Consider the following 142,894-nt stretch of genomic DNA (forward strand, 5'->3'; position numbering starts at 1 on the left):
TTGAAGAATTTAAAATTTTTTTATCATCATATTATATATTACATTACTTAATACCTTAAAATAGTTGTTAATGTAACCTTCCTAAATTTATGTCACGGTATTAAGAAGCGAAAATAAATTTTTTTAAAAATTATAAAATTTATAAAATTAAAATTAATAAGAACTTTTAAAAATAAAATAAAATATTATCATATTTTAAAAATAAAAAAATATATTTAAGTATAATATGTTTAATCCACGGCAAGATAACAGACGAATAGAAATCCTTCCGAAGTAAAGTCAGGTACAGGGAGGATGCAGGTGGGGCATGGGCCCAATTGTACCCTATTTTGTCAATAGGGACAACATTTAAAGACCCGAAGGGAAAACAGATCAAGGGGCCAATTACATTTTTTGGTGTGTGAAGGGGCCCAATTATATATATTTTTGTGTGTGAAGGGGCCCAATTATCTTGAAATAGTGCATAGAGTCAGATAATTGGGTTAGAAAGCCCTGCTGTTGTGTAGGATTAATCAATTAGTAGGAACTAAGAGTACCATTAATGGTTCTACCTTGCATAAAAAATTTATGCTCTCTTTCTAACTTTTACTTGTAAATAAAAGTTAAAGATAAATTAGAGACACAACTTTTCTTTTTTACCAAGAAAACCAATTACTTGTACAAGGAACGGTTCTTCTACTTGGAATAAACTTTTTGTAAGAAACTGCATAAGAACCAACGTTAAAGGACATTCATGACAGGGTAGAATTAATTAAATCAGTTTCCGTATCCGACTATTCAAATATTTATATCGTATGTGAACTTGTATATAACTATATCTATTTTTTATTCTATTTTTATCTTTTCATATACATAAATTTTATAAATATTTCCCAAAATTAAAGGAAACAAAAGATATTGTACTCTTCTTCTTTAAGCTCTCCACCGCTCCATTATCTAAAGATATAGACTAAAATAGTTTTCACTCTCACTTTTTTAAGGAATTGATGTGCTAAAATTAGATAAGTAGAAACATATGTGGTCACACGTTTAAGCAAAAATTGATCTAAAATTTTTCTTACAAAAATCGATCGAATGATAAAATTCAGTTGGTTTAAAAATTTGGTTGAACAAAAAATCAGTAAATTGTCATTCAAATTGGTCAAAAATCAATTCAAAATTGATTAAGAATCAATGTTGAGAATCGTTTTGAACGGGTCAATGCATAAAAAGTATTTATTTTTTTTACTTTTTTATATTTTTAAATAAATAAAAACTCACATTTATAATAATTTTTATCTTATAAAAAATGTAATATTATTATGTTATGTTATTTTAAAAATTTAATTAATTAATTTTATACTAGTTTTTTTAAAAAATTACACTAGTTTATTACTTCGTATAATATATATATATATATATATATATAATATATATATATATATATATATATATATATAATAGTATTAAGACTCTAATTCAACTTCAATTAAACTAATGAATCATAAATTAATACCTTTATTAATTCTATCGTCGGTTTAATTTAAAAAATATTGCTTTTGTCTGGTCCAATTTTCATTAAAAATGTTTGAACTAGTCTAGTCGTATAACGACGTATATAATGTGTAGACTGTAGGCTCACAGCGAAACAATTATGCATACCACAGACAAAATTTATGACGCAAACTAAATATATTTTAAATCCAAGATTCTCTCCTCAAAACGATGAGAAAACGACAAGCCTGAGTAGCCAATTTTGAAGCAACAAGGTGCTTCAGAATACTGTCGTTTTGTGGAAGTTCAGACAAGTTTTATTTGTTTTTTTAATCACTATATATTAATAATTAGAAATGTTTTTATAAGAGTCAGGAAAATTAGGAATTTTTTTCGTCATTTCATTACTTCTTCATAAGTTCACAAAAACAAAATGAAATTATAATTTATATTTATAATAAAAACATCAACTTAAAATAAAACTAAAAAGAAAAAAACCAAACAACTAGTTTAGAATTTGCAGCAGAAAAATCCTTAGCTTTTTTTGTCCGGTACAGTGTAGTGAACAGCCCCAGCCACAATACCATCATTTGTTTCAAAATATGAAGTGAGAAGTTGTAATTATTAATATACACTTTACCTTGTACGTTAAATTTAAACGTTTAATTACTTTTTATCAATTATAAAATTAACTAATTTAATCATTAAATTTTTTATATTATATTTATCATTATTTATATTAAATTTTTATAAATAAATATGTATAATTTGATAAATAAATATTTACTCATATATATATATTTATATCTATTTATATAACTTTATTTTTACTTTTGCAATTATAGGTTTACACCTTGTTCAAAGTCAATGTAAGAAATTCATGTCAACGTGCCTATCTCTGCAATGAATTAAAAAAATCGCCATCTTTGACTAATCAGTCTAACTCCTTAACCATTATTCAAACTTTTTTTTTTTACCAATAGAAATATTAAAGATATACTCTTTTAATATAATTTTTAATATCTTTGTTATTTATTAATTTTTTTAAAATATTAATTTTTTAAAAAATATTTTAATTTTTTTAAAGATTGATCAATTATATAAAATATATTTAAATTTTTTTAAAAAAATATATTATTAATATTTCTCCAATAGGAAAAAAAAAGAGAAAGGGTACCACCAACCTCACAGATGAAGCACTTGTTCACCTAACCAGAGCAACCCCAGCGGGTGCCAATGCTTTATAAAATAGCTCCACTTCACTGCCTAGAAGCAACCATCATTAACATCTTCTCACAACAAAATCACTTAGTCTTTTAATTTTTGTGTTGATTTTGGATCTTCATAATCCATGGGTGTTGTTACTCAGGAATATGCTACCCCTGCTGCTGTGCCCCCTGCAAGGCTTTTCAAAGCCATGACCTTAGATTTCCACAACCTCTTCCCCAAGCTTGTTGATGCCATCCACAGTATTGTTTTCACCCAAGGAACTGGTGGCCCTGGAACCATCAAGAAGATTACCACAATTGAAGGTCAGCAAATTAATGCTTGCTTTTAATTAAACACGTAATTGTAATTAATCAGTACAAATTAATTAATAAACTTAATCATATTTTAATTAACATTTTTTTAACACGTGAACGAACTTATGTGTAATAACTTTTTACTAAAAATTACAAAATGTTACCGAATTTAATGAATTAATTTAATGGGTGCAGGGGACAAAACGAAGTATGTGTTGCACAGAGTTGATGCAATTGATGAGGGTGCTTTTGTATATAACTTCAGCATAATTGAGGGTACTGGCTTGGCTGAACCATTGGAGAAGGTATCGTATAAGAGCCAATTGGTAGATGGTCCAAATGGAGGAACCATTAGGAAGGTGCATGTCCAATTTTTCACCAAAGGTGATGCTACCCTCAGTGAGGAAGAGCTCACGGCTAACAAAGCCAAGATCGAAGGGCTTGTAAAGCTCGTTGAAGGTTACCTTTTGGCCAACCCTGATTACTGAAACTCTTTCGAACTAATAATAAGAGCTTGGCTATGATGCAAATTGATAAGCTTGATCCATGGATCTACAACACCAACGCTTTCTTCTATCATATCTTCCAAATTTTTCTTTATTATGACTTGGGCGTGTAATCAATCATAAATACTACTAGTTTTTGGCTACTATGTTGCTTTTGCATTTGGTGAAAATTGATGTGTTCCACTTGCACGATTAAACAAATTCATTTATATAAATATAGACTAAATACTATGCATTTGGAGAGAACGACAAAATTGAAAAAATAAAATGACCATACTTTGGAAGCTAGAAATTTGTTTCTACAAGAATATTGAACAAATTTAATTTTTTTTTCTTCATGTTCTGTACGTAATTTACACACGGAATAGTTAGGCCTATTTTGAGGGAACCAATCCATATAAAGTGAGTGAAAGACACAACATAGGATTACATTAATTCAATACGTAAGATGGGAAGTCTTGCTTTTCATTCATCATACAAAGTATCTTTACATTAACACGACAGAAAATATACAACTAAACCTTAACTAAACTTCGAAAAACATCTGATATCAACTAAATTCCTCAACACTAGGACACATCTTGCAAATTTACTCAACATTGCTAGAATATTTCTTGCATGGCGTGCTTATCCCTCTATATCTGGATTTTATTCATTATTATTAGAATTAAGTTTAAAATTTTAAGTTGACTATTCAACGATAAACTATTTAGATATTTATTTAGAGACGAGTTATAAAATGCATTTATTCTTTGAGAAGCAAATTATAAGCTTGACTTTGAATATTTATATTATCAAATTTTGAGAGAGAAATATATCAAAATCATTCTAATAAAATCCATAATTATTCATGCAGAATTATTTAACATATCTTTGAATTCTTTTTATTGCATGATTTAAAAATAAAAATATCCAAAACAATAAAGTACAATCATTTTTTATAATTATAAAAAACAATGGGGTTTTTTTTATACGATAGTTTATGATTAAATCAGACTACGGGTACATTCAATTAAAGTTTTATAATTTTCATTCTTACAGAACCCTAAAACAGGCTTCCATCGCATTTGGGCACCGTAGATAATCCGATATGTATTATTTAGCATAACTGCACGAACCATTCTATTGGAAGTTGTGTTGAAAAGTTTTTAAAAGGAGAAAGGAGAGAGTAGTAGAATTTTTTGTTTTAAATTAAGAGAAATATATATAATTCATAATAATGAATAAACAATACATTAAATTTCACATGAAGAAAAAATCTTCCTTTTCATCGATGGGATTTGTAACAGGACAATAAACAGAGGTGTGGTGTTCTTTTCTTATTTGACCAGATACAATTGAATGTTTCCGAAAACCAAAAATACTCATGTTCTTCCAACTTAATTACACACACCCTCAATTGCCATGTATATTCACATAAAATTGATTTACTCAATTTCACTTTTATCCCACTATTATTGTTTAGGTTTAATTTGAATCTTAAATAATTTTTGCACGGATTTTATTTCTTTATTGTTATTATTATTATTATGCTCCAATTATTTTTTCATGCATAGAAAATCTTCAAAATATATATTTTTAACTCAAATAATTAGAGGTTTGAGACAACTTTGAGATACAAAATTATTTTTTAAAGGTTGATAATCCAAACAATTTGGTCAAATTTAAGAGATTTTATATGATGTGATATTAAGGTTTCAAGGATGAGAAATTTTGAGATTTTTTATATTTTGGATGAAATATTGGTTAATAAATTTAAGAAGAGAAAATTGGGTCTTGTTTTAAAAAAAGAAAAAGTAGTTAAGTAAAAAAAAATTATTTTTTTGAGTCGAATAGAATTACTATCTTTTAAGTATTTAATATAATTGTATTTACTTATACTTAAAACTTTAAATCACATGTTAAATTGAAATATATATTGTTTTAGTTGAAATTTAAACTTGTTAAATCGAAAGAATTTTTGTCAATTGATCTATATTCGGAAATAAATGTGAAATCTACCTTACTCTATTGTATTAATTCTTTGGAATATGAAATATAATAATTTGATTGGTGAGGTTTGGAGATAAGACAGTTTAAAATGGCCAATTTAATTTAGTTGATGAGATCAGAATTTGAGAATTATAGATACAAAATTTTAAAAAAAGAATTATTACAACAATTAGAAAATCAGAAAAATATGATTATAATAATTAAAAATATCAAAGAATTAAAATTTTTAAAAAATTATTGTACGACGAATTCGCGCAATAGCCATAATAAAGGAAAAGGAAAAAGGAATCGACCCAAAATAATTCTGATGCATCTTTTTTATCCATGATCATACTCTTTTTTATTTTCCGATTCTACCATAGTCCGATTTTATATTTTCTTTATCTGGTTTTGCAATTTTTAAAAATTTAAAACATATTCTCTTTTATTTCGATAGATTTTTATTAAAAATAAAATTAGTTTAGTTCATCCTTGGGAATTTTATTAATAGAAGAGCCAAATTAAGACAAGTTACTTTCTGCTTAGAATGACAGCTTAAATGAAATGAAATGGACTTCAATATTCTTTGCGGTCGTATAAGATAAGAGACGAATTCAATATAGAAGTCAGAGTTCTGTTAAAGGGATAAAATTTACTATAAAAAAAGGGGATAAAATTTATATGCTATTTTTAAAAATATTTTGACTGTTATTTATTAATTATAATTAAAATTTAATTTTAATAAAAACTATATTTAATATTATTGTAAATTATTAAAATTATAATTACAATTAGTAAATAGAATAATAACATTTAAAAAAACTAAACCTAAATTTTATCGAATTAAATAAGGAATAAAAAACAATGAGAGGGGTTGCCAATTTTGAAACTTGGCCGTTCTTGAACTCTTTGTGCTTCTGCGTTAGTCAAACCCTGCAGTTTTCAATCCTTATCTTCATCGGCCACAACTTCTAATGTAACATGACATCAACTTCTAAATATATGAAAATCGGATTCATATTTATTTCTAAGGAAACACAAATGATCATGGGGATCCCATTTCAGTTTATTTAAACCTCTTTCGAATACCATTAATGCATGCTAATTAGAAAAATTAAATCTCATTATTATCTTCACAATTAATTTTTTTTTAAAGGAACACTCTCATCAATTTCCGCAACTTTGTATAACTTAGTGTATTATAAAGTTATATTAATGTCATATTAGATGATACATGTTTGTTTGATTGACTAAAAACAGTGACTAAAGAATGTGTTTATGCGTCACAAAGGAAAATTTTGGTTTTTCATAGTAATCCTCCATAACTTCTAATATGCGTGATTTCAGGAACGAACGTAGACATCTGATTAAATATTATGATTTCGTTGTCATTAAATATACAATAATTCTTTTTTGTCAATACATGAAGAGCTTGTTTACACCTTCTTCTTTTTTTTCCGTCAAATTGCGAATGACTGGGTCACATAATTCGATGACATAAGACTACTGTTAACAGTATAATAACACATTTTTATTCTTTACTTATTTACTTTTAAAATAATTTTTACTTTTATTTATTTATTTAAAATTTTAAGATACTATTAAATATCATATTTATAATTATACTGCTATCTCTATATAATTTTAACTATTTTACACATTTATTATAATTGAAAAAAATAAAGGTAAGAGTAGTTTATATTGGCATAAGTTGATCGCTTCTATAAAGGATAAGGTTAAATAAAATTAAGGGTTAAATTAAATAAAATAATATGTTTAATAATATTTTATTAAAAATAAATTTTATTAATTTAACTAATAAATTTTTAAATATTATCACGATGGTCATATATATATATATATATTACACAATTTAGATAATTATATATAATGTAATTTAACAGTTATTATTTATATATTTTGAATGACATGTCATATGTTAAAATAAAGTAATTAAGGTGATGAAATATTAATTTTGTAAAACTGTGTTAATTTTATAGAGTCCATATTTAATAAAAGGGTTATATATATATATTCACACACAAATTCAACCCTTTCCTCTTGGATCATTCTGGATCTTAATTATTTTAGTAAAAAAAGTATTATTTTAGTCCAAGTTTAAGTTTATTAAAATAAGCTAAACACTTAAATATTTTAGTCTAAAAAAAATGGTGATGTCAATTAGTTCCTGCAAAGAAAGTGGAGATTAATTTGGTCCATCAATAATAATAAATTTAATTCTGTAAAGAAATTTCACATCGATTTAGTCCTTGATCATAGAAAGTAAACATTATGTATGTCCCACAATCTGCAGCTCCACTAAGTTCTTCTATGAACTCTTAATTTTTTATTATCATAGATGAAATTATAAATGGAAGTGCAACCTGTCATTAATTTATCATAATATTAAAAAAAGGTATGATTGCTACCCTTTTTGTTTAGATAAGTTTTAACTATTCAGATATATATACATAAATAAAATTGAGTATTGTTAACTAATATCTTTAATGAATTGGTTTAAAAATAATTTTAATTTCTTAATCTGTGTCAGTGTTAATATTTTTCATAAAATAAACTAGTAGTAGTTGAGTATTGTTCCCCTTTGAATAATTCTGTGTCTTCTCTTTCCGAATTCCATTAAAGATTGTGGAAATTAAGAGAACACGGAAAGGATTGACCTAATAAATAAATATGATGATGAGGTAGAACTTGAGTGAACTTGTTCAGCTATTAGGAGTAGGTGTTAGGCAGTTTCTATAAATAGCATATCTCTGCCATAAACCTCATATCCCAAACAAAACTCACATATTCTTCTGATCAATACTCTGATTAGTCTCTCTGATGGGTGTTTTCACTTACAATGACGAGGAAATCTCATCCGTGGCTCCAGAGAAACTCTATAAAGCTTTGACAAAAGATGCTGACAGTATCACTCCAAGGGTGCTTGAAGCCATCCAGAGTGTTGAAATCGTTGAAGGAAATGGAGGGCCCGGAACCATCAAGAAGATAACCGTTCTTGAAGGTTAGTCTATGCTACACACATACATATTTTCATTAATATTAAATATTTATCACAATTTTCTTACTTATATCTGATTAATATGACCTCTCCTCTCTCTCTCACCTAATAATAAACTTAAAATCAAACAAAATATTATTGTTTTAATCAAAATTATAATATCACCTAAATAGAGACACTTTATTTTAGAGAAACTCTACTTTTGGTTAAAATAACAAAAAAAATAAAAATTGCATCTGAATTCTATTTTATTTTAAAATCAATGGTTCGTCGTTGGGGTTTTAAATCGATTAGAAACAAAATTATAGAAAAAAAAAAGTTTCAAAATCCGTTTCGAAATCAATGCGTGTTTTAAAACTAAACTCTGTAAAAGTAATTAGTTAAAATTGGATAATTAAACCATTTGTTAATGAGTAAATCGGTTTAGTTTTAACATTATTTTGATTTTTATAATATGATTTGGTTTAGATTATGATCACATTTGGTTAAATTAGTTTTTTGTTTTTGACATATTTCTACTTGTCTGTGTATATGTATTTCAGTGAATCCAATATACGTGGCGTATTTATAATTAATCAGCTACGATAAATTAACTATTTAAGTGGTGACGTGAAGTCTCAGGCCAATTGACTCAAGCTAACACTTAAAAGAATTTTTATTTATTTAATTATTACAATAAATATTATGAAAGTTATACTAATAATGTAGCATATTATATCAAGAAATAAATTTGTTAATAAAAAATATTAATATATACTGTCAATACATTAAATATTAGTATAATACACTATTTGTCATAATAAACTTTTAAGCTCTATAATGATAATTAGCAAATAATATTTGTTTAAGTACAAGAATAATTTAACCTAACAATTAGTTGATAAATGTCAACACCGTTTAAGACACTAATTATTAAAAAGTTAAAAATAAAATAAAAATTATTAATATACCATTTACATGATATAGAATACATTTTAATATAATTTTTAATATTTTATTTATTTATTTTAACTCCTTAGTGAATATGATGTGTGAAGGTATATATATGTGAAATTTATGATGGTTGCAGGCGGGAAAACTAGCTACGTGCTGGAAAAGGTTGACGCAGTTGATGAGGCTAACTTGGGATACGACTACAGCTTTGTGGGAGGAACAGCGTTGGATGAAAGTTTGGAGAAAGTAACATTCGTGACAAAGGTGGTGGCTGGCCCAAATGGTGGCTCCATTGGGAAGGTCACTGTCAATTACCACACCAAAGGCGATGCACCACTTTCAGAAGCAGTGCGTGAGGAAACTATGGCCAAGGGAACTGGGCTTTTCAAGGCCATTGAGGGTTATATTCTTGCAAATCCTGATTACTAGATCCCTCTCACTATATTAAGCACTTTCTTTTTCTTATTATACAAGTAATTAAGTAAATAATATTGTGCTTAATTATGTGCTCATTTATATTTGTATCACCAACGAGCCCTCCTTCAAGTGGCTCCAAGTGTCGGTTTGGTATAATATAATGTTTGCTAATGTGAGTGAATTTGGTTGGATATGTTGGTATTCACGTCTTTGGATTGCACCATTTGTATTCCTCAATAAATGCAAAGGATTTGGTTGCACTTTCTCTCTGTCATTTTTTTTCCAAAAAGTCAATCATATTATGTCCTCAAACAATTCAACTAACCAAGCTCTCCCCAACTGTGCAAAAGGGCTATTCAATTTAGTAACCTGCTCGTATATTACTTTCCATCTTAAATAATTAAATTAGTTTTTCTATAAGAAAATCATGTTCTTCTAAAAATCAATATAATAACCTATTTTTAGTTACAAAAAATAAAATAAAATGGCTTCACTATTATGGTTAGGCATATACATGGACCCTTGATTTTATGATTTATCGGATAAGATTGATCACATGACAGAACTTCATCAAATATAACATAACATTGACAATACAATAACATAACAGAACAGGGTAGAAATCCTCAAATTAAAAGAACCAAAAGAGGACAAATGAATCAGTGTGCACGCGGCAGAACAGAAGCAGAATCCCGAACCAGATAATACAACAAAACAGAACGTCAGAATCAGAATCTCAAACCAGAAAACCGAGCAAAACAGAAGCAAAATTCCAAACCTGAAAATAGAACAAACAGAATGTCAGAAGCAGAATTTAAGATTATATGACATTTGCATTCATGATACTTTTATTAATAATTTAATTTTTATGAGAATATATATCAATATAAATTAATTTAATGTTAAATTATTAATAAATGACAATTTTTTTCGTAACAGTAGGAGACAGTCTTAATTCTGATTATGATGAGAACCATATCAGCTCATAAAATAGCTTATCCTGTTGTTTGCACAATACCTACACCATGGGTATATATGTTCATTGCTTAAATACTTTCTCAATGTGCATCGTAGATATAATGACAATATGAAAAATGAATGAAGTATACTGATATGGATCAAACACCATCCAGATGTCTTGGTTTCACATGGGATGGGAGTAGCCATGGTTTAAGGCGTAAACTGCTATTATTTTTCCACTAAAAAATGTTTAATTCACCTTACTAGTACACGTAACATTTCCCTCTAAAAAACAAAAGGATAATCTGAATCGATGATTACTATAAATTAATCAATAGTAATCAAACTGCAATAAACAAATACACCAATATTCTCTATGAATTTTTATTTTTTCATAAATAAGGCATTAAACAAACACATCATCCAGACGGATCAGTCTCATTCTAAAGTCGCCTCTTTTTATTTGACTATTTCATTAATTAATTTATTATTTTGGAAGATTATCTCAAAAGTTTCAGATTATTTATCAACAAAGTCATCGACAGAGACAGCTGATAAATAATTGTGTCACTTAAACTACATATTAATAAAAATTCAATTTTGAGTATATGTATAAAAAATAACTTTATTAAGAGAAGTTAAATTATCGTGATAAACTTTACACTTAAAAATAATCTTTGACTGTCAATTATTAAAAGCTACGTACCCTTACCTTATGATTGGTCAGAAGAAAAAAAATACAAAAGAAGAATATGAATAACGATGCAACTTTTTTTAAGGAAAAATAAAAGAAAAAGAAGGAAATTAAAATTGGTTTCTAAAAACAATTTAAAATTTTCCTTCCTTTTATTTTTTTAAATTTCAATTCCATTTTTTTTTCTTTTCCTCCACTTTCCTTCCACTCTAATAAAAGAAATATAGTAGTATTCAAAGCAAAAAAGAAAAAGTTCAAACTAATTGAACCTTAATTAATTTTGCGTATTAGAGGAACTTCCCAGTATCCTGCAGCGCCTATATAAAATGCTTTATCCACAATCCATAAACTCAAAACTCCCTCGGAGCAAAGCAATATTCGAGCCATCATATATCTTCTTCATCTCATCACTTCTTGCATTGATTCTTTCTGTCTCTTGTGTGTCAAAAAATCATGGGTGTTGTCACTACTGAAATTGAGATAACTTGTGCCGTGGCTCCTGCAATACTATACAAAGCGATGGTCCTTGATGCTACCAAAATTTTTCCAAAAGCTTTACCAAACTTCATTAAGAGTGTTGACATCATTGAAGGAGACGGAGGTCCGGGATCCATTAAGCAGTTTACTCTTCCCGAAGGTATATTAAGTTTAACTTTGAGATAATATTTAGGTTAATCAGTATCTTAAGGAAATTTGTTAAAGTATCAAAAATAAATTTTTTTTATTGAAAACTATCATAATGTTTTCTTCTCATGATTTTTATATGAAGATCTTTATATCTTTGACATCAAATTCTCAAGTTAAACAATGATACGTATATTTTTCCAAAATTTTATGACTTATTCTTAATAAAGGTTTTTTAATTTTAAAAAATATTTGCGTTTCATTATTTAATTTGAGAATTCATTTGTAAGAATATACAAAATTTTATTTAAATTTTATTTGTTTTTAAGTTTATATAAAGAACAATTAGTCAATGTATCTCTCTAGGTTCTCCGTGTTATTCACGGTGCATGTTTTTGAGCTTGAATCAATAGAATGTAATAATTCATGTAATCTACTGTTTATATATATGATTAATTAGGATACGTAAAGCTCGAGGTAAATGTGGTGGATTCAATAAACTACGTGTACCAGTGCACAATAATTGAAGCTGTAAGTCCCACGTCGGTGGGAGTAAAGGGGATAGGACCCCTCCTTTGCTTATAAAAGGGTAAGGGGTCTTACTAATCATTCTATCCCAAAATCCTCTCTTTCCCTCTCATTTTGTATTACACTGAACTTGTACTTGGTAGTAATAGTCTCTTATTTTGAGGAGTAAATTTTAGAGTGAGGAGTAGTGTAATTTTTTCTTCTGTAATAATTTTATATTGTCTTTATTGGCTCTTATTTTTCATCTATTATTTTAGTTGTGTGTTATTATACTGATACTCTGGTCCTAACAGTGGTATCAGAGCCACTAAGTTATTTATATTATTCCGCTGTAGTGTACATTGGTATAGTGCTAGAGAAAATTCTTAGTATGCTCTGTGGTTGCAGTATTATCTGATCTGCCACATCAGAAAAGAATTATTCTTGTTACTGGATATACAATTTTGGTAGTGTAAAAGTGCAAATATAGTGTGTACTTATTCACAGTCTACCATTATTATTGTTCCAGTAGGTAGTACTATTCACAGTGAAAATTACATAAGTCGGTATAATTAAGAGAGAAATTATGGCAGCAAAATATGAGATAGAGAAATTTCATAGGAGTAATTTCTCCTTGTGGAAATTAAAGATAAGAGCAATTTTGAGGAAAGACAATTGTCTTGATGCAATTGAAGGCAGACCTGCAGATATTTCAGAAGAAAAATAGAGAGAAATGGATAACAATGCTGTTGCCAATTTGCACTTAGCGTTGGCTGATTCAGTGTTATCCAGTGTTGCAGAGAAGAAGACTGCAAAGGAGATTTGGGACACACTGATCAAGTTGTACGAGGTCAAGTCACTTCACACCAGAATATTCTTGAAGAGGAAACTCTACACTCTTCGAATGAGTGAGTCCACATCAGTAACGGACCACATCAACAATTTGAATACGCTGTTTGCTCAGCTTACAGCCGCAGATTTCAACATAGTAGAAAATGAACGTGCGGAGCTTCTACTCCAGAGTTTACCAGATTCATATGATCAACTTATCATCAATATAACAAACAACAACATTATCGGTCGTCTATCCTTTGATGATGTTGTTGGAGCAGTTCTTGAAGAAGAATCCAGGAGAAAGAATAAGGAAGATAGACTGAAAAATTCTAAACAGGCAGAAGCATTAACGATGATGAGAGGAAGATCAATGGAACGTGGTTCCAGTGGGAGCCAGAATCATGGTAGATCAAAATCTCAGAGAAGGAAGAACCTCAAATGCTACAACTGTGGCAAGAGAGGGCACATGAAGAAAGATTGTTGGAACAAGAAAAGTGGAGGAGGGAAGAATATTGAAGCATCAACCTCTCAAGGTTGTGTTGCAAGTACTTCAGATGATGGTGAAATCTTATATAGTGAAGCAGTAAAATCTAGAGGTGGAAGACAACTTCATGAATGTTGGATATTGGATTCAGGTGCAACCTGGCACATGACTCCATGTCGAGACTGGTTTTACAATTATGAACCTATCTTAGGAGGATCCGTGTTCATGGGAAATGATCATGCCCTAGAAATTGCTGGAATTGGTACTGTCAAATTAAAAATGCATGATAGTACTATTCGTACAATTCAAGGAGTACGACATGTGAAAGGCTTAAAAAAGAATCTATTGTCCATTGGGCAATTGGATGACCTCAATTGCAAGATCCATATTGAAGGTGGAATCTTGAAAGTGGTTAAAGGCAACTTGGTGGTGATGAAAGCAGAAAAGATCACAACCAATTTATACATGCTTTTGGGAGATACGTTGAAAGAAGCAGATGCATCAGTTGCAATTAGTCAAGAAGAAGAAACAATGATGTGGCATCGTAGACTTGGTCATATGTCAGAACGAGACCTGAAAATTCTAGCAGAACGTAATCTCTTGCCCGGGCTCAAAATGGTAACCTTACCATTTTGTGAGCACTGTGTGACAAGTAAGCAGCATAGATTGAAGTTTGGCAACGTGACTACAAGAAGCAGACACATACTGGGCTTGATTCATTCTGATGTATGGGAATTACCGGAAGTATCTATTGGAGGAGCAAAATATTTTGTATCATTCATTGATGATCACTCAAGGAGATTATGGGTGTACCCAATCAAAAAGAAGTCAGATGTGTTTCCAGTGTTCAAGGAATTCAAAGCACTAGTAGAACTTGAAACTGGAAAAAGAATTAAGTGCTTAAGGACAGACAATGGAAGAGAATATGTAGATGGTGATTTTCTGGCATTTTGCAAGCAAGAGGGTATTTCAAGGCAATTCATAGTGCCTTATACACCTCAGCAGAATGGTGTAGCAGAGCGGATGAACAAAACTCTTCTAAAAAGAACAAGAGCTATGCTAAGAACAGCAGGAGTGGCTAAATCTTTCTGGGCAGAAGCAGTGAAAACTGCCTGTTATGTAATAAACCGATCACCATCAACAACAATTGGTTTGAAGACACAAATGGAGATATGGAATGGAAAGCCACCTAATTATTCTTCATTACATGTGTTTGGATGTCCTGTGTACGTGATGTACAATTCCCAAAAAAGAACAAAACTGGATCTAAAATCCAGGAAATGTATATTCTTGGGTTATGCTGACAATGTTAAGGGGTATCGCTTGTAGGATCCCACTGCCTGTAAGGTTGTTGTTAGCAGAGATGTAGTCTTTGCAGAAAATGAACTGCAAAAGGAGCAGAAAGATGACAGTACTACCAACGACACTACTTCAGTAGTGATAGAAAGGAAAGCTAAAGAAGATGACAACTCTGAAGCAGAACAAGAGCACGGAGAAAAAGAATCAAATGATGCCAATGATGGAGAAACTCAACAAACAAGACGTGAGATAAGGAGACCATCTTGGCACTTAGACTATGTGATGGCAAGCCACGATGCATATTGTCTTCTAACAGATGAAGGAGAACCATCAACCTTTCATGAGGCTTTGAGGAGTTCAGATGTTTCATTATGGATGACAGCAATGCAGGAAGAAATTGAGGCCTTACATAAAAACAAGACATGGAAACTTGTTGAACTTCCAAAAGATCGAAAAGCCATTGGTTGTAAATGGGTCTATAAAATCAAACGAGATGGTAATGATCAAGTGGAGCGGTATCGTGCAAGATTAGTGGTTAAAGGATATGCTCAGAAAGAAGGCATTGATTTCAACGAGATATTCTCTCCAGTTGTTCGATTAACCACAATCAGAATTGTTCTGGCAATGTGTGTTGCATTTGATTTACATCTTGAGCAACTTGATGTAAAGACTGCTTTTCTACATGGAGAACTTGAAGAGGAAATATATATGCTCCAACCAGAAGGTTTTGAAGAACAAGGAAAGGAAGACTTGGTTTGCAGGTTGACCAAATCTCTGTATAGTTTAAAACAGGCGCCAAGGTGTTGGTACAAGAGATTTGATTCCTTCATTATTAGCCTCAGATACAACAGACTGAGTTCAGACCATTGTACGTATTATAAGAGGTTTGATGATAATGATTTCATCATTTTGTTGTTGTATGTGGATGACATGCTGGTGGTAGGCCCCAGCAAAGATCGAATTCAAGAATTAAAGGCACAATTAGCTAGGGAGTTTGATATGAAGGACTTAGGACCAGCAAACAAGATTTTAGGGATGCAAATACACCGAGACAGAAAAGATAGGGAGATTTGGCTCTCTCAAAAGAATTATCTTCGTAAAGTCTTGCGGCGCTTCAATATGCAAGACTGTAAGCCAATCTCTACCCCACTTCCTGTCAGTTATAAATTATCCTCAAATATGTGTCCTAGCAATGAAGCGGAGAGGATGGAAATGTCTCGAGTGCCGTATGCATCAGCGGTGGGAAGCCTTATGTATGCCATGATTTGTACTAGACCAGACATTGCACAAGCAGTGGGAGCAGTCAGTAGGTACATGGCAGATCCTGGTAGAGAGCATTGGAATGTTGTAAAGAGGATCCTTAGATACATAAAAGGAACCTCTAATGTTGCATTATGTTTTGAAGGATCAGAATTTATTGTGAAAGGCTATGTTGATTCAGATTTTGCAGGAGATCTGGATAAAAGGAAATCTACTACTGATTATGTGTTTACACTTGCTGGAGGGGCAGTAAGCTGGTTATCTAAGTTGTAGACTGTTGTGGCTTTGTCTACTACAGAAGCTGAATACATGGCAGCTACTGAGGCATGCAAGGAAGCAATCTGGATTCAAAGGCTATTGGAGGAACTTGGGCACAAACAGCAGACTACAACTGTGTACTGTGACAGTCAAAGTGCTTTGCATATTGCAAAGAATCCAGCTTTTCATTCCAGAACAAAGCACATAGGTATACAATACCACTTTGTTCGTGAAGTAGTAGAGGAAGGTAGAGTGGATATGCAAAAGATTCACACCAAAGACAACATAGCAGACATAATGACAAAGCCAGTGAACAATGACAAGTTTACATGGTGTCGATCCTTGTATGGCCTATTAGGAATATAAGCAACATATAATTGTAATATATTAGGAATGTGTGAAGATATAATTAACTTAATCATAATCTTCAAGTGGGAGAATTGTAAGTCCCACATCGGTGGGAGTAAAGGGGATAGAACCCCTCCTTTGCTTATAAAAGGGCAAGGGGTCTTACTAATCATTCCATCCCAAAATCCTCTCTTTCCCTCTCATTTTGTATTACACCGAGCTTGTACTTGGTAGTAATAGTCTCCTATTTTGAGGAGTAAATTTTAGAGTGAGGAGTAGTGTAATTTTTTCTTCTGTGATAATTTTATATTGTCTTTATTGACTCTTATTTTTCATCTCTTATTTTAGTTGTGTGTTATTATACTGATACTCTGGTCCTAATAGAAGCGAGTATTTTGTCAGACCCATTGGAGAAGATATCGAATGAGTACAAATTTGTGGGAAGCCTTGATGGAGGGTGCATCGTCAAGTCCACAGGCAAATACTATACCAAAGGTGATGAGCAACTGACAGAAGAATTTCTGAAGCCTAACAAGGAAAGGTTTACACTGTTCACCAAGGGTATTGAGGATTATCTTATGGCAAATCCTGATTACAACTGAAACAACAACTCAGTTTTCGGTGTTGATTGTGGTCTTTCTATGTTTTCTAAGCCATCATGTTGCTTCAACTACTTGATTTGAACGGGGAGTGTAAGATTATTTAGGAGTTATCTCTGTATTTGTGACATGGTGATGAGGGGCTAATGTTATGTATGAGCTTTTTCGTTGTCTCTAGTTTAGGACATTAGCTTGCGATTATGATATTTTTTGTGCCATTTGAAAAGGACGCGAGGTTTCTTTTATATTTAAAATGTATGTTCTAAGATTGTGTGCATATAAATACGTGTGTTATCAAACTTTAATTATTTAAATAATGAAACTCTTTTAATAAGAAAGTGAACGCCTTATTGAAGCGGAACGAACTAAGATGCAGTCTCTGGAGAAGTGCATCCTTGGTTGGTCAAACAGATTATGTATACGCTTGAATATATAACTTATTTAATAAACCATTTTTAGATGATAATTTATATTATAATTTAATATTAAAATTATTAAGATAAATTAAAAATAATTTATTTAATAAAAATTATTAAAATAGTTATCATACTAACCCTTGCACGAAATAGCTGTATAACCATCTAACTTGTCACCATATACGACGAATCCAATTACGAATGCATACATGGTGGAGATGGAATTGAAAATTTATTTCCAATAAAACTTTTGTACGTGTCCGTTTCACTTTGTCACCTCATTCCTTATTATTTATTTTTTCTGCTTTTCTTTTTTCTTTTCATAATCTTTTGGTGGGGAATTTTAATAAACAATTTGATTGATAAGATCCCGTAAATCCCATTAGTCTTGCAATGTCAAACTAAATTTTAATACTTCACCGTAAAATTGTTAATCCTATGCGTTTCAATAACGAATATATTAGCAAAATTGGCATATTTAATAATTTTTATAAATTTTCATTTTCATTAATCTATCCATTCCATTGGAAATTCTCATTAAAGAGATTAAATATACAAAAATTTCAGTAATCAATCGGAACCGCGTTAGTATCTCTAATTCTCTTTTTTTTTTTCTTTTTTTTTTTTATCGACATGTTTATACCTCAATTGAGACACTGAAAAGCTAGCAACTCTTAGGCAGCCCGCAGAGAAATATTGTCCTTCATAATCTGCGAGAAATGATGTTTCAGGAGGGCATGAGTAATAAGAACAAGATTATTCAAAACCAACAATATTAGATGACAATTTTTTTGACGAAGAGCAAGGGTGATTAACAGAAACAGCAATCCCTACATCACATGAAACAAACTAAAATTTATTTCCTTTGTTAGATTTTAAATAAATCAATTATTTGAGTTATCACTTATTCTCTGCTCACTTATTGGTTCCACATCAGTGCTTTATGGGATGCGGGTCACAAAATCTTAAACCTTGGTTCTTGCAGTGAACCGTAACTGAACAATCCACGACACACACTGTTATATTTGCTTCAGCTACTTTTTTCAATGTTGACTTCCATGTGTGTTACTGTTCAGTAACAACTTAATAATATATAAGGCTTAAATATATATAGGCCCGATTTGAGTGAGTTTATAGATAAGTCCTTATGAGAGAAGAAAAATAATACGAAAAGCGAAACATTTGTTCGCTAATATTAAATTGAGTGAAATGAATTAAGAAAAGAAAGAACTATAACCACAAAACTTATATAATTTACTCTCCAAAACACTACCTGAGATATATATTCCTTAACCCTGTCGCTGATGGGTCCATCTAAGGCTCTGTCAGCAAGCTCATAATATACAGTATTGCCTTCAGGACCATTAACTTTGTCTTTCTGTAAATACCTACAAAGAAGAAGACGAATCAATAATTACTTTATTGCTTTTCTGGTGAAATCAGAGGTGCCACAAAATGCAACAGATCTTGTAATTTAATCCACCACATTAAACAAATATCACCTTTGCTGAACAAGAAGTTCCAATGCTTGCTTAACATTTCCAAGGATTGGATGACTTGCTTCATTTTCACCCAAACCCATTCTCCTCATTTGGCTCCACAGATTATCTGCAATACCCTCACCAGGAGTTCCATTGTGTTAAAAAGACAGTATCAGAATAGCCCTTGAAATTTTCAGTGAAGTTTTAAGCTAATATAACAAGCAAACTGTAAAAAGCAGAACCTTATATTTATTAGATTTCTAAAGACCTTAAAGTAGTAGCATTGACTTCCATATGTTTATTTCAGGTGCATATGTATGAGTAGATATATAATTTTAGTATTATGACACTAAATTTGCAACCATACCTTCTGGAATTTTGCCACCAGCAAGATGTACAATACTAATTATGACAAAGGTGAATCCAGGCAGATGTGCAGTATTCACATCCACAACATATTTTTCATATACATCAGGAGGAAGTTGACTTATTAGAATATACGACTTGGATTTCTCAACACCTGGAAGAACAAACATCATAATAAAACTAGTAGAGGAAAATGTAGATGGCAACAACAAAAACACAGTTGGAAAACTCTAGAGAATGTAAACAGATTCGAACAAGCAAAAAGCAATTTTGTCTACTTTACTCATTTTCTCTGAACGTATTATCCACAGTGCTTTTAAAAAGAATGTTGCCTGAGGCATTCTCTAGTTTCTACTGATTAGAAGGTAAAAGTATTATGAGGACACAGTTCTTCAAGCAATACTTTACATATAGCCAAAGCAACCACCTAGAAAGGTGGATCAATAATCAATTATTGACCGATAGAGATATTAAGAGAGTAAGGTGATCATAAACGTAGAAAGGAATACATTGTCAATCAATTAATAGAATAGAAATAGATCATATTTGCTTATGATTCAAAAAGGCAGTAACTGGTTGTGAAATCAACAAAAAAATACAATGACAATCCAAATTCATAAAAACTACATGACTCATAATGCCCACGCGGCAGCCCATTAAAATATTCTTAATGGTAAAATACAGAATATGTAATTTAGCCCATATTACTGTTCCAACATTCCCTGCATACAATTATAACCTGTGCTCAAATTGTGTTAAAAAAATTCATGAAAAGGAAGTATAAACAAAAACATTCCTAAAACTCAGCATTCCCATATGAGGCATTTGATGAGATAAAAGCAAAATTAAAACAAGAAAGAAAATGCAAAAACGCTCACTTTGTTGAGAAAGTCGTGCGTGGGCTTTGGATGATGGAATGGACCTTTGAAGCTCCCTCATCTCATAGCCAAAAATGAAAGAAAGCTTGTCCTTAGCCTCATTGATGACAAAAGTAGGAAGGTTACGCTGATGATAGCTCTTTGTAACGAGTTGAGTGAGTTCCTCTCTCTTAATTGGGCACCCTGAATTTTGATGGGTTTTGAAAAGCATATACCGAATCACTTCTCCAACAAGCTTATCCTTTTCCTGAAAATAAATTATAAATAAATAAATAAAATGCCCTTGTTCCCAAAATGTTTGTATCTTTCTAAGAACGTGCAATGAAAAAAGGGGGAGGACCTCCTTTGAAATTCCAAATTGGGAGAAATCTTCAGCAGCATTTGCCATCCTGCAAGCATTGTTAGCAAAGTATTTTAAGTTACTGTCTTCAAATTGGAATCTTGTGTGTGAAAAAATCAGGGTTCATTGATAAGCATATGAACTCATACCGGGATCGAAATTCGAATACTTCGCTGCGACAGAGTTCGAAATGAAGAGTTGCAGAACTTCCACTGAGGCACTTTGCTTTTGTTCCTCCTGCGTGGTTAGCGCGCTTTGAGCTTTGCTTAGGGTTCAATTTCGACATCGTACTCAAGTGTTTTGTTTTTCTTTGAAAGTCAAAACGACACCGTTTTGGCTTATGAGGATAAGCCAATGGCCAATGACCATTGACCATTGACCATTGAATTTTTTTTTTAATTATTATGTTAAGAGCAATCTAAATGTTTTGATTGCATTGATTTTTTTTCCCTCAAAAGTTAACAATTTTGTATGTTAAGAAAAGATATTACTTCTATAAGTGGATTGACAGTATTAAAATAAAGATGTAATTATTAAAATTAACTATCACAATGTTACAATTATTTTCACAGCTTCGTGATTTTAGTGTCAAAGTCACTTGAGGAAGTAAATAAAACCCTAAATTTGAAGTGGATTGACAGAAGGCAATAAGGACTCTAGCATGTTCCAATCTTATATAATTTGAATGAAGAAAAAGACTAATAATACCTTGAGAAACTAACCCCAAATGATTGTTTCAAGATGTCAGAAATTAAATGGAGAAATCAAGAGCCTTTATTCATCATTAATTTAATTTAACATAAATTATGACTATAAAACATTTTAATTTACTTGTTTTATATGTTTTTGATCTATCTCCTAATTTTAAAAAAGACAAATTCTTTTTATTTGTTACCTTCAGCCTTTTTTGCTACTAAAGGGCCTTTTTATTTCTTAGAACCCAAACTAGAAAAAAAATGATATTAATGAAGTAATATTTAATTAAAGTAGTTGATTAGGCGAGTCCAGAATCTCATGAAGCAACCCAACTCAACACACCTTGCTTTAATGTTCTTTCTTTGGTAACAGAGAAGACACCTTGCAGGCCCAATTACGCGATCTGGAACGAAAACATGTCAAGGGAAGAAGACAAGTGCGAGCGCGTGGAGAGAGCGTTACGCGAGTGCCACCGGCGAGTTCCATCGGGTCCGAGTCGCGACACGGCGTGTCGTCACCTGAACCACGCGCTGGCCACGTGCCTTGTCTCTTTGGCATGTCCCCATGAATGGGAGGCCGTGCGCACCCTTTGCTCCACCGCCGGCACCGCTCTTAAACGCCAACAATGCCAACAGGCTCAGCTTTCTCTCTCCCTTTGCCTCTCTCTCTCTTCTCAACAACACAATATGTAATATTGATTCCCTTTGTTTATTCAATTCCATGTAATTTCCTATTAATTCCTTTGTTTTTTATATCCTCAGAGCTTTTGTAATTTTGCTTTTATCACCCGACGGTCAATTTATTATAGAAGGAAAAAATAAAATTATTATGATTTACATAATACTTATTCGAATTAAAACGGTTGTGAGAAATAATTTGTATAGTAACCATTTATTGGATTCGTTTTAGTTAGTTAAATTAGCTAAACGTGCTCCAATTCATAGAGAAAATAATGAAAGAAGAGGATAATAATTTACGTGTTGGTTAGGAGAATTAAATAATTTTTTCTTAACAATAAATTTCGAGTAAATTAATTTATCCCATCTAATTAATATTTTACATCTTTAAAAGTCCTTTATTAGCACTAAATTTTTATGTCATGATCGATGATAAACTGAGAGAGAATTATTTTGACGACCATAACTACTTATTTGGGCCATTAAATATGATAAGCATCAATCAACTACTATTTTTCAAACAATTAATTAAAATTTTAAAACAAACTGTTAACAGGGGAAGGGAATGAATGGGAACTCATAAATGGGTGCGAGATTTGTTGTCTTCAATAGGCTGTAGTCTATGGTGGGTGAAAACAGCAAGGATGATCATAACTTATGGCTGCAATTGTGTTGGGAAAACAGAGGGATATGAATCTTGTTTCTGTTAACTGCAATTTCTTATGGTATTAAGATACTAGCCATTTCCATGTCACTTTCATTTTTTAAGGAGTTTCTATTTGTTTTTTGGTTAAAGCCAATATCTATGTTACTAAAAACAATGGGTGCATGAATTGCAGCCAACAAATTTTCAACTGACTTAAAGGCTCCAATGGAAATTCAACCCCCTCATTTAAGTTTAGGTGTTATTCTCATACTTAAAATGGCGGTGAGTCGGTGGCCATATAAGGTAGCCCAATAAAAAACGACAAGAGTTTTTAATAATTATTAATTAGCATGCTATGTATGTTAACACCTTGTGGTTGGCATAGATCTAAAGTGATAGGATCACAGGTTGCATTGTTATGCTGATTGATTAGATGCTAGTTAAGTATTTAAGAAAATAAGTATTTTCATTGGAATTAATGTGGCATGCAAGGACGGTCCGTTAAAATAGTGGGACAGGAACCTTGGTAGCTTGGTAGTTTTGGTGATCTGGGAGTTGGAGAACCATTGTTAGATGCCACAACATTAATTGCCTATGTTCTTCTTGATCTATAAATACAAACGCCTGTGTCATCTCACACCACTGCATTTGATCTCTCTCACTACTTGACTACTTCTACTTCAAGTTTCTAGCTACTATACTTTGTAATTCTAAGCAGCATGGATTTCTTGACTTTCAACCAGGAGTACACTAGCACTATCCAGGCAGAGAGAGTGTTCAAGGCTTTGATTCTTGATGCTCCTAACCTCATTCCCAAGCTGATGCCTCAGGCTATTAAGAAAGTTCAACTTGTTGAAGGCAATGGAGGCCCCGGAAGCATTCAGGAGATAACCATTGCTGAAGGTCTGTTGCATTAATTTATCTTAGTTTTCCTTTGTTATTTGTTGCAGTTATTGTTATTATTTGTGACTAGGGGTGTGTTTGAAAAAACAATTTAATTAAGCGTTTATTCAATTAGCTATTTTTAAATGAGGGCTTATCATATAAATTTACCATATATATATATTTTTTAATATGCTAAAAAGAGTTGATTTTGATAAGTTTAAAAAGCTTACTAAAATAAGAGGAAAAGAGTATATAAGAACTATAAGTTATTTTCATAAGCACTTTTAAAACGCACCCTAAATATTGATTGATATCCAAGTGGAATGGGGAAATGGCATATGGGAGCTCAACACCCCCCTTGATCTTTAAGACCATGCAATTTACCGAGCTAAGGCTCACTGGAAACTAGTTTCCACTTTTGTTTCTTAAAGAATTGGGTTTCTAAATATAATCTAATCATATGTCTCAAACTGAAATGACTAACAAAGAGATCATCGGTAATGCCTACAATGCAGGTGATCAAATCAAGCACTTAAAGCATAGAATTGATGGAATAGACCAGGAAAAGTTGACATATAGCTATGCAGTGATTGAGGGGGATGCTCTACTGGAAAAAGTTGATTCAATTTCACATGAGATAAAGGTCGAGCCCACTGAAAAGGGAGGTTGTAAGGTCACTACTGTAAGCAAGTATCATCCTAAACCAGGTGTTGAGATCAAAGAAGATGATTTCAAGGCTGCAAAGGAGCAAGGATTGGCTCTTCTCAAGGTAGTAGACGCCCATCTCATCGCAAACCCACAAGCCTATGCTTGAAGTGAGTTTTATAGGGAACCTTTGCATTACATTATATTATGATGTACTCTAAATTCAGCCTGTAGTCTACTTTGAAGCCATATATGATATGGCTAATAATAAAATTTATATGTACGAGTTATTTTGATGGGGTTTTGTTAGTTAAGTTATTTTGACTCGTTATTTAACCGGGCTTGATAGTTAAATTACACTATCCACATCATATTTACACGTTATAGTGTAACTGTGTAAGTCATAAGAGAACCTTAATTGTGTATGTTAATTGGTCCTTCAAGATGAATTAACCGTCATAAGAGAACCTTAATCATCACCCATTCGTAGGTAGTTAACATTGGACCATTACCTTTGTCTTAAAATACTATTTCGGATCTTAAAAGCAGCTGATCTGAGCAGAGTGATTGTCCATTTTGAACTTCATAAGCAATGTCTACTACATAAGTAAATAACTAAAACCACTTTTGATTTCTTCAAGGCAAGAACTAAACAAACTGCCAAGGATCTTTCATGAATATTTAATTATATTATTGATTTATATTGTGACGTATGGCAAAATATTATTGATTACTAAATATAATAATACGAAACAATTTTATCCTCAAAGAAGAATATAAGGATATACTTTGGTACTTTCACAGAAAAAACCCAAATACTTTCCTAGAAATTTTCGAAAAAAAAATTTACTTGTTAGCCATTTGTACAAATGCGGAGGAACCAAATCCTATAATACACTAAAATAAATTAATTTTAATAGTTATATAGACCAATTAAGGGTATCGGAAAATTTCATTTCTTCTCCCTGTTATCATGGAATCTATTTATTGGGTCATAAATTTAACTTTATTTAATTGAGCCCCTATCATATGACAATTGACAAAGATGCAAAACTCACATCGAAATAATGGAACACTCTAGGCCATAAAGCACCATCATTTAGTCAGGTTTTGAATTGGCAGCTAGAAATTTGTTTTGCCCCAAGAAACAGCTTCATCCATTTGTTGGCCAATCTTACAAAATTTCTTTTATTTGATAAATCAAATCTTGAAAACATCGTCCTTGGGACAAAGAAATGCAAACAAAGGGGATATGAACTTGGACATTATAAATACCAGTCTCAACATCTGATTCTTGCCAATTTCACCAAGCACTTCTAGTTCCTTAGCAGTGGTGTCCTAATATCACTTTCTAGCATGGGTGTTTACACTGACACAGATGAGTATCCATCTACAATCTCTCCAGCAAGGTTGTTCAAAGCCTTGGTTGTTGATGCTCACAACCTCATTCCAAAACTTCTGCCACATGCTGTGAAGAGCATTGAACTAATACAGGGTGATGGTGGTGCTGGAAGCATCATGCAGATTAATTTTATTGAAGGCATGTAACTTTGTATCACCGACTTCAGCAGAAATTATAGTTAGTAGCATCACATCTGTTGGCAAAATAGTGAGTTTATAAGCTTTACATGACTCTTCCAAATGTCTCCAAGAAGTTAAAACTACATCTCCTGTAAACTCTTTTTAGCTTATTTTAATAAACATTCTAGTATACCTTATTAAACTAAACTCTTTTTTTAAAATTATTTCAGTAAATTTCATGATCAAATTTATGTTATAAGCCTTCATGGGCTATGAACTTAGTGAATAAGCACTTAATTAAGTTGTTATCCAGAACCACCCCGAAGATGACTTTCTTTTCCATGCAGGTAGCCATATGAAAAGTGTTAAGAACCGGGTTGATGAGATAAACAAGGACACATTTACTTACAATTACACATTGATTGAAGGTGAAGCATTGAAGGACAAGTTTGCATCCATTGCTCACGAGACTAAGTTTGAGGCAACACCTGATGGTGGTAGCATGAATAAGATAACAAACAAGTATTATCTTAAAGGTGATATAGAGATCAACGAAGAGGACATTAAGGCTGGCAAGGAAAAAGTCTTAGGCATTTACAAAGTTGTGGAAACTTATCTCCTGCAGAACCCTGATGTGTATGCTTGAATCATTATATAGTCACTAGTAAGTTAATACCACTACCGGTTTCACAAGTCTGTTTAATGGCTAGCTTTTGTATAATAAGGGTCTGAAATGTTTGAAATTTGGGTTCAAATATTGTTGCACTTCTTATGTTTAACAGTGGCATGGAATCCAAAATGAATTTTTTTTTGTGCCATGAATGCTTCCTACTTCCATCTTAATGTTCTATTTGTTGGTGTAGCAAATAAAAAATTTATCTTATTTTTTAGGGTCATTTTATAGCTAATTTCACTAGTGTTGCACTGTGATTACAAAAGTTTGGATGAAATGAGGGAAAGCATTTGGTATTACTACCATCCACCGAACTTTGGGATAGTATTATTATAGAATTGTTGGATATAACATTTTAATAGCTAGAAGTTGATATTTTATAAAGATTTAAATATGTTTTTATTCTCTGTGATATTACTATCTAATGTTTTTAGATTTTCAATTAAAAAAAATTGGCAGCCGAAATGAACTGAGATGGTAAGTTTTCCTAACAACCTCATTGATTTTTCGGGACCACTGAAATGATTCATACTACTAATATAATGTTACTACTTTGTAATTGTGCATGGTGATGCATTAAAATCCATCTCTTTCTGAGCCTATTCCATGATGTGTTCAACTTTAAAATGGACAGTCTTTTAGCTTTTTAATTCCTTTATCATCGTAAAAAAAATGAAAAAAGAAAGAACACATTTAAGATGGGTAGGTTAATATATGTCCATCGACCGTCAAGGTCTTAAATAATAAATTTATTCTTTTATAACGAAGTGAAAATACATATTTTTTTTAAGTACAAATTTTCGTCAAATATTTAATTTTTCATTGAAAGTTACTTACTTATTTAGTTTTTTTATTTCTCATCAGATGCAAATAAAATCTTCTGAAACAACTCTTGAATTAATTGACTTATTTAATTCCTTATATATTTTTTGTTTATTTGCTTATTTTTATTTATCGGTTTAATTAAATATAAATTATATAGATATAATATACGGATATTAATTATATGAAGTGTCAAATAGTTTAAAGCAGATTGTCTCTATATATTAAAGTTAGAACAATGCACTTAAAACTTACGTATATGACATATATCATTCGTGATTCTCTTTTCTAACTTTGAATTTATTTTTAATATAAAATATGGAACTTTTCTTTATATTTTAAAATTTATTAAAATTAATTATGCAATTTTTTTATAAAATTATATGATTAAAATTTGATTTATAATTATTTATTTTCCTAAATTTCATAATATTCATACAAATACTTGCTCATAATATATCAATTGCCCTATCCACGTGTAAGAAATGCACAGTTTAGCCATGTCTGCTGAAAAATTCAAAATACTAAGTTGAACAAAGCTACAGTAGCGAAAAAGTTCAATGTTTATGACAGGAGAACCATTTTTTTGGAAAATACTTTAAGTGACCTTTTTTTATCATCATGTTGGACTTTATAGTCCAATCAAAACAAAGATTTTTGGGATATTTTTCAAGGGAGCCTGACGAGTTATTTTGTACAATTGTTTTATCAAACATCATATATCAGTCATTTCAACATTTTGTTTCAAATCATATGGTAAAATGGTTTAGGGTTTAGTTATTTTGTTTCCCTTTTCATTGAAAGAAAGATTTATCTAAACCAAAGTGGATAAAGTAGAATGGCTACCTTGTTTGTTTGTGCCTTTCCTTTTTTCTAACCAGACAAACATTCCTCATGAAAATAAAGTGCCAAAAGCTATTCTTTATTCGTTTTAATTAAATGCCAAACATCATGTGCCACAATCATTACACTTTGGCTTTTATGCGAACTTATGGTTAACCAAGTGCACAGTTGTGTACTTTTGTTCAATTAGAAGTTGATATGTTTGTTTTGTTACATTTTTCTGTTTTTCCACTAAGCCACTGCACCTTGGTTAATTGCCCTCAAGGTAAATGATAGCTAGAAAATGGTGAATAAACCTTGTGATTCAAACTATACATAAGGTAGGTGAATGCACTATTCTCACTTGTAAGAATCCAACTCTATAATGTTGGCAATGGCAAATGATATGGTTCTTCCTATAGCCGCCCATGTGGCTAGCATAAGTTTGATTAATACAATTATTTGGAAATATGAATACAAGACTCCCTAATCAGCCACTAACATTGAAAGTCTTCAAATAAAAAATTCCCTTTCTTAACTACCAAATAAATGTCCATTTTTAAGCCGCAATTATAAATATTTCCTTTTCCATCAAAGGGATCATACCTACGAAAAACCTACTTCACCTAATAAAAGTGCTCTTCCCTAGGATCCAAGTTTCACAAGTTGTTTTCTTTTGGGTGACTTTTGCAATCTATACAATTCACCATGGGAGTCTCAACCTACACACATGATTATTCATCCCCTGTCGCTCCATCGCGCATGTTCAAGGCCTTGATCACAGACTCAAGAACTTTGCTTCCAAAGCTCTTGCCACAGTTCATAAAAGAGGTCAAAGTAATCCAAGGAGATGGAGAAGCTGGAAGCATAGAACAAGTCAACTTTGCTGAAGGTTAGCAAAAACATTTTGACCAGCTAAAGTGAAATTAATGGATCATATCTCGATCTATATTGATTGAAAAAATTTCTTGTGAGTTTCATTTTTGTGCAGCTAGCCCCTTTAAATATTTAAAACACAGGATTGATGAGGTTGATAATGACAACTTGGTGTGCAAATACACTATGATTGAAGGAGATCCATTGGGTGACAAGCTTGAGTCTATAGCATATGAGGTTAAGTTTGAGGCCATTAGTGATGGGGGTTGCCTTTGTAAAATGACAAGCAAATACAATATCATTGGTGAGATTGAAGTCAAAGAGGAAGAGATAAAGGAAGGAAGGGAAAGCTCCTTAGGAATTTGCAGGGTTGTGGAAGCCTACCTGTTGGAGAATCCACTAGTCTATGCTTGATTATTCTAGTTGTTTTTGTCAAGTATACAGATATTGTTCAAAAGCAAGTTTATTCAATTTTTGAATAACAGTGTGCACTCGAATATAGGGACACAGATTGTTTACAAAATATTGAACTCCCTAATAAGTCCTTAGCCATCAAGGGCATAAAAGTGGTTTGGCAAATATTTGTACTTTGGTAGTAACAAAGATTGGAAATTCACTATTCTCTTTATGAATTCATAGCATCATACTTTGATGGTAATAATTCTGCCAAATCGTTGTGCAACTAATAAATGTTTAATGTTTATGAACATCTTTGACATACTCAAGGGCTGATGTTTATGATAAAATTCGAGCTAACTAGGCAAAGTCACTGTTGGTTTGGAGTGTGAAGGTTACCAAAGATAAATTTTTCTGCATTTGAGTTTTTAATTTTGGATTTTAGATAATTTGCAACAACAATCAGACAAAGGCATGGCAATTCAACGCATGCATAGCCAGCTTGTATATTCCTCATGATAATGAGCAAAGATCGTCACTTTTTTTTTTTTTTTTTGCATTCCACAAAGTGCATAACGTTTTGAACCAAAAGGGAGGGGGTGATGACTATTTGGCTCACCTCAAACTTTATGGTTCATGAGAATTCAATGCTGTCAATTGGGTAAAGGTTAAGAATTAAAGCTTGATTTTTAATGTGACTATAAGAGAGACATAAAGAGGTTAGGCGCCATAATTAACCGTCAACTAACATAGCATGGGAACATAATCAAAGATTATATACAAGTTAATTATCCCCCTACCAAACTCTAATGAAACCACCACTTGTTGGAAGGAAATTTAAAGAAAGGACCAGAAAGTTATTTGGATGGAGCATATAACTTTATTCTTTCTTCATGTAAACCAAGCAACCCAAAAAAGGAAAAGAAAAGAAAAGAAAAAGCCTGTATGGGAAAAGAGGAGGAATTTTTAGCTAAAAAGATTTCATCAGGGACTATATTAGATGAAAAAATCTAATTGCTTAACAGTTCTAATTCAAGAAATGAACCAAAGACAAAATAAGTCGGCCTTTGTGTGTTTCTTTTGTCATGGCAAATATTCTTGTCAGGTGTTTTTTTCTAACTAAAATAACTTTCGGGACAATTAATAATGTCTTAAATATGTTTTTAAATCAAATATGAATTCTGGCAATTGGGCATAGAACTTGCAGACCGCTAGAAAATGGTGTGAAAAATTCTTACTTAGTGACATTATAACTAAAGACCAAAAGTATTGAATCTAAAAAAATTTGAAATTAAAATCAAAAGATTGCGAGACTAAAATCAAAATCTCGTATAGAAACTAAAAAAAGACATATTTAAATCATTAATAATTAATTGATTATAAAATTCAGATATTGCTAAACTAATGCCAATCCATGTGTGGCATATTTAGGACAATTTTATGATGCAATGCCCTACAGATAGCTATTGCATGAAACATCTACAATTGACCAAAAATAAGATGAAATCAGGCACAAAATGTTGTAAAAGATACTAAGAGGTTGAAAAAAATATATCCTTTTTTGTTTTGACTACGAGGATGACATAATTTTTGTATCATAAACTTAAGGTGAATATGGAGTTGACATTTTTGCCAAAATAGGATCATTCTAGATGGTCTTGTAACGATTTTAAGTTCCACCTAAATTCTAACATTTTGAATGGCTTAACCAAAACCCATGAGCATCAAGCAACTAGGAAATCTAGAAATTAGAGACATCAAACACCATAAGAAATATGAACCTCGGCAAGGAAAACTATTTTTCAATCGCATAGATTTTAAGGATTACCAAATCTAAAAATAATTAGCAATATATTTAAACTGTTCTTTTTAAAGATACACTCATTTTCTTGTCCTTTGATGTGACGTTTTTGTAGAATATTTCAAATTTTCCTCTGTTGTGACGTGGGAGAAGATATATGCAAAGATGATGAAATTAGTGTTCAATATAGAATAGTTAATTTTATTTAATATTCTGAAGTTAATCTCTTTATCTGTATTTTTTACTTTTCTTTTATAAACATGTTTTTGGTCTAATAGACTTCATAATTCAACCCTGTTTTAACTTTCTAATTATTTAGGTACTTAATCATTTCTTTATCAATTATTAATATTTAATTAGTTTATTAATTTATTTTGATGTGATTAGAGAAGCATTTATCCTAAGGTTAAGACAAAAGGACGTAAGTACCCTTCGTCTTAGTATTAGATCAAAAGGGTGTGGATACCCTTCATTTTGAGTAGACCGAAAAAATATTTAATTTCTTTTTTCTATGATGATGATCTAATAGTGTCTTTTTTAGAACACAAACAATAAGAAAATTTGTAAATAAAAAATACTATTTTTATTTTTTTCACACATAACTAGCTCCCAAGATGTCCGAAGGATTGTGTATTTTACTACTTTGGGGTAGAATCTTCAAACTTTTACCTGTTACATTCATTAATTGTTCAAGTCCAAAAGAAAAAAGAATTATATTACTGCAATAACTAATCAAAGAGAACAAAAGTTGGCAGAACGAAGACTTTTCTTCCCTTGAGATTTCAGTTCTTTTAAGCAGTTTGAAAGTCAATATACCCCAAAAAAGGCGTTTATGGTACACCGTTGGTCCTTGTATAAGTAATCCTGATTAAGAGAATCAGTTAGTGGTCACCTACCTTTTTGAGATGAATGTGAGACCATGAAAGACAAACAACATATTAAACACAAACCATAATTTCCTTTTCGTTTTATTGTACATAAAAAATTGTCATTTCATAAACTCATCACGGTGATCTTTCTTTTGATAAAAGGATTCCTCAAGAGTGCATATCCTTCTTCATGGCCAAAAATGCTACTTTGGTCTTTTTGACTTTGGTAGCATGTATTGCCAATGTTCTAACCTCCCAAATCCTCCATGTTATACATGGCCAAGAGGCCATCCATTATAAAGCAAATTCCCTCTATGTCAGCTTTAAAAATACTCATAAAGAAAGCCTACCCTCTTACCTGAACACCCCTTCCCCTCCCAAGTCTAATATTCTAATGATTTTAATGTGTGTTAAGAGTTTACCTAAAATTTCTCAAAATAACTTATAACTTTTATAAATTATTTAAATTTTTAACTTATTTTAATAACAGTATATTTATTAAAATAAGCTCCTTTAACTTTTTTCAAGAAATTTTATGGATCAAATTAATGGCATAAGCATTCATATGAAAAAAAAAAAAGCTTATTGAATAAGTTGTGCTCTTAAACTCACGCCTAATCTAAGACAATGACTTTCATGGACCAATCAAGCAATACCCATTTCTCTTTTACCTCTACCTTTCCACTGCAGAAAGAGATTCCTTACATGTCCCACTTATTGTGGCTTCACATATTCCCTTCCCATGTACAAATATATGGTAGTCACATATTCTTCACAACCATAATCTACTACTTTCGCCAAACACACATCCCTTGGTTTCTCTAATTCATCTCCATGGTTCCAGAGTTCCAGGTAAGGCACCCAAAATCCATGCATGTTTTGTTGATCAACATGTCAATGCAATTATGGATTTCCTCAATTTAAAAATAAACAACAATTATGCAGAAACCTAGAGTCACAGAGATACATGTCCGAATGGACTGTAATGGATGTGTGCAGAAGATTAAGAAAGCACTCAGTGGCATAAATGGTAAGCGTGTCACATAATTTCCCTGCTAATTGATGCTGCTACATGCATGAACTCTTATTAGTTTATTACTCATATCACCTAACTCTTTGATAAACTTTCATCTCTTGCAGGTATATATGATCTCTATATAGACTTCCCACAACAAAAAATAACAATTATTGGGTGGACAGATCCAGAAAAAATTGTTAAAGCAATCAAGAAAACAAGGAAGATAGCCACCATATGCAACATTGAACCAACCGAGTCACCATCTCAACTACCAGAACTATCATCATCTCAACCAAAAGAACCAGAACCTGAAGGAAATGCACAACCCTCTGAAGCAACACAACCACAACCCACAGAAACTCCACCAGTTCAAGCAGGACCCCAAGAGGAACCTCCAAAAGACACATCACCTCATGAACAGCCACCACATGAGACAACACCATCACCAACACACACACCTGCTGAGGATAATCCAAACCAGCAATCACCAAGCACTCCAAGAACAAAGGATGTAGGAGAGGTTCATGTGATATACCACAACCCACCTAACCATGGAAACAGATTTGGTCCTGCCCACAACTTTGTTGGACACTGGGGGCAAAGATACCATAATATCCCAACATTTCTTCAAGAACCACCCCAACCAGTGTATGTGACACACAGCTATAATACATATAGGCCATCACCTTATGTCACTGAATATGAGTATGCAAGGTCACCACCAAGACACACACATTACTACCAAAATGGTAATGGAAACATCACATCCATGTTCAGTGATGAAAATCCAAATGCGTGTAGAATAGTATAAAAGAAAATCAAGAGATGAAAATCCAATCAAATTGAGGGACAATTCTGCTTTTAGATGTACTAATGAACTAGTTCATGGCAAATTAGTAAATAGTAGAATCTGAATGTAGAAAATGGAAAAATTTTGATGTGCACGTGAAAATGGAAAAAGCAAGAATTAGATTCTTATCTTGTGTGCTAGACTGATTGATTATGGATTCCTTTTTGTTATAAAAGGTAAAAATCATATTGCCTGGTATTTCATACAATACAAGTATGATGAAACGTAAGATTTCATATTTACTAAAGTATTTAAATCCAGTAATCCTATGGACTCCTCATAAAAAAAATTTAGCCTTAAAGGATTCAATATCCATCCTAGAAATGAGAACATGGTCAAGTAGAATGCCATTTCCTGAATTCCTTGTCCAACACGTTAGACATCAAAATACGTAACATGTACATAAATATACATGAACAAACATATATACAAAGTGACAGAATCTATATATGATATTATCTATATAAAAAAAAATCACAAATACAAGGCATTGATTAATACTAAATATTATACTATTTAATAAAAGCTTGCTATTTGTTAATTTTTTATTTTGTACTCTTCAACATGTATTTAAAAAAGTTTATTAAGTTAGCATGATAAATTTTTGTACTGTTTTTCTGAGCTAACTTAATTATGCGCTTAATCCGTCTATTTTATTATCATCTTCACATATGAGAAGCATTTTTAATAAATCAAGACCCCATCAAATCTTTTTGTGAGAAAGAAACTGTTTATATAGCAACAAAATTATGAATATTCACGTATGAGACCAATCATCATTTGACACGTGTCAAATTTAATGATATGTTAAGTGTTCGTAATCACTGTGGTTCCAGGTCATGTGAAAATTTAAATCTTTCTCAGCGCCAAAAGGAACGACAAAATTCATTGAAATATATTATGTCTACTTATGTTTTAAAAAATTAATAAGTAGTGTTAAGGCATTGGTTAATTAAACTATTTTTTTAATTAAAAATTTAGGAGTATGTTTAAAATTAAAGAGGAAAATGCATTATTATAAAGATGGTAAAAATGGTTGAGTTGTCAAAAAATGCTTATTTTCCTTGCCCAACATAAACAAGTATTATGAATTAAAAAATATTTTTTTTTAGTGAGTCTTGATCATTGTAAATTCAAAGTAACTTTTAAATAAGTAGTCTGAGATAAAAAAAAATTAGTAAAATTTTCTATTATATAAAAGGATTATATTTTAACTAAAAATATATTTGATAATTTTTATAATGTCTATTCTCTCACACGTGAAATAATTATTATTATAAATTTTATATTAATAAATAATAAACTTAATAATTTATTTAAAAAATATAAGTACTCTTTAATTTTTAAGATATTAAAAAATTATAATTATAAATCTAAAGAATATACAGTTTCTTTTTAAATTTACTGTTACCATACCAAGCATTAAAATATTTTTTTGGGAGACAAGGATCGAGGTTGAGAGATGGGAATTGGAGTAGATTTGGAAATGTCAAGAATGAATGATACTCCTCACTCCAAACATTTCCAAACACTGCCATGTGTTCTATCAATGAAGGAAAACTGGAAAAAGATTGGGTTTTTTTTTTTTTTGGTCAATTAAAACAAATGGATTGGGTATACCATGTAGTCGTGGATCACCCTAAATTGGATTCAACAACATTGGCCCAACACAATGTCTTTGGTAATGCGTTGTACACAAGATGTAGCAAATGATAAACCTTGACCAAAATGCAATGGCACAGAAGATATCAACATCATCAAGGCATATAACCTGGTTCTCGAAATCGGAAAGGCGTCCTCGTATCTGGTTATCGGAAAGGCGTCCTCGTATCTGGTTTTGATCAAGTAGATATTGATAATAAAATTATTTATTTCAATCCTTTTTTATATTTTTTTTAAAATTAAAATGATAAGTCACCTGATATGGGGGAAAATGAGGAAAAGAGGCTTTAAAAACAATTATGTTCATTCTAATATGATACATTATAGTATTAAGTGCAAGATGATGTGAGACAAAATTTATGCTGCTTTCCACAAGATATGATATATTTATGCTAGGTGGCAAGATGTTAAGCCACCCACTTCATTATTTGATGTCATGTCGCTTTTGTCGACTGTCACATTTGAAATTAATCTAATGTCACCATATTTTATAACAAATTAAACTGTTACAAGAACTTAACTACTCCAATTGAACTGATTTGTTGATCCACAAATTAAAGAACAAAAATGTAATATATCAACTGGAGAATTGAGAGGTTGTAAAACATATATATTCTTATAAAATATATAAATATTTTTATGGCCCATTGAAAAATAGAGATTAAAATTGTAGGTATGACATCACTCCTACGACATAGATAATCATAACTCAAAGTTGGACTTTCTTTAATTAAAGTATCACCAAATCCACTACATGCTTTACAGTGAAATCACAATGAAACTAATGCAAAACTATAAAATTTAGTCCTCCTGTGGCGGCACTACCAAAATTTCCTTACACATGAATGAAGAAATGATGAAGCTGTACAAATAATGTGCTGGTTGGAACATGCAAGAATGCAAATCTAAGTGATGAAAAAAATGAATAATCCGAACAACCTTCTTATTGGAAAGAATGTGGCCTAATTTGAGATTGCAAATGGCCTTTCACTTTTTCATCAACATCAAGCAGGGTACTCAAGAATAAGAATCATGTGTTGAGAAAGGATTATCACTGCACTTCACTTTTTCCACTGATACTCTTCAACAGGTAGAAACAAGATGAGGAAGAACTTGAGGGGTTTCCAAGGTCTGGACAAGGTTCTGGGAGCACCGAGTCTGAAAATCCAGATACATTTGAGCATTCCCAAGTAATAGGAGAAGCAGAATTTGTAGACAAGGTTATATTGGAAAGGCATATGTTAGTGAAGGGTGATTCTTCTATTCCATCAAAGCTTCCAGCAATGGTGATGTTTGTGCCACTAACATCCTTCAAGGTAATGTGATCCAAAAGTGGTAGTGCATTTGGATCAAACTTGTCATCAGGATGAGAACCACAATTACCTGTGGCAGCAATTGCCGTGTAGATATTCTCCATTTGTATGTCTGATATAACAATTTCTTTCATGTAACCACCTCTTCCTTTGGTGGTTCTGAACTCAATGCCACTCTTTGAATTGAAAAGATGAGCATGCTCCACTAGAACATCTGAAACTCCACCAGACATGTCACTCCCAAATGCAAGAGCAGAGCCAGAAAATGCATGAAGATGCACCCTTCTGATGTGTACATTCTCTGTGGGCCTGCCATAGGCAATCCCATACTCATCCCACCCACTTTTGAGAGATATTGCATCAAATCCAATGGAAACAATACAATCTTCTATACAAACTTTATCAGAAGAATCTGAAAACATGAAGAAGTGCACAAATGTTTGCTAAGTGTCCCTTCACCAAAGCTTGGTAAGCTAATGATATTTGAGAGGAAATGTCATTTTCACTACAAGAATATTAAAGTTCACAATGTTACAAACCTGGTACTATACCAACAGTATAAGGGGACTCAGGAGGAGTAGAGATTGAAATATTTTGTATATGTACATTGCTGCAAAAAATTACAAATAAAAAAATCAATGACTTTTTTCTTGGACAAAATAAGTGTCATTTCATTTAATGTTTAGAAGAAGCACAACATATACCTGCAATAAACTGGGTGTATGCTGTAAGCTGGGGCATTCAAGAATGTAAGATTTGAAACTACCACATAATCAGATGCTACAATTTCAACCAGATGAGGACGGCTATGGTTCAAGGAATGGGAGCTATACCACTCCCACCAAACCATTCCCATGCCATCAATGGTTCCATTGTTACCTGAGGAATCACATAAAGATATGAAAGTTCAATAAAGAAGCAGGTCAATTAAAGGCTTGCTGAAAGAAGCAAAAGCTTGTGAGATTTGGAAAAAACCTGTTATGACCACATCATGTAACATATATCCATTTATCAAGCTCTGATACCTTCCCCCTGGAACTTCAAGCCCTCGGCCATAAGAAGGTAAGGGTTCAACAACTTCCCAGTGAGATGGATCCTAAACAAGGAGAATGGATTGTAAAAACCAAAACATAAGCATTCTCCATATTGGAACATGGATTATCTCTATACACAAGTGATCAGCAAAAAAAGACAAGAGGCTGGTGAAAAAGAAGCAAGAGGTAACATACCTGAGATCCAATAATGACAGCACCTTTTTCCAAAAAGAGGGTGAGATGGCTAGTAAGATTGAAACTTCCAGTGAGCCATCTTCCAGAAGGGACATATAACTGAGCACCACCCTTGTCAGCAAATGACTTGAGATAGAAGATGGCATTTTGGAATGCAATAGTATTCAGTGTTTTACCATCTCCAACTGCGCCAAACTCCAAAATGGAGACACTGTGTGGCCTTGGGTCTAGTGTTGGATTGGAACCACATTGCCCACCATCTCCATTAACTCTCACGGCATTGCTCAATGCCAACAGCAAGAGCAATGCCACCTGAAAGAGGGTAGAAAAAGCAAAATGCAACCCATTGATTCTCAGAAGATATCCTACAAATACAATAATTAATCACAGGATTATATCCCAGATTAAGACTCGAGCTACTGAGAGAGAAAGCCAAGCATAATTCAATAAATGGAGATAAAGAATTTCATCATTGAGCAAATAATTCACTTCAGTTAGAGATTAAAAGCATTTCTGAAATAACAATGCTCAATCACTGCAGCGAAATAGAGAAGTAAAGGAATTTGTAGCAAAAACAATGAAACAAAAGCAACAAACAATCATTGCACAATGCTCATTTTCATTCGTAACACAGAATGTAACACCACACGCCAATCTATGTATTGGTAACAGTTGAAAATGACTTAGAACAGATTCCACGTCAGGTCAAGATACTGACAGTGATACATAGCAGAAGAATTCCAATCTGAAAGGTGAATGCAAGTTTTTCAGATCAAATTGAATGGAATTTGATCCAATCCCCCACCATCAAAAGCAAATAAAAGGAACAAAACCTGACTCAAATGGAAGATGACCCATGTCAATGGAACACACACACTTTGACTTGAACATGTAAAACCAAACCAAAGATTGAAACTTGAGAGTGCCCTCTTAGCAATCAATGGAGACCCAGATTTGAAAAGTGGCCAAAGGTCAAAAGGCAAAGAGAGCCAAAACAAATAAACCCAGAACAAAATGAACCTACTTACAAGCATCTTCTTGAGTCAAAGCTGGCAACAGAGTCAGAGTCCAAGGGAGACAAGAACCGGCGCTAGTGCCAAAGCAGAAACAAGTAACCAAAATCGAAAAAAGAAAAAAAATAAAAGAAATTGCAGTAAAAGCAGAGAGAGAGAGAGAGAGGGAGGGAGGGAGAGGAGAGAGAAGGAAAAGGAGGAAGAAGAACCAGCCACGGAAACAGAAGCAGCTTTATGCAGTTTTGTGAGTATTATTATAAGCATTAATCTACGCAGAGAAAAGGTGAAGATTAATGGTCATTTCATACATGGACATGTGTATACATATATTTGGTAACAATTTCTTTCTTATTAAGCATTGAGAATGTATCCTATAATGACAGCTTTCTCATGCATCAAATAATATATTAATTAATCATTTCATTCCAATTTAGAATCTAATTAAATATATTTAATTATAAATTATTAATTTTATAATAAATAATTTAAAAAATAGATGTATCCTTAAATGTAATTGATTAAACAAAATAAAAGTTATAAATAGAATTATATTGAAGAGAAAATCTGCACAGAAAAATAAGGAGGATGAAATGGGTAAGACAATAACAATAACGGGACAAAAAATATAAAAGCAGAAAAAATAGTAAATTAATTGGCACTAATTGGTGATTGCACCTGTTAGTGAAAATGATTAATAACGTCTATCGCCGACAAAATGGTTTGAAACGGACTCGGGGATAATGGCTGCAGTGCAGAGAATAGTGTGCGGTGTTTTTACATGTCACAGATTTACTCGGCAAACTGAATAGTTATTACAGAACAAGAAACAAACAGCGTTATTGTTATTGTTGTGTGTTTACATTTGTAAGAACATGGGACTTGTGATAGAGTTCGAGAGGTTGTCGTGTTGGCGTGACACGTGTAAGCTAGAGGGATGATGTGGAATGGCATGAGGGGCTCCCTGAGTGACACGTGGAGGTAGTAGCTGGAAGGTGGGTGAGGGAATACATTCTAAGTTTGATTAGAAGGCGCATGTGGATTGACAGAGCAGAAATGGAGGACGGTGGGACCCACTTCAATCATCGCAAATATGCCAGCCTGGCTTCTTCCCTTGACAGAGCATACTCTTTCACATTTTTAGTCAAATATTATTTCTTTCATTATATTATTTAATATGCATCCCATTCACACCACTGTTTTTGCTTGTCATTTCAATTTCTTTTATGTGCCTTATCACCATTTCGTCAATAAACAGTTTGAAAAATATAAAAGAAAAAGAAATCAAAATTCAAACAAATGAAAAATTATATAAGTTGTGGACATTGTACTAATCAATATGATAAAAGCTAGTAGCATAAAAATAATTTGTGACAATACAGCTGTTATATAAGAAATATCAGCTGCTAAAACAGCATTGACAAAATAAAGTAATGGAACTATTAAGATACGATGAACGTAGTGGAAATGAAGTTGACAGAGTAAACTAATTTATTTTTATATTCTGAGATGAAAGCATAGCAAAATATTAAAAGCACAGAAAATGCTTTTCTCATTATAATTTTCCTATTGGTAGAAACAGATGCAAATTGTTAATGAAGATCTATAACGTCACAATTTGCATATCATAAATTGAGAAGCCATGTTCTTGGTTGCTCCTTACTCGAGTCCCGTCAATTCAACTTAATTCGAAATATCTCAATCATAACAAACTCCTTTCTCTTATAAGAAATATAATCAAAACCAAAGAACCAGAAGTACTCCTTTTTCTTATGAAAGAATTAAACACCTTTATTTTCTTTTCTTCTTCTTTTTTACATCTAATTCTTATTTTTAATTATTCAAATAATCTTTTCGAAAGTAACCACATTTCATGAGCATCACGTTACTTAAGGTTTAGGGTTATTGGATTCAATTCGCGTGCATAGCGCCAATATATAAATTTAATTAATCTTTTTTTGTAAAAAAACTGCTTTTTAATCATTATTTAGTTACAGGTTATTATATTAGTACATGATTGATCTTTATAAAAATTAATTTTTATTATTTTTAAAGAAATATATAATTAAATAGTTTAATTATTTATTTGATAAAATAGTTTTATATTATAGTAATTTTTTATTATTTTATTTTTAATATTTTAATTATAATATTATATATATATATATATATATATATGCGCTATATATATGCGTGCGTGTGATAATTGAATCATATTATATTATAATTAAAGAAAGAAAAGTACGTAATCAAAATATTTGTTATAATTAAAATCAAAATTAATTTTCAATTTTGCTAATTAAAGAAGAGGGATAGAAACTTGCTTTTATGTATATTTCTTACACTTCTTCAAGTATAAAATGTAGACTAACATATACACTACTCTAAATAAATGTATATTATGATTTTTTTTATTTTTATAATTAAATTAATCATTTTTACCTTCTTATTTTTTAACTATTAAAAAAACAGTTTATACATCAGAAATAAATTTTCTAACCATTTGGATATTTACACACTAACTTTTATATATTTCTTTTACACATTTGTTTTATTAGAAAAATAAAGATACAAAATAATGATTTTTCATCATAGAAAAGTGATAAAAGAAGTATATAACAAAAATAAGGTACCTAGTTCAAGTACTATTATTTTGCATTGATCTCAGGATTATCATTATGAAAGAAACATATACTAAAAGAAAAATTAGAGAATTCAGTTTCTAACCAAACAATATATATATAAAAAGAAGAAGATTGGGGGACTAAAATGTGGAGAAGTGTGGGCAAACCCCTAGCTCTACTTTGTTCCTTTCTTTTGGGTAGTCTTCAGAATCCACATCTCAACATTCAGTTCTGTCTGTCCCACTACTTTATAACGGGCATCTTTAGTATGGGAACACCGAGATTTTTAAGGGTGTTTATTAATGTACTTATTCTTCACATCTTCAATGAGAATGACCAAAGAATAAAACAAACAAATAAAAAGGGGGAAATTAGGAAGCTAGCTACTGCAGATAATTAATTCACGTATCAAAATTCAAGACTTGTCACATTCAAAATCTCCACTCCCTACAACTATTCCTGACGACTTTTTAGACCGCACCAAAGCCAGCAATTAATTCAGAATATACATACATGGATTGGTCATATTGCTTTTCAATGGTTGCCCATGTGGGGCAGTGTTTGAACAACACACCACCTTACCCATCCACTGTATGTATATATATCAATTAAGAGAAATGCTAAAGTTTTATTCACCACCGTACTTTTAATTATTAATTAAATTAAAAAAATTAATTTTATTCATAATTTAATCATTTTTGCTCATCACTTAATAATTATCTCTTTTGTGCTTTTGTAATTTATAACGAATTGCATTTTTCCCTAAGCTGTAGTTTGAGTGTTAATGCTACACGCTATTTCGTCTAATCAATCAAAGGAAACCCTCCCACTAGTGTAAATCAACTCTATTTTTTAATTTTAGTTTATTTTGGCGGAGAACTATATACGATAAAAAAAAAAAAGGGATTAAAGCTAGCTAAGTTCTTTGTATGATTATTGTCCTTCCTGTGTGATGGTGCTTTCTTGATAATGATAAAATGGGTACAATTTAGTTCTAACGATACTTAATTCCTAAGGGATATAGAATCATGCAAGATTTTGCCAAACATTAATGATTAATCTGTAATGACGATCAGCTAAAATAAATTATTGACACTAGCATTCTTTAATTTACAATTCAATGTTGTTACTTGTTACCTGGCTTCGTACAACTTGATTTGCATCACTATTCAACCAGCTGTATCCTTCATGGCAATGGTAACGTTTGCTGGGTAAGAAAAAGAAAACAATTTGGGACAACCTTAACTCCTCTGCTCAATTTCTTTATAAAGAAGAAATTCAAAGTTCTTGCAACAGCAGAAAAGTCACAATCTCATTTGTCATAATTGCACAGCTAACCAGCGTTTGCTTGTTGTATTTATTTTCTCGGTCAAAGGTAGAGATCACATATCAATAAGACATTACCCTTTTCATCCAAAAACGTTCATAATAAGTGTAATTGGATTAGAAGTGCACGAGGCCACGGAGCATAAAAAATTACCAACAGAAGTAGGTGGTGGCACAACTATTTTAGTGAAAGAGCAAACTCAAAGCAAATCTGAACCGTATCAAATTTCTTCTGAATTGTGAAAACAGACATACCAAATGGGGCACGTTATTTCTACTACGTGCCAAGACAGGTAGGGAATACAAAAAGCTGAAGCTGAGCAACTCTAATTATGGTAGAATAGTGACAACATGGGACCAACATGAAAAGTTCCACATAAGCACAAGACATGCGAATCCTATAGGCCTTAAATAAATTTTGACAATTGCATAGGTCATTTTCTGTTGCAAATTATGTGTATGTGCGGAGTCATCTCATGGAAAAAACCAAAAGACAAACACTGCAAACTGAGCTTTCTCTCCAAATTAACCACATGCCATGACAAGAGTTAAACCTTATTCTGCCAATGCAATAATGAAGAGGAGCTTGCAAGAAGCCAAAGCTGGGGTCTCCTAGTGAAGTACAAGTACACTGACCTCCAACTCTTAACGTATCATTTTTTTTTTTTTTTATCTTATTGCAACAGATACCCACCAAGGAATTATGCCAAAATATATGAACTCTCGAGGAATAACCAGGTAAGCACGGACAGTAAAAACAAAACTATGTCTCTGTTTTTACCTGTATGCGATAATTCCCTTCCAATTTTTTCTTTTAAAAACAAATAGATATAATTAAACTTCTAGTTTCTAATTTTTTATTTCAAATCTTTTGTGATTTTTTTTTTGTTACAATGTCTCTTTGTTGTTTTTGTTTTTCAATTGATTTTCTAAATATTACAAAAGCTTTTATTTAATCCTCTAAATATCACAAAGTTTATATTTTGTTCTCATAAATATCATGAATTTTTTATTTGATATCTCTAAAATGAGAGACTAAATAGAGAATCTTAAAAAAAATCTATTTTTTAATAAAAAATATTTTACGTGGACTCATTTGAAAAACAAATAAGAGACTAAATGAAAAAAAATTAGGAATACAAAATTTAATGAAACTAAACATTCACTACAATATTACTCGTAAAGTACGACTTCTTTTTTATTTTTTTTACATAAATAATTTTTAGATGTTTCAAATCGCCAGAAAAATATTTGATAGTTAAAAATTATATATAAAAAAAGGTTAAAAATTGTCACAATTTATTTGGGTAGCAAAAGATTAAAAGAATGAGATATGAGTACGATTTATTCTATATTGGTAAATTTGTCAAGATTTACACTAACTTGATATCTTTGAAACGGGATTATCCATGATAGTAAAAATATCGAAAAAGAATTCATAGCATGTTCAATTTTGAAGTAATAGACTTGGAAGAGTAACAGTAAAATTGATTATTTATTCCCTGAAATTTCTAATTCTAGTAGTACTAATTTGGAAGAAGAGGAACAGAACAGGCATAATTGATGTCACAGTTTTTAGTACTACACGATCCGAAGGTTTACTTGGAATCTCTGTTCTGCTTTCTCAGGGCATCTCATTACGGACATAGGTAGCGGTATTAGAGTTAGATGTCTCGTAAAAGGACCAGTTTTCGTGGGTAGAACCAATGGTCAAGCATGTCCTTTGATTCCTTTCTATGTGCATGATATTAGGCACCTTTTTCGGATACAAAAGAACAGGTAATATTACCGGAGTGGTTAATATGGGACATATTTACTCTTTATATGGTACCATGATGCGTGGATTACATTCTAAGGAAAGATTGTGCCTAAGCACGCTGTACTATCTTGGTCCACATAAAATGGCATGCTCCAAATGGGCTCTGCAAATTGATATGAATGACATTTACATCTCATTTAAATACTATTATCTTTTTACATGATAAGATATATTTTTTAATTTTTTTTACAAGTATGGAACGTGTAAAAGTATTATAGAATTAAGTGTCAAGTTGTGAGAGGTATCGAAAAGAAGTACATTTTTTCTTTCAGGAAATAAAATAGGGAGACACTTTTCAAGTTCTCACTCTACACCACATGAACTTTCTTATTTTTTATTTTGATCAGCTACACCGCATGAATTTAACACGCTACAATGACAAAACCAATGGCTGCACGTTCTAAGTGCGTTTCTGGGCCTAACTAGTTTTTTGACTTGTATTGGCTTTGAATACTATGGTCTCTTGTGATGGACCACAAAGTGGCTCTTACGTACTTGCATAACACTCTAATTTCACGATGGACGACAACTATACATGTAGAAGTTTTGTTCATTCAAGGGTGCTAACTATATTCAAACATTGATATTTAAATTAACATTTTTGTGACAATTTCGTGTCTGGCGTTGTTTTAATTCCCACAAAATGAATCTTAGAGTATACTTATTCTGGTTGAAAACTTACAAGGATTTGGGTACTAGTCTTTGTGCTCCAATTTTATTATAGAATCAAAAATCCCATAAAAGTAGCATAGTATGTGTATACGTGGCCAAAATTTTTAAATGTAAAATCATTTTAAATAATTAGTAGTAGAATGTATTATCTTTCTCTCTCACACACACGTTCATGTAGTTTTTCCTCCCTCTCCATCTCAACTTTTATTTTTCTTGAGATTATTCAAAAATAGTATTAGATTTCAACTAATCTAACTAAAGTAATTTTTTTAAAATGATAAAATTCCCTCGCTGCCTTTTTCTTTTCCTTTACGTTTTAAAAAATATTGAACCAACTAGCTTCGGTTTCCCCTCTTATTTGGGTTTTGTTTAATTATTTAAGTGTTGAACAAATCTAAAGTATTTATATTATTAAAAAGTTTTTAATTAACGGTTCATATTTTGAAAATGGGTTCCTGTAGATTACAGCACTTTTAGATATTTATAATTCTTTGTTCTAACAGAATATGCATAGACACATTTAGAAAACTTATCTAATTATAAACTGTTTGAATCTTACAACAACAGGCTCCTGAAATTTATCCTATAATTAATTTTTTTAAATCACATATTTTAGACTATTATGGATGACAAAATTATTTTCTCCAAATATTTATATTCTTCTTATAAGACTCAAACTTAAAATTACACAAAACCACATGTTAAATTAAAACAACTCTCAACTGATTCACATACTCAATATTACACTCATCTCTTATGACATATTAATATATAATATATCTTAATATAAACAAGTCTTTTAATTATGATGAGCAATTATGATCAGACCTCTTAAAAGTATTTTTTTTTTCCTTCGCAATTTCTAAAGCTAATGGCTACTAATTTTTGTACATTGTATTATCAATGTTTACATTTTCGTAAATGAAATGATGTCTTAAACTGTCATATTATTAGCTTTGAAATTTTACTCAAAATTTTTACTTTATCTTCTAAAATCTCAAAATTTAGAATAAAAATTCAAAATTAATTGTCAATAGTAATCAATATTACATATAAAAAATGCCACGAGTTTCATTTATATTAAAATATATTAAATTGCACTATAAATATTAATTTTCAAGAAGAAAGAAATGTAATTTTTAAAATAAAAAAGAAAACAATATAATTAAAGTGTTTTTGAAGTTTATTTTAATATAAACAATCCTCTCAAATGAATTTCTCACTTTAAATGAATCAAAAGTTCACACTTCCTCATCTCCTCACCAAGTTTCCATACATCATTATAACTACTGGCGGGAGATTGTTGTCTTCTCATTTATGCTTATAGACTTTCATTAGGCAAACATGAAAAAAAAAACGGTGATAAAAGAGGGTACACAGAAACAAGTAAAATATTAATATATCAACTATCAATTCAATAAGATTATCTCTTCGTAAAAATAGAAGAGGGTATAAGTTTATCAAGAAAGGCTCAAAGGTATGATATTACTATTGGAAGAGGCAGTGATGAGGTATTCAACTAATGTGTGGAATATCTATAAATTCAAAGATCGATCCCATCCCATCAATGATAGATAGGTATTTGCAATCCAAAATTTATAGGAGGGAGAGTTCAGAGCCGTAAGACGGCAACAAAATTACAATATGTGCCGCGGATCTCGCCAAAATCTACAAACACTTTTTGGCCAACTAAAACAATATTCATACATGTGCTTTGCCCAAAACTTTTCAACGCAAATTATCCATAATTTTGTTTGATTAGACCTGTAATTAACTTGCTTTTCAATGGATCCATTTGGTTACCGTTGATTACTCCACAAAATTTGAGACCAAGTGGAATCTAGAACCTCTATGCTCCACGAGACTTGGTTTGGATTTGGAACATATATCATGCATGCAATGCACCTAATTATTTTGGAACATTCATGATATGATAGTGCCAACGACCCACACTGGCCGCATCAGATCCATGTCACTCTGACACATTATTTTCGAATCATTCAAGACAAAATTAGACAAAAAGCAATTGGTGACCGAAAAAAGTTAAAGCTATTCTAGTTTTGAATAATTGATAAATTATTTCGTTCTAAACACAGAGAGTTACCATTGGCTAGTAAGCTGTTGTAATTGGATTTTATTTATAATTTTTGAACTTTGAGTTGCCATTGGATATTTGATGCAACTAATCAAAAATAAGTTATCACCTTTATTTGAGAAGATAATACATGTATTGTGTTTATACGCATAAGGTTTCTTTACCTAAACATCTTCACGAGCCTCCAAACAATTTCTCGCACAATAAGAAACATTCGGTCTTGCATTTTTACTATGTATAATTGTACAAGAACTTGAACAATTAAAAATAATAAATTAACTAAAACTAAAATGAGGCTGTATTACCTTAATAGAACCTTCTGATAGTCCAATTGCAAAATGATTGGGCTCTTGTCGATGTTCTGTGACAACAAGAGGGTACACATTTTGGCTGCACAAAGAAAGGTTTAACGTTAAGGATCAAAATGAAACATGAATTAAACTTCTAAAGCATATTTCAGCCAAAATTCTTTACGTGTCCAAAAAATGCAAACTTATAATTCTAGTAACAACAAACATACTGTTATCCCTAAAGGGACCAATAGTATGTCCCATATTTCTAACTTGAAAAAAACAATCCTGAATTCTTATAAGGCTTAATAAATTCTCTCTACTTTAAGTCCAATCGATTTCTAATAGGAACTCAGTAAAAGAAACATAGTTTATACACGGAGCATCATGATTGATGAGGGCTGATGTAGGTATGCTGATGGCTACACGACATCTAGTCTCAGGGTGTCAGCATCAAATACGTACTCCACAATTTTTATCATTGAAATTAAGGAGTATAAACTAGTTGGCTATTCCATTAATATGTTGCAGCAAATATGGAACAACATAACCTTCTTGTGGCATCCTCTTTAATCCAAACATGAAGATGTCACTAATTCAATAATCCTGAACTCATAGGAAATTTCATTATTTTAAAAAAATATTTCTTAAATTCAAAAATGGTTTTTTCTTAATTAAAAAAAGGGCTATAAAAGAGCTTTGTTTTGAGGTTTTTTTTTTCTTGGTAAAGAGAGGTAAGGGGAATAGCTTCTTACCTGCCGAATCAATTCCATTTTTGAAGGATCATATATTGCTAGCTGGGACTCGTGGCATACCAACAAGTTAACTTGATCAATGTGGAACTCGAGTATGACAAACAGTGCATTTCCAGCTGGCAATTCAATTGATAATGATTTCTTCCTATCCCACGAGTCAATCCTCCAAAAGAAAAGGTACAGAATACCCACAAATACAGCCAAAGGTTTATTATAATGAAATTATTGTTGGAATATTTAATCAGATAATAGGATCAATAACAACAAGACACAAGATTATGACATGTTTCATATGCAGTCATATGGATCAAGTGAAAAAATGTGTATAGAAATTGATTCATCTTCTTGAAGCAGCTTTGAAAAGAGAATGAGAAAAACACTATCCAACTTGTTACTGCTTGATGGGGGACACAATTACTAATTTGCCGGTGAGACTAAAGACCCCTCATTGGGCATAAAATAAATTGTCCAACCTACCTAGACCGTTTAGAGAAAGGTCAAATATAATATCCACATATGCTATTATTAAATAAATAGTTTTTACAGTTGATATTTAAAATTTAAATATATCTAAATAATTGTTTTATATTAATTTATAAAATTAAATATAAAGAATTATATAATTAAAATAATATATTAACATTTTCCCACTAGATTAGCATTTGTCTATATAGAGTTGATTGTTTGGGCTCAATCATAAGAGTTGCTCTAATCCTTTACTCCGAATGGCAGAGGTTAAGTTTCGGGGTCAATAGGGACGGACCCAAAAATATTATGGAGGGCAACAAACATTAAATTTATAACATTAAAATATAATATACTACTAATAAAATTATGCATATATATCATAATTGTTTTCTATGAATTTTTATATTTTGAAAATATTGAAATATTTTTTCATTTTTTATTATTATAAAAAACTTCTCTCTATATATAAGCAACTAAATAAGTATTGAATCATTCATTTCTCATATGATTTTGCATTCAATTCTTGATGATATTCAGAACAATATTAAAAAAAAAATTCAACTGTCGATTATGTAGAGATGAAAGATTTTTGGAATTCTTATACGTAAAATTCAAGGTACAGTGAAGAATATTTTAAAACATAAGCTTGGAAACTACATATAAGTCACATTTTGTTTCTGAATCGAGATAAACCAACTTGGCTGGTCTCGTTTTCCCCTATTTTATTCATGTTATTTCTGTTTCATCTGTATATTGAATTTTAATTTGGATCAATTAGTACTTAATTTAAGAATCAATAAATTGTAATTTTTATTAAAAGTCACTTTGAAATGCGCTGAAAATTATGAAAATAGGTTTATTATTATATTATTTTTTAATAAAAATTCTATTGTGAATTTTTTGATAGAACTAATTAATATTTTTTTAAATTTTATACCAACACAATGTCTTGTGCATATGGATGATCAACTTGAAAAGACACAATGCTCATACGTTTTTCAAGGAAATAGCACAAGCGTCACTAGGCAGAAAAAAGTGAGACGACAATAGATTTGGACAAATTTATTAATATTTTAAAATTTTCTATTATTAAATTCAATGAACCAATTGAGTCTCGATCCCTCTTACTTCTCAGTGATGATAGAATTTGACATATGATTTGTTCTTCTATTTTGCATCCCCTTTAAGAAAGAAAGAAGATTATGAAAGGGAAGGAAGTATTATAGACAAAATAATAACTTACAATGAACATGGGTGTCTAGAACTGATTTTAACTTTGTGAACATGTTTTGTTACCCAGCCTCTCTTAAGGACTAGTGGTGGTTTGCGTGCACACCATTAAATTGTGTCCTAGCAGTATCCAATCGAATTGTTCAGCTGTTTTAGTCGTGTACTGCTTATTTTGCTTCTGACTGCTATTCAACGTTACTTCTGATCCTATCTTTGTGCTTGTTTGGCTAAACACTTGTAATCAATTCCTCCCCTCATGTGTCATGACACACGCTTTAATATAAGTTTGAACAAACTTCTCAATTCTATTCAACGAATCAAAATCCATTCCTCATAACTCTTAATTGGTGTTGTTTACTAATCAATAAACAGTATTAAGAGCACCTACTGAATAGTATCTAATTTTTTTCCTTTTCTGTTTTGTGGATTTTAAAAACCTGCTCTATAAACCCTGCACTTCATTCGCTTGCCATCAGGATCCACCAGTAGTAAGCTCTTGGATAGAAACTTCGAAGGTGTCCTTAGTGACAAGAAATTCAAGGAAGAAGTGCATCAAGGTGCAGTGGATAAATATAATTTGAGAGCTAAGAACACACTCTCATTTGTTGAAATTTCCGAAAAACTATAAAAATACAAGTAAGAATGTTAAATTAGAAGTGAGACTTAATTATGCGATTATTATTATTATTATTATTATTATTAAAGAATGTTAAAAATGTATTCTTAGCAGAGGGTTTCTAATGCTTTGCTTCTAATAACGTAATTATCCTTCCATTTCTCACTTGTGTTTTATAAGTATGCTTTCCTCTTTCCTTTCTTAAATATTTATTACCGTTTAATTGCTTTTGAATTAATAAAAAAATGTTTATTTAAATGTTTCTTTTGCATTACTGATATTTTGGGGTGCAGCCTTTAATCGTTAACGGACTTCTCTTAAACGAAGCCAGAGAACTAGTAACAGTATGTATGACATTGAGAAATATTTCTCTGTCGTTCTAGTAAGACAGTCAAAAGATTAGGAACAACATGCAAGCTCATTAACGTTACTTCAAATAATATCACATATTCATTTTGTTAGCCCCTAAATTTTAAAATAGCCAATGCACTTTGGCGCTTGGAGGTTCTACTCTAAGCAGCCCCATATAGCTCATACAAAAAGCACAATGATAGTGCAATCATAGCTTGTTTGGAATCACTTAGTTTCTTAAAATTTTCTCAGAAAGTTAGAAAAAAATTAGCCATTATTTTGTCAAAATAAATTGAACAAAACTTGCACTTAATCCTCTAGAGACGCCGAAATATGTCAATCACATTGCTCCAATTAATGTGAAAATCGTTAATCTAGCATTGTGATGGGACAGATGCAAATTTACTTGTGAGCATGCTTCTTTGTGATTTGACATAAAAAACGGGGTCAGCATACTTAGCTCCCCTCTTGTCATTGTGCACTATATCTTGTGTTTGCAAGAACCAACGTGTCTCAAAATTCTTGTAAACATGGCCCTTTGGATGAGGGTAGCCTTGGTACAAGTATTTCAATGGATTGAAAACCGGGATTTCTTTCTCAATTTTGTGCTGGCACCTGCTTCCATGTGCAAAGTCAGCTGGATTGTAGAGGGGAGATTCTTTCTTTGACATTGAATTTGCCCGCAGACAGTTCTCTATCACCTTAGCCTCCTCTTTCAATCTTTCTCTCGTGTCCCTAATATTTCTCCAAACTTTATAAGATCTTGACTTGCTAGTACTATTCCATGTCTTGAAACTAGAACCATTGAAATTGCCTGGGACATTGCTTGATGTATACGGGATTCTATTGCACTCAAAGCAGAAATTCTTATATCTCTCCAAGTCAAAAGTCTTTCTTCTTGCCGTATCAGACAGACATGTATATGCCTACAAAATCAACAAAAACAAACAAAAATGAAGGCAAGAGTTTTGATTTTAATCCACTTTGATCAGAAAAAAATAATTTTTGAACAACTCTTAAAAATAACTTGCTTGCAGTTCTCTCTTCTATTTTTTTAGTGTATTTTTTTAGGATAGAAATAGAAATAGAAATAGCTATATAAATTAGGTGTGTGCTGTAATATTTTAAAATTTTTTTTATAGGTACCATACTAAAAAACATTGTACTAATTAATTAAAAAAATATGTGATAAGTTATAATTAAGAAGTATATATTATTATATATAATTTATTATTAAATAAAATTATTACTTAAATCTTTCTTGTACTGTATTCTAAAAGTTTTAAGTGTACTACAAAATTTATCTATAAATTATCATACACGTAAGATATTAATTTTTATTTGTTAAATTTTTTTTTACAATTTGTTACTCGTTGCTAAAAGTTTTTCCAATAAAAGAAATATATCTACATTTTTTAATATATACAAAAAAGACATATAATAAGAAATTAATAAATATGAAAAATTTTATTAAAAATTATAGAATATTTAATAATATCATCATATTGAATTGCGTTGAATTTGAAACTTTTAATAAAAATATACAATTTTTAATATCACAAACTAACCTCAGAGACAAGCTTGAATGCAATTTCAGCCTTTGGGTGTTTATTTTTGTCCGGATGAAGTTGCAAGGCTGCAGCAAAATGACAGTCCTTGTTATTGTTCAGGAGAAAGAGACAATGCGTAATGTACAAAACCATGAAATGAGTTAAGCCTACCAAGTTTATGGTATTGCTTGCGAATGCTATTTACCTCTACATTTTCTTCCACCTATGAGAAACCAATATGAAGAGATTTACATCATATAATAACAACATAGAAAATAGGTACCAAGTTTGCATCAATAAGAAAGGATCAAATACTTACTCCAAGAATGCAATACCAATCAATGAAAGAAGCCTTGGCAGGGTTTGAGATAAGTCTATGAACACATATAACTGAACGGCTGGAAATGGAGCAAATCTCCAATACCAACCGGGTTTTGTGATCTGATTCTTGTCCCATTCCCTCCATCTGAAGTGACAAAACGTGTAAAGGAAAGGGTTTACAAATAGTGAAAGGTGGTGTTTGCTTTTCTTGGGTTTTAGAAGGCAGGAATAACTAAAAACGGGTTGAGCAGTTTAGAATAAAGAGCAAGCATTGTGGAGTAGATTTTTTTTGAAGTGGGTCAGTTTGTAGGAACAAACAAGTACAGAGTTTGGAGAGGTTAACGTTAATCTCTCCATATGGCACCACTTGAGAAGGGGTCATTTGGCCTTAACGTGTTTTCTTTTCCTTGTTTAATCTAATAAGATATAAAAATAGTTTTTTTTTTCTTGTTTTCATTATCTATTGGACTCCCTATATTTGTTGCAAGTTGCAACCAATCAAATACCATGCCGCTTGAAATAGCAACTCTCAATCAAATGAAATAATTAATTGTAATTTGGTTAATAGATTTACTAATTCTTGGTGAAAACTTTAAATAATATGAAAACAGCTACATCTAGATTACTAAAAATATGACATACGACACAACACAGTTAGATGAGATCTCAACCGTTAAACTATTACCAGCAGAGTATTTTATCAATTCTCGTTTCTTGTAAGTAATAAAATTGACTTGGACTCTTCAAAGATTCTTTTAGGTTTTGGTTATTTATCAATTCTTTATATCAGGCTATAGTGAAAAATGGATGCCCACAAACTACTGATTTGATCCCCTCCATTTTCGGGTATAGGAAACCCCTAATGTCCCTTCATTGATGCAGATGAAATATGACATTTACAAGCGTATGATTCCCTGTTGAATCCTAGGCATGCAATACTATGGGATGGTTGAAAATTTCAGACTAATTAATATTATTTCTACTTATATGATGTAATAGAGAAAGTTAATAAAAATATTGTGAAAATTGTCTCTTTGGCTTTCATCTCGCACCCTTCTGTTCAAAATTGCGAATCATTTTTTCTTCTTCCTCTCTTGGAATTCATCATCATGTGTTAGTTGTTGGGTGTTAGGTGCAATTTAACAACTAGCATTGCAATGACTTCATTAGGAAATTTAGTTTGTCATGGTTCAAGACGATTTTGGTGCTGAAGTCCCAATAGCTTCATTCGAACCCTTTCCAATTTCCCAAGTTCGGACAAAAGGCTTTCACTGTCAGCAGTATATTGTGGGAGCACACTACTATTTCAGGACAGAGATTTTTAGGAATCATTCTACTTACTGTTCAAGGCTTCAAGCAGTTCATGAAAATGATCTTATCACACCATTTTTCAATCTTACACTAATTTATACAGATGAACTTTGTGGAATTTAGGGGTATTCAAGACTTAACAAATCCTTACTTGATTAATTTTTACAGGTTCAGGTTTTTAAATTTGAACCCGATATATTTTTAAGAACGGATTAAGATTATAATTTGGGTTGTCCTAACTCAGTTTTGGTATATTTTTTCTTTTAAAATTTTAATTTTTTAACAATTATTTTTGGTAATATCACTTCAATACTTAATAGATAATATTTTTGCATATCATGATATAATATTTAAATTGATATTATTAATTTTAAAATATATATTGTAAAATATATTTGAATTTTAAGTTTATACTTCATTAATTTTATGATTTAGTTATATATAATATTAAGATTGATATTTTTTTATAAGTCGATTTAAAATGGTCTTATTTGAATATTATCGAAAAAATGACCTTATAAAAATTTCAAATTGAATAGGGGAAAAAATAAACTTATCACCGATACACCCCCATTGCAAATAATGAATGTAGATATTAATTGATTATTAATGTTTAATTAATTATTCACATTTTATTTATTTGTATAAAATATAAGACAAAACTTAGGTACAATATATCAGCACCATTGATGGTATTTTTTTTTTTAATTAGAATTGAATTTTCACCTTAATAATATGCACAGAGAAGATTAGCATGAAAGGTTAACATATTGGTATTAAAAATTAGTGCATATTGAAATAAAACTTCAATTTTAATTAAAGAACAACATCAACAAGAGTTATAATATTACACTCGAGTTATAGGAGGAGCTTATAATATTTTCTTTATAAGTAGTACATATTTGAATCAAATAATTAGCAAGTGCTATTTTATAATGCATTGGTAACTGAAGCTTTGTTTTGGACTGAGAAGAGCAATAGCATAGCATCCAAGATAGGCTGTGTTATGCATGGGACAAATGCCAGGAATGGTAGGAAGTGCAAATAGTCAAATTTGTTGGAAAACGATGGAATTCAAAAGCCAATGCAAACTTTGACCAAAATTAAAAAAAAAAAGCCAATCCAAACAGTAGGGGTATGGGTTGGAATACCAAAGTCTATGCAACTGTGCAAGTCATTTGCTAATATGAGATATCCCCATTCATGTCATCCCCAGAGAAAAAGATAACTCATCGTTATCAAACCTATGCAAACAACTTAGAAACTGAAGGGAAAATTAAACTAGTGCAAAGTGGAAAAGTTTGACCTATACTTTGAATGCATTAAGCATGGGTCATTTCTATGTATTTTTTACAAAATGAGATATCGGTATCCAAAGTGAATTTAATAATTTATTACTTGTCAATTGGATTTATATTCTTTGTACATTTACAATGAAATCAACAACTAACAAATATTGCTAAACTCACTTTGATTTGTGTGTGTCCCGAGTTGAAGACATGAATATATATCTAAGATTTAAAACTACTTTTCCATTCTGTAGATCATTAATAAACATTATTGTCTGCATTAAAATTAGTTTGTTTTAAAAAATTCAAATTTTATATTTTCTTAAAAATGTAAAAATAAATTATTTCTCCTATTATGCTTTCAAAAACACGATAATTTTAATAAACTTATTTTCTGCCTCATTTTGAAAGAAGACAACATTTCTCACTCTTTCATCTAAAACAGTAAAATAGAAGTACTTTAGTTAGTTTTAAGTCAATTTGTATAATTTTTATACATTTTATCAAATAATGTGCTGAGGTGATTTTTTTTAACATTTTAAATAGACGATACTATAATACCTATATAAGAAAGAAAAGTCTTTTAATATTAAATAAATGTATATAATCTAACATTTTTTATATAATTAGCAAATTATATGCACTTCTAAAAATGAAAATCAGTTTAGCAGATAGATTTTCTACTATGACGGCGATGACTTATTAGAACAATTTTTCATGATGTGGGATTTGTTATTCCAATTTCAACATTACGGAGAATATCATTGGCTTTATTAGGTCATTATACAAGACAAAAAAAAATGGTCATCTATAGCCGATAAAAGTTTATTCAATTGGTAAAAATAAAAATTGTATACTATAATGACACAGAATTTTATTATTTATTTTTTTATAAAAATGACAGTCAATTTTGAAAACTTCAATAACAATTTTACCTTGATGTGCAGTCTAAACAATCATTCTGTTAAACCACTACTCCGGGCCAAAGCCATTATTAAGTCCAAATGACAAGAAGATCATACACATACAAATTCAGAAACTTGACCAAAAAAAAAAAGACAAACTCGGACAAAAATTCAGTAACCATTTTCAGAATCAGAACTCTAGTACAAAATCCACAATCTACAAGCAATGCAAATTATGAGAACAACAAACGAAACATTGGCAAAAAAAAAACACACAAAGAAACAATTGTTCAAGTCCAGTTCATTTTTTGTTACAAACTGCCACTCTATATAGCCCAAAATCTCCAATCAAATCAGTTCAGCATTGCATTGTGCCAGGCTACGAGTGTCTAAATTACAAATATAAACTTGACCCCAAAAAAAATTTAAAATTACAAATATATAGAAAAAAAGTTGTTGTAATATGCGTCAAAGTTTTCTTTAGGAACACCATTATTATTAATTATTAAAAAAAATTTCAAAATTTATTAAATTTGAAAATAATATATAGGATATCTTTAATTTTGTATTTTAAAAATTAATTTAAATTTAATAATATGAAAATTTTACTAGTTAAAATTAATTATTCTACTTAATACAGCGAAGTAAAACAACAAATCAATGACAGCATATTAAAAGGTATAAAGTAAATCGAGAGGCATGAATCAATATTGCAGTTCTAACCACAGAAATACAAAGAAGAAAATGACAATCAACACATACACTGCTATTTAGGCTGTAGCAATGGATGGAGTTGAAGCCACCAAGAGGCAGCGTGGAGTTACTCGCTCAAATGTTGGAATCAAAAGCATTCATATTGTCTTTTATCTTGCCATATATATGACTCACAAGTGTGGCCATGCATTTGATACAAGACATAATTTTCGTGTACAATTAGCAAGCATATATACACCGCATCCTTTGCTCCTAAATTTTCCATCTTCGTGTTCCTTTGCCTGCCCCTCCTCTTTTCCTCCACATGGGGTAAAACTACAATTAATTATTCATTTGATTCATCTATTTCATTCATGGGTATCCAATGCTAACCCCACATGACTTTCTTTTCATGGTCTTATGCAGAGGTGAAATTTGCAGAAGCAAATCTTTGTGCAAGGCCTAGCAAAACATGGTTTGGGCCTTGTTTCAACCCGGATGGCTGTAAAAATCAATGCATCAAACAGGAAAAAGTAGCTTCTGGGAGCAATATATTCTAGTTTCTTTCTGTCTCCCATTGTACCTTTGTTGTAAACACTACCAGAGATATAAATCCCACTATGTGTTTGTCTTTCAATAATAAAACTTGTAATAACAGTTTATTAATTACAGTTCTGAAAGAGAATTACTGAATTACTACTACCAAATTAGTCAACACCAACAGTAAGTCAAAAGCTTCTTTAGGGACACCATTTAAATATAAAAAAAAAAACATTGTAAAACCAAATTGAAACATTAACTGAATTGAAATGCGCCATTGAAACCGGATTTTATTATCAGTTTTTGGAACCAAACATGTTTCGGTAAACTCAAACCAGATGTTTACCTCATATTAGTAGTTGATAATGACTCAAACTTAGCCATTGCGTCTTGGATTGACAATAAATGAAGCAGAGACCTTGATATTCTATAGGCTCAAAACTTCAAATGCCCATGGAAGGAGCTCTGCTATCCTCATGTCGAGCTTTGCTTTCACATTAGAAATCTTACAGACAAAACTGAATATTTATTCAGTCACTCAGATTAATCCAGCGTTTGACAATGATTTCAGATGGCTATCAAATATTCAAATCTACTTTTTGGCTGAAACTGAATCATAAACAAAATGTAAAAGGATATTTGATTTTCACCTTGCTCCCGAAGATTATTTTATCTGGCAAAACCGTTAGAAATTTGAGCAACTTGTCAATCCCATAATTCCTGATAACATGTTAGATGAATACACACATTGCCTTAAAAAGGCGTATAAACAAACAGACAAGGAAGGTGAATCAATATTGCTTCTAAAATGTAAAAACAGCCAAATGGAGCACTGAATACTAAAGCGTTAACTGGATATCAAATTATTGACCACAGAAATACGATAACAAGAAGCAAAGGAACACTCTTTTCTGCATTGAAGTTTGAACAAGAGAACTACCTCAATCAGCTCAAACAAAATAATAAGATTGAGCAACCTGGATTTTCAACTCACTAGTTAATTACTTTAGTAATGCCACATACCATCATCACCATGATACCTTGAAAGGTTCCAATCCAAGTGAGACACATAAAAATAACAAGATTGATCCTCAAAATTTGGACTAGTCAGTCATTTAAGCCTCCGATAACAACCAATGCTACCATCCTCCCCATTATCTTGATTCTTAAAGACCCATTTTTTCTTGATATAGCTTTAACAGGTGAGATGTTTCATTCTCTTCAAAACACTACACAAACTTCTGCAGGAACATCTTCTCCGAAATTATGAACGGTGTAAATAAGCTAGCATCCTTATCTATCAAACCTTTTGCAAGTAGATACCGGACAATCAAAGCCCTAGGAATGATCCTTTTCTGCAAACTAAACCCAAAAAAATTAGTTCCTTTCACAAGTGCCAGAGCATCCCAACCCAACTCGCCCACCCAAAAACCCATCATAGCATTGATTTTATCACATGATGCTAACATACAATTAGGCTGCCTCCTAAATGCTTCAAGAACAGTTTCATCAGACCAACCCCAACTCTTAAAAACATCAACTTTCTCATCCCAATGCGAATTTCTGACAGTATGTTTGGCCAGCAACGCTGTACTAAAACTTGATTTTGAAGGGTCAAAACCCAACCCCTTCACTTCCTCAACCTCTTTAAGCAACTGAATTGAGGAGAATATACTAGGCCATTTACGAAGCAACATTACAATGTTCGAATCAGAAACTCCACAATCTATCAACAATTTAACATTAGGCCTCATGTGACTACTACAGAAGGAAAAGTGTGTTGCGAATTATACAAGCCAAGGTGTCCTCATCCGATTTCAGGAATCTATGTAGCAATTCGTATGTGGGAACAATGTGATTGTTAAGCTTAGAGATGAATCTTGGGGTTTTGGTCACTATGAACACAATGTCAGAGGCAGAACCACCTTTGGAGAGTAAAAATTGAAACTTTGGGAGAACCCTTTTGTGGGGATTGCAAGAAAGGAACGATGGCTCCGTTGTGATGATGCGGTGCACGTGGGAAGTTGAGAAACCCCAGTTTGGTGAAAAAGTGAAGAACTGAATCGGGCCTCTGGGAAGTGTTGAAACGAGCTTCCTTGGAAACTTTGAGAGCAGATTCGGGTGAGAAGCCAAGGGTGTTGATGAGGTAGGACTCTGCAAAGGAGTGTGCAAGCGAAGAGGAAGCAGAAGAAGAGGCATTTGTGCGTAAACATAGGTTGATGGATTGGTCATGAAATTGTTGCAGCAAAAATGATGATTGCTTTGAGTTTGAGGTAAATGTTGGTATAGAGTTGGAAGCAAAGCGTTTTGTTGGGGGTAAAAAGAGAGGATTGCAATCGGTAAATGAGTTTAGATTGATACACTTCCATTTTGTCATTCACAAGGTTGAAGAGAATGTTTCGTATTTTGAGGACTAGAAGTCTAGAACGAGGGAAAATGAAGTTTAGGGTTGGAATAAAGATTGTTAGGATTAAAAATGTAACAACTGTAGTTGTATAAATTATAATGGTATAATCCTCACCTGATATTTAGTAATTTTATTATTATCTACTTCTTAATAATATTCTTTTACATATTTTTAAAAAAATATTTAAATTTATAAATAAATAAATAGACTCATTCTATGAATGAGTATTAAGTGTTTGAAAGAACAGTAAAAAAGAAAAGAAAAAAACAAGCGATATGATATAAAAAAAGAACAAATATACAATTATTGATACAAATACCCAGAATGATTGCTAGTTAAACCTGAAGTAATGATAATCTAATTCTACTTAATAACATGTACTTGTTAACTCATTTACTCTTCTTTTTAGTCGCCGAAGAGGGGGACTGGAAGAGAGAAAGTGAAAAATTGTTAGGGACAAGATTTGAACATGTCCATGATGCATATATTTTACTTGCTCTCTCACCACTGCATTATCATTGTAAGGGCATTCACTTAACATCAAAATGTTACTGCAATTACACCTCCCACCGTTTATCACTATTGAAAATCCACAATGGTATAATGATAAAAGAGAGATGCCCAAACTTTGTGGTTTGTTTGGATAATGGAATGAAATATAAAGAATAAAATAAAGATGAAATAAAATGAAATAATATAGTATTTGGATTAGTAAAAATAAGAATAGAATAAATTAGGTGGGTTAAAATATAGACAGGTGAAGACTTTTGCCCATATATTAATTAATAGAAATGCATTATACAACCCATAATATATCTTCTATACATGGGAGTTTGTGTTTTTAGAAATTTAATTTGTCATGTTTACACCTGAACATTTCTTTTTCATGGGTTCCACTAAATTAAAAAAATTTCATTCACCATTTCAGTAACTAAACTCATGAAATTACTTGAAATTCTATAAATTTAGTAATGCTAACTTTAATCCACCATCTTTCAATGGAAAGAAACTCAAGGTTAAAATCCTAAAATCTTGGTAAGATTATATCTTGAATACAAAGGAGAATAAGTTGGAAAAGTTAATTAAGTGTGACTTGAAATTAACTAATATAATAATGAGAGAGATCAAAACTTGTGTTTGGGATTGCTTTGTTTTACAAACGAGACCCCAAATTCATTGGGGATCATGGAGGCTAAGGAGCTTTGGTTTCATATTATGGTGATCGATGCAGAGGAGGGATTGTCAACAGTCAACCATTGCCATCTTATCTGCCTGATGCCAACAGAAAGAGAATCATCATTTTTTTTTGTCACAATAAACATTTCAAGAATATCAAAGTGAAATAAAAGATGTTAACACTCCATCGAAGTATTAGTATAATCTTAAAAATAAAACCTTGAATTTCCAAATACTATCCAAGTTATAATTGATGAGTTTTATAATATTTATTATACATTAAATGGTTGACAAACATCTACTAATTCATCAATCACAATGGTAAGCGGCGTTGAAATTTTCTTGCTTTGACCTCAATTGTTCGCTGAGTGATTGCAGAAGGATTAGGTGGAAGATCTTATTGTGTATGTTAAGATGCTAATATACATATTTAAAACTTTAAATAAGTTGGCTTATCATAATCTCATTATTGTATCATTAGTTTCGTATTCGTCGCATATATTCTGCAATAAATTTATAGGGTCGTAGGTGCTTAGAGCATTTTTAACAATAATACTCTCTCAACTTTTTTAATTTTTTTATTAAAAAATCTTATATGGGACCTATTATGACATTTTTTTTGGACTACTTTCACCTATAATATAATTATAAAAAAAATAGTTGATAAATTTTACAAATGATGTCACATTTTTATCTCGTAAATGTTTTCTATTTCAACTTAAAATTATTATAATTATTTTATATATACAGCAAACTTAAACGAGAGCTGTTTTTAGAGACCCACGACACACCACTTGCAAAGTAAAAGTGATGGACCAGAGCCAGACGTTGAGTTGCTTTCACGTTTCTGCTTCCATACATTGTAATAAGCAAATGTTTAGGTACGTTGCTTAGTGAGATAAGTAAATTGAGGAATGCCAGTTAGATATATAATATTGTGTTCCAGATTAAATTGGTCATTTGGGTTTATTTAAATCCTAAAAGAATTTACATATATAATTTAGTCTTTGAATTTATCGATTTCATGACCAATTAATTATTTCCATTACCAAATTTATCATAAAATAGATAAATTCAAGAACAAGTTATACACATACAAACTTTTAAATACTAAATCAGTACAAGCTATCACTTTTAAGAGTGAAAGTATCCATTGTATAAAAAATAATAATTCGTAAATATTAGTGGATGAATAATTTACGGACAAACACATCAACATAGCACTGATCTTTACGTGGGAGTATTGCAACCACGTAATGAGACACTCCCACCTTTTATTTGTAAAAGTTACAATAATAACCACATGCTATTATGAAGAGAAAATACTATATAATAAATAAAATACAAAAACTAGCGATAGATGTAATATTTAATTTGCAAGAAAATAGTATATAATACATAAACTATGCACGGGTCAATGTTGGGTTGGATCCACCCACCAACCAATCCTACCGCACCGCTTCACTCAAACCCCTCCTTGTCCTTATCTTCCACTTTCTCACTTTCTTTTTCTATATTTTAAACATTATTAAGTTAATAAAATATCCTCCCATTTACTTCTCTTTCAATTAATTAACATATTTTACTACCAAACACTTGTATCAGCCAGCAGGAACTCGAAAATAATAGTTAGTTATCCATAATAATCTTATCTAATTTGAATATAATGCTTATAATTTAGAAAAAGATTAAATTGATTTTGTAATGAGTGAGAATACTTTTTTTTTTTTAATTTTGCCTAGTTGAATTTGTAATGAATTTAAAACATAACGATTTTTAATGTGTATATAGATTTATTGGTGCGTTACATGTAGATATATGTTTTAAAATAAAAACATTTTATATCTATTTTTAGGTGCCTAACAAAAATTGTATCGTAAAAAAATAGAGTAGCAGGATAACCTATCTTGTTTTGGTAAGTTAATGATTCTCCAAAGCTAATTTGGTAGTCAACATAACTGGTTTAATGGAACGTGAATGCTTATTAATATGTTTTAAAACTCGTAAAAGTTTTTAAAAAATGTTTACTCTTTTATTTTTTTTAAAATTATTTTATTATTTTATTAAAATTAAAATTTAAAAAAATTAAATATTATTCCGAACATAAACTAATATTTGCATATTAATTTTAAAAATTATTTTTTAATTAGCATTAATTATTTATTAACAAGGTTTGACTAGAATGGAAACTAATTAAGCAAATTTAACATGGTTTTTGTTAGAATAATTTTTCTTTCTATAAATTCGTCTAATTATTAAATAAAAATTAGTTTATTTTATATTTTAAGATAATAAATACATAATTTTATTAAGTACTTATTTTATAAACTAGTAAACAATTGTTAAAAGATAATTAAGAAAATAAAATAAACCTATTTTTGTTATTCCTTTGTGTCTCTAACGTCGTGTTCACTCTCTCAGTCATCATAATGCCTCGCCCTACCCAATATACCCCGGAATTATCCCGAAATTCCAAAATAAGAAAGGGCCTTTTAGTCATTAAACATAATAGTAACTCAGCATCTTGTTCAGATGATGTGTTCCCAAGTAAACAAACCTTCCCCATAAGGAGAAAGAAAAACCATCTTCTCTGTACTTCGGTTTCTCTGTTACGTTTCTCACATTTCACAACTCAAAACCCCAAATTTTCATCTTTTTCTAAACCCCATTTGTTCCCCCAAAGTAATTCGTTTCTGTTTCGTTCATTTCTTGCGGTTCTTCGATTCTTGATACGGTTGTTTCGGCGCGTGGCCGATCTCCGACAACGCATGGCGGCGGGGACAATGGCGACGGCGGCCGGAGCGGCGGTGATGCTCTACTACGTGCTAAGTCGGAGGCTGGCGAGAAAGGCGGAGGACGACGGCGAGGACCACGCCGGCGGCGACGTGTCGAAATCGAGTAGATCGCTTCGCCGGAGAAGATTTTCCCGGCGGCCGGCTCAGGCGCCGGCGACGCTGCTGGAATCGATCGTGACGTTGTCAGAGACGTTGAGGTTTACGTATTCCGAGACCTTCGGAAAATGGCCCATCGGCGATTTGGCCTTTGGTATCAACTACTTTATGCGGAAGCAGGTGAATTTCTCTAGTTGTAGTCAATTTCATTGTTTTTCCTTTTCTGGGGTTGTGGAAAGGTTCGAGCTTTCTGTAGATTGTTTATGAAATTTGAGTGTTTTTGTAATGGGTGTGTGATGGTTGCAGGGTAATTTGCGAGTTGCGAGTGTGTATGCGGGTAGTGATTGTGTACAGCTGAAAGGGGATGAAATAATTGTGGAGCTTTATGAACTGTTGAGGCTTTTGACACTGTGTATGCTTTTCTCCAAGAAGCCGTTTCCTGTTTTTTTAGATTCTGCTGGATTTTCCCTTGATGATGTGCTCATTCAGAAGCCTAAAGCTGGGGTATGCTTTGTCTTTATCCGCTCTCTGTCTCTATGTTTTTTTTTTATGTTTATTTTATATTTTGGGGGTGATTAGTGGAAAGGAGTAGGACAAATCACACACACGCTTGCTGAGCCTTTGACTCAGTCTCAGCCATCTTGATGGGTTTAGAGATAGTGGCCTAATTCTCATCACCATTTAGAAGGAAATGCCAACGAATTGAATCCGAAGGTCATTGCTTTGATCCTGTCTGTATAAATATTTTATATGCTGAAATAAAACCATATTCTTTACCACAAAAAGAATGAGTTTTTGTTAGGTCTATTAAATTGGTATTTATATCCTTGCGTGAGACACGAAGTGCTCTTACTTTCACTGTTCATCCTCGTTCTCAGATTTGGTTATATGTGCTGACACTGGTGAAGACCCCTTGTGAAATATGGAGAGATAATATATACACAATTTCTGTCATGAATTTGTACAAATTCAAAAGGGTTTATATTGGTTAATGAATTAGTTAAAAAATAAATAAAAATCAATCACTTGGTTCATGCGTTGGTTTTCGCATGAATGGGACATACAAAATGCATATTAACGAATTTATATCCACAAGAGGTTAAAGTGAGTATATAAAATAAGGCTACTGTGTTCTCTTTTTACTCTGTCAATGTTTTATCTTACCCTATAGCAAATAGCTTTACGGCAACTACCTTTTTTTTTCCGCATCTGCTACCCTGCCCTCTGAACTGTCAGTATTGAGTCTAGCCTGGAATGTTGGTTGAGCATGGACTAATCTGTTCAAGCAGTCAGAGACTTAACTATTACTGTCATGCATCCACAAGGGGGATTTATATTATAGAAAAACTGAGATGTTATAAATTCCCTATCAGATTATAAATTGGGTTGCTCATTTTATTTTATCACTATTTGACGATTCTATGACTTGTTAAAAAATGCTCTCAAAGGAAGGAATGGGAAAAATAGAAACGTGAGGTCAATATGATTGTCTACATTAGTATAGGATGGTGGTTAATGGTACCATTATATACATATCATTAATATTACTGCCTTGTACATGCTGAGTGTTGACTTGTATTTTAATACTGAAATTATCGTGGCACTATCTCCATATGTTAGTCATTAAATTTTATTGAATGTTTTGTTTGTCATGGAATGGTATGCATCTGTTTTCATCATTTTTCATCAATTTGACTCTATGGCATGATATATATATATTTTCAGCTTCTGAAGCCCGCATTCACAATTATACGTGATACGCAGTCAAAATGTTTACTTTTATTAATCCGGGGTACACATAGCATAAAAGACACCCTGACAGCTGCAACTGGAGCTGTTGTCCCTTTCCACCATTCAGTTTTAAATGATGGTGGGATAAGCAACTTAGTTTTAGGATATGCACACTGTGGCATGGTTGCTGCTGCTCGTTGGATTGCAAAGCTCTGCACTCCTACCCTTCTTAAGGCTCTTGGTGAATGTCCAGACTTCAAAGTCAAGGTATTTTTCTAATATTTTATTTGGAAAACTATATATCATTACATCAGTGTATACTAAACTGATAACTCACCCAGTAAAGGATATATTCTAGTATCAGTTTTTTTTATTTTCCTTTCTTTGTTTGTTATGTTATGCCTTATTACCCAAGATTTTTATTTTTTTTTTGGTTTCAAAATATCATTTCATTTTGTATTCTATCTTGTGGCCATTATACACATGCCTGTATGTTTATGTAAAAGTTATCCTTTTTTTATCTTTCTATAGATTGTTGGGCACTCACTCGGTGGTGGTACTGCTGCACTGTTAACATACATTCTTAGAGAGCAGAAAGAGTTGTCTTCAAGCACATGTGTCACATTTGCCCCAGGCATGTATTTATACTGCTTTACATATGAATTTTTTGAATTGAACAATTAGATTATTCATTAGTTTTTCGTTTTTTATAACTCCATCTCATTATCTAGATTGTTTGTGCATGCAAGTTCACTAAATTTTCTGGTGGCATGTAAGATTTCCAATTACTTCTGCACATTATTATTGTCAAGCATGAGATGCAGTGTATCCATGTAGCTTTTATTTTTCTTATTATTTGTTTGATGCAGAAGTATTGATTTTCTATTACGGTTTTAACACTTAATAGCAAGCATGTCTATTTTTGCGTCATAATTGTAAAATTTAAGTAGTGTCTAGTTACTTTTCTGAATAAACACTAAAGGGGAGATGAGTGAAGAATGTGTCTAGTATGATTGTTGTCCATGATTCTGTTTGCTTATTTTTTTTACTGGATTTGCTTTATGACATTGAATTTTCTCGAATATGGGAACCTTTCCAGTCTTATTATATTACTGTTGCTAATTCCTTGTATCATAATTGTCTCTTTTGCAGCTGCCTGTATGACATGGGAGTTAGCAGAATCGGGCAAGCTCTTTATAACTACCATCATAAATGGTTCTGACTTGGTGCCAACATTCTCAACTTCATCTATTGATGATCTCCGTTCTGAGGTGCTGTAGCTACGACTTGAGATGAACATTAATGTTTATTACTTAATTTGTGGAGGGTTTTGCCCCTTTTGTTCAAATAGTTTTTATCTTAAATGCCTTTTTTCTTTGTTAATCAAACTAACAATTTAACAAAAAGTATATAAAAGTTAATTAGCAGTGGTAATAGATTGCATTGGAGTTGCAATAGACACTCCCCTTAATTTGTGATGTAATCGTTCTCTGCTTCTTACTCAAGTTGGTTTTCATCAGGTCACCGCATCCTCATGGTTGAATGATTTGCGGGATCAAGTAGAACATACAAAAGTCCTGAATGTTGTCTACCGCTCTGCAACTGCACTTGGATCTCGCTTACCATCTATATCTAGCGCAAAAGCTAGGGTAGCCGGTGCTGGTGCTATTCTGTGGCCTGTAACCAGTGGCACTCAGGTAGCTTCAACTTCAACCTCTCTGATCTCCAATTGACAATATGGATGCTCTTTGGGATTTAGTTTTCAATTAGGAACTCATTAAAAATTGGGAAAATTTGTAGCTATCTTTTATCCATTCATCTTGACAGTGACTAGAATTTTGTTTTCTTCAGGGATTTCCCATATATATATATAATGCATCATTTATCTGATGGAGTTCCTGTTTTATACTTGCAGGTTGTGATGAGACGCGCACAAAGTGTTGCTGAAGCTGTTGTTAGAACTCGATCATCATTGTCATCATGGTCTTGCATGAGTGCACGGCGCCGAAACGTGAGTCCATCGTTAAACTCTAAAACAGAGGACTTAACTGAAGTCTCTTTAATATCTGACAGAAGCCCTGAATCTCTATTGACCGAAGGGGTTGTAAGAGAGCCTATGCTTAAGGATGAAAGTATATGCTCAAGTGGAGGATCTGGGCATGATGACACAGATGAGGAGGAACAACTGGTTCCTGCTAATCAAGACATTACAGCATCCACTGTAGGTGACATCACAGAAGGGCAGTTATGGTATGAACTGGAGAAGGAGCTTCAGAAACAAGATGATAGCATGAATATTCATGCTCAAGAAGAGGCTGCAGCAGCAAAAGAGATCACTGAAGAAGAGAATCAACTTGTTGATGCTGCAGAATGTAGCAATTCAATCACAACATCAGACAACATGGACAACCATCGATTTTATCCCCCTGGAAGGATTATGCATATTGTCTCTATTCCTTCTTCATCTGATGAGTCAAGTTCAAATTCAAATTCTGATGACCCAGTAGAAGAACATGTCTGCTTATATGAAACACCTAGAGAGCTGTACAGCAAGCTGAGACTTTCAAGAACGATGATAAATGATCATTACATGCCAATGTATAAGAAGATGATGGAACTTTTAATCCGAGAACTAGAGATGGATAGCAGCTGTAATATTTTAAAGTGACAAAAAAACAAAATAGAAATTGGAAAATTATTAGTGAATACAGATTTCAGTTATTTATTCTTTTTATCCCTCTGCCCCTTTCCAGGAGAACATCTTGGTTATACTGTGCATGCAATGCATATGCATGGTTTGCTTGCACCGTTTACCTTGCGCCTTCTAAACCACTTGGGGATCGGGTTCAGAGTTATTCTTTAGTCCCACCTCGGAGCCCTTGCGGTGCGATGTTGGAGTTAACACGTTATATCAATGCACCGGTTTAGTGAAATTTGACCAAAAAAAACTTATTCTAACTATTGAATTTTCCCCGTAATACTCAATTATTTTTAAAATTAAATTAATTTTTAATAAAAGAGTAATGATATATTGTATAATTATCCTTAAGTGTAATAAATTTAAGGATGTAATTTATGTTATTTACTTATTAAAATTAGAATTTTATTTTACTAAAATATTTATATTTAGTATTATTATAGATTATAGAGGTAAAATTAATTTTGATTAATAAATGACACCAAATGTACCAAGTTTTGTCCTAAATTTAATGTTGAATAAAATTAAATCAAAGAGAATATTTTAAAATAAAAAATATAAATATTTTGAATTAAGATTGAATTTATTATTTTTTTCATTACATGTCAAAATTTATATTTAAATTAAGATTATCAAAATTTTAAGATTCATTTTTTTAAAAATAATTTGATATAGTGTATCAAAATTTAAAATTTAAATCACAAAATTTGAAATTAAAATAAAACATGGCATTTGATAGCAATAAATATTCATAAAAAAATAAATAAATACTCGATATAAAACAATCGCAGTATAATAAAGAAGAAAATAATTATTATGAACACTTTCATTTAGTATTTTTTAAGAATGGAGACTTAATATTTACAGATAGATAAGTAATCACTTATATTTGCTATTTGCTTAGTATCCGTGACTTTACAGCAACTAGATCATTCATAAATGTAAGACATTCATAATAGGTTAAATTATAATTTTATTTCCAGTACGTGAATTGCTGTTTATTTGCTTTTACATATTTTTTTTAACAAATTAATCCTCTCACTATGTGTTTAAGTTATAATGAAGTTAGTATATTTTTCATTGAGGGACTAAACTAAAAAATGATATATCAAAGAACTAAAATAAAGCATTAGTCCACAAATTTAAGAAAAAATATAATTTTATTACATTCTCAATAGAAAGATTTTTACATTGATTCTTTTTTATGATATGGTAGTTTATGATTAAATGAGTGCAATTTTTTTTTATTATTATCAATATATTTAAATTAAATTCATAAAAAAAAAAAAATACTATCGCATATAGAAAATAGGCGATTCTTTCCAACTACATTATAGAATTTTTTTCATTTAAGAATTAAAATAAAAAGAATCAAGTAGAAGGAACCATAATTTCATATAGATCTGAATACAATCCCATAGCATACAATATGTAGGGGGAACCCTGTAGTCTTGACAGTAACAGGCATTGGTGGGATACGGAGTTGGGTTCGTCCAAAGACAAAAGACTAGATTTTGTTTCTGTATCTATATCTACATGAAACACATTATTGGGGCACTGATAATGTTATATTCCCAAACAGGTAAAAAATAATGTGATTGCTCTTTTTCAAAAACAAAGTTCTTTCACATGCTCAGGTGAATTGTATTTCTTAGGCTTGACATGGAGCAAATCGGAAGAATGAATGGCGTTAATGAATGATTTAAGTATGTTCGGTTTTTCTACTGATGAATCAAGCCGTTCAATCCATTTGCCATTTGGAATTATCAACCACCATAGCGGTACTTGAGGGATTCAGGGGGTTGCTCTTCCATGATGCCAGAACCTGATGTTGCCATGTACTCCCGAATGGTGGTTTTACGGTCAGCAAGATAAGTGTGATCTAGAAAGTTGTTATAGGCTGTTTCGCCAAGATTCTTTGCTGCCAGTACACTACAAAAAAATTCACTAATTCTGTTAATTTACATGGAATCCAACAGTAGACTGGGTTTTAAATAATGGAAAGGAAACGTTTGCTATGCTATGGTACTGTGGTGTCCATGAAACTAAATCTCTATTGTTTCCCACATTGAAAACAAATTGAAAATGGATATGTGAACTGTCAAGGGGAAACGTAAACAGAAACTAGAAAGAAGCAATGTTGCCCATGAATTTGTGAACTGAAGCAATCCAAGTCACACATTCGAAACGTCACCTAAGAAAACTGCTGTCAGTTACATATATGATTCAGTATTATGCATCTGGCAGTGAGGATCATCTGAACTGGAAAATGATAGCTTACCAGAAATCCCGATGAATTGTGTTATTTTATACTATTTCCCCTCAAATCAATAAAAATAGAAAATGGGCATTCACCAAAAAAGTGCTTACCAGTGTCGAAGATAAACACGGCAAGGTAACACATCATCTCTCCAAATTTTATCTATATTCCATCGTCCATATTGCTGAAAGTAGATTTCCTTGTTTCCTGAATAAGCATATGCATAGATAAAGACAGAGGACATGAAACAATATAAAGTAAGACAACGGGCATACATTACATAGACTTCAAGATTATTTTTTCAAGTGAAATATAGCAACAACCTACAATGCTATGATTGGAAGGAATTCTTTTCATCTAATGAATCATTGCACCCTTCTGCCTAGCCAGAAAGTCTAGCAATATTGAGGAAATCTTGTAATATATTGATTATAGGAAACATCCCAAAAAGTCGAGACAAATACAATTGACACAAGAAGAAGATAAATTTAAGACTATATTTGGATTGGTGGAAGGAGATGGAATGGAATATATTTAAGGTCCATTGTTTGGATAGTAAATAAAGGATGTAATCTGTAATCTAATGGAACTCATTCCCTCTTATTCCATCATTTTTGTCCATCCTCCTGTGAATTACCTTGACATCTAATCATACAAGTCTGGTGTAAGTAGATCAATAATGAGAATTACCTTTACATCTAATGTTGAAAAATTCCTCGTCACTGTAACGGGCACAAAGGACCTGAGAAAAGTTTGACGCCTCAAATGACTGATTTGCTAATCAAATAACCAATATTTGTTACAATGTAATGGAATAAGCAGAAAATTTATGCTTTGCCGCATAAAATATAGACCACCACATACCGCTGGAAAGTCAAAAGGCTTGCCATCAAGCGTTTCAGGAAGAACCTAAGACACAGAACTGAACATCTCAAACGACCACATTCCAAAATTATCCGAATACAATCAAAATACAAAAGCAGAAGGGCTCAAAATCTACTTTTACAAACTTACGGCAAGAAAGCGAAACTCAACCTCCCTCTTGATAAAATCTGGAATCTGACAATTCATCACCACAAAAAGTCAGCTTCACTTCTCATTGATAAAAAACCAGTATGCACTGAACCTGAAATTGAACTACTCAACAGTGTTTTAAATTGCGATCAGCATCGGCAATTGCAGCTGTTAAGATGACTGGGAATAGTGTCAAAATACTCCTTATAAAGCTTAGTTTTCTAACATGGTATTATAATATATTTGAATGTTGGGTCACCGGTAGAAATATCCCATAGGAAGATGTTTGCTGAAGTTTTATAATGAGTATTTTGGCATATTCCTGGTCAATTTATCTGTAATAGCAAGGATCGTGACACAACTGCAACCTCAATTTAAAACACTGCTATTCACTACTCAGTACTGTACCTCTGATTTTCTAATCTCAAAGACCGTTACTACAAGAGTTTCCCCTTCACATGGCTCCACACTTAAGCACGAAATCTCCTAATAACGTTTTCATTCAAAATCATCAAATTTCTAAGTTCATTCCAACAAGATAGAACAAATCACATCGCCAGATTTTCCATATATTTGTTTAATGTCACAAAATTACATAAAAATTTAGAGCGAACCATGGTTTCGGGCTTGGCAATGCCGCGCTCGAAGAAAACCGGAGTGACGTGAGCGAAGACGCGTCGAAACCGGTTCAACCGAGCAATTCTGAAATTCGCCAAATCGGGGAAAGTGCTTCGGGCGCTTCTCTCTGAAAGGAAGTAAGAGCGGTTACAGTGACGATGAAGAATGGAAGGTGAAGTGAAGGTGATTACTGGTTAAGATTACTCACCGGAGAGGAGAGAGCCGAAGCCGCAGATGGAGATGTAACCGTTGGGAGAGAGAAGAGATTCGAAGTCGGACTCGTCGTTGAGTTCAGTGACGTCGAGTGGTTGGTGGCTGGTTGGAGAAGATGATCGGAGAGTAGCGGAGGACATGGCGGTTTTGGAGAGAGAAAGAGTAGAAGTTGGGAAGAGGGAGAGAGTGCTGCTTTGACGGGACGCGCGAGGGGCGAGTGAGAGTTGGAAGTGTGAGGTTAAGGAAGTGGCGCTTTGGATCATCGTGGAGCTAAGTGCTGCTTTAATTGGAGACGCAGCGCAATGACTAAAGAATCAGATGCTTTGACAATAGGTGGGTGGCGGAGTTGCTCATTTTTCACATTGGTGAGCCTGTTGTACTACATTCAATATCTTCCGTATATTAAATTAGAGGGTAAGTTCATTTATAATTAAAAACTTTTTTTTAATGTTTGTAAGTATACATGTGTTAAAAAAAGTTAAATAAATATTTTTTTAATTAAAAAATTAAATATTTTTAATAGATAGAATTTGTAACATTTTATTGTTTTAAATAAAAATTATTATATATAAATTTTATTGTATATTTTTAATTTTAAAAACACATTAAAAAAACCTAAGAAATTAACAAAAAATAAAGCATAATTGCCTGTTGTTCTAAGTTACAATGAGATTTTATAAAGAATCAATATAAGATTTTTGTCTTGTAAATATACCAAAAATATTAAAAGAAAATTTGTATTTGATATTTGAACCAAATGATTTATTTTGAAATTATATATATATATATAAATTATAATTTTAAATAATTTTTAATTTTTTTAATAAATTATACAAATTTCATAATTTATTTAAAAATATGTGGAATGTACTTTATAATTTATATTTGAATTTCGATTCATTGACAAATGCTAAAACGCTTTAAGGTTACATGTTTTCTATATATACAAAATAAAATCTCTTTACAACCGTATAAGTTTAAAAACTCTTAGTCATAATATAAAATTTTTATTTAACTTAAATCTAATGAATTATAATTTATTACTAGCTATTAGATTTTAAGTTAAATGAATATATATATATATATATATTCTTATAATAAAACGTTTGACATGGCTCCTAATTTAACAACAATCTTTCAAAGTTCTTTTTTAAACTTATTTATTATCACAAATATTCTGAAAAAAATAATGTTGATTATGTTTTAGCAAAATCATCTGGATTATGCTTTGGCAATGAAATGATTCAACTTGAGATTAGTTCAAGATTCAATTCGTTGATTATCTGCTTAAATTTGGTTTATGAACTGTAAGTTGAGCTTGTTAAACTTGATATGAACTTGGTTCAGGTATATATAATATATATATTTTTCATTAAAACTCTTAATATCAACAAGCAATATAGACCCTCATATTGCATGAGCACCTTGAATGGCGTGAATGAGTTATTGAAGAATGTTCCGTTTTTCTCCTCAAGAATTAGGCCGTTCAACACATCTGCAGCCACCACTTTTCATTGACATGTCTAAAGCAGTAAAAATCAACCACCATAGCGGTACTTGAGGGATTCAGGGGGTTGTTCTTCCATTATGCCAGAACCTGTTGTTGCCAAGTACTCACCAATTGTTGTTTTACGGTCAGCAAGATAAGTGTGCTCCAGAAAGTTGTTGTACGCTGTTTCGCCCAGATTTTTTGCTGCCAGTACACTACAAAAACATTCATTAACACTGTTAATTTACATGGAATCCAACGGTAGTCCAGGTTTAAATAATGGAAAGGAAAGCTTTGCTCCGCTATGGTACTATTTGGTCTCCATGAAACTAAATCTCTGTTGTTTCCCACGTTGAATGCAAATTGAGAAGGGGTATGTGAAACATGTCAAGGGGAAAATAAATAGAAACTAGAAAGAGAAGAAATGTTACCCATGTCAGTTGCGTATATGATTCAATATATGTTTGGTTTAAAGTTGAGTAAAATTGATTTTGAATCGTCGTATATTTTTAAGACCTGTGCCTAAATTATTTTGAACCATGTATTTTTATTTGAGTGTGTGTAGTATTGAAATGATTCTCCAACTGTAAGGATCATTTGACCCGGAAAACAATAGCTAAGCAGAAATCCAGATGAAAAGTGGTGAGCTAATACTATTTTCCCTCTTCAACATCTAATAAATAAATAGTAAATGAGCTTTCATCCAAAAAGTCCTTACCAGTGTCGAAGATAAACACGGCAAGGTAACACATCATCTCTCCAAATTTTATCTATATTCCATCGTCCATATTGCTGACAATAAATTTCCTTGTTTCCTGAATGAACAGTAAGGTAAGCAAGAGTAAGACAAAAGAGAAGAAGAAACAATCCAAGGTATGACAAAGGGGCATACAAAAACTAGACTTTCAGATTGATTTTTATGTAAAATTTAGCAATCACCAAATAATAATATGATTAGAAAAAATTCTTATCACCAAATTCTTGCAACCTCCGGCCTGGCCAGAAAGTCTTGAAATATCGAGGAAACCTGGGAATATACTGATTATAGAAAGCATTCCAAAAAGCAGACATATATAAAATTGACACAAGAAGAACAGAAATTTGAAGTGACCGATTAGAACTTTATATGTTCAGGGTTGGATAGGGTTAAGTGTCTATGCATAATATGAAAGCAGCTGATGATCACTTATAGGGTCTCCTCTCTCCTTTGCAGAAAAACCTTAATATCATCGGCGAATCTTTACTGAATTTGTTTCAATATGTCAGTTTATTAGGAAAACAAAGCTTGTCATGTAAGTAATAACTTGGAGAACGTGTTAACACTTCACAAAATAAATACACGTTCTACTTTGATCATTCATGTCCTAGTGAGCTTTTCCATGAGTACAACTCTGTTCAATAACAAAGAAATTAGTTGCGCATCTCTCTAATCAGTTTCTCTAGTCAGTTTCAGGAGCAGAAGATACTATCACCTATGCCAAAAAAATGGATGCAGGCATATAAATCCACAAACACTAAGGGGTGGTTTGGGAAGTAGGGTTTTAAAGGGAAGGAGAGAGGAGGGAATTTTTTCTACCTTAATTTGATAATTTTTCAGAATTAAAGAAACAAAGGATAGATTGACAAAAACATAATACATTAATCATTTATTTATTATCACAAATAATATATAATTCTACTAATTTAAGAATTAAAAAAAATGTCCTCCCTTTCCGTCCCTCTCCCAAACAACCACTGAAAGTAGGATGGATACACAAGTATGGTGTAAGTAGAGCTCAAATGAGAAATTACCTTTACATCTAATGTTGAAAAATTCCTCATCACTATAACGGGCACAAAGGACCTGAGAAAAATTTGATGCATCAAATAACTACTTGCTAATTCAACAACCAAAATTTGTTATGATTCAATGGAATAAAGAGAGAATTTATGCTTTGCCACGTAAAATATCAACCACCACATACCGCCGGAGAGTCAAAAGGCTTGCCATCAAGTGTTTCAGGAAAAACCTAACACACAAAGAACAAAACATCTCAAAACACCACATGTAAAAAATTTATGAATTCTCAATACAATAAAAATACAAAAACAACAAGGCTAAAAAATCTACATCTAAAAGCTTACAGCAAGAAACCGAAACTCAACCTCCCTCTTCATAAAATCTGGAATCTGAAAATTCATCACCACAAAAACGTTAGCTTCACTGCTTAGTTAACAAAAACTAGCACACATTGAATCTGAAAATGAAGTATTCACTACTATACCTCTGATTTTCTGATCTCAAAAACTGTTACTACAAGAGTTTCCCCTTCACATGGCTCTACACTCAAGCTTGATATCTCCTAATAACGTTTTCATTAACACATAGCGAAAACATCATATCTCTAATGTTCATTCCAATTATACCGAGAACAAACTACGTCACAAATTTTTCCATATATTTTTTCAATTTCAAAATAAAAACATGAAAATTTAGAGCGAACCATGGTTTCGGGCTTGGCAATGCCGCGCTCGAAGAAAACCGGAGCAACGTGAGCGAAGACGCGGCGAAACTGGTTCAACCGAGCAATTCTGAAATTCGCCAAATCGGGGAAAGTGCTTCGGGCGCTTCTCTCTGAAAAGAAGTAAGGGCGGTTACAGTGACGATGAAGAATGGAAGGTGAAGTGAAGGTGATTAGTGGTTAAGATTACTCACCGGAGAGGAGAGAGCCGAAGCCGCAGATGGAGATGTAACCGTCAGGTGAGAGGAGAGGTTCGAAGTCGGACTCGTCGTTGAGTTCCGCGACGGCGAGTGGTTGGTGGCTGGTCGGAGAAGATGATCTGAGAGTGGCGGAGGACATGGCGGTTTTGGAGAGAGAAAAAATAGAGGTTGGAAAGAGGGAGAGAGTGGCGCGTTGATGGGACGCGTGAGAGGCGAGAGAGAGTTGGAAGTGTGAGTTTAAGAAAGTGGCGCTTATGACCATCGTCGAGCAACTGCTGCTTGGTTTGGAGACGCCGCGCAAAGACGAAGTTGCTTTAAGTGATTAAGTCTAAAGTGGTGGAGTGGTCATTTTAACAAATGTTAAGGATATTTTGGTCAATCTTCCCTAAATGTAATAACTAACATACTCCGTACGGAAAATGTTATGTATTATTGTGTTGACGACAACAAATTTATACGGATAAAATACATTTTACTTTCTCTTCCCTTTGCATGATCATGTGGGTTTTCTTTAGCTTATTTAGAGTTTATACGTTTCGTGCAATTTTTCTTATAGCTAATAAATAATTAAACTCTAATGACATATCATTAATTAATATAAATAAGTTATTTTAAAAATAGATCACTTTAAATAAATTATTTTATTTTAATTTATTCCTTGGTTCAGGAAATTAAGGATATACAATACGCTTACAAATATCTTAGTCAATACCGCTAACTAGTAATAAGTAATGACGATGGTTTTCTCAAAATCACTAAAAAGAAAAGTTCTGTGGTTTTTTTGGAGACAAATTCACCTTACAAAAAGTTTCACAAAAGAGGAAATGCAAATAAATACTACAGTCCAAGCTAAAGCATGGAGAATTTTAAGTGTACATGCAAATAAATGCCTTAGCATAATGTGTCATAAGGAAGCAGCAATGTTCGTTTTGATATGACCCTCCATTCTTACTGGACAACTTTAGTGGTGAGAAGAGTGAAAGAAGAGGCAAATAACTGATATATCATCGATAGCAATGCCTCTTCTCTTACGTTTCCATTCATGTGTGGCGTAGTTCACCAGCCTTTCAGCTGCTTTTTCTTTATGTGGCGCTGAACCAACAATTTTCACTGCTTCTTCGTTGGAAATAACATCCCATACCTGATATAGAAAAAAAAAGAAGCAAGTAAATAAATTTCCTAAACAAGTTCAGATTCATAATTCTATAAATTAGGACGCATTTAAATCTTAATTATATGATATACCGATAGAATTGATTTCCCATACCCACATAATATATAATGCATTGTATTATTGGTCACTTAAATATACGTTGTTTATACTAACAGATTTATTTTCATTAGATAAAATACACAACATTATTCATGAAACTATTGTCTAGCTTTTTCTTTAAATAAAAATATTTAACGAGTGTCTTTAAAGCAATAATTACAGAGCTAAAAATAATTTTTTTTTTGTTAAAAAACATTATAAATACACTTTCTATAATTTTTCAACATAAACTTACCATTTTCAATTTCTTAACTAGTGTCCTTAAGATACTTGTTAACAAGACCCTTTTCTTAAAACCCTTTGTTTTCTTCTATGTTAAACTAAAGTCTGACCATAAAAGGAGTCATTGTATGATCAAAGAGAAATGTAGAAAGAAATAAGGTGCATACACCATCTGTAGCCAAGATGACAAATTGGTCCCTGGTGGTTAGTTTTCTTTGTGTGACATCTGGGACAGAAATGAGTCCAAAATCCTTTAAACAGTAGTCACCAAATGCTCTAGATATTGCTAGTCCCGGGGACTTGCCATTAGGCATCCAAACCCTGTACACTCCTGGTTCATCTCCCATGCAAAATACTTGCCCTTTACATTGCATTATGCGCTCTGCCTCCTCTGAAGTTAACCAAAAACAATGACTCAATTTTCTTTTCATAAATAAAACCACTTTGTTGTGAGAGTGTGTAAGAGCGAAATAGTATACTTGGTAAATTTGGCTTCATGTCAGTGGTAAGCTGAAGCGTAGTTAATGTGCCATCCCCTAAAGTGGTCGCCAAAACAGCTCTACAGTCACCAACGTTTCCTATAATGAGATGTTCACCCTGAAATGCTTGTGACAAGGACTTTAGGTAACTTCTGATTAATACATCGAGCCCGGACATAGTATAAATATTAAAATTTAGAGCTCATTCCAAATTTGTCATCAACTAGCACATAATTGCTTCATTATTAATTCAAGACTAGGGAAAATATGGATGATAATCTATAATTGATTCTTAAGTATTCCCTATCTTATCTTATTAGGGTGAGGGTGAGTCTTGGTGCAATGATTGTGACTCGGTGGTCACAAGTTCAAGTTGTGGAAACAGCTTTTCCAGTGTAAGGCTGCACATGTCCAAGTCTTCCTATACCCCATATGAACAACACTACCATTTTGTGAACTTTCAATTACGAATAATTTTGAGTTGATTTTTGCACTCCATGGCATCCATGAATGATGAGTTTATGAAACAAGTTGAGAGTTTAAAAAAGGATTAACATACTCTTACCATTTAGTATCCTTCGTGCCCGGATTTGGTAAAATTGAATTTGAATTTTGGAATATGATTGAAATATCAAATGTTTGACTATACTATTCTCAGCCGCAGATTTTATATTGGAATGTGCGTCACAGTGAGTAAAATTGATTATGAGACGTAATCAAACAGGCACTAAAATTACACGGTTAATGTGAAATTGTGAATAATGTAAAGGTGGAATTTTTTTTAAGTATTAGGGATTGTAAGAAACCAAGAGCTTCTAACAAATAACAACAGAACTTGGGAGGTAAACTACCTCTATTTATTCCTGATCACAACTGAAGGAACATTTACTTAGACAAAACAACTTATAACTTACAGCTCAGTACCTGTCTTCCCAGCTTGAGTAAGAAGGTGACATCAATCAAGTTGAGCATCATAATCAAAATTAAACTATTATCGATAAACTATTACTTTTTACCCGAAATCTAAATTTCACCGTACCATTTCCTTAATTTTGTTTCCTCCGTTATTTTTGGGTAGGCTCAGTGTGGCTCTTTTTCATGAATGTAACCAAGTAAAACAAATGAAAGGAACTGTATGCATTGGAAATGATATATATATATGATTAAATATGCAAAGTTGGACAAAATTAACATATAACCAAATCACTTCTAGATGCAGAGAAGTAAATCAAATACTAATATTTAAAGATACCATATCACGAGAATGGATAACCTGTTTGATAATTGTCAAAGCTGTAGTACCACTTTGAAAGGAATTAATCTCAGTATGCTGCTTTAGATCTTGGTCAATGGAAGCACAAGCTTTTATGTAGGACTGCTTCCATATGTCATATCTCTGAAGGTTCCTGTCTGCTTCCATCTTAAAATCCAGGTCAAGTGATGTTGCAGCCAGATTTTCCTGCCAATTGCATAGCAAGGAAGCAGGTAGTAGTTTCCTGACTCTTTTGGCCACCAAGTGTCCCCAAGCACCATGCCCATCAAAAATTCCACAGAAGATGATGTCTTCTTGGCAACCAAATTCCTAGTATTAGAAACATATTAGAACATAATATCAATTCCTACACTAATTGAACTTCTTAAGGTTTCTGTCTCACTTATGCTGAAAAAGGCAATAAGATATTATATATGTTGGCATACCTCCCAAACAATAAGGCAATCCTGATTGACTCCTTTCTGGCCCTTCTTAGTGAACAAGGAAGCAAAATTGTTGGCCTTGAAAGACCTAACAATTCCAGATGAACTAATCAACAATTCATTCTTCCTTGCTTCCTTTTCCAATGCTTCCACAGCTTTCCTTCCAGCATCCTTTCTACCACTCTTCTCTTTCTTCAATGACACAGTTCTTGTCAATCCATTGACAAGAGATGGAAAAAGAACCATGGCTATTACTTCATTCCAATCACAGTTCCAGATTATACACTGCCAGAAAATCGAGTCCTTGTTATGCTTCTGTTGTAGTAGAAATGCAAAGATTGGAAACCAAGTAGTAAACACTGGACACCCTTTAGTCAACAAAACAACAATAATAACATAAATAGATAAGAAGATAGCTGAAGATCAAGAACATCAACACTTTTCCTGTATACCAGTTATTTCACAAGCACGAAAAATGAAATGAATATCTTAATTGTTTACTTGTTCACGAAACAAACATGATATACGTGTCGTATATAAGTTCTAGCTCTTTCAAAGTTATCGTCCACCACTTAATACATGTAATGGAAAAGAACGGTGTTCATAACATTAAAGAAAATCCCAACTTTCTCATCATAAAGAAAAGAAAGTTACAAACAAGCATTCAGATTATCGCAAAAAACATTGTCTTTCCTGCATTATTCATAATTCTCCCCCAAAGGAAGATGAAAGAGTTCATATCCACTGAGAACATAATCTGAGGAAAATGAAAACTGAATAGAATAGACTGATTTCGCACCGAATTTGATCAAGAGAAAAAGTCAGTTAGTATATACCTGAGATTGGAATGACCACCAGCAAATCCTATGTCATTCCAGAAACTAAGGATGATTCCTCTGAAGCTATGTATGCTACTTACACTCCATGAATCCAAATTGCAAATACAGCTTGTGAAAGGACGTGGCGTTTACTTATTGTAACTTGTAATGTAAGGTGGTGGTTACCAATTTACCATAGTACGCTTGCTTTGGCCACCATAGTATACAGAATAGATGGGCTCTTCGGGTAATGGAAAGTGTCCATACGTCATGGTTACCATGTGGTGGCCAACTTCAGGGGTTCAATTAGTAATTAAATAGCAAAATGAATATTTTCCCGTAATTCAGAGTTTGCATTGGTCGTATTCTAATAAGAGGACGATTAGTTAACAAATATATTACATTATTACTCTAGCAACTTGACGATTAAGTAATGAATAAATAACTTGTGTGGATGAAATTGGATTGTGTTTTAGTCGTTGGCATTAAATTAAGTGATCTTCAATATTAATTAATCAGAAATTTTCTTTGACTGAATATTCTAATAACGAGACTCAATCTGTTGGAAACTATAAGTTTTTAACGACACATTCTCAATGATGATACACCATACACAAGCCTATCTCTTGGCCAGTTGTTAGAGCACTTGAACGTCAAGGTCAAACAAGTGGACACTGGTGAGATTATTTTATGAACCCCAAAGGACTTGGTTAACAAAGAAAGCACAAATTCATGGCTAGGATTGCTTTAGGTGGAAGTCAGAGATACATGATTGCAACATAATGTTCACATAAAAAAGAAAGGAAAGAAATAAAGATTGCTACATAATAGTTAATGAACATCGTCACGATTGGATTGTTGCAACGTCTCACGTCCGATGTATATTTAAGAAGAGTAAAGATTCGTATTCAGGATAGTTCATGAAGATTTTGACAAGAATGTCACCAACCTAAAAGGGATTGATGATGCATAATGGTGGGACTAGAATGGAATAAAGATTAACAGCGAAATTATTAATGGACGTGTTGCGCTGCAAAACTATTTTCTTTTTCATCCGTAAACAGTTTGAAATAATATCTAAACATTCAACATCGTTTAAAATGGGTCATTTTATAAAATTCCTGAGTTTTTCTCGAATATCAAGCATAACATTCAGCATGAGTCCAAGGTTGTGAAAATGGCTGAATCAACAATAGGAAGGAAAAAAAAGATGCAAGTAATGCCATTCAAATTATGTGGATTGCGATAGTGCATTAATCCACATCGTTAGACATACGAGACTATGACACAATCTGTGTCGAATCAAGGTTGATTTGTAGTTTAAAAGTAGTTCTCAAAGCTCGGTTAAAGCTCCAAAAATCAACCGTATTTACACCATAAAATTATAAACTAGGACATCTTCGAATATTCACCCGATAATTGGCGAACAAATAGGGGGCCGAACGAAAGAAAAATATCAGCATAAATTGTTGAACTGATTTTATATATATATATATATATTAATCTGATGGATTTCTTATTTTTTTCATTTTTTACAGTGGACAGTTATAGATACACTCTTTACAAGAATGATGATTATACCCTCCGCCTCCTCTTTCACTTGCAGAATTGTAATAAAAATAAATTCTGCAAGTAACAAATTACAAATCCCTTGTAAAAGTTATAAAAGAAAACAAAAACCCAAGACGCTTTTTGCACTTGGGAGACATCGTGCTCAATGGAAAACTTGAGTAGCGTAGTATTCGCTTTCATTAAAAGCTGGTCTTAGACTTTCTTGACACATAAACTCCAAGGGAAAAGAGACAAGGTGACCCCTCACTGATGCTAGTCTCTCCAAGGGATCAGTGTTCTTAGTATCTCCATCATGATAGGATTGTAATTTTCCTGGGGCTATTCCTAAATCAATGGTCGTGTGACCAATTTTTTCTTTCCAAAAAGCCACACTTTGTCTGAAAGCAAGTCTGCAAAAACATATGGTTTAAAATACATATTAGGACAAGACAATGAAGTTTCACCCAAAGATGTAAGATGGACAAACATTATTGCCAACGTACCTGGTGTGTATCAGATCATTAGGTACGCAAGAAAAGACATCCTGGTAAATTGTAGTATTTGTCTGTGAAACGAATCCAAGGATCAATATTCTTATTGAAGTCTTATTCAGTTAAGCAGAAACATTGAAAGATCTAGAGGTATTCAATTAGTTCAAATTAGGAAGAAGAAAACATGTACACATGTTTGTGTAATAGCTATTTGCATAAACAGAAAGAAAAGGTCTATCCGAATTGCTTACATGGCAAATCATAAAAAATAAAACATACAATCATTCTTAAATTTGGACTTGCCCTAATTCAACTACAAAAGCATACTCATAGGTAAAGATTGTTTTATTCTTTATAAACTCTACTTGATCATATTTATAGTTAATATGGGATTTTAACACCCCTCTCTTGCCCAAGCATAGAGATCGTAAGATTGATTTCTTTTTCATATATAGATATTGCACTGAAAAAACTGCAGGACTAAATAAGTTGCATTAGAAAATTCATGCAGTTAGATTAATTGCACTAAAAAATTCGTGAAACCAAGTTCTTTATTTGTAGTCAAGAGTAGCCGAATATCAGATCTATCATAAGCTCCCACACCATCTTGAATTCAAGCTAAATTTAACTCAACCCTTAAAAGCTAACTCATAAAGTGAAGATTTTTATAGCCTTTATAAGTTAGACATAGTAATGCAACCAAAGTAACTTCCAAAACCAATTGTGCTAAAGAAAGTAATTTCACAACAATGTTGCGCTCCTAAAACGAGCATTGCACTCAAAAAGGAATTTGGGAGAGTCTATGGGTAACTGCAAAATGATCATGATCTCTAGTCCAAACCCATACTAACGACCTGTGTCTTCTTGGCAGATTCCAGATGTCATTTCTAGTCTTGTCTTCGATCCCCAGCATGGAATTGGAATAAACTGGCACTGAGGACTGACCATGTTAGATTTTTGGGATAAAAAAAAACCTTTTCCCAGTAAAAAGGGTAGCCTACATGGATCAAATGATGTAATTGTTTTTTTGTCATAAAATTAAATTCTCAGCAAGTTCACTTGGATCTGAAGACCTTTCTAATGGTTTCACCAAAAAAATTCTGCCTTCCTTCCTTTCTAACTTACAAGACTGTCCATTTGGACCACTCTCCTAGCGAGGGCTGTTATTGAAACTAGTGGAATAGTAGGATTTCTAATTTTACCTCTAAGCTAGTTGCCGATGCGTGCCTTCTTAAACTAACGTTCCAAAAGCTCCCCTTTACTTCTATTTAATCAGAAACCACATGCTTTCAAGACTCCCCCCTCTCTTGACTTTTCAACTAGGATTGGATCATAATATTTTTAATTTCAGAACAAATAAAAACTCAACTAATTAATTAGTAGAAAACGGGTTAGCATTTCTTGAACAATGAACATTTTAACTAGGAATTCGTTTCCTGAAATCTTCCCAAATTCCCTTTGTTCTTTTAAAACAATTGATTTTGTTAAGATATCCCACATTATCTAAGAATAAGTCAAAATACTCCTTATAAGATAATCCTCCTCCTATGAGCTAATTTTTAGAAGTGAGTTAAGCCTAAGTTTTCTAATATAGTATCAAAGTCTATTCGTTTTGAATGTTAGACTACTCACAACTGTCCAATCCTATTGGGCCATCCACATATGTTCAGTCGTGCAAATTTCATGTACTAAATGTCCGACATGAGAGGAGTGTTAACATATTCCACATTAGTTAGGAAAATAGTTAGAATACCCCTAATAAGAAATTAGATAGTCCTTCTCCTATCAATTAGCTTTTAAGTGTGAGTTAAGCCTAAGTTTTCTAATAGATTCTAAACCCTTGCATGAATGAACACATACCTTTTGCCAATAAATAAGCAATTGAGAGGTCAGAAAATATACTTGTATATTTTTAATGCAATTTAAGAAATACAAAGTAGAAGACTAGATGATATCCTCCTAAAATAAAAAGTAAAAAATAGGTTAAACAGCAAACTACCAATGTTAGACTTTTCACGAATTGCCTCCTCAAATTCTATTTTTTGTGATATTACCATTTGAACTTAAAATATTTGGCAATATACAATTGTTTTCAACCTTTGTTTACTTTAATATTTTTTTCCAACCATGTCATTAGATTTATTCTATATCGCCTAACCAAACACTTCAAGAAGTTTGAAGTAAATTTGTATGAGACTATTATAATTTAAGAGTTTTAAATTATTAAAAGTGTACAGTTCAAATGAAAAAAATTGCAAAAAGCTAAAACTTCCAAGGGGCAATTTGCCGGATGTTTAAAGTTGGAGGAGGTATTTCTTCTATTTGGCCAAAAGAGAAGAAAAGAAACCTCAGAACAAACACACACAAAATGACAAACAAATCTGTATAGGCTACAATAAAATCTGGTTAATCCTTAACTTAATGGAAGGGCAATGATATAACTAAAAAGGGCCAAGGAACTTCCAAAAAATAATTACTCATGTAATAATTATTTTAAGGCAAAATTAGTGTTTTAAAAAGAATGAATTTTATGTTGGAAATCTTCATGTAATAATAATTTTAGTTTAATTTTGATATACTGTTGATGTAAAAATTTTTACATGATCAACCAATTAAAAGTCATCATAGATATGACTTTTAAAGTGATTATTATAGAAGTTAACACTTTTAATGATATGACAATTTATGATTGTATAAGTGTAAAAAACTTTTACGCTGTCCATATATATTTTAATTAAATTCTAATAATTTTATAAGAATATATCAATTAAAGCATCATTATTCATATAAAAACCTTTACCAGTAAAAATAGCAATAAATATTAACATTCTATTTCTTACTACCTTCGCTGTTGCCATCCAAATTTCCTTGTAAGTAGATCCAACAACTGGGTCCATTATTTGATTGACCTAAGGAAAAGAAATTAAAATAGTCACTACAAATCAGGCACAGGAAACAACTAATCTCCAAAGAATAGCAAGTCACTAACCTCCATTGCAGGGAGACCCAAGTGCTCAGACCATAATGACAATCTAAGAGTCAAGGAAAATTTTCCTGCTTTCCAAGGCTTTCCATCCATAAAAGAATCAATCAACTCTCTGTCTTCTATAACTACACCAATCTGAGATCCATATGTGATAATTAAAGGAACAGAAGAGGATGCAACAAGTGTGCATTAATGGATAACTTAAAGCAAGTAGTAATTAACAGACCAATATTAATGGATAACTTAAATTAGGAAAAAGGATGATGGCTATAAGATGACCAGTCAGTTGAAATTATTCATTCATTAGTTACATATTTTATATTAAGGAGTTGCCTCAAAGTTCGTGAAAACCACAAACAAATCAAAGTTATGATATGAAGAAGGAAATTCAAATTTATAAATGAACACCAAGGATTAGATTTGCTGTCCTTATCCAAATTTTCAAATAAAATATCTAAAAAGAGAGAAAAGCTAACTAGATTTTCACTAATTTGCTTCTACAATATTAAATTATCATTGATGAAAACTATTTCATCGAGGGTCCATGAAATGAAAGACAGAAAGTGCAAGTGATTCAGTAATTTTAAACCCAAATCAAACTTGTATATCATATGAATGGAAAAGGGCTCAAACTGTACCTCAGAATCTCTAGAGCCAAGTAAGCTCCTATCATTAATATTAGCAGATCCAATCAAACTAACACAATCATCAATAATCATGATTTTACTGTGAACATACACCTGCAAAAAAGTTTATATCATTTTGCTGACTGAAACTACTAATTAACGATAAGATCATAGATGTAAAAAAATTACCTGGCTGGTTGCCACAGGGCCTCCATCAGAGAGTCTACCATAAGACCTTAGGCCGTAAAAAGAGATGTAGTCATGTATTCTAGAACCGAGAAGTTCATAAAGATTATGCAAGATAGAATTTTGCCCTCTGCAAATGGTTCTATACTGCCAATGCATTATGGCTCTTACAGATGCTGCACCGCTATCATCAAGGCCCCCCTAGATAACTGAGAAGTAAGTCTAACATTCATGCAAAAGCAATATTTACTGTGTTGAAACAGAATAAAAATAGCTAGAACCTGGAAGCCAGGCAGGAGAGGTATGACAATTATAGCCCTAAAAGATTTTTTGTCATTGTAAGCTCGCAAAATCCGTCGATATAAAGCTTCTAACACGCGATTCCGTATCATCTCATCTCCAGAAAGACCAGAGATAAAAAACTGATTCTGGAATATGTTCCCAAGGAAGAGATAGAAGTCAGAGAAAGGTCACAAAAAGATTTAGGAAGAGATAAAATTTTACAACTACCATTTGATCATGCAAATTTTAGGGGGGGGGGGGGGGGTGGAGAATAAATAATAGTATTTATCATAGCTGGTTCAATGATCCATGAAATGCAAAGGACAATATATGTTACAGATTGTGGAAATATTGGGGTCTTAAGGTCTTTATTAACAAACATAGCTGTTCAACTATATTGATATTCACCTTAATTCGAGAGAAAAGTCCAAGTAGTTTTAGTTATGAGAGTTTTCTCTCTCTAAATTTAAAAAATGAGGGGGATTTTTGTAATTTTCAAAATTAGTTTAATGGTAAAAGAATGAATTAATTATATATCCCATTTTAAAACTAACCAGTTTAAAATTAAACAGTTTATTTTTGTCCAAAATTTATAATATTGAATTATTTACATAAATGTTAATGATTGTATGTGAAAACCATCTAAACACTAATTTATATTTTCTCCCATATGTTTTTATTTAATTTTATTGTTTTTATTTTTAAAATAAATTTTCAAAAAACAGAAAATAATAATTACATAATTCACATAATAAATTTATCTTAGTTTCCTTTAAAAGAATAAAGAAAATATTAGATAATTATAACTATTTTTGCCAAAATTTTATATAATGAGTTAGCAAGGTTATTGACTCTTGGATGAATAAGTGATGCCTACTACCTCATCTCATCAAATAAGGTTGCCTTGGAATCTAGAATGAAAGAAATGAGATGAAGTCCAGCTGGAAAGACAAAGCCACAGGAGTAACAAAGACCAGCTGTGAGTTCAAATAAGAGCTACTTTGATATCAAATTTACTCCGAATCAAATAATGTGTGAGTAATCCAATCATCCCATATCTAAACAAAACCTTCTCATTTTACCTAGATATTCAGTTCACGAACATTGCCAAATACCCCATGTATGCGACTTTAAAGTTTAAACTGATATATATCTCTTAAAAAACTTGAATATAACAAAAGTTCCTTACAAACAGGAATATAGGAGTGAAAGTGGTCTGCATTTGTGGTTAATTAGCAATAAAAATCTGTCCAGTTTTTCAGTCATAGTATAGACAAAACCTTAGATTTTAGGAAAAGCAGAAAATACAGAGGGACAATAGAATCCTATTTCTCCATGAGAATAGATAGGATTCACGCCTGTCATTGATGTGTTTACATGGAGAAATTTCTTCATTTCTGCTCTAGTCAACAGAGAGCTTCTACTTCTGATATAGTGCTGCAAAGCATTTTGCTTTTATAAATAGCATATATCCTTCAAACAATTGTGTCCTATATCGCTTTCCAGTTACTGCTAGATAGTTTTTGTTCATAATCCAAGGTACCACTAGAATTATTACAAAAACTGCATCTTTCCACAAATCTAAATCTAGGTGCTACGTATCACAGATATTATATTGGCCATATCCATCAATAATCCTTACACTCCATTTAGTTGATAGTGGACTCTGTAGCATGGCTTCACCACAGAAAAGAGATGTCTATAAAAGTTCAATGGGTGAATTTTGATTTTAAAAGGAACGTGGAAAATTATAAACCTTCAAGGTGTTAAAGGTAGCAATTATCTAAACCTCTAAGACATCCATAGTATCAGAAAATAAGTGAAACTGAGATAAGAGCTGCAAGTCTTTTCTATGATCATCGTAACAATAAAGTAGATGATATATGCTCAACATATGCATAAAACAAGCAAAGCTCAATAAACTATTGCTGAATAGAGAGTAAGTTCATTCCAAGAATAATATCCAAAATCAGTTCAAGAAACAAGCATGAAAAGCAACAAAATATAAGCCACATTTTGGTTGAGCATAAAATGTAATTATCATCTAGAACACGAGTACAACACTATCTAAAGATATGGAGCAAAAGCCTGAGAGCTGAAATGTTAAGTAGAAGCTCACAAAGCATTCAATTTTTTTACAATAATGGCAATTTACCTACTATAGAAAATATTTACATGGTAATTCACGTAATAATTTTCTATGTTCATTCATTTTTATTTTCAATCTATCTGCAATTTTCAAGATAGATTTATATTATTACAAAGCAAAACCACTTCTATTATAATCATGTGCTTTTATTGATCTTCAAAAAATCATATCACAGTCAATGGAGATAAGGTAAAAGGAGGAAGTTTATTTAATACCTCAATGTAGATGAAGTATTCAGCTTTCTCAATAAGAGAACAATAAGCATTGTGGATGCTCTCTTCTGTTTGACTTGTTCCAGCAGACCATTGACTCACGCTCCTAATAACCTGTCAATTAAAGGCTATTATAATTGAAGAAAACACAACCACCAATGTCAAAAAATTAACAGCATAAAAGTTACAAGAAAAAGAACAAAAGCAATAAGAAAATGTATCTTCATGAAATTTAATATTCCAGCAAAATTTTAGTCTTTATGTTGAGCAAATAATGGATTGAAGCCAACAGCTTCAAAAAATATCCAACTTCTCTCACTAAATAGTATTTAATTATGAAAATAACATTCATTACATTTTAATGAACCTTTTGATGATATGATCGTATAAAAGATATATCTAAAGATAAAACAAATGTACAAGTCAATGATATTTAAGTAGATCATGAGAACAGCGCACCTGGCAACGGCAGGAAGCACGGGGACCAACTTGTCCTGATTCATCAGAAAAACCTCCCTGATCATTCCGTTCTTGTGTTTCCCACCATTCTGGATCTGTATTTTGTAAATCAACATGGGCCACTCTATCCAGAGACATTTTCTCATGATAACGCACAGAATCTAGATCATCTACAAAGCCCTTCATTGGTGTATCTGGACCAACTGCAACAATTTTGGCCTTCCGGAACGGGAACGGAAGACCATTGCTGATCCTTCTTGGCCTGTCAAGTTGATGTAAAAGGGAGATTAACCCATTTGTTTTTTTGTTTCCTTCATGAGAATCCAACGCATCAGACTCCTGAGGCAAAAGTAGAGGAATATCTTGGTCTTGGGAAGATGAGGAAAATGAATCTTCTCTCTTGAGGACTCTATAATTGTCAGTGTTCTTGCTTTCAATATGTATCTCGCTGCTGCTTCCCAAGTAATGTGGAATAACCATATGATGCTGAGGCATAAGTAACGGTATTGCTTGCTCATATGGAGCTTTGTTTCTCTAATGTGAAGAGATAAAACAAAAGGAAAAGATTACTTCCTATTGGGGATATAGGAATTAGGAATAGGACCAGAATGCATCAAGACTTCAATGCAATTGTGGAGTAAGTCTAACCTTAGCATAATTCCATCGCTGAACAAAGTGCCTAGCAATGTCTCGACAAGGTGGTCCCCAAAGGGCACAATGAACATCATGCCAAGGCATACGAGGATATTTTTCACGTTCCAATTCATCTTTCATTGTATCTTCCCATGAATTTGGTTCAGATTCTCTGTCAACATTGAAAATGACCATATGGATTAAATCCAACAAGAAAGAGCTAGTCTATGACCAAGTAACGATGAATGTCATATCTTAACACATACCAAGTGCAACGCTTGCCAATAGTTTTCTTTAGAATTTCATAGATATTTTTTGTAGCCTATCAAGTATGTATGGTAAAATCCATAGGACCAATCTTAGGAACTAATAGAATTTTATATTTGTATAATTAGGATTGAATCCTTGTAAATAATACCAAAACTAATATATAGAGACCTACATGGACTGCCTACACACTATTTTCACCTCAATCAGATTGCTTAGTTACTGTTATCTAAGTCAAATATTGGCTCTGCTACCATAAAACTGAAAAGTGAATTATATAAAGCATTGAAGTCAGCTAATATATAGGAAATAAGAAATTTCAAAAATAATATTTATACACCTAATATAAACATCTATCACTTTCGGCGGGCAGTGGGGAATAAAATCAACCTAACATCTACATACACCAAAAAATGGTAAGCATAAGGAGGGGTGCAAGATTTTAGGTGTAGATAATACATGTTCCATGAAATCTACATGTTCAACATTAATAAGTGGAATCTAATGAATTAATTAGTTCCTGAAAAATACTTTTCTAAATGACATTTCTATATAAAACATGATTGGAAAGAAAAAACTTTGTTCAAAATGTTTTTGTTTCTGCTTTTTCCATTAACATAGTGTTTGGTTGAAGGAAATGGAAGGGAGGGGAGAGGAGAGAAGGAGAGGGGGCTAAAATCCCTCTCGTTCCCTTTTTGCCTCCCCTCCAATATTGAAGTGATGCGAATGGGAGGGTGAATGGTTTATAATATTTGAACTGTGCTGAATTGTCATAAGATTTTATTTTCCCTTGACTCCCCTTGCAAACCAAACAAAGGGAGTCTCCCTTCAATTTGTCTTCAACCCAATCAACAAGATTTTATTTTCCCTCCTCCCCTCCCTATCCATATCCCTCCTTCCCCCTCCCCTCCTTTGAACCAAACAATGTGTAGCAAAGCAACAATTTCTTACTACTCTTTAACAACAGATTTTGAGCTGGTATTGTCACATATAAACACTTTTATCTTTCTCCAAACACTTGAAAAAATTAAAACAATTTTTATTTTTCCTAAAACTTAAACAAAGCCTTTAGCAATTTCACAGTATGGCCAAACAGACTTACACAGAGCTTCTTTGTGATTTTGTTTTCCATTTACAAAACTTACCTTGGGTTATAATAGTCCTTTCCAGGCCAGATTTGAGGAGGGAAATCTCCCACTTTATGCTCAGGTGTGTCATAACGACCAAAGCATAAATCCAGTCCTCCAATAAAGCAAATATGGTTATCAATAATGACAAGTTTTTCATGGTGCGACCTACGTGTAATAATCATGAGCACATATATTAGAAACCACAAAAGTGCGGTATAATGTATAATTGACATTTTCAGATAAAAAAGATAATTTCTTTATAAAACCAGAGACAAAATGCCAAGTTTTGGGTAATTGCATACCACAGGTAAACACCAGTAGAAAAGTGGTCAGGATAGCGCAATACCCTCACATTCTCATGAATGCTAAGAAGCTTTCTCTTGCTATATACACTGTTGATTTTCAAAGCAAGAGCCACCTCTTTGTAGAGAAGAATGTAAATCTGCATAAAGAAAAAATCATGCAAATCTTGATATTTGTATGGAAATAAATCAATATGAACACGCACCATCCAGGTGGCATACAAGACAACTGAGTACCTTCATAATAACTTAATGATTGTGTGGAGTGGATTGGTCAACTATTAAGTACCCTAATCAACTATAAACCATGTATTTTGACATGCACATGGTTTGCAACAGAAACATAGACACTGACAGCAAATTTTAAAGTGCCCCATCAGGATTTGAAGCATCACATCACATCGTTTATAGCAAGTGTCAATACAATGATTAAATGGACCTGACTCCTTTGGAGCGTCCATGCTTCATGCCCACAGTAATAACCAAATTTAGAACGAGAAAAGACTGTTGTAACAAGATGCCCGGACAGAGAATAGGGAGAAGAAAAAAAAAACAAAAATTAACATTTTTCTTCCTTCTGCAAAATTTAGGCCAATGTCCAAGGGTATGATGTAAAACACTCATTTTGATCAATGAAGATTACAATGGGCAGTCCCTATAAGTTCAAACCCTCATGCCCACACACACACACACACAAACATATCTACTGGTCCATATTCATTTGCTTCAACAAAACCAAGGGCTTCCAGTCACTTTGCAACAAAAATGAATTCAAGAACAGCAGGGGACAAATGGTCATTATTACTATTAATACTGTAGAAAACAAAGGAATAGAAGAACAAATAGTTGTAATTATCTCTTACAATTTAAACAACTCAATAACAAAAGCATTTAAAAAATAGTCTCTTAAGATGGCTAGCATTGCTAAAAAAAGGGTTCATATTCAAGGCTACCTGAATCCCTTGCCTAGCTTTTGCTTCCAACAAATTATCAAGCCTTGATGAAGCATGAGTGTGGAAAGGTCGCCGAAGATACAGTTCTGGGCACAGCCACCACCCACAGATAAATATCTGCAAGATTTTTTCATTAAATGCAAACTTTGAAAACAAACATTACTTTCTATATGCATTTATGCACGTATGTAATTTTGTGTGTGAGTCATGAAAGTAGCCTTAAATGTTATGGCACTGCAAAAAAAAACCTCTGATTTTGCATCCTCAATTGAAGAAGCAATGGCCTCAAAAGCTGTTCGCCCATCTATGAACCACTGGGCTTGACTTCCATCATCGACTAAGCCTCTTGGAGGAGCAAATGAACCATAACGATGAGGATGACACCAGCCTTCAGGAGGCCTGAGTCCAGCATCATTAATTGCAGCAACCCAATCTTTAACTTTACTACTACTTTTCACTCTAATTCTAATGCTCCGGATTCCACAAGTCACCTACAATATTCACTCAAGTGTTAAAAGGGTATCTTTCTCTGGGGATTATTGACATATATCTGATAACAACCACAAATCAGCTAATAACTAGTAAAAATATTAGCAAAAACCTCTATTTGGTCCTTGAAAAAAAATTGGAACATCAATTTTCTCTTTGAAAGATTATTTACATCAATTTGGTCCTTGAATGAAAGTTTTGTAATTCCCAAAGGAACTGTTTACTGGAATAAAATTGATATCATTCAATGACCATGTATTATCATTTGTGATCAATTGGATGTCACTAATCTTTCAAAGACCAAATTGATGTTCCAAAAATTTTGAAGGACTACATAGGGGATTTATTCAAGATTATGATGTGACAAACACACAAATAGAAAGACAATATGAATTGACATTATATGAATATCCTTTTAAGCCACAAGACTTGGATGCAACAACAGAGATAGAAGAACATCCCTCTCACCTTGAATGAATGGCGTAAAGGATTTCGATCCTTCACTTCACTTGCCAGTGATAGACGGCCATCCCCATTTCCATCTGAGGCAGGCAGTACATCGAAAACAATGATGTCCAAAGGCTGCATATCAAAAGGATCAGCCAACAATGCCAAGAATCCAGGCTTCAGTACAGCCCATACCTGCACAGAGAAAGACAGGATGGTAATAATTGTAGTGTTAAACCAAATATAATAGAAGTTAACAAAAAAATGAATTAAATAACACCACGATAAGTGAAGCATATTGATCAACTTCAAAAGCAGGGTTCTTTACCTTTTGCCAGTTGTCATTACAGCAACTAAAACAGCCAGACATACAACACTTTCTGGAATCATCATCATTTGGAATCTTAGGTAGATGCTTCACCAGTACATAGTCTTCCTTCAACTTAGGGCCATATTCAGGAGAAAAAGATAATTTTGATACCTCCAAAAACTTGCAAACCTAGAGCATCAAATTGCATATGGTGAAAACAAGTGTTTAGATATCATAAAAGAACCAGCAAATTCAAGAAGAAATCACATGTAGAAGATCAACCATCCAACAAAGCAGCTAGTACAACAACAAAAGCCTACACCCTAAACAAAGCAGATAATAAAGAAACATAAATAGGCACGGACCCCTACTGAAAACAAAATATGTTTTACAAGTTCTGAGGTCCATATCATAAATAATGACCCACATATAGTAGCCTAAAAAGTGACAACAATATGTATAAATCAAACCTAAAAAAGCCAATAGGCATCTCAGTGCACAATACTCACTCCCACCAATATGCAAACCTTACTCTCAGAGTGGAGAGGCTATTTCCACGACTAAGACCAGAACAAGAACCCAGTCAGCCGCACTTTAAACACATTCATTATGTTAGCCTACCCCCTAAATTCAATAATCAGATGCATGGACTTCCTTTTGCAAGGGTGCAGTGTCTTGGCAAACTTGTATTATAATTAATACAATTTATGTGTATCAATAAAACTATTATCCAAGGGTGAGTTTTAGTACAGCAGTGAGGTTACTGGTTCATGACCTGATGCTAATGGATTCTAGTCATGGAGACATCTGCTTATAGGGGCTATGGATGCTTACATCTGACCTCCCTACCCCACAATGATGGGATCATCATGCATCTGGCTGCCTTTTAATGAAACCAATATCCAGAACCAAGGTATGCCAATGCAGGTTTAGTAAAGAAACACATCTAGTTCTACTTTTACTTTCTTTTTTTTTTCATTTATTAGGGTTTAATCTTGACCAGTTTCCTAGGATCAAAGTAGAAGTATGCTAGCTTTGCATGATAAATCCTGGCTGTTTAGTTTTAATCAGTGGTGTACATTGCCAGCATATCCATTTATTAGACTAACATTTGTCCTTATGAATAGCATAATCAACCATGGATTGATGCAAATTGCATTCATTTCATAAGTTGAATTAACAGATAGTTCCACTCTTAACATCAACCACAATATTTTTTGCACATCTGAAAGACTGAAAGGCCTATTACATATGTGAACCACAACAATGAATCAATGACTGTAAAAAGAATAACGTCTATAACAAGATAAACATTTATTTTAAAAAATTCATGCACAAAACATACCTCACGAGAGTTAACCATACTGATATTTCCCAAAAAGTGATTCAGATACCCTTGCATTGCAACCTTTGCCCTGTCTGCAATCGATTGCTGTCTTCCTATGGCTGGCCGTATAATTGGAAGAGCAGCACTAGATGGAACATCTCTGTACAATAAATCAACTTATAGGATGTTATGATCACAGAGAAACATATTGCACTCATGAGAGCGTTCCAACAAAAGTTTCATGTTAGGGATCACCTTTCTTTAGCACTTTCATCAGTATGAAATGGACCAGCTTCATCGTCAACTTCATCATCATCTTGCACCAAAGCAGTGTGTTCTCCAATTCCTAGATTTTGAAGCCATTCTTTAACCTTTAATATAATGTTTCAGTGAACATTACATCAAAATCCAAACTTTGCTAGATATAAATGATATCATCAAATAATACAATAAATGTACAAAAAGCCATTATATACAAGCAATCAACCCAAAAACATTATCAATAACATCTCTTACCTGCTCTTGCTTCTCATGAATTTCCTCAATAATAGCACGTTTCTTTAATGCAAAATGCAAAATAAATACTTGATGAGCTTTCTTCAATAGCTCCCACTTGAACTGGAATGCAAATGAGATATATAAGTTTCCTCCTGTAGGAAGAAAGACTGAATGAAATAAATATTTAACAGCTAAGGTTTTCTCCCCTCCAACCATCTACAGCATCAAGGAAATAGACAAGGACAAACAGGGATAAAATTATTGTTCCCCTTACTTATACTTCCTTTTTGTCTTTTATGAGGAAATTCTTACACCACATTTCCAGTCTAAACAAATGCAAAGCTGGTAAATGCCAAAAGTAAGGAAAAATTTTTATTTAGGGAAAGTAAAATTAAAAGAAAAGGTCCAAAGCCTTAAGTAAGTTGCAGTCCTTTGTACAACACACAAACTGCAGCACCATTGTATAACGCATTTCTTGTTCAAAGTAAAATATTTGGTAAATTTGTCCAATATATACGTACATACACACACATACACATATATAAACATATAATCACAACTTATAAAGAAAAGAAGCAATTAAATTCGATTATAGGATCCATTTCCCTTTGATTTATCTTGCTTTTTGTTCACAAAATTGGCTTCAGCGCTAGCGATCAGAGATTTTTCGATTTCTTAAGAATTACACACAATATATATACACAGAGAGAGATGGCACGTCACTTGTTTGTACTGAACACAAATGGTGTAAGAGAGTTGCATGGGGCTGATGTCGCTGGCGTCGGGGCGAGAGACAGAGACGATAGTGGCTTTCGGTAATTCGTCGAAAATCCGACTAGCTTCGGCGCCGGATTGCCGGAACGACGGGACAGACGACATCTCCTCGGCCGCCACAGACGGCGGCGATGGCGGCGGCGACGATTTCATCTGAACGTAGCGGGGGCCGTCCCCGGACATTAACTTCTCCGTCGCCATAGGAACTTGAATCGTCAGCGATAGAGAACGATAAGGAAATCAAATGCAATGACGTCGTTAGTAGTTTCCGGATCCAAATTCAGAGAGAGAGAGAGAGAGAGAGAGAGAGAGAGCTAGTTTTCGTGAGAATAGGAAAACACGGAATAAGAGATGAGTTAAACTGTGAACAACATCAAAGAGTGCCCAAGTTTGATTTCTTCAGTGCCCTCCTTAGTCCTCACCTTTTTTTCTTCAGAAAAAAAAATTCATATAAAATAAATTTAAATATTAAAAATTAGATAAATGCTAAAACTAATTAAAGTTTCGTCTTATTTTAAAATTTTAATTATTGTCAACACAGACTAATAAAACTAAAAATTCAATACTATATTTTTCATTTAGTTTGATTTAGACGCCGGTTCCATGCAATCTAGAAGTTGCTTTGAAAATATGTAGCAGAATTTATTTATTTTTGTTTTACTACAGTTTTGTTGTACTATATGTTTAGCAAAATAGTAAATGTAAACCTGTAAACTTACATATTCAGTAACACACCCTTAAACAGTAAAAAAATTATCTAAAATAAAAATATTAAATGTTTTTTGTAATAATTAAATTATTTTATAACAAATATTTTAGCGTGTAGTGATTTGAATGGTAGTTGATCTGAAGAAGGCCAAAATGGATTTCTTTGGGAAATGAATGTTGCAGTTTGGACCTCTTGCTTGTTCCCTCTGCAGTGGCGCATTATTTTAATTCAAGTTACGTTGTTTACTTTGCTTGGTCGTCTTCTTATTCAATTTATCAATGAACAGTGAAACATTTGACCAAAACACGAATACTCCCTAAACAGAACATTCGCCCATCATGTGCCATTTATCGCTACCAATTACCCAACACCTGGCACAAATTGGTCAGAAAGAACCACCAAGCCATTGAAGAAAACATTTACAGCATTTAAGTTGATAATAATTTTTAGGTTAAAAATATATTAAATCTATAAATATTTTATAGATATTACTATTACAACTCGATAAACAAAATGGAGATAAAACAGGAAAGTGTACTGATAAAAAAAAAAAACTTTAACACTTAAGTAATGATTTAAAATTACAGATTGTGACGTGGTTCTAACCATACAAATTATGCCAATACAAATAAGTTAAAAAAAAATGATAAATGGCAAGATATGAGTGAACGGACTACATACTCTCGAACCATCCAATATAAAAATATTGTAACAATACGTATAATTTATACATTATTATTAATCAATTTTAATATTAAAAACTATCCGTGAAAGGAATAATTTCGCTTTCTAAAAATATATTTTTATTTATAATATAAATGTTAATAATATATATAAATACTTTTTATAATAAATATAAAATAACGTAAAAATATATTATTTTGGTACCACTTAAAAAATTAGAAGAGAAAAATATTTATTAAAAATATTATTAAATGAATGTTTGCAGTGATTTTTATTGTACTTGTTATGTGATTTTTAGAAATTTTTTAATTATTTAACGAGTATTCTTAGAATATTAGTAAGAAAAAAATAAAAATATAATATAAAAATTCATCTTTATTACTGTTATTTTTTAAAGTTAAATTTGAATAATTAATAATAACAAAAATTATTAGACCTTATACATTTAATATAATAAATTACTATTTTAAAATAGTTAAATTCAAAATAGCCGAAGAGATGTCTATGTCGAGAAGTAATTTGGCGCTTGTATAGCTGCTTTCCCGTTCCACGTGCTCTGTTCATCAACCTGACAAGAAGAAAGTACTAATAAATTACATCTTCACAGCTACCAATTCCAAAGAAGATCTTTCACCATCATTATTATGAATTGGATTAAGTCTAGCAATTGTAAATTCAGTTATGTTATTTTATATTTTTATTTAAATTAATATATTTTTTAAAATAAAAATATAAAATTTTACCTAACTAGTACAGATTCTGTTTCAACTGCACTGAATCTAAATCATATCAGAAATTTTATGTCCTTCATCAATAGAATTATTGAATAAAATATATTTTTACATTTTCGTTAATTTACCTTAAAAATTAAAGTGTCTGAATTTACGTACAGTAATTAGCATTTTATCACTGTAAACAAAATGCACAATTAAAATTTTGCATAAATATTTATAATATGATAATATTTTAGACAATAGATACATCTCTTGTGGTCTGTAATCTAATGTCTAATAATTTAACAATGGAAAGCCTCGTTCTTCAGCCAACGCAGCCTGTCACCTTTTTTAGTGAACAAATTAATTCTGCATTCATGACCAAGAAAAAAAAAAAAGGTATAATTTTGCATTTTGGGGGTGGAGATTGTGATGGAGATAGATCGATGCATGATAAATGGGACGACATACACAATGAAATCAAAGCTCAATTTAATTGATCCAACATCATACACGTAAGTTGTGACGTACATAGTGATATGTCGCATTTGATAGGCACTTTCTTATTCTAAGCACCAAAGGAGGGAAAGGTAACTATGAACTCGAGACATTATGGCCTGCACATTCTTTAACGTACAATAAATAATACATCATCTAAATATAATTGAAGAGAGTATTAAAAATCACAAAATTTTTGTGTCTTATTCTTTCTTATTTCCAATTTAATAATTTTCTCTTATAATTTTAATAAATTTTGAATAATAAATAAAAATATAATAAAAAATATGTTCTTAGCATTCTTCTTGTCTCATAACTATTTTTCTTCATTTTCATGCTCAGAACTTACTCTTACTTAACAGATTAGTGACAGTGACGATATGTATATAGACAGATAACTGAACTTCCTTCTGTGTGTCTTGAGAGGCTGATTGAGATATAGCAGTCCCACTCCTCAAAAGGTGATAAAGCTTAATGCCATTAGTTTCTAGTACTGGTAAGAGCACATTTAGAATAGCTTTTGGATTTAATTCTTCACAAAATAAAAATTTACATGCAGATAAACTGATTTTTAGGATTATATTTTGAAATAGCCTTGAGACTAACATACGTAGGTTTGTTTAACCATGAACAATAGATATTTTTAGTAAGTGGTATTCTGAGGGTGATCACGAGTTTTATTAATTCAATAAATTTAATTAAACTAAAAATTAATGAATTAGTTTAAATAGACAGATTAGTTCAAACAAAAATATTGAAATCTTATAGAATATGTGTTAAACTATGAGTTTGTAATGTTAAAACTAAACTCAATTCAATAAACATAAAGACCCATTGTATATGAGATTATTATTATTATTATTATTATTATTATTATTATTATTATTATTATTATTATTATTATTATTATTATTATTATTATTATTATTATTATTATTAACTTTGCATCATCTTGATTCCTCTTCAATTTACTTGAAGTGAAGAATAGAAGATTGGTAAATGATTTGATTTTTTAATTTTTAAATGTTGTGTATTATTTTAAGAGTGAAATAAATATTAAAATTTGTATTTTATAATTAATTTATAAGAAGTTGTTGAAGTTATTGTTTTTGTTTTTTACAATAAAATCTTATATGAATATTTAATTAAGTTATTTACCTAAATACACTCAATAAAATAAAAAAATAAGAATAAAAATTATACATAGTTTAAATTAAAATTAAAGGTATAATTAAACCTAAAAGATATTATATTTTTATAACTTTTGAAGTGTTTGCATTAATTGATTTATACTTGAATCTTATTATTATTTGGTTTCAAGTTTAATTTTTGTAACTCCGTTAAGTTCTCGTTTGATTGACATTCTCAAGGAACTTTCTCGTTACTTGATATAAGCAACTCGATAGCTGGGTAAAAGAAACAAGATCGGTTGAGGGTTCATGGTAGTTAAATTACATTAAATCCATCATTGAATGAGTTCTTGTGAGAGAGTGAGAAATGGAATGAGCAGACATATAGCCAAGTCAGGGGGTGCAGTGAGAACATGGAATAAAATCCATTGTTGCAAAGAATTGAAGATGACAAGATTGTTGTTTCAGGAAAATGGTGCTCAATACTTCAATAAACAAACAAAATTAAACTTGGTAGATATAACACTTTTTATATCATTAAGTAAACCAAGATTTTAGGGATCACGATTTCATTGGAGAAATAACTATTATTCTCTATTACTAACATTCCAAAGTGAGCCACAAGCATTAGGAGTAACTGAAATTCAGGGAAAATGATCACTTCCCTCCTTAGAAAGACGTGATCAAAGGATAATTAAGTTGACTTTGAAGAGAAAATCACAACAATTAGTTATTGCATGCATCTGGAAGAAATTAGCTGACATAGCATAATCCTACACCACAAGAGTTGTCGACAAGGCTTCTAAACAACATTAGAAAGTGAGCTTAGTAGGTTTAGAACGGAGTTGATTGGTTTTAGGTAAGTATCTTATAAAAAAATATAGATATCAATTGCACAACATTTGGTAAGTTAAGGCCATTTGATTGATGAGTCTGTCCACAAATGTCTGAAATAAGTTTAAGGCCACACATCCCTGGAAACTCCTGCTGGGTTTTTGCATTCTTCCATGTTCGAAGTCATAGGCTCTGAATAATTGGTAAAATAGCAATTTTTTTTTTGTAGGTATCTTGAATCATATCAGAATAATTTGTTCTCTTTAAGGATTCTGCTCATAATATAGTTTTACTCAGCTGTTTAAAAGAATGATGAAAAAGAAACCGTGAGAGGGACTTGGCTTGGTTATACATGTTGGAAAATTACAACAAATAAAAGAAAAATGTGTAGTTTAAGGCGAGTGATAATTGCTTTGATGATTTGTTCATCCCACAATGTAATTTTAAAAATTGAGAAAATTTCTAGTGTACAATCATTATAAAATTTATTTTTTTCAATGGTCATCAGGTTATCAATATTTTTTTTGCACTTTGACAGCTAAATCTACTGGTAAATTGTATTCATGACTGTTATTTTTACATTTAATAATTACCGACGGCTTGACCAATGATAATTTTGACACTATTTATGGTGATATTTTTTAATAAAAGGTTCTACATTTTCCGTCACTATAGATTAAAAAAGGTTATATGAAGTTTCGATTTTTAAAATAAAATTAATTTTTTATTTGGTTCTTATATTTTAAATTTTTTTAAATAAGTATTTTTTATTTTCATATAGTTATTTTATTAATAATTCATTAATTTTTTTATTATATAATTATGTAACATTCAACTTGTCTCATAACCTATAACTTACACTTTCGTTTTTTTTTTTTTTCATTTTCTCAAATCTTAATATTAAAAATCCTAACACTATAATTTTAAATTTTATTTGAAAATATTAAGATATAATGTTATTAATGACACATCTTATTCGTATCATGTTTCAATCAAATTGTATAAGTTAATTTGGATATATGCAAGTAAATAATAGAATAAGTTAACAATTCACTAATAATGGATTAATCATGATTTTTAAAAAAATTAGCATGCATGTACACATTATAAAAACACGGTAATAATTAAATAAATTTCTTCTCAAAATAACAAATTATTAATTCAAATTAACTCATAATATTTATTATAAAGAAAAGGAAAAAGTCTAGAAAATCCTTTTGTGTTTTGGCTTTTGTATGTTTTCCTCCGGTGTTACTTATACAATGTGTAAAATGACCTGAACTTTTTGAGTTATGTACTTTACTATAATTTTATCATATTTGTTAAAAGATGGGAAGAAAATGTCAAGTGTTATGATCCCAAATTGGTCTTAGACTAATCAGATGGTGAACCATGTATTTTTTTAATATTTGTAAAGAATTTTAGTAAGGTAAATGCTAGTTAATACTTTTTTAGAACATTAGTTAAAAAATTAAATATAAAAAAATTATTAAATACAACTATGTCTATAATTTTTAATGCATCTCAATGTAATCTTCACAAATTATTTATCACATTCACAGTTTCTTTTCTTTTTAACTAGTATTTAGTGAATAAACTTCAAAATAATTCTAAAGATTATAAGGATAATTTAATTTAGTTTTTGAGATTTTATATCTTTCTTTTAGTTTCTTTCATTGTATTTTGCTTTAAGTATTAAAGTAAAACAAGTAGAAAAATGACATCATATTTTAATGAGAGGCCATGCAATAAATGACATTTTAACTTGGTGATAACAAAAGTCACATAAATTTTGGATTAAAATGCAACCTTAACATATTTTCTTCTATAATTTTCTCACATTCCTAATTAATTGAGTTTGCGGTATCTTATTTTTAATTATTAAGTTCTTTTTCATTTGTGAGTGGCACGTTCATCCATGACAAGAACATTAATATAAGTCTAACATAATGATTGATAATTACTAGTAGTAGCTTGTAAACATGGTCAAGTTTAAATATAGCTGAGAAAATGTGTTTGTTCAATTGCATTAACATGAATTTTTCCAAACTTGTCCAAATAAAATGTAAAACTTAAACTTTAAATTTTGAGTTTGAAATAATTATAATTTTTTAAGCCCAATTTGATTAGGCTTGATGTGAATTAAACCCATTAAAATATGCACAAAATTAGAATTTGTCCATTTTAAATAAAATTTTTGCGAGTCTAAATAATGCCCAACCCACTAATGTTTGTTGTTAACGACAAGTTGAGTCAAATGGGTCGAATCGCCTATTTTGAAAAACTTAAAAACATTCTGAGTCTTAAACGAAAAATGTATGAACCACTAACCTCTTGTTGTGTCATGGTTCAATCCCATAATTGCTTTTGAGGCTGTGTGCCTTGTTCCATACTATGCAATCAGTTTCTATATAGTCCCAGTTGCAACAAATGTCCCCTTTCTTTGTGTAGTCAATTTTTGTATTTGCATTGGTTGCCATGGATGTCCTGTAGTTTTTGCTGTTTGATCCCTTATACCATAACTTTGATGATCTTGAAGTTGAGTTTATGTTAGGGCTTATAATATTGTTCTTGTAATGATTGAATGCGTCACTTAAAAAAATCTAGCAATAAAAAATAAGACATTAAAAAGCATAGCTCACATCATTATCTTACTTTTCATTTAATGTAATAACTCAATATTAATTTCGTAAATAATAATTAATAATTAATGACATAAAATATTAAACTAAATGATGGAAGATAACGTGGAAAAAACTAATAGATAAATTTTGAAATCTTAAAAACTAAACTGCATAATTATTACAGTATCATAAACTATTTTACGAGTTCATTCATTAAAATAAGACATCATTTTTATATTATCACCTAACATTAAAATTTAACATTCTATAACTAATGTTAATTAATGATAATTGATACTAAAAACTAAATAAAAAGAATGAATAATGATATGAGAAACTAAAAAATTTTAAATCTCAAAAATTAAATCACATAACTTGTATCCCATAAATTTTTAAAGGTTTCTTTTTTTATTTTGCTTATTGCATCGAAAGATATGGGAATCTAATGTGTTTGAAAATGACCGTTAGAATAATTTAAAATGTTCTAGTGTCACTTTAATATCCAATATTCAAGATATTGGGTCCCACTAATGTTTGGGGGTGAAGAAAATGAGGGTTTAGTTCATGCACCTTCTAATTTTTCTTTTATTTTTTCAGCTGAAATTATTGAATTGTATTCGTCAATCGATAGGGTCTCACCTTGTCAACTCAAAAAAGCTTTATGCATTGATCTGCGACAGTTGAATTCATGTTCAAAAGATGTGCTTTTGAAGATGTTGATTAATGAAATATACTCGTAATTCGCCTTCCCCTCAAGAGTCAGGGTAGATATTGAATAATGAATATCGAACGCTGTGCATGACATTGAATTTGAGTGGCCAAACGCCTATATTCTCCTACTTATATATTTTATGAATCCGTCAGGTTTCCTTTAACACTTTCAATACATGAACGTGGCTTTTTTTAATTAATAACTTCAAAAAAATTTTAAGGCCTTTTCTATAAAAAATAAAAGAATAAATCATTAAAAAAAATAATTAAGTCAGTTATATTTTTTATAAATATAAATTTTATTCTAAAAATATCTATAATATTAAATGATGTAGTTAGTAATTTATATATTTAATAATATTAATAAAAAATATAAAAAAATTAATAATTAATGTATCTTAAATTTATCATTTATTTTTTATAATAAAGACTAAAAAAATATTTTATTTTATTTTTTATAAAAAGAATAAAAAAATAGTATTTAACAATACATTTTCTTGTTTAATAGATTATGTACATATTTTTTGATTTAGACTATGTATAATCTTTTACCAAATTATTCGAGTCAAAATAAAATTAACATAAACAGTAAAATTTTTAATTAAATTAGAATAATTTCTGCTAGTAACTCGTATGTTGTATAGATTGTGTAGAAATGCCTCTTTTAGTTCTTTTTATTCATAATTGACATGTTGCAGCACTAGTCTACAACAAATGTTCTTTATAGTGACGTGATTTGCTAGAGGTTATTTATCAAGAAAATTCATAGTTGGATGAGAAGTTAGATAGGAATGTAGGATATGTTTGCATACTTTTTTTTGGAAGAATAAGTGAGTAGGTGGAGTGCAATTGTGTGAGGCATTTCTGTGATTGTTTGCGGTGGCGAGAAATGTTAAATCTTATGTATTGGAGAATGGTTTTCATGATAGTACTATGTGGGTTTGAGATATTAGTTGGCGAAGAGAACTCTTTCAACATGAGATTTCAAGCTTTAATCTTTTGTTAGAGCTTGTCGCTGAAGTTTTTATTAAGGTGCAACAAGAAAATAAATGGGTATGGAAGGTGGATTCTTCATGTTGTTATTCAGTGCAATCTGTGTATTCATGACTATTTGAACCTTTTAGTAATCCTAATAGTATAAATCAATGTACGACAAACGCCTTGCAAAGGCTATGAAAAGAGAAGGTCTCTGTTAAGTGTCTAGTATTTTTTTGGCAATTGTTGTTGAATACACTTCCTTGTAAAAGTTTGTTGACTGATCGTTGTATTTAAATTGATGATATAACTTGTTGTTTCTATCATGATTTGGAGGAACTTCCAACTCATTTATTTTTAACGTGTTCAATTTCATTTCAAATCTGGTATTTTAAGGCGCGTTGGCTTGGATTCTCACTAATTTTGCCTTCAGATTTATCGACTCACTTATTTTTTTGGATTGGTGTTTGTTGCAGTAAAAAAGGATGGATGCGTTTATTAATTATTTAGGTAAGTATAGTGTGATCTTTGTAGTTACATATAAATAGAATAGAGTTTTGCAATGGTGTTTTAGATGAAAAAAAAGTCATAAATTCTATTATTTTGAGGTTTTGAAAATAGTTATCACTTGTTAGCAAAAAAAAAGCTATTTTGTTAGCAAATTAATATCTGAACCCACAAAATTACTTTTGTTTTAACTTTACATAAGTATATTTTTACTATTTATTTTTTTAAATAAATATTAATTTTTTTCTATGTACATAATTTTTAAGTTCTTCTTAAACTTTCTCTAATGATATATATTTTGTTTAAAAAAAAAATTGACGTGCTTCGACTTTAGTCTCTCCGATATTCCCACCCACCATTTATAATTTATTTCACCGTTCTATGGCAAGAAGCTTGCATGGATATATATAGTCAAAGAACACGCGAGGGCATAGAAATTTCTGCGTCTTTGACGGTCAACTACATCTATAAAAATTAGACAATGTTTCTCAGTCAACCAGTAGTGTTGTGAGTTTTCTTTTTCAAATTGTTTTTTTGTTGATAATAATATTGTCAAAATGTTGGTTGGATGTCGAGAAACAATATGTATAACACGTGCTCAAAATGAAATTGTTTCATTAGTCAAATCGAAGCCTTGGAATTGGAAGGCACTAACAGTCTTATTGTATCCATAATTTTGTTGTATAATTTCATTGTATCTGTAATATAATATCCTTTATTAAACAAACTCCTTTCAATAGTAAACGATAATGTTTTAAAAATAATCTATATTATTATTTAAGAAAATGATTTGTCCATGCTTCTCAAATGGGGTGTAAAATGAATGGAAGAAAAAGAGAAAAATAAAAGATGATATTGAAAGCAAGGAGAGAAATAAAGAAAAGAGAATGATAAAATTTAAATATAAAGAAAAGTAAATATGTAAATATAAGTAGCTCCATGCATGTCATATTATTACCACATATTGATATAGACTTTTTTTTAAAATTTATGAAGATTTATAGAAAAAAAATTGATGGACTAAAAATAAAAAAATTCAGTTATAATTATATGAACAAAAAATATATTATAAAAATTCTTTTTATACTAAACCTTCTCGTTGTTTAGTTAATGTAAAATTTGCAGGGCTCATTTTATTTTAACTTTTAGTAAAATTAATTTTTAAATAATTAATATTAAAATAAATTAATTTTAAAAATTATATTAAGAAAGATTGATTTTTATTTAAAAATAACATCTTTAAAGGTTAATTTAAAAGAATTTTATTTAGATAGCAAAATAAAATAACTTTTGAAATATAAATGTGAATATGCCTTTTAAATTTTTATGTACCTATCATTTAAAATTAATTCTATCAAACTTAAAAGTTAAAAAGTTTTTTTCTTTCCTCAAAATCAATATTATTTACTATAAAATTAATTGTGAAAAAAAAGATCTAATAGAATGTGTTAGGGTAGAAAGCAATGGGCCATCACTATGAGTTCTTTGAATCCAAACAATTACGTAATCTTACCCTACATATTTATTGGATAAAATATAGTTGCAGTCCTTTAAATATTTTATATTATTTTATTTCATTAACTTGTACAACAAAAACTGACACATTTAAGATTTTACAGGTTAAGTAGGTCAAATTTTAATTTTAATAGAAAAATAGTTATATATATATATATATATATATATATATATATATATATATATATATATATATAAATGTGTGTGTGTGTTATTATATTGTTCCGTATATTTACAAGCCTAGTACGCATAAGTTTTTGTTAATTTTTTGTATTGTACTATATGATAATTTTATAAATTTATAAAATAAATATTCTATTATATCAAATAGAAATAAGCTAAAGATAAAATATTTCAAAATAAAAAATTAAATTTAAATTAAATTTGAAAAAACACTAAAAATGTTTTTAAAAAAATAGATAATTAAATATAAAAAATCATAGTTTTTGAAAAATAAAAAATATAACTTATCCAAAAGAGGGGTAAAACTCTTTCACACTAGACATGTTTTGAATTTTGTATGGCTCATTTTTATTTTATATTACCCTTACTGAATTAAGCAGGGTTCCATCGTTTGATATACATTACATGATATTTTTTTTTATTTTATCCTATTTTTAGTGTTCTTTTTTATTAACAAGATATCACTTTATCCTACAAATTTATTTTATCTTGCACTCTAATATAAATGTATTATGTTCAGGGATTTGGATTAAAAATAACTAAAATATAACAATATAATATATTTAATTTATTATTTTGATATGCATTAGATATGAAATAAGACAAGGACAAGTTTTACTCTTATCCTATATCTTATTCCTATCAAACTCATATATCCTATATTTTTTATTATATCTTATTTACCAAACGACCCACAATATTTATAATTTATTTATGCAATTTTTTCAAATATTTTCAATCAATAAAACAATATCTTAAGTACAACTTTAAAGTAATTATCAAATTAATGACTTTAAAAATTACTATAATAGATTTTATACTATCAATATATTTAAATTATTTAAAAAAAGAGAGATTATACTTTTCCATCATTAAGTTAAGCAAGATTTGATCCACATACGGACCCAAAACCTTTAAGAAAATCAATACATGCATGAGTTTCTTGTTTTATTTTATAATATCTTCGCATAATTTACTCTTAATTATATACAAAAGATAAATAAATTTCCTTTAATTATTCCAACCTCTTAATTGTAATATTGTGATGTTAATCAGAGACAGAATGGTATGACATGAGTGTACGCAATTGAAATGTAAAGCAGAAAGACTAATAAATCGTCCAATTCACGAACTGAGGACAGGAAAAACGGCATCCTTATTGTTGCCGACAGCGAAATATCAATCACAAACAGATACCATTTTTAAAACTTCGTCTTATATATTATTGTCTTCCATGGTGGTTTCAGCTTTCCAATGAGAGAGTGCCACCATCATTCTTCAAACATATATATATATATAACAAAGCTCACAAGCAAGGGAATGGATCGTCACAAATTGAGAAATTTTTATATTTTAATGGAATTCTATTCTATTATATACTTCAAATTTATAAATATCATGTTCTATAAAACTACTATGACGTATTACATATTATAGATTCATGTTTTCATCCGGTTTCAGTCACAACTAATAATATTAAAATAAATATGAATTCATAATTATTTAAATATGTAAATCTTATTCGATTTGCTTTTAAAATTTTAGAAATTAAAACTATTTATTAACTTTTAACTTTAGTTTCAATTATTTGTGATCTTTATATTTAAAATTTTTAAATTAATCATCTTATTACATAAATCGTAATTTTTAATTTTTAAACAAAAGTGTTTTTAAGACATAATTTTTTTATCATACTAAGTAATTTTGTATACATTATGTATTTATTTTTAAATTTAATATTAATATAAATTTTAATTTATAAAAAAATATTTATTATTAATACTTATAATATTTATTTTTAAATTTATAAAATGAATTGAATTTGAAAAAAAATAGATAATATATTTTTAATTATTTATGTACATAATTTAATTCAATTTAATAATAGTTAATTTTTAAATGTTAATTACATAAATCATTCCTTACATTTTTTTTTGTCAGTCCATCATTTTTTAACCAGTCAACTATTGCGGTGATTGACAAAGAAGTAACAACGTGTGTGGGCCCATCAAAAGAGGAAAAGTAAATAATTTATTTTTACAAAACAGTTTTTTATTTTAAAAATTGAGTTAAAAGTAATTTAAATTAAGTTAAAAAGTAATTTAACTTTATTTTAGTTAAACATCTTTTATTTTAAATTTATAATTAACAATAAAAAATTTCAAACTTACAAATTACAATAATCACCGTAAATATGCTTGTAGTTTTTTGGTTTGAGATTGCAAAAGTTAGAATTAAGATTATAAAAAAAAAAAAACCAAGGTATTAAAATGTAGTCATTATATTAAATTCTTAATATACAAATTTTCATATACTAACAGTTGGATGTAAAACTTTCATTGGTATATGGGTATTAATTACATCTTACTAATAGATAGTTCAGATAGTATATTATACAATATACTTTTACATTGCAAAATATATTTAAGACACATCCTAAATTAGGTATATTATTTGAAAATAAAATGTAATCATTAAAATAAGTTTCCTTATAGCTCATCGTGCCAATGCCCAATAGAGTATCACAATAGTTTATCCTCATTTTTTAATTAAGAAACAGATTATCATCTAACTAATTGCATAATTTTTAAAAGTATAAGTTTATGAAGCTCTTATCGTTCTATCTATTTATCATTTTTAAGTTGTACAACTTTAATACTATTTAATTAGAGTATTTTAAATTTATAGTACAACAATCTTAAAATGACTTCTTAACATCATTTTTTAATCTTTCAAATATTTTAACACAATCTTTAAAAAAAAACAAAAAAAACTACACAACACGTCTCTTCAGAATGGTTGTCCTCATATTTATACTGATATTATTTGATGCATATCTCATTGTTCTCCAAATCACTATTTAAGTCTCTTGTCCAATATGTAATGATCAATTTCATTACTCACTAAATGATCTTCAAATCGAGCTTCACTAATTCACTTTACATAATAATTATCTAAATAAGGGCATGCAAATTTACTAGAGTTTTTCGCTTGCTCTTGTACAAGTTTAATAAGTTTTTTCAATCTGTTCTTACACTCCTTTGACATATGATTTATAAACATCTATTTTCAATTCATACTTTCTTAGTCTCCTAAATTAATTATCAATAATAGTTTGCTTTGTGTCTACAATGATTGTGACTACCACTTTATTTCCATGCAACAATTACACGCTTAATCTTTACTTCATCTAATAAAGAAGAGGTTCTAATTTAAAATTGTCAAATATGCATCATAACTGTATAAATCTTGGTCATAATTTAAGAAAATTTTGACAGCATTAATTTTCATTTAATTCTCTTACCAAAGAAGAATAAAAAATACAAACCAATGACACTTTTAGATTAAAAAAAGATGACATACCATAATATATTAAGTATGAAATTACAATCCTAATTATCCATAAATATACTACCCCAACTACATCCTTTTGCAGCACTGTCTTTTCATCATAACAGTTAGATAGTTACTAGCGTTTGTAAAGAAGAGAAACAGCAGCCATTATATTACAAACCTAAGTTCACATTCCAAACCCATGGGATCGATAATTGTTTGTTACTAATCACTACACAAAACATAATACAGAGCGATTGCTGGTAAATAGGCCAAGCGATATAATAACTGAGCCTTGATTAGAGGAATATCAATTCTGTACTTACCTTTAACCAAACTCCTAACTTTGCATTTCATGATTGTAGCATGGAGTCATGGAGATCAAGATTGATTTAAGACCTATTATTTTATCAATTTTACTAACTTATAACATTTAAGTATAAAAAATAATAAATTTTAATTAAAAAATTAAATATTTAATATATTTTTATAATTTTAATGTAACATATTTTTTAATAAAAACAATATTATTTTTTTTACATTGTACAGACCTTTTGATGTAAAATATATGATCAAGCTGATTTAAATTATGTATAACAATTCAAAATTAATTCTATTTAATTTTAAAATAAGTAGACACTGACAAAAACAAACAATTATCACAGGAGAGTGCAACTTTTAGGGAGAGTAGGGAGGAAAAAAGGCACTGTAAAATTAATTTGACCTTACGTGTGTATGTGTAGAGGCACATGCCTGTGCATAGAGAGGGGGAGGAGAAAGGGTGGACAAACTGGTTCTAGCCAACAAACAGTAAAGCTAGTAACATGTAAAATCAATGAATATGAAATATGAAAAAAGGAAAAAAAGAAACACAGAGAATCAATTGTCAACCGTCATTTCCGTTTTTATTTCCCGATTTCCAGCACAGAAAACCGTGTTTGGTGCTTTGGTCTTGATAATGATAATTAAACCAATTTCAGTAAATAATTGAAAAGGTATTACTGGAAAGTGCAGCCTCGGCACTCCAAAGAAAATTAATTTTATATCCGAAATATATCAATAAGACAAAAATACATATAATGATGTACTTATTTATATGTAAATATCTTTTACTTAATTTTTATATTAATACATGTATACCAATCCAATTCCATGATTATTCGTGGATAATGGATAATAGTATACATAATAATTAATAATTACTTTTTAGCAACTAGACTTATTTAAATAATTAATTAAACACACACGTTATGCAATCGAACTAAATCTAGAGAATAGCGATCAGATTCATGCACCAACATCGCAATCATAAACGAGGTTATTTGCAAAAGACACTTCATTAAAACGACAACACATATATTATATCCATGTACGAAGCAAACACTAACACACCCTAACTTACTTTTATTTATAATCATAATATATAATCACAACGCCCCTGTTTATAAGGTTCCCCTCCTAATTACGAAGTCATCCACCGTCCAAACCAAAAGAAGATAAGAGACAACAACAGAAACTCTTAACAACATAGTTTTATACACTCACTAAACTCATAAAAACGCCAAATTTTTTCTCCTTAATAATTCTTAGTAAACCATGTGACGGTTGGACATAACAACGTCGTCTAGCATCCAAAGGTCGTCCATGTAGTTATCATTGTTATCCCACTCAGCACCGCCGGAGCTTCCGACGGACACCGGCTGCTCATTCTCCAAGCCGAGGAACCACTCAAGGTTCGAGATTTGCTGCTTCAGGTCGAGTTCCTCTCCTCCGCTGTCTCCGCCGTTCACGGCGGAGTATGGCGGAGATGCGGCGGAGTGGGTGGTGCTTTGTTCAGTGGTGTCAGGGGTGAGGCAGCGCTTCTTGGAGGGTGGGTCCGGCGGCGGAGTGGCGGTGGTGGCGGGGAAGTTGAGTTTGGCTTTGTCGCCACGGATGCGTTTGGCGGCGGTGTCGTAGGCTCTGGCGGCTTCTTCGGCGGTGGGGAAGGTGCCCAGCCAGACACGGACACCCTTATGTGGGTCCCTTATTTCTGCGGCCCACTTGCCCCATGGCCTTTGCCTGATTCCTCTGTACACGTTCTTCCGAGTTCTCTTACCATCGCTACTCTTCTTCCCTCCACCCACGCTTTTCTTCTCCTTCTTGTCACATGCTACCTCTGCCACAAACAAACAAACGCTGCCTTAATCCTTTTCATCATGTGACACCTTAAAAACTTCAAAAAAAAAAAAAGAAAAAAATTTTGGATCCTTTTTTGAAGGGTGGTGGCTAATTGGCGTACTATTCTTTTCTGGAAACAATAGTTGAGTTTGCTTCTGGTGCTAAAAGTTGCCTTTTCCTTTTACCCTTCTTTGAAAAACGTAACCAAAACAAACATTGGGATCATGTTAATTATTAATGTCAAATTAGTGAAAGCTTGGACTTTACTTCATTTTCATTCGAAACCAATTGAACAAACACCATCTATTTATATCTACCACTAGATACCAGGCGAAAATATACACGTTGTTAGGATCATGATCTTACACAGTGGAACAACAAAAAATATGATGATAGGATAAAATTGAATAGTGGGTTGGTACCTTTTTTGGGTGGTTGGGGGGTGGGTTGGAAGCCGAGGAGGTCGGAGAAAGGGTCGAGCTCGGACCAGAGGTCGTGAGGGGCGAGGTTGCGGGCACGCTTGACGCCAATGAAGTCTGAAATAATAGCACCTCCACACATGTTCAGAGAAACCGAAAGTTATAATTGGCACTATACTATGGGTCTCGTGATAACCAAACAAAATATGCGAGCGAGTGAAGTGAGAGGGAACATAAGTTGCAGCGTTTACGGATTTTATACACAGAGAGGGAGGTCCAGTGGCTTCTGCATGGCCCCACTTGAGACCTGAATCATAGAAAGCCTGCTGCTTCATCAGACGGTAGAGAGTGGGCGTAGATGACGTGGCGAGTTTTGGTTGGTTGAGATTTAAGACGGTGGTGAGGGGGTGTTGCAGTTTAGCATGGCTTGGGAACTAGGAAGAGTTGGATTTAACGCACGTCAGAGTAGCGCCAAGAATTAACGGCCCAGAGAGAGGAAGCACGCGCTGGGTGTGGGCGTGGGGGCCACTCCTTCTCATCATGAAACCCTGAATTTGAGCCATAGTAACACTTTAGCCCATCAATGCAAAATTACTGTCATCTACCTACCGCTAATATCAATTACTGTCAATTTCTCCCTTAAGTTCAAAGTTCCTGTCTTTTTTATTACGTCATAAACACGTGTTAAATCATTTTTAATATATTTTTTATTTTTAAATTATTTCTAATTAAATTATATAAATTAATTCAATTCATTAAAAATTAGTATTTTTAAATATTATGATATGATAATTTTATATTCGTTTAATATCATTGAACTTTATATTTATCTTTTTTAATTTTAATTTATATTCTTATAGGTTCTATTTATTAGGAAAAAATGAAAAATATATAATAATTTTTTTTCAAAATCATAATTTTTTTATAAAATATAAATCATTTTTTATCATTTTAAAATAATAAGTATTTTATTTTTAATATTGTAACATATATTCTTGAACATACATTAAAAATGTTGTTTTTTTTAATAAAAATATTAAATTTAATCCTTGATAAACAATATTGATTTAATCAAAATATTTATTTTTTAAGAATATAAAAGCATAGTAAATATTTTTTTATAAAATTATGATTTTTAAATTCTTACATTTATTTGACTAAAATTAATAAAATTATTTTGAATTATAAAATTTAAAATTAAAATTAAACTTAATAAATGTTATTAAAAAAAATCAGATTAGAGGTAAAAATATAATAAATAATTTTTAAAATAAAAATGTATTATTTGTTAAATTTATACTTATCCTAAAGACAAAATTTAACAAAAGTATTCTTTTAACTATTCCTTATCTATTACTAGTGTTATTGTAAAAAAAATATTTTATTAACGATTACATCGATTCTTTTTATAATAGATAAATTATTAATTTATTAAAATGAATAAAAATAATTATATGTTACAAATCTATAGTATTAAATAGTTAAAATATTAACTTATATTATCTCACTTTTTATTTATTATTTATTTAAAAGGACAAATTAATTTTATTTTTATTTATCTGTCTACGTAAGTATTTAACATAATATTAATTGTTTTTTAATACCTTTTATCCATATCATACTTATATAATATTTAAATAGTTCAAAATTAAAAAAAAATACTTATTAATAAAATAAAAATTAATTTTAGGAGTTAATTCTAATGAAATAGTTAAATTTTCAGATTATTGTAAAGTATTAATTAACAAAACACACACATACATATAACTGTAATTTTTATACCATCAAAGCTGCTTTATTCGCTATAAATTGAATATCACAGTAATATTTTGGCTATTTTTTTCTTAAATAAGAGAAAGCTGGTAAAAGCTATGATTTTGGTAATATAAAGTGTGTTCAATAAATGAGTTTATCTCAAGAATAACCAAAACTGATGAAAGTGAAATATATATACATGAATGTGTTATTTTATGTCATATCATATTTATTAATAAGTTGGGTTATCAAATATTTTTAATCTAATAAAATATTTTAATTAATACTCTTTTATACATTATACGGATTATTTTAACTAGTGAGGGGGGAGAGGAAGCTCATGGCGGCTGAGTGTTCAGTAAAATATTTTAGTCCTTTTTATTGGATTACAATTACATATCACCTTATCATTGACTTGAAAAAGACACCATCGCTTTATCTGACAAAGCTAAACAATATCAATATATATATATATAGGGGTTAAAAAGAAAGATGATTAACAGAGTTATCCTTCAAGCAAAATTATGTTGAGAGAATATTCAATATTACGAACTACAGTGAAGTCGTGGGCATACCGTATGAGGCAGGTACGTATATATATGTACATAACGTACCTTAGCTACATGATCATTACTAACCCGTATATATCGCAAGCATAAAGATAAATACAGGTTGTAAACTTGCAATACAAAGAAGAAAAAGGACAACCGATAAACGCATGCAGAAGAAAACAAACAAGTTGCGTAGTCTTTAGCATCGTATGTATAAGCCTATACGCAAATGGCATATATAATGATATATGAAAAAAACTGAACTGCTTCACACAATCCAAATGTAACTGGCTTTTCGGAAGCAGCAAAATAGTATATATATAAAATACATTAGAATATGAAAATATTTTATGTCTATATTAATTCTCTAATGGCATTGGCATTTTCTCCATAATCGAAGATCAACCCCACCACCGCCATGCATTTGGTAAATGCGAGGTCCCCTACGTAGCTTTATAGTTGTACTAGATTCTTACCTGTATCATTATCGTCAACCTGCTTTGTGCAGATTATAATCAACAATTTTGTTAACGTGTGCTTGAAGCTAGCTATGTAATAAAAATCAATAAATAATATTTTCCATTAAGACTTATTATATTTAATATTATTAATATATTACATATTTTTCAATTTTAATAAAATTTTATTTCATATAAATTTCTATTTTGTATTTTTAAATACACATTAAAAAAGAAGTGAATTAATCAATTGCACATTTTATTTTTGTTGTTTCTTCTTTATGAGGGACTTGTTTGCAAGTTGTTAACTGCGTGTTCAGCCCACATACCAAAGCTGAAGATATTTTTCCAGCCGCAATTCTTCGTTCTTGCATTCTCAGTATATGGGTATCCTTCTTCTTTATCTAATTAAGATTGATGTGAAAATCTGGAAGCATCCAAGTGGTCCTGCTCTAGAGTCTAAGCGAACTCAGGCTTTGGAATTATATATGTCATGGTTTAGAACCTCATCACTCTATTTACTTTAGATAAACATATTAGTTAGCGATATTTTTAAATGTGACTTATTAAATAACATCTATACTATCAATTAATTGAAATTTCGGGAAAGTAAAACTCTGGATAATCTTAATCTTTACGTGACTATGCAATGATAATGATACGATTTTATGTGAAACATTTTACAGAAACCATATTTAAAATATCAATGATAAAAGACTTTACGATAGTGGTATATATATTCCTATCTATACGTATATGTACACATTTCTTATCGTTTAACTACTAATTATTTATACTTTACTCTCACATTTTATTTTTTTGACTTTAGGCTGGAACATTTTCTTAATTTCGGTATACCTGCTATCAGAGGTAAGACGACTCAGTCAAAAATGCTAGTCGATGCCCTTTCCTAGAGTTTGGCAAGAAGTCAAAACTTCTCACAGAAATCCTATATGATCCTGCTGGTTTTCTGCCAAATATTTCAAATATATTTTATAAAATATTCATAATTTGTTTTATGCTTTTTAAAATTTTATTTTATTCTTAAACATATTCATTTTATCTTTAATCATAATTAGTTATAAGAGCAACTTTTGTATAAAAGAATTATTAAGAAGAATGCTAGTAACAATTTCTTTAACATAATTTATTAATTAAAATTTATTGAAAATTCTAAAAGTACAAGAGAAAAATATTAATTTAGAAATGAGAAAGACTAACATCTACATAATTTTTTTAATTTTTAATAAATTTAACTAATAATAAAATACATGTTAAAGAGTTATAATTATTAAATAATTAATATAATTATTGTCAAAATAGACGTTAAAATTATCATCAAACATGTGAATTAATTGATATAATTTTTTCTAACGTAGAGAATTTTCTTGTACTTTAGAGAAAAAGAAAAAGTTAGGATTGGATTACAAAACATGGATGAGTATGAAAAATACTCCAACTATCCGGTCATCGCCAGCATATATGGTGTCTACTAGTATTTGGAATCTCTAAACCCTTAACAGGAGGTATCCTAGCACCCAAAAAAAAAGGGTACTCTCATTTCCTATTTTAACATAATATATAATGTTGATAAATTTTAATCATTATATTAATAAAAAATTAATCAGTAGTTGAGACTAAAAAAGAAGTAAATTTTTACTTTATTTTCTTATTTCTTTTCTAATTTTTGTCCTTTTCTTTCTTATTTTTTCATGGTCCAAATCAGATCTATGTATTTATAAAATACTCCTTTTAATTAATTTTTTTTATGTTAAGTTTATGTACTTTTTTTAAGAACATCCAAATTTTATTTAAAATTCTATTTTATTTATTAAACGAAAAAATGATATATTTAATGAAACTTAAAGCTTGGAGTATTATTTTAATTTTTTGCTTTTAAATAAATTATGGGTAGGGCAGCTTTTGTGAAAAAAAGAGAGCATTTTACAGCCAATGCTAAGCAATTCAATCACACGACAACTCTTTTTATTTTGAAGAATTAAAAAAATATTTTAGAGATATGGAAAATTAAATAGGAAAATTTTTAAAAAGTAAAAAAGTTATCTATTTTTATTTCCAGCTGTTGATTCATGTTTAGTTCAATTGAATGATTAATATTTATTAACTGATATGTCATGTTAAAATAGAAAATAAGAGGATTCTTTTTAAAAAATAAGTTATTAATGAAAAAAATTAGGCGTTAGGATTACTTTGATTAATCCAGTTTCTGTTTTTATTAAATAAATTATTAATATAAACACTGGAAGGAAGTCTATACTAATAGTTCGATATATATAATACACATGTTAAGATGTTATTTAATTTAAATCTAACTAAACAATCACACTATAACTTTAATTATTTGAAATGTTTTAACGCTTATACAGTTACACTTAATAGGAATGATTAAGATATGTTAATTTTTTTGGATTATTATGGCCTAGGTTGTTTGGTTAGAGTCTTTGTTTTTTTTAGATTTTTTAAAATTTCGTATATTAGCCAAAAAAAAAAAAAAGATAAGTCAATTTTTAAAATTTGTTCACATCTATGCAAATAGAATACAAATTAAATATATTAAATAAAAAATTATATTTTATATTTTTACAGATTTTAAAATTTAATATTTTAAAGTAATTAAAATTATTGATAAATATTATTTTTATTTCATAATCCATGTCCGTTAACAAAATTTCTGCCTCTTTCTACACCAAAAAAACAAAAACTGTCTGTTCATAAAGGCATTAGTAGGCGAATACGAAGCAATACTCTTAAAGAATAAAAATAAAAATAAAATTTTCTCATGATATTTTTAAGTCTTTTTTATTAGTAGCTGCTAAATTTAAATTGCGACAAATAAATATTAATAACATTCCTTCACAGCTAAAAGTGCTATGGATCCTACATGATCGAGTCCACTGAATCACATGACTTTGACAATCCGTAGATGGTACAACATTAATGGTTGAATTTTTTAAGTATGTTAGTTGGAATTTATTTAATTGTATATCAAATGATATTATTTGGAGAAATATAATTTATTTTAATAATCTTTATATCTAAAAAAATAATTCTCAATGACTATCTACTAAGGATACCATTGGTGCACAAAAAAATAAAAAAATAAAAAAAATATTGCAATATAGAGATAACAATTGCCAATGAGGCAATGACCAATAGCAGGTGAATAAAAGATGACATTGAGATTTGAGATGTGTTAGAGGCACCGATATAGAGAGAAGTCCTTCATATAGGTTTTATTTTGGTCGTTAATGGCCAAATTTTTTGTAATTAAAATTGATTAAAATATTATCATTTTTCATTTAAAAATGGGATTTTAATTTTCATCAACCCCAATTTTTAATATTTTTAAATCTTTTTTGTTGCATCATCTCTTATCTTTTTTTCTTTTTCCTATCTCAATTTATGTTTCCTTTTACACTTCCAAAGAAATAGTGAGCCATAATTCATAAGAAACAGCTTGACTTTATCTTAAAAAACAAACTAAGTGCGTAGAAGATTGGTTACTCCATTAAAAAACAATTAAATTTGAAAACTACTTTAAATGAAAACAATCAAGAGAATGGAAAAAGAAAAGAAAAATTCAGTAGCTGACATGGTTTTCGTGTCTTCAATTTGTCTGAAGAATAACAATGATCAACTTTTGAGGACCCAGAAATATTCTCAGAATTGAGAATTAAGAAGTTGTAAATCATGAATGCCACCTTTTGCAATGAAATGGCCTTGCTCCATACTTGCTTGTTTTGTGTAGTTCAAGTTAATGTCAACTAGCAATACATTCGCACAAGGGACAGCAGAGCTGCACGGCAGAGTTACTGCAAACATGGTGTGATAAGTGCCACTAATGTTCTTGAAGCTCACGTCACTAAGCTTCATTTGAGATGGCTAAAACACACGTAAACAAATGGTTAACAGTAGTACTAAAAAAGTGCATAGAAAACAACTTAATTAAATATTTGTTTAATAAACTCTTTTTACATTAGAATTTGGTCTCATTTAAAAAAAACTTATAGAAATAGTTTATAAATTTCATAAGTTCTTTTATTTAATTTAATGAGTTATTTAGTATAGATGATTAAAGTAAGTTTTTTTTTAAACTTATTTTAAGAAATTTTATGATCAAATATATAATATACATTTTAAGATGTGTTTGAATATACAACTTATTTAAGCATTTATTTAGTAAGTTCTTTTTAAACAATAACTTGTTCCATAAATTGAATAATAAAATTTATTAAAACAAGTTAAAAATATCTTATTTTACTAAATTATACTAATAAATTTATTGAAATAAATTAAAATAACTTATGAGAATTATAAACTATTTTTTATAATTTTTTTTAAATAGAAACAAAAGCTTATTAAATGAGTTCTTAAATAAGCTGTGTTTTTAAATGTACTTTTTATCTTATAAATTTGGTTATAAATTCTTTTGAAATAAGCTGAAAAGAACTTATTGATAAAGTAGAGTGAAAGGTTGATAAACTATACCGAAAGTTTTATTAAAAGAAGTTGGAAAAAAGTTTATGAAAACTGTAAGCTAAAAGCTGTTTTTGTGAGCTCTTCCAGACACATTTTAAAACAGGTTGGCAGCTGCTGTATATACTTAAATAGCATACAATATGAGCATGCATATTTAGTTTGTTAAGAAGTGCTCACCTGGTTACGTTTGCAAATGCCAGAAGGACAGTATGTTTGGTCTATGATAATGTTAAGACTTCTATGGAATTTAAAAGTGAAATCCACCTTACTTTCGAGGGAAGGGGAAAACCTCCACAATCATGAGGGTTTTCACAAAATATTCTCCATCTTTTATTGATGATGAAAATGATATAAATACACAGAGAAAGGAAACAAAAAATAGAGTAAATCCTAAAACAGCAAAATGATTATTTGAGCAGAGAAAAGAAATTAGAAAAATCAAGTAAATCTCAACATAATCAATTCATCTCGTATTTCTAGAATTTCGGAGGGGCTTGATGGTTTCTAGGAAGATTTCTTCTCAGCTTTGGCTTGTCTTTTTCAATTGTATCCTCCAAATCACTTGGGTTGGGCTCTTCAAACATATTTGGCTCTAATTCCTCCTCAACCCAATTATGGTCCATAACATCTTCTTCCTCAAGGTGTAATTCAGGATAAGTAGATTAAAGCTCCTTGAAATCTTCCTATGTGGCATCCTCCAGAAAAAGATTGTCCCATTTCACTAACACACGCTGCGGAGAATGATTATCCACTGCCAAGATGGCCAAGGGCTGAATAATAGGCTGAGAAGTAGTGGTGGAAGGAGGTAATGATAAAGGAGCTGTGCCAGTGAAAGGCTTCAACAAAGAAGCATGAAAAATAAGGTGAAGTTTAGCCTGAGGTGGTAGAGCCAGGCGAAAGGCTACTTTCGCCAATGAACTCTATGATTTCAAAGGGTCCATAATAACGCTTAAAAAGTTTCTGAACTCGTGGTCCTGACAAGGAATGCTGACGGTAAGGGCGAAGTTTGACCATAACGTGATCACCAAGCTTGAACGGGGCAGGAACGCGATTTTTATCAGCAGCATGCTTCATCACCTCCTGGGCCTGCAGCAACTTCGCTCGTAACTTGTTCAGAATTTCATTACGGCAAGTCAATTCAGCATCAACAGCTTCGAGCTTTGAGTTTCCCACGCAGTAGCTAGGAACGGTAAGGGGAAGTTTGCCATACATAACTTCAAAAGGAGAAAGCCCGGTGGATGAATGCATAGAGGTGTTATAACACCATTCTGCCCATAAGAGAAACTTGCCCCACGAGGCTGGTTTGCAATGAGCAAAGGACCGTAGATATTGTTGAAGGACTTTATTGAGGATTTTGGTTTGGCCATCACTTTGAGGAAGATAAGTCGTGGACATCTTTAGCTTAGTGCCACTGAGACGAAACAATTCTTGCCAAAAACCACTCATGAAAATGGCATCTCTATCTGAGATAATACTTTTCAGCATTCCATGCAACTTACAAATTATATAAGTCAACGACCATGAAAGCGATATAGTTGGAAGGAAGCATACCAAAATGCCCCGCTTTGGAGAACCTATCAACAACCACTAAAATAGTAGTATGACCCTTGTAAGGTGGCAGCCCAATAATAAAATCAAGAGCAATGTCTTCCCATACGCCAGTAGGAATGGAAATGGGTTGCAAAAGACTATAAGGTGCATGATTCGGAGCCTTCATCTCTTGACAAGTAATGCAAGATTTCACATAAGCAGCGACCTCTTTTTTAATTCCAGGCCAATGAAAATTCTCATGGAGCCGCTGAAATGTTTTATGAAATCCAAAGTGACCTCCAAAGGGCTGCGATGATACTCTTCAAGCAACAGAGACTTAAATGTAGTGTCGTCACCAATATATATTTTTCCTTCATACAAGAGCAAGCCATCTACAATGGAGAACCCTTTATGAGAAGTGGGGTCAGCAAAAACGTCAGAGTATAATTGCTTCAATTGGGCATCAGAATCATAAGAAGCCTTGAGCTTGTGAATAAACTCGTAATAAGGGACAGTAAGGGCAGCAAAGGACCCTTCATCAAACTGACGAGACAAAGCATCAGCAGTACACTTAGAGGAACCAGGTTTGTATTTAATCTCATAATCAAACCCCAATAGTTTGCACAAATAATGCTGCTGCTCCGGAGTTTGGATCACCTGTGTCATAAGCTCTTTTAAGCTTTTTTTATCTGTGAAGATGATAAACTTGCACCCCCAGTAAATCATGTCGCCATTTTTTAACAGCTTCAACAATGGCTTGTAATTCACGGACGTAAGTAGAAGCATTACGCATCCTGTTACAAAATTTCATGCTGTGAAAACAAATTGGGTGGCCCTGCTGAAGAAGTACAACACCCACGCCCTTTCCAAACGCATCAGTTTCTAATTGAAAAGGAATTTCAAAGTTAGGCAGTGCAAGAACAGGGGCTTCAGTCATGGCTTTCTTCAAGTCCTCAAATGCTTGTTGCTCCACCATAGTCCAACGAAAGGCGTCCTTCTTCAACAAATCAGTCAAAGGTGAAGCAATGGCAGCATATACTTTTATAAAACGATGGTAGTACCCTGTCAAACCAAGGAACCCACGCAGTTGTTTCACATTGCGAGGAACTGGCCACTCTTGCATTGCCACAATCTTGTCATTCTCTGGTTCAACACCCTGTTCCGTAATGATATGACCTAGATAGGAAACATATTTGGCTCTAATTCCTCCTCAACCCAATTATGGTCCATAACAGATTATGGGGTTTGAGACATTGAACATGGTAATGTCCTCAAACACCAAATTAGAGGCACTACTAGGTGGAGATCCAGGCCAGGTTTTAACCCTGACTCGGTACCGTTAAGTGTGCAGTTTGAAACATGAATCCCAGTCACCTCCTTCTCATTTGGTCTCTTGCCAAGGCTTCCAACGCTGCCATGACAACAGAACATCCACTGATCATGTCATCTACTTAAACATAGACAGTTTTGTTAATATCACTTCTAATATTTCTGATGTAATAAGTAATAAATACTTACCTTTTTGATAAAATGTTATTGTTTTTAGATGCTTAAAATTAATCTTAAGAGTAGATGTTAATATTTTCCAAAATAATATAAAACAGTGCAAATGTTACTCAACCTGATTCCATGGCCTGGACCACAGTGTACAAATGAAACAGATATGTTGGAGCTGCCAGGTCCAATGGAGACACAGTCATCACCAACTCCAATTGTTGAGGAGGTAAAAGTAATGTTATTGGAATGACTAAGGGTAATTCCATCAGTGTTTGGGCTAGTCCCAGGTGCTTGAATATTGACACCAGAAAAATCAATGTTCTCACAGTTATAGATGCTAACGTGAAAGGCCTTACTATTCAACAATGATATATATGTCACTGTACCATTTGAAACATTGACAAATTTCAAAGCCTGCATGAACCAAACAACAAGGGTAAATCTGTTTAAATTGTAGGAGAAAAAAACTCTTCAAAAATGCATTTTAAAATTGACATTTAAGACTTAGTTACAGTTGGGAAATTGTGGCATTTCATGACCCTGCGACAAGCAGCTTTTGACCAGGATTCTTGACACTGAGCGTTCAAAGTTGTTTTACTATTGACTCCAGTGAGATTGAACCCATTCAAGTTCTGAAACATAATCCATTCAGGGGTGGGAAAGTCATTGAGGTTAATTGGAGCCTTCAAAGTTCCCATTATCTCTATCTTTGGGGACCTATTATTGTGGCAAGGCCCTGAAAATGAGACTGGACCAAGATAGAATGTCCCTCCTGGGACAAGGAATGTTGAATGTCCTGTATAAGAGCATGCATCCTTCCATGTGGCTAAGAATGCCTTTCCACCTCACTTTGTAACTTGTTAGTTATTTTGCTTACCATATATGCATATACTAAAACCATTTACATCATAAGAAAATGAGAACGAATAGATTTGTTTATCTAAAGTGGCTATTGTTTAAAAAGAAAATTAAAAGATGTTTTCTTGCTTGAATCTCTGACAAACTTCTTTAAAAGATCCTCACTTTTAGATATCATAATTACATTTCAAATATGACTTCTTTAACTTCTTGACCAAGAGTAAGAATTTTTATTTCTAAATGAAAGCGCGAAAGGACATGATTCTTAAACAGACAAAACTTTGGATAAATAAAACTGAAAACCACTTTCCAGGAATCACCTGGCAATACAAATAAATGACTAGGCCCTTTATAATTAATCCCAATTTGGAACTATTTAGATAAGCATTGTCCTTAAGTCACTAGTGATACCATAACATAGAACATGATGGTTACTTTCTTCCACCTATACTATACTGTAATTTATTTTGTTTTTACTTTGTAAACTACATAATTTGTCAAAAGAAATTACACATCCTGCCAAAATGTCCTCCATCACTGAGTTCTTAGACTCAAGTCAAAAACTTACAGAGCTACTATCTGTCCTTCCATCAGCCACTGCTCCATAATGAGTCACATCGAAATATCGTGAAGGCGTCGAATATGGCTCAGTGGACTCATCTGAGCCAGCAATAGGGCTATTATCTGGTGTAGGTGATCCAGCTGAGTCTGCAGGAGGGAAGTAATCTGGGGCAGGTGAATCAGCTAGAGATTCTGGAGCTAAAACTGTTGGAGTCCTGGCAAATGCTATGCCAATTTCGGAACTAACTATATAAACAATTGCTATACTTAAGCCTAATGCTAACATGTTCTTCATTTTTGTCATAGCTCCTGAGAATTTGTCTTGTTAACTCCTATGATTGTTAGCACTTTTACACAACAATGTGGCTAACCCTTCTTTATATGTTGAATATATAATCGTGCGTTTCTGTAGTTATGCTGAACTTAATCTTGTCATAATATGTGTTAAAAGTACAGTTTTTCTTTCAAATTCTAACTGTTTAAAGCATTCATTAGCTTTTTTAGTGCCATAAATTTCATTTAGTACCATGCATGTTTTAGAAACAGCTCCTTCATGGTAATGTTGTACAGTTTATCACGCACTTGGAAGGGGTATTCTGCGACAAAGTAACATGACAGGAAAAACGATTTGATAAGTCAAGGAAACAGCCATTATCACGCATTAATTATGATTTATGACTTTGCAAGGTACAAAATGTGGACACTTTGAAACATCTAGTTTTAAAGGTTCTAGGAATTCATTCCAATTTAACATTCTTTAAAATGAACTTGTGACAAAATAAATCCTAAAGCACAAACAATGTCAAAGTTATTTGATTGTATTCATACCGTTAAATTATGGCATTCACTGTAAGGCACTTAAATTAGGAGGTTTTATTGTCATTTAAAGATGGATGTTACCTGTTCACCCCAAAAAAGAACCCAGCATTTATTTCCTTGAAAAAGGAAGAACTTCTAAGTTCTAACTTGATGGATCGTTCTCATCTACTGCTTCAAACTTTATAACCCGATAGAAATGAAACAGAAAACTACTTACTGCTACATTATTACAATTGATAAAAGTTAGCAGAAAATTACATCATGAAGTCTTCACACTCTAGCATATTATGGTAAACATTAGAAAACCAATGTCATACTATGCAGTTTACATCTCTCAGCCAGTTAATAAATATGAGAATTCCTGGCCTAACTCTTTGAAACAACACAACTCTTTAGATTCAGCCTGAGAAGATCTGGAGGCAGTTGAATGGTTAGTAGAAAGGGAACGGATAAAACCTTATCTTTATTTACACTGTAAGTAAGCCTAAAAAATAATAATAATCAAGAGTACCTTCCTTCTTTCTACACAGTAAAGCTGATTCAAATATTTAGCTTAGAGGTCTTCAAAAAATGAGTTGGATTAGGATATAATAACTAATAGATGAATAATAGGCATGGAAGTTGATTCTAATTGGTTCAAAATTGTTGATCAAAAGGAGAGATTAGAAATCAAAAAGCAAGTGAATTTAAGGGTCTAAGTATGTTTAGGTTCAGCTTGTTTTTTGGGATTCAAAACCATCCTTGAAAAATCCTGAACAAAACTTTATGCACAAGCTGGTGGTGCTTGCAAGCCTACATATATAGGTTTAATGTTGGCACATCTAGAGTTTGTAGGGGCGGGTCCAAGCTTCAGGTTTATGTTGTTAAGTTGAACATTTTGGCATGGGAATTGCTTGCTACACCTTAAATCCACTGCTATTGGCGAAATTGTGGTTCCCCTTATATTTGAAAAACTAACACTTCTGACCTTTACTAGTGAAGGCTGCATGGAAATAAATGAATGTACATATTAGCATGTGAAAGAAAATAAAAAAAGCTTATCCCAATCCCAATGAACAACAATTTTTTGTGCATTTTACTCTATCTGGACTTTTTAATTAAGGTGGGGAAGAATGTTGTTATGGGAAAGTGAGGGTAATAGGCTAACTCCAGCAGAGAAATGTTAGCACTAAGCTCTTTAACACTGTTTCAAGCACATTCTTTATTATTAACTAAAATTTATTAAAAATCATAAAAATTACTTGAGTCTAACTTTTAATTTAATGATTTTCATTTGTACTTTTACAGTTTATAATAAATTTTAATTAATAATTAAGGGTGTGCTATTAAAAAATGTATAATAAAGTATATTCTTAGCGCTCCTAGTTCTTGTATTTTAAGGGATTAAAGGAAAGATATAAACAAATGAACCTTCTTTTGACAGTTTGGAGCGCATTCATACTCTTGGTCAATGATGATTGGATTTTTCACATTTTCCATGGTAATGTCACTGAAGTGGATACCTGAAGCTGCACCTGGATATTTATCTGGCCATGATTTGATTCTGAGGCCATTGGTTGTGCCAACCAATGTGCAGTTGCTGACACGAATGTCTTTCACCTCTAGCTCATTCTCATACTTTCCGAGACTTCCAATACTGCCATGCATGCAAACGTAAGACTTAAAATCACCATCTGATAGTCATTTGATAAAAATAATTTCAATTGATTAATATATATATATATATATATATATATATATATATATATATATAATATTAATCATGTTTATCTATCACTCTATTCTCATAAAATTCAAATAAACTAGAACTACGTTCATAAATATGAATTAATGGAGTAGCGAATAGTCTTTTATCCTTCATGAATCATGTAACCAGGTGGCAGCAACTTATACCTAATACCATGTCCAGGACCACATTTCAGCTTGTTGATGGTAATATTGTTGACTCCTTGTATCATGGAAATACAATCATCCCCAGTTTCAACACTATTTTTGGATATTTTTACATTGATGGAGTTGCTAATATGAATGCCATCAGTGTTGGGGCTTGTAGCCGGTGCTTTGAGCTTAAGTAATCGAAGTCTGATGTTTGCACTGTTTGTGACAAATACGTGAAAGCCTTTGGGGTCTACGGATTTGATGTTCTGTATGATTCCATTGGTAACTTTGCTGAAATAAAGGCTCTGCATTCCGAAACAAGTATAAAAGCTCATATAGTGCCCAACTATATCCACATGTTAATGCTGCATTTCAAATGATAAGTTACATAGACATCATAAGTTGAATTTGGATCATCTTATATTATTAGTATAATATAGTCACGTTAGATAAAGAAAAATATAATTTTTATCAACAATTTTTTAAACTTATACAAAAATTACAATATTCGACAGCATTAATGTGTTATATTACATTTTGAACTCTGCAAAAATTTGATAAAATATTTTTTTAACGTAATGATGTTATGTTACTGAACATGAGAAGATCAAAATCCTAGTAACTTACACTAGGTGCCCGGACACATGTGTCGGTGGGGTCTGCTTCACAGTTCTCAGAGTTTGACCATGAACTCTTACCCATCCCATCAAAAGTACCACCACCAATGAGTTTTAAACCTGCGAGGTTCTGAAACATGAGCCATTCACTGTTCTCATACTCACTGATATCTGTTGTAGCCACAACTGTACCTACTACTTGGATTGTTATGGGCCCTGGAGTCAAACATGGCCCTGAAAAAAACATTGAAGATACCACAAATCTGCCCGGAGGGATCAGAAGCCTGGCTTGCACTTTGGACTGGCAAGCTGCTCTCCACCCGTCCATAAAAGCCTGCAGGTACATATTCAGGCCCATTTGGCTGTGTTACTCTCAAATGACCAAAATTAGTTTTCCTAAGATGTTTTTGTCTTAGTGGGTTTAATTCATTGTGCTTGTGGTTTATTATGATCACTAGCATTAGGTGAAAAGAAAGGTTTATAAATTTTGATATATGACTTGTTTGGAATAATTTATAGAAAATAGTTTACTTCAATAAGTTTTTAAAGTATAGTTTATCAAATAAATTATTAACTTATTCTAATAAATTTGATTGTTAAATTTATTACATAAATTATAATTTAAAAAGAGATTATCGAATAAGTGGTTAAACAAAGTAAGTAAATAAACGCACCCTTAAAGTTGAAAATTGTTCTAATTGTGAAGTTAATATGTCACGATTAATGGCCAAAGATGAAACTTGACATTCAAATAATATCTTGTAAAAACCAGCTTGATCATATTATCTGCAACATATTTTATAGACTATCTATCTGATCATACATTTATTTACCTATACCGAAGAAAAAATTGTCAGTGCTTATATATTTCACATATCTTCAAATTTATTAAGGGAGAAGAAAAGGGTATTATATGAATTTAAACCAAAGCAGAATTAGCATGATTCACCAAAAGAGAATCCCATAAACTACCTGAGTGCAATCAAACTTGCCATCAGGTTTGGCCCCAAAGCTCATGACATTAACTATTTTCTCACCAGGAGCAAGGACATCCTTAGCTGCATTGTGACCTCTGTAGATATCAGGGCCAGCCACTGGCCTTACTCTTACCTTAGCATCCACACAATAAGCCAATGCAAAGCACAACATTAGAACACCAATTCTCTTTACAGTGTCCATTGGGCCTCAATTCCCTGTACTTTTCAATTTTCTTTTTTCTTTTTTTATTTTGATTTAAAAAAAAAATTCAGCTAGAGGCCTCCTGGGGAGGCGAGGAGAATAAGTTGTGAAAAATGGAAAAATGATCTCTCTTTCTTTGGTTATGTATTTCATACCATGTTTTCTGGTAAAACAAATGGTTGTCATTGGTTTCCATTTATGAGAATCTAAATCAGCGGAGAATGTCAGCTTTTTTAGTTAAGTTGGTTAATCTAAATTTCGTGATGCTCTCTGGTCAATTTTAACCCCTAAATTCTGGCACTCGAAAGCAGGCTATATTTTTCTAGCTACCACATTCCGATAGCCCTAAAAAAAAAAGTAACTTTGGTCCCTCCATTCACTGTTTGGGTGGGAAAAAAAAATATTCTGTCACCACAATCCCTGAAATATGCTTTCAGCGGCCACTCAAAGTAACAAAGAATATTTTGATATTTTACCCGTCTCTGCCTTGAATTAAAGTTTTACGATTCATATCACTTTGTAAAATTTGAGAGTAAATGGCAACTATTCCTGAAAAATTATTCTACTCTTGTAATATAGTTTATGAATTTATCTTGTGCTTAAGTTAGCTCCTAAATTTATAAGTATGTATCACCTTAGCTTATCTTGTATATTTAGTTGTTAAAAGAGAACTACTTTTAAGGACCAAAAGATTATGTGAAAAATAATTTGATGGATAAGTTGCCAATTTACTCTATGATTTTATATTCATCCTGCAAATTCTGGCGTCTCCTTGGTACTTGCCAATTTGCGTAGACATAAATTCTGGCGTCTCCTTTGGTTGCATCATGTAAACAAATGAATTTTGGCAATTCAAATGCCTCAGGCTTGTATGTTGTGAGTCACATTTGATTCATATCACATTAATTACTATTTGGTTAGAGAAAGTATATCTTAAACCCAAGTCCATGAACTGCTACGCATAGATCACACCATAGTTGCACTAAGATTATGAGAGCAAAACTTCTTGATATATAGTAATATATATCTATTCGCTCTGTACATAACTTGAAGGGAAGAAGAAGCCTAAAACTTGAACTCTTGAAGCTGCAGAAGACCTTCATGTTTATCTTCGAGCTGATGCATACTAAGTGTATTTATATAGTACAAAACTAGTACATGACACCATATGCTAAAAGGTTCAAGAGCTAGCAGGCATCTAAAATTCCAAACAAAGGTGAAAAAAAAAAAGTACTACTAAATATTTTTAATCACTGCCCAACCAAACCTTTCATCTGCAGCTCCGTTCTGTTTTCTGGTATGAATCTTGAAGCAGCTTCATTGCACTTAATGTCTTCTACATTCATGTGGACCACTTTGGTAGCACCATAGGTTGGATAGAATTTGTATTGGCAAAGATTTTGAGTTGCAGGAGGGTTGCCATTGCCAAAACTCTTCTGCCTGCCAAATAATTTTTCTATTTCATACCCAATTTTAGCAAAGTCTGCTTGAGGTGCCATTTCTCAATTACACTAGGAAATGAAATGAATTCGGAATTGAGAAAGAAGTAACCAACTAGGGAAGTGCTTTCTGTATTTTTGAGTACAAACTTGAAGGTTAAAGGTATATATATAGGTTCATAATTCTTATCAGTTTACAATACATTCTTCAACGTACTCTTCATATTTGGTTAATTTTTTTAAAATTTAAACTAAATTTTAAAAGTGATTAATTTACAAATTTTGAATGCATTTTTTATTCCTATAAAGAATTGCATCTTTCCTGCTATAGGGACCGAATCTGTACATTAGTAAATTATTAGAGCATCAAAGAAGGTGGCCTAATAGTAGACGTGGTTACTCCTGCATCAGATTATTTGTGATGGAATATATATATATATGATCGAGATTGTTCTTTTCGGCTTGAGGGAGACTTCTTGAAATATGATCGAGAATTAAATATATGGAATCTTAATTATATATCCTGAGGTTGAAAACAAGATTATGTTTATAGGATTTGGACCCTTTCCATTCTGATGATAAAATTACGTAAACCCACCTTAATATTTGTCATGTCATGCATATATGCAGTTGATCTTTTTATTATGTTCCCTTATGTCAAGATCATATTATTGTCCCATTTTAAGGAGTTAAATACAATATCTTCTAAATTAAGGTTTATTTTTCATTAATGAGAACTTTGGCTGGATGGAATTCTTTTTGGAGATTATTCCTTCAACAGGTAAGGGAGAGGTTTATATTTTCTTAGAAACACGCACGAATCTTGAAATAAAAAAATCACCTGTTTATGTTTAAAAAATTAAAAACCCTTCCATTCACATCAAACCAATTCTGTATTTGTCATAATTAATTGTGATTCATATCTCCTCATTATGATCTTTTTTGTCAAAGATCATAGTGTCCCGTTAATGCATTGTGGGGTTAAAATATAATATCTTCTATATTAACCGAAGCTTTATTTCCCATTAGGGTTTTGGCTTGATTTTTTTAATCAAATTACGACAATTTTTATATATGCACGAGTCCCAAGATCAAAGGCAAAATTTTATGTTTAAAGCATATAAACTCCTTTTACACGGACTAACCTAAGCTAATTTTTGTCATGGAGTTGTAGTTGTCATGCATATATGCCGTTGATTTTCTGATTATGTTCCTTTTTGACAGGATCATATTGTCCCATTTAGTTAAAATAATTCCAAATTAACTCCAAGGTTTATTTCTCATTAGGTCATCGGCTCCATGGGCCACAAATTTGAGAAAGTGGACGTTTACCTCTTAATTTGATTCGAATTCTAAGCATCAACGAAAATAAAAATCCTGTTTTAATTCCTATTCTCTGTTCAAGTTTCCCTTGATGAACATTCATATACTTTCGGTCGATATGGACAAAAGACTCATGAACAGATACCTCCAATGTGATAGTGGGTAATACTCCCTCTCAACATGCCCTATGAGTCATTTGTCAAAATATTAGATTAGATGAGGTATTGAGATGGAATGGTCTAGAGTTTTGGTTCATTGGGTGGAATCAGTTTATAGTTAATGAGTAGTAGAAGACCTTCATCTGGTCCTAATTTCATCACAGACACACCATTAAGCTTGGCTAAAGAGGTTGTGATCGTGATGATTTGATCTTCTTTTGTAAAATTATTCTCTTTAATCCTTTGCTAAAGGAACACATTTTGGGCCCCACAAGCTGTCATGATATTGTGATATTTTGTGGTATAGCATCAAATAATACAAAGGTAAAATTAAAAGTGTATGCAATGACTCTATCCAAACTAAATTTGACCACAATATGGATTAATTTGGGACGGAACCAAGAAAGCCTTCAAGCTTCTAACACGATATTGACGGCATAAAAAGAGGATATTCCCTGACTTCTTTTGAAAAGAAAAAATAAACAACTTTTCATGAGTTCTCCAAACTCATGCATGCAAATGTCTAAAGTTTTAAACTGATATTTTTTTACATATGTTGCATAAGTATTATTAAATTATATTAATTTTTTAGACAAATAATTAAAAATATATTACATGAGTAGTTTTAAATTTAATAAAAAATTTCAATTTTTTTTTAAAAGTAAAGATTATAATTATTAATACTAAATATTTTATTATATTAAATAAAAATAAAAAATATGAAAAATTAAAAATTTAAATAAACCCCTTTTTTAAATGTAGATTCTATTTTTAAAAAAATAAGCTCATATTTAGGAATCGTGCTCACCTCAAAGTTTAACAGAATACAGTTTAATTAACCCTGACCAAATATATACTTATGTTACACATATCAAGGACTTGTAATTTATTTTAAAATTTTAGGAATTTTAAGCTTTAAATTTGATTTGAAGTTTGGTTAAGTATCGATAAAAAGAAAATGGTAAAGTAATTTTGGATTGTGAGATGCAAAAATGTATTTATTTATTTAGTTTTTCATCTGTAGGAGATTTCAACTGTGTGGAAGTTATTTTTATATTAAAATAAATTCCAAAAGTATTGTACTTGAATTTTTGTTGGGACTTAATTAGTGTTTGATACATAAGTAGTGTGAAAAAAAAAAAGGATTATCAGTAACAGAACAATTCTTGCCATACAAAATTTAATGCTAACTATGCATCATGTATCGATGTAGCTTAAATGCTCCCAAAATGGACAAGAGTTTAAGGTAGTTTTATAAAAACTACATAAAATGAAATGAAAAAGGTGTAACATGGATAACGACATTTATATCAATTTTTAATGAAAGAAAAAGAAAACATAAAATGTATATGAAAAACTTTATATCAATTAAAGTTAGTCTAATTGATAAAGATTAAATTCGTATCATGTAAGAATATGGGTTGGTAGATAAACTACAAATATATTTTATAAGCTCAAGAATAGGGCTGTTTATGGGTTAATTTGGGTGAATTTTGATATAAAAAAATGACTTGATTTGATCAAATTTCATTGGTTTGGTTGAGTTAGTTTTGATTAAAAAAGAAAGAAAAATTTCACTTTACTCAACTACATGTTGTTGGGTTGAATTGAATAATTGGGTTAACACTTATGATAATGTATAAAAAAATTAAATTATATATTAAAATAAAAATATAATATAACACTAATAATTTAATGTTCATATATATATATATATATATATATATATAAAATAAGGAGTTTAAGTAATATAAAGTAAAAAATAAATTTTGATAATATTTTATAAATTATAATGTACAAAGTTTAATTGTCTCACACTTAAAGTAATAAATAATATTTAAAAATTGAAAGATCACTTATCAATCTTTAATTTTTCACTTCAAACAAATTAAAAAATAATAAAAATAATAAAGTTAATAAAAAAAAAGTTTATGTAGAATGTGTCATTGGCTTGAATTAAATTTTTACAACTCAACTGTACTTCACTAATTTTCAATATTTTTACTCAAACTAAATCTTCGATCCAAGTCAATTCATTGATTTTTAATTGAGTTAGATCAACAAAACTCATAAAAATCTCTAATAAAAAAAAATCTTCAATGTTCATATTAACATTAGAGACTTAATTTACCTAAACTTTCTTATACTAAAAGAGAAAATTTTATACAAGTTTGAAGTTTTTTTATTCCATACTTATTGTTACTAGAATGAAAATTAACTGTTATCAAATTAAAACTTTATTCTTATTCAATTTAAGAATATATATACATTGGTTGCGGACAAATATCCTATTATATATATACACGATAATCACAATCTCACTTTTAATATTTCAAAATTCTTGAAAAGATAGGGGTTATAATTTTAGCTTTATAAGGATTTTTTTTATCTCATCGAAAATGCAATATTCTATATTTACCTGACACGCTACAGTTTTAATTTTATCATTACAAATTACTATATAAGGATATACCCTCAACTCCTAAAGTAAGTTTTTACGTGCTTGAGTATAGAACTCCTACCAAATTCAAATATTCTATTGTTCTTTGTTAGTTTAGCAAGTATATAAACATGTCTTTTAATCTATACAAAATAATAAATTAATTTTAAAATGGTATCGTAGAAAATTTAATGTAAAGAATTATAAATATTGTGAGACAAGTTTCAATAGTTCTTATTATGGGACAGTTTAGCTTTACATGGATAAATCAAACGTTGTCTTAAAGGGGGCAAACTAGATAGGGTCGAGTCTTGCAAAATCTCACTCCAAACAGCTCCATTAGTGCCTTGCTGCAAATTAAATAACCTGCTCTATACAATGGTGGAATCTTATCTCTAACTTTATTTTTTTACGTCTACCATTCTCGATTTCTCTCTCATAGTGAAGATTAGAATATTTTATGGCATTGATTTTACAAAATTAACTGTTTACCTACTATCCTTATTTAGAACTTTCTTTGACCAGTTACATTAATTAAATCTTTCTTGTTAGGCAGATTTATCTGTTGTTTTCTCAGTTGTTTTTAGCTGTATAAATTTTTGGGTTATTCTGTGTTTTTTATATAAATATATTAAAGAATAAAGAGAATAGGATGATAAAGACGAATGAATATGAGATTCAATTAACTTTTCAGGCAGAATCTGTCCTTCACATTACTTTTTCCTTTCCAGCTATATATTCCTGATCAACTAGTGCCATAGCGTTATATGACAGGTGATTCCTTTCCCAGCTCCCAACCATACTGCTTCTAATAACTTACCTTTGAATAATTCAACCAGGAAATTCAATTTCGTAGGACAAACAAAATTATAGAAACTTTTCAGTCTAATATAGTGCTTGATTTGAGGGGGGGAAAAAAGAAGAAGAAAAGGTGAATTTTTTAAAATTTTCTTTTTATCTAGTTCAATAATTTGGAAAAGAAATCTTGTAAAGGAAATGAGTTGATGAAAATTTCACCTATTTTAAATCTCCCATATAACAGATTTGAAAGATATAGTAAAATTAAATTATAATATTTAAACTATATGTCTCTTTTATTTTCTATGGATTTGTAGTTTATATATATATATGTGACAACCACGAGATCGATGCACCTAGGTCAAGGGGTCGTGCGAGTAATACAAAAATAGAGGTCTCAACGTCTCCACATAAAACAAATTATAACAGTTACTAGATTCTAAAAAATGTTACATTATAAACAATTAAATAAATTGAAATATTGAGAATAGAAGTAAACAATAATTACATTTACATAAGTAAGCATTCAGTTAGCGATAAATCTAAGGGTCGGGTTTCACTCATGCTTAATCATTAATTTCATTAATTAATATAATAAAAAAATCTTGTAAAAAAATTATCCTTTAATATTGTGTTCTTTTTTCTTAGATCACATATATTTATTATTAGAGATAAAATTATTATAAGTGTTAATTTTTTAAAGTATTTAATACATTTGTATTTACTGTGACTCAAATTTAAAACTATAAATTATTCTTCGTAGCCTTTAATATTGTATTCATGATCATGCACCATAATACTTTCTCTGATCAGTTTTCTAATTTTTTAATTAATGATTAAGATGTGCATAATACTTTCCCTGATCAATTTCCTAATTTTTTAATTAATGATTAAGATAGAGAAACATGAAGCATTTGTTTATAATTCCAAAATAACCAATTAGAACGGTGTATCCTTTAACAATCCTAAGCCCGATTACATTACGGTTCCATTAATTAATAATGAAGGGTCATAAATAATTAACCAAGTAAAGCATATTAAAAATTGCCAATTCTTCTGTTAAATCAAGTACTAAGGCAAACTCAAATATCGCAAAGGAAAATAAACAAACCGTTTTAAATAAAAAAAAACAACTTAATCAAAATATAAGATTCACTGTAACTTTAATTATGTCGATTTAATTATTTGTGAGAGAAATACAACCAAATCTTAAATTAGAATCCAGTCTTAATTATACTTTTAGTTCTTATAAAATTTTAATTTTTTAATTTTAGTTGTTTATATTATTTAGTCTCTCTAATTTTTAAATAAGTCTTCAATTCTAAAATTTTATCCAGTAATTAACAAAGTATAATGGATATGTGACATATTAATGATTTGTATAAAATAGTAAAGAAAAATATTTAAATAAAATATATAAAAAATAATTTTATTTAATTATTTTATGATATATATGTGTGTGTGTTTTTAAATAATTATTAGATAAAATTTTAAAGTGAAGGAATTTATTTAAATAATCTAAAATTTAAGAAGATTAAATATGAGTGAATAAAATTAGAGATAAAAATTATACATAAACCAAAGGTTAAAGTATAATTAAGCTTAAAATTTATGAATACAACCATAGAAATCAATAAAAAGAAAAAAAAAATGAGAGAAAACAAAGGAACAAAAGCTCTTTTGGATCCAAAGTGACCTCAATCTCCATTAATCCATTATGCCTTTTCCTTTTTATTTTATTTTAATTGAAGGGTAAAATAAAAAAAATAAGGATAGAATTAATATATTTTAGTCTCTAAAATATGGTTAAATTTAATTTGAGTCTTTTAAAATGTTTTTTTAATATTTTTTATCCTAACAAATCTTAAAATGATTCAAAATAGTCTTCTTTATCATATATTGACGATGTGCAATGACAGACCCAATTATTTTTTAAGGAGTCCAAATCTGTCCTTTCGTTTAAATTAAGTTACAAATAAAGATTGAGTCTCCTACTCACATTATTTTAAACTCACTAAGCGTGAACCCGAATCTAGGTCAAATCCGTTCCTAAAAGCTTTCACGCACACGGAGAACACACTGTAGCAAGTTTTTAAGTTAAAAAAAAATAATGGATTAAGGTTTCTTTTCAAATTTGTTCGTGTTAAAAGCATAAAAGATATTCATCTTTTCCTACTCAATACAAATATAAAGTGATATGCAAGAAGATAATCCTTGAATGAATAAACTTTCTTATTATTATTATAGGTAAATAAAACTGCTAACTTTGTTACTAAAATTTATTAAATGTGTAATTTATTATTATTACTATATATATATATATAATTTTTTATACTAGTATAAATTTAAAAATTTTTAAATTTAATCTAAATTTTTTTTTTAACTTATATTTAATGTGTAAAAAAAATATTACTGTGTTAGCCGATATGTCCAAATGATGGCGGGGGGATAATTCTAAGCTTCAAGGATTTTATTGTTGTAGGAAAAAAGGGGTTTGCCCTAATAAAAAGAAAAAGAGCAACTACATAACTAACCCATATGTTTTAAGCTTTAAGCTTTGACATCTGATTTCAGCAATATGCTAACAGTGTGTTTCAAAAACATTATAACTTGTTTTGGGCCACTGCATGATCTGTTGGTCCAAAATAAATTCATATCGACCGAAAATAAGGAACTGTCGAAATGGGTTAAGCTTCTGACAAAAACTTAAGTGGTTTAAGTTTTTGAACTTTTTTTTGGTCGTGAAGTTGTAGCGGTTTTGGAGTTGGGTTCGATGAATTGGGCCATCCTTTTCTGGTAATGGCCCAAGGAGCATTTTTTTCTTTAAAGAATCTGAGTTTTTTCTAAAAATAAATGGGGCATAAAGCCGAAGGGAACAACAACACATACTTAATACATCTAGGGAATTCTATGCCACAACATACTCCGTCAGCAAGAGAAATAATCTTTCTTTTTTAATATATAATTGTAGGGTTATGCATTTAGAGTCTTTAAAAGAGATTATAGAAGCTAATGCCATTATGTCATTTTTTTTATGTAAACAATTGTTAGAAGAGACAAAATCACTTAAATAATTGTTATGTTTTGAAATAATTAATCTTTCGTTGTAAACTTTGAATCATATATTCATATACCTTATTGTGCTCCAACCGGCAAATAAACGAAGTTAGTACATAATAAATATATAAAGTTAACAAGGTAACTTATTATTTTATTGTTTTGTTAAATAACGCAATTAAACATTGATTATACTTTCTTTAATTTTTTTTATTAGGTCCTTCTAACTATATTACATAAATTTTTAAATTAGCTAAATTTAATTTATATTTTTTAATTTTAAAATATGACGATATATTTAACATAAAAATTAAAATTCTAAAACAAATAGTTAATACAATGGTGCAAAACTCCTTTGTATTTATAACAAGTAACAACTACAAATTATGAACGAAAATAAAGTCATATTTTGTAATCTTTGATCTGAAGCTTTAAAAAACATAAATCCATGAAATCAAACATGTTATTGGTTACATGGAAGAGACACATACATAGCAAAGAAAGATGATGGTAATGACTTATTGGATCGATAGCTTGCTTAACAGTAGTACGAAAGGGGATATTGGAATATATTCGATTAGTAATAATTATGAAGTGTGAAATGGCTGTTCATGGATGGAGGCATCTTAGTGAAATGACGCATAGTCTACATCGAATTGTTTATAGTTACTCTTATGATAAGTAACGATTTTCTCTTTTTCATTTATCTCCTCTTCCTTCGAGATTCAGGTTGTTTTCATAAACTTAAAAGAATAATGTATTTTTCATTTATAATTTTTTTTATTGATTATTTCGGTTTGTGATCACTTTGCAAAAATAAAATAATTTAGAACAATAATATTTCTACGAATTGCTAACCGATAAAAGAACCTGCAATTTAATTATAATCCATTGAGCCAATCAAAGTTGTAACTCTACTTTTCAATAAAATTAGCTGCATATCTATTAAAGTAAAATGCTTCGAATGATTTACAGTTCATTGAGTAAAATAAATAAAGATCCATCGCTTTACCATGACACTAATATTAACGAATGTTGTTACCTATTTTTTCTCTCAAAAGTTAACTAGTAAGTGGTTAACTATTTAAATGTTTATAATAAAAATATTCTATCTATATTCTTAAAAGACGTGGGACATCTTAATATTTCTCATCCTTCAGGGTTAAATACTTAGTGCATGAAGTTTTTAAAGCAGAACTAGCACTTAACACTCTAATACTATATTAAAAAAATTAAAGTTTGACTCATTCTCAAAAACTAGTTCATGAGAGGAAATTTGCCTAAATTTGATAAGAAGTATTCAATCTCTATTATTAATCAATACAAGATATTTTAACATATATATACATACATACATATATATATATATATATATATATATATATATATATATATATATATATATATGCTAGACGTGAGGCAGAAAAACAAAAAAAGAAAAATTTCCTTATATGACAGCTTATTTAGCTCAAATAATTGAAGTCACTATAGCATCTAAAATTAAGAACGCTTAACAATGGAAAAAGTTAATTAAATTTTTTACCCTATCAATTAATAAACATATTTTAATATGACGTTGAAAATAATTATTATAAAAGTTAAAAATTTTAATTATGTAACAATATGTGATTAAATAGTAATGTAAAAAAAATATTTTCTCTAGGGTATTTAAATTAAATTAAAAAAAGTCATAAATAAAATAGAACGTGGCTATGATGTTCATGGTTGTGTAACGCAGATCTTGTTAATCTCGTATCAGATTTGATATATTCTGATTAGTCCTATAGCTTTGGTGAAATGCAATTCATGTAAAAGAATATTGTTTAAAATTTTCACTGCACATAAAAAATAAATTTTCAAAAAATCACCGGATTTTATAAAAGAGCATCAATTTATGAGTAAACAATTAAACACACATCTCATTAATAAGACTATAAGAGTCAAGGTTGGTGGGATATCATATATATATATATAAGTGCTCTTGCTATATTATTACAAGCGCATAACACATACAATATAGCATCTTAGGTGGAAAGGACCCTCTTGTAGCATGGTCTTTTAGCTCTTGTACATTATATAAAAGAGAAACGTAGATGTATAAGGGAGTCTAGTAAATCAAATTTTCCAATGAAGCCATTTGATACATATATTTCAAGATTTGAAGGCTTGTATGATCTTACCCCAACGGTTCTGTGGTTTAGTCTTGGGATAATAATTCACCATCATAATTCCACCATATTTGGAAGCTGCATCTTTGCTATTGATAATTGG

General features: G+C 31.1%; 18 protein-coding genes across 28 annotated transcripts; 9 read left to right on the top strand and 9 right to left on the bottom strand.

The window, feature by feature from the left end:
* Positions 1-2,733: 2,733 nt before the first annotated feature.
* Positions 2,734-3,627, top strand: LOC113852847 (pathogenesis-related protein 10). Its single transcript, XM_027483233.1, has 2 exons — positions 2,734-3,005; positions 3,192-3,627. Exons 1-2 carry the CDS (start codon positions 2,825-2,827, stop codon positions 3,482-3,484), a joined length of 474 nt encoding a protein of 157 aa, XP_027339034.1. The 5' UTR covers positions 2,734-2,824; the 3' UTR covers positions 3,485-3,627.
* Positions 3,628-8,314: 4,687 nt separating this feature from the next.
* On the top strand, positions 8,315-9,951 carry LOC113853289 (ABA-responsive protein ABR17-like). Its single transcript, XM_027483848.1, has 2 exons — positions 8,315-8,495; positions 9,562-9,951. Exons 1-2 carry the CDS (start codon positions 8,315-8,317, stop codon positions 9,852-9,854), a joined length of 474 nt encoding a protein of 157 aa, XP_027339649.1. The 3' UTR covers positions 9,855-9,951.
* A 1,998-nt stretch (positions 9,952-11,949) lies between these two features.
* Positions 11,950-17,712, top strand: LOC113852251 (nodulin-13-like). Its single transcript, XM_027482489.1, has 3 exons — positions 11,950-12,133; positions 12,581-12,655; positions 17,498-17,712. The coding sequence occupies exons 1-3, from the start codon at positions 11,950-11,952 to the stop codon at positions 17,710-17,712; spliced, it is 474 nt and encodes a 157-aa protein (XP_027338290.1).
* A 984-nt stretch (positions 17,713-18,696) lies between these two features.
* LOC113853287 lies at positions 18,697-21,463 on the bottom strand. 2 transcript variants are annotated; one of them, XM_027483845.1, is made up of 7 exons: positions 21,340-21,463; positions 21,191-21,239; positions 20,851-21,097; positions 19,974-20,126; positions 19,628-19,733; positions 19,399-19,513; positions 18,697-18,835 (listed from the first exon to the last, which is right to left on the bottom strand). In XM_027483845.1, the coding sequence occupies exons 2-7, from the start codon at positions 21,236-21,238 to the stop codon at positions 18,800-18,802; spliced, it is 705 nt and encodes a 234-aa protein (XP_027339646.1). In that variant the 5' UTR covers position 21,239; positions 21,340-21,463; the 3' UTR covers positions 18,697-18,799. The 2 variants fall into 2 exon arrangements, with proteins under 2 accessions (XP_027339646.1, XP_027339647.1); XM_027483846.1 differs by having other exon boundaries at positions 21,360-21,454.
* Positions 21,089-22,578, top strand: LOC113852252. The gene has a single exon (XM_027482490.1). It carries the CDS (start codon positions 22,303-22,305, stop codon positions 22,576-22,578), a length of 276 nt encoding a protein of 91 aa, XP_027338291.1. The 5' UTR covers positions 21,089-22,302.
* A 1,272-nt stretch (positions 22,579-23,850) lies between these two features.
* LOC113853288 (major allergen Pru ar 1-like) lies at positions 23,851-25,033 on the top strand. Its single transcript, XM_027483847.1, has 2 exons — positions 23,851-24,112; positions 24,610-25,033. The coding sequence occupies exons 1-2, from the start codon at positions 23,929-23,931 to the stop codon at positions 24,906-24,908; spliced, it is 483 nt and encodes a 160-aa protein (XP_027339648.1). The 5' UTR covers positions 23,851-23,928; the 3' UTR covers positions 24,909-25,033.
* A 1,062-nt stretch (positions 25,034-26,095) lies between these two features.
* Positions 26,096-26,906, top strand: LOC113852253 (major allergen Pru ar 1-like). The gene is made up of 2 exons (XM_027482491.1): positions 26,096-26,279; positions 26,608-26,906. Exons 1-2 carry the CDS (start codon positions 26,096-26,098, stop codon positions 26,904-26,906), a joined length of 483 nt encoding a protein of 160 aa, XP_027338292.1.
* A 2,328-nt stretch (positions 26,907-29,234) lies between these two features.
* On the top strand, positions 29,235-30,068 carry LOC113853076 (pathogenesis-related protein STH-2-like). Its single transcript, XM_027483529.1, has 2 exons — positions 29,235-29,469; positions 29,569-30,068. Exons 1-2 carry the CDS (start codon positions 29,286-29,288, stop codon positions 29,865-29,867), a joined length of 483 nt encoding a protein of 160 aa, XP_027339330.1. The 5' UTR covers positions 29,235-29,285; the 3' UTR covers positions 29,868-30,068.
* Positions 30,069-33,298: 3,230 nt separating this feature from the next.
* LOC113853053 (early nodulin-75-like) lies at positions 33,299-34,362 on the top strand. Its single transcript, XM_027483498.1, has 3 exons — positions 33,299-33,371; positions 33,465-33,549; positions 33,660-34,362. Exons 1-3 carry the CDS (start codon positions 33,354-33,356, stop codon positions 34,346-34,348), a joined length of 792 nt encoding a protein of 263 aa, XP_027339299.1. The 5' UTR covers positions 33,299-33,353; the 3' UTR covers positions 34,349-34,362.
* A 2,409-nt stretch (positions 34,363-36,771) lies between these two features.
* On the bottom strand, positions 36,772-39,868 carry LOC113872911 (probable polygalacturonase). Of its 4 annotated transcripts, XM_027510826.1 has the most exons (8): positions 39,620-39,867; positions 39,275-39,336; positions 38,768-38,903; positions 38,592-38,690; positions 38,338-38,458; positions 38,067-38,241; positions 37,902-37,972; positions 36,772-37,774 (listed from the first exon to the last, which is right to left on the bottom strand). In XM_027510826.1, the coding sequence occupies exons 3-8, from the start codon at positions 38,768-38,770 to the stop codon at positions 37,101-37,103; spliced, it is 1,143 nt and encodes a 380-aa protein (XP_027366627.1). In that variant the 5' UTR covers positions 38,771-38,903; positions 39,275-39,336; positions 39,620-39,867; the 3' UTR covers positions 36,772-37,100. The 4 variants fall into 4 exon arrangements, with proteins under 4 accessions (XP_027366627.1, XP_027366610.1, XP_027366618.1 ...); XM_027510809.1 differs by having other exon boundaries at positions 38,768-39,336; XM_027510817.1 differs by having other exon boundaries at positions 38,768-39,336; positions 39,616-39,867.
* Positions 39,869-52,221: 12,353 nt separating this feature from the next.
* On the bottom strand, positions 52,222-53,854 carry LOC113852254 (chaperone protein DnaJ-like). Its single transcript, XM_027482492.1, has 4 exons — positions 53,717-53,854; positions 53,569-53,620; positions 53,416-53,483; positions 52,222-52,773 (listed from the first exon to the last, which is right to left on the bottom strand). The coding sequence occupies exons 1-4, from the start codon at positions 53,852-53,854 to the stop codon at positions 52,222-52,224; spliced, it is 810 nt and encodes a 269-aa protein (XP_027338293.1).
* A 5,831-nt stretch (positions 53,855-59,685) lies between these two features.
* LOC113852255 lies at positions 59,686-60,210 on the bottom strand. Its single transcript, XM_027482493.1, has one exon. The coding sequence runs from the start codon at positions 60,208-60,210 to the stop codon at positions 59,686-59,688; it is 525 nt and encodes a 174-aa protein (XP_027338294.1).
* A 4,376-nt stretch (positions 60,211-64,586) lies between these two features.
* On the top strand, positions 64,587-69,392 carry LOC113874799. Its single transcript, XM_027513016.1, has 7 exons — positions 64,587-65,110; positions 65,237-65,434; positions 66,656-66,928; positions 67,193-67,295; positions 67,814-67,932; positions 68,182-68,358; positions 68,577-69,392. The coding sequence occupies exons 1-7, from the start codon at positions 64,808-64,810 to the stop codon at positions 69,327-69,329; spliced, it is 1,926 nt and encodes a 641-aa protein (XP_027368817.1). The 5' UTR covers positions 64,587-64,807; the 3' UTR covers positions 69,330-69,392.
* A 1,344-nt stretch (positions 69,393-70,736) lies between these two features.
* Positions 70,737-77,937, bottom strand: LOC113867836. 3 transcript variants are annotated; one of them, XM_027503348.1, is made up of 8 exons: positions 73,460-73,837; positions 73,248-73,378; positions 73,042-73,119; positions 72,634-72,678; positions 72,484-72,528; positions 72,310-72,361; positions 71,730-71,826; positions 70,737-71,291 (listed from the first exon to the last, which is right to left on the bottom strand). In XM_027503348.1, the coding sequence occupies exons 1-8, from the start codon at positions 73,725-73,727 to the stop codon at positions 71,126-71,128; spliced, it is 882 nt and encodes a 293-aa protein (XP_027359149.1). In that variant the 5' UTR covers positions 73,728-73,837; the 3' UTR covers positions 70,737-71,125. The 3 variants fall into 3 exon arrangements, with proteins under 3 accessions (XP_027359149.1, XP_027359142.1, XP_027359136.1); XM_027503341.1 differs by lacking the exons at positions 71,730-71,826; positions 72,310-72,361; positions 72,484-72,528; ... (2 more) ...; positions 73,248-73,378; positions 73,460-73,837 and adding exons at positions 75,672-75,768; positions 76,745-76,796; positions 76,918-76,962; ... (2 more) ...; positions 77,437-77,567; positions 77,649-77,928 and having other exon boundaries at positions 71,109-71,291; XM_027503335.1 differs by lacking the exons at positions 70,737-71,291; positions 71,730-71,826; positions 72,310-72,361; ... (3 more) ...; positions 73,248-73,378; positions 73,460-73,837 and adding exons at positions 74,755-75,168; positions 75,672-75,768; positions 76,745-76,796; ... (3 more) ...; positions 77,437-77,567; positions 77,649-77,937.
* Positions 77,938-78,275: 338 nt separating this feature from the next.
* LOC113852843 (probable protein phosphatase 2C 73) lies at positions 78,276-82,427 on the bottom strand. The gene is made up of 6 exons (XM_027483229.1): positions 82,160-82,427; positions 81,327-81,691; positions 80,902-81,210; positions 79,629-79,746; positions 79,317-79,540; positions 78,276-78,795 (listed from the first exon to the last, which is right to left on the bottom strand). Exons 2-6 carry the CDS (start codon positions 81,567-81,569, stop codon positions 78,616-78,618), a joined length of 1,074 nt encoding a protein of 357 aa, XP_027339030.1. The 5' UTR covers positions 81,570-81,691; positions 82,160-82,427; the 3' UTR covers positions 78,276-78,615.
* A 1,354-nt stretch (positions 82,428-83,781) lies between these two features.
* Positions 83,782-98,578, bottom strand: LOC113871068 (phospholipase D zeta 1). 5 transcript variants are annotated; one of them, XM_027507820.1, is made up of 21 exons: positions 98,163-98,569; positions 97,458-97,559; positions 97,197-97,312; positions 96,960-97,101; positions 95,633-95,803; positions 95,326-95,499; positions 94,617-94,859; positions 94,369-94,485; positions 93,416-93,555; positions 93,129-93,278; positions 91,732-91,888; positions 91,376-91,617; positions 91,084-91,339; positions 90,628-90,738; positions 88,263-88,409; positions 87,985-88,182; positions 87,808-87,909; positions 87,173-87,304; positions 87,027-87,092; positions 84,196-84,257; positions 83,782-84,102 (listed from the first exon to the last, which is right to left on the bottom strand). In XM_027507820.1, exons 1-21 carry the CDS (start codon positions 98,412-98,414, stop codon positions 83,856-83,858), a joined length of 3,327 nt encoding a protein of 1,108 aa, XP_027363621.1. In that variant the 5' UTR covers positions 98,415-98,569; the 3' UTR covers positions 83,782-83,855. The 5 variants fall into 5 exon arrangements, with proteins under 5 accessions (XP_027363621.1, XP_027363612.1, XP_027363647.1 ...); XM_027507811.1 differs by having other exon boundaries at positions 91,084-91,617; positions 98,163-98,578; XM_027507846.1 differs by having other exon boundaries at positions 91,084-91,617; positions 97,197-97,287; positions 97,458-97,591; positions 98,163-98,293.
* A 15,445-nt stretch (positions 98,579-114,023) lies between these two features.
* On the bottom strand, positions 114,024-115,417 carry LOC113852644 (ethylene-responsive transcription factor RAP2-3-like). The gene is made up of 2 exons (XM_027482969.1): positions 115,209-115,417; positions 114,024-114,784 (listed from the first exon to the last, which is right to left on the bottom strand). Exons 1-2 carry the CDS (start codon positions 115,345-115,347, stop codon positions 114,216-114,218), a joined length of 708 nt encoding a protein of 235 aa, XP_027338770.1. The 5' UTR covers positions 115,348-115,417; the 3' UTR covers positions 114,024-114,215.
* Positions 115,418-128,430: 13,013 nt separating this feature from the next.
* Positions 128,431-131,408, bottom strand: LOC113852256 (exopolygalacturonase-like). The gene is made up of 5 exons (XM_027482494.1): positions 131,202-131,408; positions 130,240-130,563; positions 129,628-129,917; positions 129,145-129,370; positions 128,431-128,716 (listed from the first exon to the last, which is right to left on the bottom strand). Exons 1-5 carry the CDS (start codon positions 131,406-131,408, stop codon positions 128,498-128,500), a joined length of 1,266 nt encoding a protein of 421 aa, XP_027338295.1. The 3' UTR covers positions 128,431-128,497.
* Positions 131,409-142,894: the final 11,486 nt, after the last annotated feature.

The sequence above is a fragment of the Abrus precatorius genome, unplaced genomic scaffold, assembly GCF_003935025.1.
Source record: "Abrus precatorius isolate BTA unplaced genomic scaffold, Abrus_2018 Scaffold10, whole genome shotgun sequence".
NCBI lineage: Eukaryota > Viridiplantae > Streptophyta > Magnoliopsida > Fabales > Fabaceae > Abrus > Abrus precatorius.

Coding starts and splice junctions, on each gene's coding strand:
- LOC113852847 (XM_027483233.1), top strand. CDS start 2,825: ATGGGTGTTGTTACTCAGGAATATGCTACCCCTGCTGCTGTGCCCCCT. Junction 3,006..3,191: donor GAAGATTACCACAATTGAAG/GTCAGCAAATTA, acceptor TAATGGGTGCAG/GGGACAAAACGAAGTATGTG.
- LOC113853289 (XM_027483848.1), top strand. CDS start 8,315: ATGGGTGTTTTCACTTACAATGACGAGGAAATCTCATCCGTGGCTCCA. Junction 8,496..9,561: donor GAAGATAACCGTTCTTGAAG/GTTAGTCTATGC, acceptor TGATGGTTGCAG/GCGGGAAAACTAGCTACGTG.
- LOC113852251 (XM_027482489.1), top strand. CDS start 11,950: ATGGGTGTTGTCACTACTGAAATTGAGATAACTTGTGCCGTGGCTCCT. Junction 12,134..12,580: donor GCAGTTTACTCTTCCCGAAG/GTATATTAAGTT, acceptor ATGATTAATTAG/GATACGTAAAGCTCGAGGTA. Junction 12,656..17,497: donor CACAATAATTGAAGCTGTAA/GTCCCACGTCGG, acceptor TCCTAATAGAAG/CGAGTATTTTGTCAGACCCA.
- LOC113853287 (XM_027483845.1), bottom strand. CDS start 21,238: ATGGCAAATGCTGCTGAAGATTTCTCCCAATTTGGAATTTCAAAGGAG. Junction 21,098..21,190: donor AATTTGGAATTTCAAAGGAG/GTCCTCCCCCTT, acceptor ATTTATTTTCAG/GAAAAGGATAAGCTTGTTGG. Junction 19,514..19,627: donor GAACTTCTTGTTCAGCAAAG/GTGATATTTGTT, acceptor TCTTCTTTGTAG/GTATTTACAGAAAGACAAAG.
- LOC113852252 (XM_027482490.1), top strand. CDS start 22,303: ATGTCAAGGGAAGAAGACAAGTGCGAGCGCGTGGAGAGAGCGTTACGC.
- LOC113853288 (XM_027483847.1), top strand. CDS start 23,929: ATGGATTTCTTGACTTTCAACCAGGAGTACACTAGCACTATCCAGGCA. Junction 24,113..24,609: donor GGAGATAACCATTGCTGAAG/GTCTGTTGCATT, acceptor CCTACAATGCAG/GTGATCAAATCAAGCACTTA.
- LOC113852253 (XM_027482491.1), top strand. CDS start 26,096: ATGGGTGTTTACACTGACACAGATGAGTATCCATCTACAATCTCTCCA. Junction 26,280..26,607: donor GCAGATTAATTTTATTGAAG/GCATGTAACTTT, acceptor TTTTCCATGCAG/GTAGCCATATGAAAAGTGTT.
- LOC113853076 (XM_027483529.1), top strand. CDS start 29,286: ATGGGAGTCTCAACCTACACACATGATTATTCATCCCCTGTCGCTCCA. Junction 29,470..29,568: donor ACAAGTCAACTTTGCTGAAG/GTTAGCAAAAAC, acceptor ATTTTTGTGCAG/CTAGCCCCTTTAAATATTTA.
- LOC113853053 (XM_027483498.1), top strand. Junction 33,550..33,659: donor AGCACTCAGTGGCATAAATG/GTAAGCGTGTCA, acceptor CATCTCTTGCAG/GTATATATGATCTCTATATA.
- LOC113872911 (XM_027510801.1), bottom strand. Junction 38,459..38,591: donor CTGTCATTATTGGATCTCAG/GTATGTTACCTC, acceptor CTCCTTGTTTAG/GATCCATCTCACTGGGAAGT. Junction 38,242..38,337: donor ACATGATGTGGTCATAACAG/GTTTTTTCCAAA, acceptor GTGATTCCTCAG/GTAACAATGGAACCATTGAT.
- LOC113852254 (XM_027482492.1), bottom strand. CDS start 53,854: ATGGGACAAGAATCAGATCACAAAACCCGGTTGGTATTGGAGATTTGC. Junction 53,621..53,716: donor ATTGGTATTGCATTCTTGGA/GTAAGTATTTGA, acceptor GGTTTCTCATAG/GTGGAAGAAAATGTAGAGGT. Junction 52,774..53,415: donor CATTCAAGCTTGTCTCTGAG/GTTAGTTTGTGA, acceptor TTGATTTTGTAG/GCATATACATGTCTGTCTGA.
- LOC113852255 (XM_027482493.1), bottom strand. CDS start 60,210: ATGAGGCCTAATGTTAAATTGTTGATAGATTGTGGAGTTTCTGATTCG.
- LOC113874799 (XM_027513016.1), top strand. CDS start 64,808: ATGGCGGCGGGGACAATGGCGACGGCGGCCGGAGCGGCGGTGATGCTC. Junction 66,929..67,192: donor GTCCAGACTTCAAAGTCAAG/GTATTTTTCTAA, acceptor ATCTTTCTATAG/ATTGTTGGGCACTCACTCGG. Junction 67,933..68,181: donor TTGATGATCTCCGTTCTGAG/GTGCTGTAGCTA, acceptor GGTTTTCATCAG/GTCACCGCATCCTCATGGTT.
- LOC113867836 (XM_027503348.1), bottom strand. CDS start 73,727: ATGATCCAAAGCGCCACTTCCTTAACCTCACACTTCCAACTCTCACTC. Junction 73,379..73,459: donor CTTCGGCTCTCTCCTCTCCG/GTGAGTAATCTT, acceptor ACTTCCTTTCAG/AGAGAAGCGCCCGAAGCACT. Junction 71,292..71,729: donor CGTGTTTATCTTCGACACTG/GTAAGCACTTTT, acceptor ATTTTTTTGTAG/TGTACTGGCAGCAAAGAATC.
- LOC113852843 (XM_027483229.1), bottom strand. CDS start 81,569: ATGGTTCTTTTTCCATCTCTTGTCAATGGATTGACAAGAACTGTGTCA. Junction 79,541..79,628: donor CATGAAGCCAAATTTACCAA/GTATACTATTTC, acceptor GGTTAACTTCAG/AGGAGGCAGAGCGCATAATG. Junction 78,796..79,316: donor TCATCTTGGCTACAGATGGT/GTATGCACCTTA, acceptor TTTCTATATCAG/GTATGGGATGTTATTTCCAA.
- LOC113871068 (XM_027507811.1), bottom strand. CDS start 98,414: ATGGCGACGGAGAAGTTAATGTCCGGGGACGGCCCCCGCTACGTTCAG. Junction 95,500..95,632: donor GTAATGACAACTGGCAAAAG/GTAAAGAACCCT, acceptor TTCTCTGTGCAG/GTATGGGCTGTACTGAAGCC. Junction 91,889..93,128: donor AAGGACTATTATAACCCAAG/GTAAGTTTTGTA, acceptor CAATGTTGACAG/AGAATCTGAACCAAATTCAT.
- LOC113852644 (XM_027482969.1), bottom strand. CDS start 115,347: ATGTGTGGAGGTGCTATTATTTCAGACTTCATTGGCGTCAAGCGTGCC. Junction 114,785..115,208: donor CCCCCAACCACCCAAAAAAG/GTACCAACCCAC, acceptor TGTTTGTGGCAG/AGGTAGCATGTGACAAGAAG.
- LOC113852256 (XM_027482494.1), bottom strand. CDS start 131,408: ATGGACACTGTAAAGAGAATTGGTGTTCTAATGTTGTGCTTTGCATTG. Junction 130,564..131,201: donor GCAAGTTTGATTGCACTCAG/GTAGTTTATGGG, acceptor ATGTACCTGCAG/GCTTTTATGGACGGGTGGAG. Junction 129,918..130,239: donor CATGTGTCCGGGCACCTAGT/GTAAGTTACTAG, acceptor TTCGGAATGCAG/AGCCTTTATTTCAGCAAAGT.